This window comes from Corvus cornix, chromosome 2 (genome assembly GCF_000738735.6).
Source record: "Corvus cornix cornix isolate S_Up_H32 chromosome 2, ASM73873v5, whole genome shotgun sequence".
In the NCBI taxonomy this organism is placed as follows: Eukaryota; Metazoa; Chordata; class Aves; order Passeriformes; family Corvidae; genus Corvus; species Corvus cornix.
The window spans coordinates 32,017,710-32,161,888 of NC_046333.1; the positions used below are offsets into that span (position 1 = coordinate 32,017,710).

Sequence of the window (144,179 nt, forward strand, 5' to 3'; positions counted from 1 at the left end):
CTCCATCTGTCCTTGGTGCATTTCCAAATGTGGCTTGGTGCATTTCCATTGCTGGTGTCTTTCAAATGACACAGTGTAGCACATGATGCTCAGCCTGGGGGCCGACAGAGTGGGGGCGGCTGCTTTGTTTGTGTACATAACGATGTGCACATAATACTGACATGTGCTAATCATTGTTAAAAAAGAGGAAAATAGTGATGTTTATTCTGTGCAATATATTTCTTGGAAAATATATTTCTCTACAGTTTACTCTGAAAAATGAAATGGAGACTCCTAGGAGTGTATAACTGCTTAAATCAATGCAGTATATATGTGACAAATGTCCTTTCCTTTTGCTCTCTACAGAGCCAATAAATTCTTCATCATTTCAATCCAGATTCATTGAGGTCCTGCTAGAAATAAACCGAATACTTAGTTTCTCATCTTGTCAAGGAGTTATGTCTGTCTTCCAGGAAACCAGTGGACAGTAAATGTATCCCTTTTATCACTCTAAGAAGCCAAAGAAAGTCAGTCATTTTCAAGAATTGTGCTATAGAAATGAGGTTTGTTGTCTGCCTAGTGGTGGGGGTACAGCCCTTAGCAATGGAATTTTCAGTTGGAGTTACATGATTTTTAAATAAATGACTAAAACTATTTCTACAGCAACTTACGGGGAAAAAGAAATCCACTGATCTTTTGCAATGTGAAGGCATGAAGAAAAACAGGGAAAGAAAAGAATGCCATGTGAAACCAGCAGAACAATGAGCCACCTCTGCCTGTTTAACAGCTTTATATTTTATGTCAGACTTTTGCATTCAAAAATTATGAATCACGCCCTTCACTGTCTCCTCCCCTCACGTGATATGGTTTAAGATGTCTTCTTGCCAGGCATAAGCTAATGAAAACAATTCTTTCTGTAACAAGAAGTAACACAATACGAAGCACTTTGGGAACAATTTTTGCTGGCTTGCAGTTTTCATGGGAGAACTTGTGCACTGCAGCCAGTTTTTTTTTTTTTTTAACATGGCAAGAAGAACGTTTTTACTTTCCCAAATTTTCCTTCAAAAATTGTAATGCATATTGACTGTTTTCAGGGGTGTATTTCCATTTCAGAAGGCTATAGATGTTTGCACTAGCACTTTAATAAGAGTGGAGCACTTTTTAACTAGTATGCAGAACACATGCCAGAGTGTTTTTATCTCTGGCTTCCTTATAATACCAGTACAATCAGAAATCTATAATATTGACACTGAAAATGCTCACAGTGTAGCTCACTGTGTAGCTCCATTCTGTAATCCTCAGAGAATATTTCCTAAAACTTCCTTTCTGCTGAGAAACTGAATTCACAATTCTGATTCCAAAGGAAAGATGAGCAAGATGCTTCCTTTGATGCACAGAAAAATCCTGTCAATTAGAGAAAATTACTACTTTCCATCTTCTAATTTCCTTTTATTCGCTGTTTAATAACTCAAAATGAAAGTCAATGCTCACCTATCTTGTCCTTGCAAGCAGATTCAATCTGTAGCATTGTAATACAGTGCATTAGAGTAGTGTAATATTCCTTGGTGTGTAGATTTACTTTCAGGAAGTGTTTTTTACCAGAAAAAATCCACTCTTCCACTAATCAGCTGGAGAGCTGTCATGATTCTGATAGCCATTTCCCACCTAGTAGTAGGATTGCATGGCAATCCACAGAGAGGAGAAGCAAATGTGTGGCCTAGCACACTGTGCTGTGCATCAGAATTTCTGGACTATAGTCCCATTAGAATTAATTCTTCCCCATGACTTCAAACAAAGGTGAAAGAACCTTGGGGAAGAGACAAGGAGACAGCCCTTGCAGAGCTTCTTGAGGACATCTCTTTCCCCTGGCCCACCTTCTTTTTTGCCTCCAGTGGATCCTGAAGGATGTGTGGTACAGGTCGGACTCTGTGTCTTCGTTATGTCTAAGTTGAAGTCAGGCTGTAAGAAATTCCCCTCTTCACAGGCCCCTCAGCAGGACCCCTGTAATAAGGGAATCCTGCACTACAGAAGAGCAGTAAGAATATAATATCCATCCTTTCAGTGATTCTGAAATGAAGAGCAAATTGTGCTCTCAAATCCTCTTGAATATCCCAGCATGCCACAGAGCTGGCCTGGAAAAAGGCAATTTCACCTCCAAAGAGTGAATAGAAGGGCTGATCCATAGTCTGGCAAAATGCTGCAGTTTGGATTAATCTGTATTTTCTATTACAAATGTTTCATAATCAAAAACATTTTGATGGGCAGCATTTAGGATATGTTCTCTAAGCCAAGTCAAAGGTGATTATACTGCTTTTGTCAGCTCCTATGATAATCACAGAGGCAATTTAGGCTGACATTATCCAGTAAAGGAATATATTTACGTCAGGAACAAGACAGGTTTCATGAGTGAGTAACCCAATGTGTGACATGGATTTAAATTAGCAATGCTCAGAGCACAAGTCCCTCTCCTAATAGTCTGAATATAGGAAATTCATAACCAGCTCGCCCAGACTAAAACAATGCAAGACCCCATAGCCGTTACAGCGTAATTTTACCTGGGATTGTGTTTTCCATTACCAAAAGGATTCATTCATTACTCTGCCTTGACAAGTGTATTTGGGGGAAAAATCCTTTGATGTGGACACTTGCTGAGGGAAAATATTACAGAAGCTCTCATATGAAGAGCAACTGAAGGAAAAATCGCACAAAAATCAAAGCTGTAGGGAAAAGCAAAAACATTAGAGGTTAATGGTTGAATTCGATGATCGTAGAGGTCTTTTCCCACCTTAATGATTCTATGATTATGGGGAGAAAGAAGTAAAACAAGATGAGTGAAAAATAGCAAATAACAAGGGATGATAAGAAAGAAACAGAAGAAAAGAAAGAAGATATATTAAAATTGAGAAGTAGTGAAACAAAGAATGAGACAAACATATTTCATTAACAACAAAGTTGTCAAATGGACGCAGTTTCAGAAAAAGATCTCTGGGTGCTTGAACTCTGCTTTTTTACAAGGTTGTGGGAGTTAAGAAATATTTGCATGTCGTGCACTCTCAAAAGATTTATTGTCTTCAGTCAGTATAATATTGCATTTGTATTGCTAAATCACAGAAAGTTTCTCACGACTGTTCATTTAGGTCTCCTAACTGATTTACACAGGAGAAGGAGAATGAGACTTCCTTCTTTTGTCTCAAGGTAAAATACCCCCTTTTCTTTATCCCTATGGTACAGATGTACCATTTGCTGACATAAAAATTCTGAACTGAAGCAAAGGACATGAGAGTACTTAAGTGCCACGATGTTAATTGAGACCAGGATGTCTCAGTACCTGAGACTTGCTTGCAACTGCAGCACAGTGCAAATGGAGTAATCACATAATCACATCAGCAGTTTCACCAGCCAAATTGTATCGCATTTTATATTCTTGAAATAATTTTCTGAACAATGGAAAAATTAGGAGATTCTTGTTAAGAAACCATTTTTCACTAAAAAAAAAGTGTTCTATCAGCTCTAGCTTTTTTTAAAAGACTCAATAGGCTATAAGTTTAACAGGTGATAATTTTCTGACCTCTTTCCATCTTATTTTAAATAAATAAATGAAACTACAGGACACACATAAAAATAAATTATTTATAAGGAAGGCCAAGAATGTTACCTACAAAATCACCTGAAAGTTTTTAAAACCAAAATAGGTGCTTCAAATTAAGTGTATCCTATATATGCTTTGCTCAATAGGGAAAGATCTAAGGATATGAAGTGGGTTTTACATGAGTTCACGGTAGTTTTTTTCACTTTCTATGTCAGTTCTTTAGAAAAAAACAGCCATAAAGTATCATGAAATCCTTTCTGCAAAAGTAGCATGTTTACACTAGAGGGTGCTACTTGGACAGGATTTTAGGCTGCTCAGTGTCTTGCTTTGGAAATCTCTTTTTCAACATTTGGAAAAAAAATGCGTATCTGAAATAAGAAACAGATGTTTCTACTGAAATTTAAATAAACAGAACTGAAATGATATTTTCCACACACATACTCATGAGGGACACTGGTCCCTTAGCTTCAGTACAAACTACATATATAATTACACTGAGGATGTGTTAGAGATGAGTAAATATCCTTAATATTTCAATCTGCTTTTGCTTAACAAACTGCTATGACACAGAAAATAGGCTTACTAATGGAATATAAAAATAAGACCATGACTCTTCGTTAATGAGAGGGACAGAAGCATCTGGTGGAATAAAACCTAAATTAGCAGTCTATAGTACAAACACAGTGTCACTGAATGCCTGGGTGTGATACAATGAAGGGTTGCCTCACCTTACAATAAAGCATGAAAGAAGATGAAGGGCATGGAAATGGCCAAGAGGTTAATTTAAATAATTCTTCTTTCATTCTTCCCGTGGTGATGAGAATTGTGAGAACTCTGAACACGTCTCTCTACATCTCCAGGGCCTTTGGCTGCCTCAAGCCAGAGCCCACATGGAGATGGTGCAGATCTTGGGCCATGAAGAGAGCTGCTGCTCCCTAACAGCTGTTTGCAAGCAGCTTGGTATGGGCAGCTTGTCTTCTTATATGTCTAATCTAAAAATCTCTTGAATTTGGCAGATCTGTAAGAAGGTAAGACAGTGTTTGCCGTGCACTGTCCCCATCTCAGAGATGCTGCAGCTCCAACTCTAGGACTCTACTAACACCATGATAAAGTGGTAGCCCGGGACTCTCCAAAAACAGGCAGAAGATGAAGGTGAATAAAGTCTGAAAATATCTCTGGTTTGGCTTATGCTTCTCCCCAACACTATTAAACCCTATTTCCATTGGCTGAACTTGTCACTGATACCCCTTGGAAGGTGTTATTCCTCATGGAGTAAATAAAATATCCTCAGCTGTTTTACAGTCCCATTTAACCTCACAAACTATGTGGGAATCTGCAACGTAAGGCTCAGTAGCAGTGCCAGGCATGTACTTGGAAACTGGAAAAAGAGAGTGAGTTTATACCCTGGGTTCTGCCCCCCACTGAGTCTGTGGTTCTCCTTAAAAACAGAGTTTACCAGAAGACCACCTTCTCCAGATTGGGAAATGTCCCTTCTGGGCTACAAAATCTTCAGATCCTCAGATCCTGTCCTAAGTGTGAGAATCTGGATGTCCCATGAAATGAAATGCTTTGATGAAGAAGTACATCATGACTCTTTCCACAGCTACTGGGTCATTGCCCACTGATGTCAACTATGAAGGGTCCCCTGCTACCAGCACTGGAGCTCCTGCTGTGGGAGAGTGCTGGGCCCAGCATGCAGCTGAGAGCTGTCCCCGAAACTCCCTGTACTCACACTTACTACTGCACAAGTTGCTTCTTCTAAAAAGCTGCTAAGGCAGTGTTTTGTGGGTTTTGGATATCCCCTTCTCATTTTATAAGTGTTGTATAGCTTGGACTAGCAAAAAATAGGATCGAATAAACAAAGTGGAAGAGGAAAAGGGAATGAATGGCAATAGAGAGAGGAACATTGTGCTTTTTTCAGGTTGGTTAAGGAAAGAGTGAACTGCTCACCTGATCAGCCAAAAAGGACAATGCATTACTAGGAAAACTGCTTTTCAACTGAAATTATCCCAGCACCACAAAAGAGTTGGCGAACTTCAAAAGGCACAAAGTACAAATGTTTAATAGATTGTCATTTTGGTGCCATTTGTGGTTTAACTGCAGCCAGCAACCAAGCCCCATGCAGCTGGTTGCTCACTCCCCCACCAGCAGGATCAGGGAGAGAATGAGAAGTGTAAAAGCTAGAAAAACTTGTGGGTTGAGATAAAGGCAGCATAATAGCAAAAGCAAAAGCTGCACACACAAGCAAAGCAAAACAAGGGAATAATTCAGTGCTTCCCATGGGCAGGCAGGTGTTCAGCCATCTCCAGCATCACACCTAAGAGTGACTTGGTAAGACGAACATCCCTCCAAACATCCCCCCATTCTTCCTTCTTCCCCCCACTTTATGCACTCAGCATGATGTCAGGTGGTGTGGAATGTCCCTTTGGTCAGTTTGGGTCACCTGTCCTGGCTGTGTCCCCTCCCAGCCTCCCACACACCCTGAACTTCCTGGCCAGTGCGGCAGTAGGAAAAGCAGAAAAGGCCCTGGCTCTGTGTGAGCCCTGCTCAGCAATAACAAAACCTCTCTGTGCTATCAACCCTGTGTTCAGCACAAATCCAAAACACAGCCCCACACCAGCCACTGTGAAGAACATTAACTCTACCCCAGCCAAAACCAGCACAGGGGCAAATTGTCTTGTGCTGCCTGTGCTGCCTGTGCTGCCTGATACCTGGTATTTGTGTTGCCACAGCAAGGTACCTCTGATTCATCTGCTGGTGTTTGCAGTTCGGCAGGCAGCTTTTGCTCGGGCTGACTGCCAGTCCTGCCTGCCACTGCTAAAGGCAACACCCTGCCTTTCTCAGAAGGACCCCTGTAGTGACAAGGCATTGCTGCAGAAGTGGACAGATGGTTAGAGGAGGAAAGGTCAAGAGGGGTGAGTTGGTCCATCAGTCCATACTGAAGGAGGTGCATGCTTTACTGTGACTATTATATTTTTATAGCCCACTTCTCTGCCATAGGAAAGCAGCCTCTTTTTCATTAGTAGGTATAAGTGCATTTGTGAGTATACAACAGATGCCCATATTTCTTTCCTCATATGGTAGCAGACAACAGTCAGCTGCACTCGTAGGTTCACGTCGCAAGGATCTTACGTTGCTTTCACTTCTCTGCCCTTTACTGCAAGGTTTGCCTATGTTTTGTTTGCCCTTGTTGGGTTGAGTGTATGGTCTTGAGCCTCCACAGCATAAAGTGTGAACAAATTCAGTGGATAAATCAATCTGAATACTGGAGCTCTATCAAGTTGTGCATCTTAAAATAGCAGTCCCATTGAATAAGTCTATGAGTAAGCAGCTCCCACAAGCATGTGCTGCATTTGCTGTGTACTAGGAGTATAGGACCCAGCTGGAATCAGAAGGCAATGTCAGACATTTCTGAAGGAGTTTCTAGAAAGAATACATCTGGAAGGACGGTCAGTTGGAGTCACTTGATCAATGAAATTGTTTGGTCAGGAGATACTCAGCCAGCTAAGAGTCATTAAGCAGGGAGAGAAGGCTGACCTTGCCACTCTGAAGGGCCTGAAGCTGTGCCAAATTATGCGGAGTTAGTTAAGGACTCTCATTCTCAGCTTTCGTAGTTCATCAGTGATTCTTTGCTGTCATAGGGAAGTAGCAGAAAGATGGTGTGAATATGAGGGAGGAACCAAATAAAACTGATGTTAAAACAAGTGTGCGTGTATATATATATATATACACACACATTTAAAATCCAAATGCACATATACACATATATAGTTATATATGCATCTATACATATGCATTTATAGATGCATGTATGTGTTGGAATTTTGCAGTGTTAGCTTCTGAGCGATACAGAGATCAATAAAATGTGTCACTGCTCTTCCAGACTGTACACATTGCAGAGCTTATTGGTGCTAATATTCCTATAAAGATACTTCTCTGCATGCAAGACATTGGAGTATTTTTGACTAGGTGAATATAAAATTAACTCTGAAGGTACGACCAGGTAAATCTGAAATTATCTCTGGAAGTAATGTTACATTAAAGCTGAAATACAAGATGCATGTCACCTTCAATTCTAGCTCCTTACAATAGATATAGATCCATTTGGACTGTGGAACTCTGTCATTTAAGCTCTATTCCACAGTGTGGCTCAGCTAAACATCACAATTTGTCCCTATGTTCCCTCATCTTGCTACAATGTGATCAGTGCCAGCTTCACTGATAGCCTCCAGGAATTTTTTCATGACAGAGTAGCTTGACTTTTTCCCCCGCTGTCCTTCCAGACAGACTTGCAAGCTAAGAAGTCTTTGAGGTCAGAACTGCTAGAGGTACACTATAGATACAGATAGATAGATAGATAGATAGAGATATAGAGATATAAATATAGATAAAAATATTTTTTTATAAATATATGTGTGTGTGTAGCATTTTTGTCATGAGATACTCAGTAATGTTTTTCTCAACTGACCTCTCCATGTCATGCTTTTAATCAACAAAAGTGACAAAGTTTGCCCAGAGACAAAGCAGAAAGCAGGGACAGGTGGCCTTTTAGCATCCCTCCTCTGTGCCTTCTGCTGCTATTGCTTTTGGCATCCTCTTGCTACAGCCAGGAGCTAGTATGACCTAAAAAAACCTTCACACCATCCTGCAAAGGAAAAAGGCTAGCAGGGAAAGAAAAAAAGCAAAGTGGAGGCAGCAGATTCAGGGGTCACTGAGTGCCCAAGCACTCAGGGAAAAAGGACTCTTGGACACCAGGGAGAAGTAGGCAGGAGATGAAAGAGATGGAGAGAAGGCATTCACTGGATGGAGCAAGGAGAGGGGGTAGATGTGTAAAATACATAAAAATAGCTGTATAGTTACTGATTTCATTGCTATGGCTTCCAAAGAATAGCATCTCTAGAAGGAGAATCAGGGTCTATGCAGCAAAACCACTGGGAAGTTATGGTAAAATGGTACATTGACTTTATATTTTAGCAGTCGTCTATCATTTCTTCATCAGCTGTGCTGATTATTTGCAGTGCTTGAACCAATTCACTGGTTTTGAGGTTTTTTTCTGTAATTGCCATGTATCACAAGCAAACTCTAACCCATTAGGGATAGCTTTGTCTCTCTAAATTTAAAAGTGATTATTCAGTTCCTGCAATTTGAGATTTGGAGACAAGCCTGCAAGTTCCAGATGCAACATTGTTAGCAAAATAGTTTAGAGGCTATTTTAGGTTAAACTTGGACATGTTGACAGAGTATATATCTTCTCGGTTCTTCAAAGAATTTAAGTTAAAAGGGACATCAAATTTGTCAGCTAGGTAGAAGTGTGTTTCAGCACTGGCTCCTCATTAGCCGACTGAGAAAAATGACACCTCAGTCTTTTCATAGCTGGTCTTAAGAGTACCTGGTTTTGACTGTTTGTGAGGCAGTAGAAAATAAAATGAAAGTATTTGCTTTAAACCCTTATTTTTTTTTTTTAATTATTGCCTGTGAAGAATTATGAAGCTCAGTAAAATTTTTCCAGCTAGGACACAGAAAGGGGTTCCCTAAAGTATAAACAAGCTGTGATCTGTAGAACTTCCTCCACTGCTACTTGATGATACAGCCAGATCTTACTGGACGGTGCTATGGAGGGAGTCTTTGTGTAGAGCACATTGCAGATATGGATTTATTGACGGGAGGGAAGGTGGCAGATATTTAAGATACTCAACTAAAGCAGCACACAACTTCCCTGCTCTCCACTCCCTGGGAGATCACTACGCTCACATGATCTATGTTAAGCACTATTGTGCTGGTAAGTCACTTTCAATTAAATTGCTCACTCCAATAAGAGTTGGCTGTTTAAAAAAAGTAAATGCATCATTAACACAGTAAAATGCTTTGATGTGTAATCCGACTTCAGTAATGCCCTTAAGTCTGCATGAAGAGTACAGAATCTTCCTACACCGTGCCTACATCAATGGCTTACACAGCCATGATTGCTAAGATAAAATAATTTGTTCCTATTTGGTGTTCAATTTTAAAATGCACAGATTGTATTTCAAGGAGTGAAAGGTTTCACAAGCAAAGCAACAGATTGCATGACAAGTAAGGCGACAGGAGGGTGTAATATAAAGTCTGTCTTCTACTTTGAATTCTATTTACTACTTATCAATGTATGATAACCATCAGTTATCTCCCTAAACCGTTGCCCTGATGCAATTCCTCTTTTTCCATGGGATATCCCCGAGCATGAGACCCATCTCCCAGGGTGGCACATATCCTGCTAAGCACCCTTTGTCCCAAGCAGTCTTTCCTCTGCTTGCCACAGATCCAGCAGATAATTACCAATCACACCAACTATTACCAATTGCAGCGATGATGGTAGCTGATAATTATCAGAGGACTGCAACGCTCCACTGTACGTGAGTTATGCTCGCTAGACTCCTGCAAATGCTGGCGCTATAGCCTCTCCGATGCTGCTGACACCTGGGGCCAGCCGTGCCGGTGGGATACGGCGGGCTGGTGCTCCCCGCTGGCGTCAGCGGGGTGGCGCCCCGGGACACGGGCCGCTGCACTACAGATCCCAGGGTGCAGCGCCCCCCCGCCCCGCCCCCGCCAGCGCACGGGCCGCGCGGAGCCCGCCGGAACTTGTAGTCTGCAACGGCGGGCGGGCGGGCGGGGGCTCTGCCGGCGCGGCTCCCGCCTGCCGGCCCGGGGCCAGCCGCGCTCCCCGGATCCGCCGAGGCGGCGACGCGGGCACATCCCGCGGCGCCGGGCGCTGCCTCCCTGCCGCCTCCCCTCAGGGCTCGCCGCCCAGGAGCCCACCGCGCAGGGGGCAGCCGGCGGGGCAGAGCGGCGGCGCTGCCCGGCGGAGCACCATGCTGGAGTCCATCTGTGTCACCGGTGAGTACCGGGAGCGGGGGAGGCGCGGTCCCCGCGGCGCCCGGGGCAGCCGGCGGGCCGCCAGCTCTTCCCTGCCGAGCGGGGAAGCATCGCCCGAGCGGCGCCGCGGGTGTCGGTGGGGTGTCACCTGGTCCCTGGGGACGAGGGTAGGGGCTCCACACCTGCCTGGCTCCAGGAGCGGGAGTCCCCCCGGTGAATATAAGGAGCGAGCGTGTTACCTGCTGACCCAGACCCTGCCCCGGGACACTGGGGAGTGCGGAGGTGACACCCGCTCCGCCGGAGCGAGAGACAGACCATGCAAGGAAGAATGCTAATAAAACTATTGCTGATTATATCTGGTGTCTTATACGCTTTGGCTCTACCCGTTGTTGCGTCCTCAGAGAAGTTAACAAATCCTTATAGTATGCGTGTATAAAAACCTTTATTATGACTATATAACGATGATATAGACAGGTGCCACACAAAACCGCTGTCCTCCGTGCTGTGTACATGTGGAATGCAGGAAAACCTACAATACAGTTGCTGCTTCAAAACAGATGTTCTCCTTGTTTAAATTTGACATCCTTTCATGTGTCATTACTTCAGCTGCTCAAGCCAATGTTACTTTGCCATGGGGAAATCTATCTACAAGCAATCTGCTGGAGGTGTCTTAGTGTGCCCTCATTCAGTACCCTTGCAATCATAACTAAGATCTCTTACAGCTACTCTTTCTCTGCATAATTGATATGCTGTTCCATCTGGGCATGGATATGACTAGAGTGTTACTTCTGATAATGGAAACAGAAATACAGTTCATGGGATTGATCAGAGCATCCTTGGAGATGTGCAATAGCTACTGCAATCTTAAAGGATGAGATTTCGTGAAAGATAGTTATTTTGAGTCAATATCCCTCCATCAAATATTCCTGACTGCACCTGTGCTGCAGTAGAACAAGCCAGAGATCTGTTTGGATGAGAGTTTCGTCCTGTGCAAGTCTGCCTATAAATCAGTGTTCTGTGCTTATATCCTGAGTTTATTAAATCAGTGGGAGTTTGTTGCTTGATTTCATTAGAGCCAAGTCTTCACTTTTACTGATTATTACTGTGCCCATGTAATTTAATTTGAAGGACCCGAATTTGGAGTCAGTTACATAATACTGTATTTCAATATAGTAGAAGCAAACATGCAGGAAACTGCTCACAAGTCAGTCCATACTTTTTTTTTTTTAAGGTAGAAAGAGTCCATCTCAAATAACATTGTCATTTTAAAGAAGAAAATCCAAACTGCCAATCAGTCCTATAAAGTCCAGAGCTACTTACAAACCCCGGCAGCTAATGAATCAGATATACAAGTTGGCTGATAGCTGAAACCTGCCCTTGGTTTTGAAGCTCAGAATTAAAAGCTGAATGACAGATAACACCTTTAAAGGAGGAAAGTAAATAGGTGGATATTTTTTGTGGAAAAAAAAAGTCTTAGGTTAAATGTAAAAGTTCCCAATATACAGGGAAATAACTAAGTTATTAACTAAGATGTTTGTGAAAATAGAAAGTAACTCTGTCAGTGTTTTTACAAAACTCATTGCCTAATTCTACTGTTAAACCATTTTCAGTCATTATAGACAGAGCTTCCAGTACATTCTAGTTCGGGTTGCCTGACAGCTTCTGTTCAAAACTGGAGTGCTTTTAAACTTTAAAGGTGTTTGCAGTGGTGAGGAAATAGAGGATAGGACTCTGGTCAGATTCTGTTATGCCACAAATATAAGCCTGTAGTGTTTGAGTGGCAGTGGAACATTACAGGTTTATGTTGCCTGCTTTTTTTCAGAATATTCTTTCTATAGCCCTCTGCACACACAAACCATACAGTCTAGAGCTCATAAACTACAGGGTGTTGTGAGTCTATTCTAAGTGTCTGAATATTGGAAATAATTATTTCTTTGTAATGTAATTGTACCTTTGCGCAGTGTGTCAAAGGAGGAATCTTACTTGTCACATCTGTGTAGTTCTTTCTCATCTCTCAGTTTCAGACTTAACTATTGCTTGTAGATAGATCACATACATTATTTGCCTTCTTATAAATTTGAAAATTCAAGTCAGCCTTGAAATAATTTCTGATTTTGAGCAAAAAGAAACTCAACCATATTCTAGCATGGTAATGGTAATCTGAAAAACAAAAGTAGTGGCTCAGACCATTACATTCCTAGGACAGGAGAAAGTCCTCCATGAAAATGTTTGCTAAGCTCCTTAGTCACACGTGCAGTTTGGAAAGGATTTGTTCATTGTGCATATATAACCTGAGTGACAGCTGCTCGGAAACTGCAGGAGCTGTCTGCGAGTTTAGAGTAAGGCTAGCCAGACAGAGAGATTTGTGCCCGCAAATACCTGTCATTAACCTCATTCCACCTATGGAACAGGTATTTAGGAAGCTGCTTGGATAGTTGCTGCCCTGTAGCCTAGAGGAAGGTATTTATACAACACTCTCCAAAGTCTAGAAAAATGCATACACTGGGACTTTACCACACGTATTATTGACTTATTAGCTCAATCCATCAGTTTCTAAAGGATGGAGACCAATAATCTGGCTCCTGAATATAACATAAAATCTAACATTTTTTCTAACAAATAATCTCTGACAAGATTAGGCAGTGTCTGCAATAGTGCAAGGTTCAAGGCTAGTGACTGGGATGCAATTTATACATGGAAAGTGTTTCATTAGTGCAGAATCGTAATGAAATTTGTGGTTCCCACGTATTCACTGTTAGCAGTCTTGGACTCCATCCCTTTTCCAGTACTGCTGTGTCACTGGAATAGCTACCTGTATATAAATGGAAGTTACAGGTAAAACTCCTCTTTTTGCAAAATCAAGCCTGTGGTATTTTGAATTGTTCTGTGACATGTAGTACACTTGCATCTGCAGGATGGAGTAAGTCCAGTACTGCCAGCTCCAACTGATATCTTGACAATGATGGGATTTTGGCTAGGGCACAACCTGCTGTCTTGTGAGATTCTTTAGACTCACAGGGGTGGTTGCCCTGCCAGCCCACCTTATGGGATAGCAGGAGCTGAACACCATGGCTCTAAAGAGGGGTAGAGCCCCTCTTGGCCCAAGACAGACCAAATTGCCATTAACAGGAGGGTTTCCTGTTCTTTGGTACCCTAATTGTGACAAAAGGGGGACAAGCAGCCCTTCTGTCCCCTCCTTGCTTATGTCTACATCACCTTGCGCTGCAAATGTGGCAGATTGTTTCATGTAATACTTCACCTATGTCTCTAGGACCATGTTTTTATTAATGTGTTGTTGCAGAAAGGAACAAGATATAAATAAGTGGAAGTAAACACGATGGAGAATCTTTAGGAAGAGACTGTATTAGTTTTGTTGTGGTTTTTCAGGGTTTTTTTAATTGCTGAAGGACTTGTGGCTTTGTGACTGTTGAGCGTCTGGAGGCAAGAACAATGAAAAGAATCTTTGTACATAAATTACATGAGGGAAGTTCTCAAAGGTAACTGGAGCCCTGGGCATATGTTCTTTGGCAGTTTTCTACTGCAAAACCAGAAATAAGTAAAGTCAGCAAATTCGGATTTGTACTTCTCAGAACACGTGTAACACCCGTGGATGAGATACAAAAGATAAAACCTATGGGATCTGTAGCGTGATATCTGTATCCTGGTATGGAGGATGGTGTTACATCATAGCATGGTGGTTTTCACTTTGCCTTTTTCATATCTTTTAGAAGTAATCTCCAGTCATCTGTTCAATGGTATCCAGAATTTAAAAGCTGGAAATCACTGCTAAGCAATCCAAGCAATTAATCTGGGTTGATAATCCATTACAACTGGCAACTTTTTAGCAGCATGGTATCTCAGTACTTTTTGAAATACTGAAGCAGCTTTTCAGGAGGTGCAATGAATTTGTTTTATATTCAGAATATTAGACCTCTTTTTCAATCACCAGGCATTGCTAATAATTGGAAACTCTTGGATATAGTAAGTCAAGTTTGCTAGAAGACAGTATATTCCTAGTTTAGTTGATGCTGTCTGATTTACAGATGAGAGTTTAAAATATGTTATAGCTTAAACAAATGTTCTAGAGAAAGAACTTTAAATTTGGTGCTTTGCAACATAATTTGACAGTCTCAAATATTATTTTCTAATTTATTTCGTATTGATATTCAGAAGACTTTTACAAAATTTTAGAACAGCAGTTATATGACTTCTGTGAAAACTGCTTTGTTATCTATTATAATATTTCAGATTTGCTGGATTACCTGTTGATTCTAGGTTTCCAGCACAAATAGGCATGGAACGGTATCCTTTAATCAGAAGAAAATTAAGGACAGCCACACTTAGTTTGGCAGCTGAAAAATCACTTTGCTACAAGATTGCACTCGTAAAGTAACTACAGATTGGGGACAACTATTTTTGATACCAGCCATGTGCATGTGAAACCTGCCAGTGCATGTTCAGCACTCAACCACCATTTGTGACACTTCCAGGAGAATTCTGACTTACGACGTTCAGCAATTGTCTACATATAAATGCATTTATTACTGGCCGACTGCACCTCTTAGCTCTGACAGCTTGCTGTCATGAGTTTTTGGTATTAGATTGACACAAGCATTGGGGGAGGGAATAGGTGGTTTAAGGTCATTTTGAGTTGTTTCCTTGAATTCAGTTTCCATTTTTTTCTTTTCTATTTGTCACTTCGTAGATACATGTGTGGTATTAGTTCAAATTATTCCATTATAGCAGCAATTTAAGGCTTCTATATTCTTTGTGGCTTTTAGAAGTTGATTAGTTGGAGAAGGTTGTGTTGGAGAAGGTGAAGTGTTAATGCCTCTAGTGTGATGTTATTTCTTTGGCTATATTTTAAGAAGTAGCTGTATAATTTCCAATTTCAATTTTGTCTACCTAAGCAAAGTCATGTGCTCAGAAATTGAATATGTGTTCAGACATTCTGGAAACCTTAGTTTTCATTTACCCTTCTTAAAAGTAAGGATTCACATACTGTAATAGTTGATACAAGTCTGAAGTCAGTCTCAAATACTTGCCAAGAAATATGAGAGTGGTCATCCTATTCTGTTGTCCAAAAAATGTATCTCTCTTATGTATTTAGTTTGATGTTGTTCTCCTTGTGATGGGGAGCTGTGGTTTCTCACCACGACAGCTCATGGGAAAGCAAGATAAGCCATGTAGGCAGGTTGTCATGTATGTGATGAGAATGATCTGACAGAATTTGAACAGGAATGCCAAGGAGCACGTTCTGTGCCAAGCATAGAAAGGGGATTCACAAACTTACCATGGAAGAAAACTGAGTTTCCACAGGATACACATGCTTTAGTGAAAGAGAATAATCTAATGCTTCTATCTCTCTTCTTTCCAGTGGAGGAAACACTCAGGCTGCAGATCACCCTTCATATGTTCATGCAAATAGGACCTCTAGTCTGTTTTTAGGACAGGGTGTTCGGGAGAACTGAAGAGCACAGGTTGACATGGAACTGACAGAGGTCCAACAGCATGAAATGCGTTGGCATAGTGCTTACATTGGGAGCAAAACCTAATTTTACTGTGAAAATAAAGCTGGAATTAAGCCACTGTGGATTTTTTCCCTGCCTTGGAGGCATTTTAATGATCTCTTGCTAGTGTTCCATTCAGAGTATAATTACTGTATGTAAAGCAATTACTGCTCAGCTATGTATAACTGTGGGATGATGCTCAAATGCCTTTTGCAGGCTTTAATCATGCTCCAGCCACATCTCCTCTTCCACAAATCCTTTTGTTTTAGGTACAGAAATAGGAAACATTTCTCGGTGACACGATATATTTGTACCTGTAGTCTCAGCTCACCTACTGTTCTAGGAGGAACTGGCTGTCAAGAGGAGGGGATGGTTAGAACCAGTGAAGCGAGGTCACGTCTCTCTAACAAGGCAGCGCAAATGTTAAATGCAGTTTTAATCCTCAATGACTTTTCCGTGCAGCTGCTCTGCACCAGGGACCAGTCTCCCCTGAAGGCTATGCCAGGGGTCAGAGCAAGAAAGGAGGGTTCACTCATTAAAGAAACTTTGTTTGCTTCTTGCATTCATTTTAGTTTACAGTGTTTCTTCTAAAGTGTTTTTTTTGAAAGCCAGCAGTTATTGTAGAACAACTTTGATTAGATGAAATAACCAGTGTGGTCTTAAGGGTTTTCAGGAGTGTAACTAGCTGATCTCTCTTCTCTCTCCTCTTCAAACACAGCTTACTGTCTGTTTTAAGACTGAACACGTGAAACCGAAGTCTTTTAAACATATATTACTATCCATACGCTGTTGTAAATTGTTCACTGTGGCTGGCCCTTTCCAATGTTCTCACCCTTTTCTGAGAGTAAATTCTGTGAATCAGATTTTGCAGATGAGATCACACCAGACTGCTTGTATTGCAGCACAGATCCCTGTGGGACTTCACTGTAAACACTGCTCACATGCTCCTATACAGTTTCCCATGTTTTAAGTTATTCTTTATGCATACAGAAAGCCTTCCGTGCATGATAAAGATCAATCAGCTCAAAACTATACATTTTCTAATGTAGTAGTAAATGCTCGTGAAGCCCTGCAGAGTCTTTTTTTAAACAACTTAGTTCTTAGCTGCCAGCAATGTAGTTGTGCATGGAGATGCAAGCATAAAATATTTGTATAGCTGGACCTTACAAGTCCCAGTCTAGTTGTTCAAAAGTGATATACACACTCAGTTCTCCCCTATGCCTAGAAGTCAAGATTAGTGTAATGTGACTGCAGTTAAGACATTTTGTGTTTCCTTTATGTTGTAGCTTTGAGTCCTTAAGATTAGTATCCCTGTGAAAATCAAGTTTGTCCTCATTTTTTTTCTTTTTTTCCCCCTAAATACAGAAAAACTTCACTGGCCTAAGACAGAGCTTTCTAGGAAATCACTCCTGAGTCTGGAAGTTCATAAGCTGAACATTAATAATGAAAACAGCCTCCAGCATCCACCTTCTGGGATCCTTAAGGACATTTTCACAACAGGAACCAGTAGCTACAACGTCCTTCTGCAGAGCAAAGAGGAGAAGAAACACCACACACAAAAGCAGTCATCCGCCCACCACAAGAAACACAGGAAAACCACCCGGTGTTCGTCCACCTCGCGGGGCAGCGAGCACCGCAGAATCAAGGTGCCGCTGCCCTTGCTGGGCGGCGGGTGGTGCTGCCCTGGCCGGCAGCCGCCCCTCCTGGTCACTGGCCCCGGGGCCACCAGCGTGAGGTTTGCCGGCGGCGCCTCGGCCGCAGGGAGCGCCGCGGGGCTGCCCCCGCGGCCCAGAAGTCGAACTAAAAAGCATTCTAATCTGACAAAGCCAAAGCAATCCCAGTCCTCAAAAAGCCACGGGAAGGAAGGCGATGCCTCTGGCCAAAAACTCTGCTTACTGACTGCAATCAAGCCCTCCAATGTGGAGAAAGAGAAGGTTAAATTTTTCAACTCAGATTTCACGTACAATCCTCAATTTCAGTATGAAAACCCTGCTCTGCCAAATGTGTTAGCTAAGCACAGCCATGCATCTGACAGATTTCTTAAACAGGTATAGTTACTTCTTTTTCTCCCTCCTTTTCCACTGATTATTTTTTCCTATACCTACATGATACTTGGCTTTGTTTATAGCAAGTAATTCCTCCTTATCATTCTCCCCTGCTGTTTTAAAAATGCATCAAAGATGAGAATGCTCTAGTAGAACTGAAATAAAATCATTCATTCTCCCCTGCTGTTTTAAAAATGCATCAAAGATGAGAATGCACTAGTAGAACTGAAATAAAATCTTTTTTATTAAAAAAATTTAAGCTTTCCTAAAATTTCCTAAAATTTACAGGATTTCAAAGGCATGGTTCCTTCTAAATGGGTTTACATGAAGCATAATTTAAATCAAGAAAGCTTTTTAGGCAAAGAAGCAGAGTCCAGTACAGGAAAAATACAGTGCCTAAACAGGCAGAGGAAAAAGGCAGCACAGAAATCCTGCCAATCCTCTAGGTGATGCAGGGATTGGGAGGGGATAGCAATTATTTGAGGTCATCGTTATTGAATAAGCATATGTTGATGTTCCTTGTTTTAATCAACTTTGAAAGGGTATTTGAATATACATTAGACTCAATCAAGCAACAGCCAAATTCCATTCCAGAGAGAGGTAAATTTTAAGAAGACAATTTTGGTTTTTCACAACATGCAGCCATGCTGATAATATAGCTACAGACATTCCCATTCTGTGTAACTGCCTTGGCTTCCTGTCTGAGTTACAAAAAAACCTCAACAGTGACAAAAGCCTTACTTTCAACTTTGACCTAAGTGACAAAACCCAGTGCTTACCTATATAGTAGCAGAAGCAGTATTCTTCCCACTTTTGCTATTTTTAAATGGTTTAGAGGATTTTTTATTTTAGAATGGTTTAGATCTTATTTAAGTTTGACAAGCTTTTCTAAACAGAGAACTCTGCTTTTCTAAACTCTCATGTTTTCAAGTGGTACTTAACTTGGGAAGACATCCTGCCTTTACATGAGTTTGACTTCTTTGTGATATGAATATTTCACTTAAAACTAAAATTCCTGGCAGAAAAGATATGTGAATTAAAAGGACTAGGGATTTTAAGAACTGATTCCTGACTTGTGAACAGACTGACTTTTTTTTCTTTTTCTAAATCCAAGAATGCACAGAAGTGTTATTGCCCATTACTTCATTGTATTGATACTCTCCGTTTTCACATTGAAAATATCTGCATATTTTGACAACTCAGCTTCTGGGTTTTCATTAAAAATTTATTTTCTTTATGAGAAAAGAGAACAGCTGTTCTATTCTTAAAATATTCTTCCATACTTCTAAACAACGAACTAAATTGTAATGACATCAAATAAAACTGCTCCTTGACTAGAGCTTTTTAATAGGCTTTCCTATGATTTTTTTAGCAATATTAGCAACATAGATGACAGCAAATCAACAGCTACTTATTTGACAAGCCAAATTTAATACACATGATCCCTTTCAGTGTGGGCTAGCAGAGCCTTAAAAGTCCTTTTATGCATGATGATTTTCTGGAGCAAGGCTGTCTTTGGTTTACCCTTCTTTTAACAAAAACCCCTAAGCCTAAATACTGAATATTTTAATAATGAATGATTCCTTAATATTATTCTGATTTGTAACTCTACCTTTTTTTCCTGTCCATAAAAAGTATGGGAAAAATAAAGGCTTTGTAACAACTTTATAAAAGGCAATAAAGGATTTAATATTCAATGAAGTATGGTATTTCTAACAATTAACAAGGAAGATGTAAATTGTTTCACAAGACTTAGTTTGAGTCACTAGAAAAGCATGCATTCAAAGTTTAGCTCCTAAAAATACCAAACAAAAATACCTTGCACTTAAAAACGCCCAAACCAGCAGCTTTAACACAGCTCCAAGCCCAGCAGGTGTCACTCTCTCTCTTTTATCTACAACTAGCTTTAGAAATTTTCATCTCCACGCAAATTTGAATTTAATTTCATGCAAATTTACTATCCAGAAAAAGCAGCATTAATCAAAATTTTAATCAGCAAGTATTGTAGGAGCACTTGCTTTTTCTTCATTTCTATTTTTTTTTCCACAAGGATTTTACTTGTCAGAAGAAACACGTAGGTATCTTAAAGGAAGTTAAGTTCAGAAAGGATGACTGCAGTTGCAAAAAAAGTACTCACAGTATCAAGAGCTGGGTCTGCAGTAAAAAAACCACAACTGTGTGTAGTCATCCTTTTTGCTACAAAAAGGATCAATTCAGTTTTGTTGGGGTTTTTTGAAACATTTTTGGCTTCTGTTTATTGCTCCACTTATTTTAGAAAGCCTTGGTATCTGTGAACAGAATTATTCCTATTTTTTTCTACAAAAGGTGCTCATGGCAGCTGACACTTGCTCTTTTAGGAGTAAAAAGCTGTAAACCCAGCTCTTACTGACTGAACCCACCATTTTTATAGGGGGCTTTTAGGATGCTTAAGTGAAATGAGCTCAAAACCTGACATTTCAGAATTTTAGAGAATTTTTCAGTCATGTCAAAAATATTTTTACCCACAGCTGTGCATAGCCTGCTAGGACATTAAAACAGATTGTGTTTACTTATTACCCTTTCTGCATTTGTGCATGTCTGTGAAATTGGTTAATATAGTGTTACTGAAATATGTCTGGAAGACAAACCGCACTCTGCCCCATTTATTTATTTTTTTAAAGGCAAAGAGCGCTGAGGGTTTGCAAACCACTAACTCAGCAATGCTGCAGTGGGGAACACACAGGCTTGTGAGCACCCACTTTACCCCATGCTTCTACTTAACTCAAAGCTTTTAAACCTTGGGCACAGTCCAACACTTTTATTGATTGACTTTTCACAGACATAGAGAAAACATTTTTGAGTTATTTATACATTTGAAAAATGCTAATTTTAGTGTCTTTCTTCTCGTACTTTACTCTGTTTGTTTCTCTCTTTCTACTTTGTGATATTTTCTTCATAATAAGGTTTTTCATGAGTCACACAATATGTGCCTTTAGGGAAATAAACTTGAGAATAGAACGTAGCATGCAGATTTGCACTTTTCACATTGATTAACGTATCTGATATTACCGAAGTTAATTCTCTTATCACCGTGTTTCAAGGTCACTGCAGCAACTGTGTGCTCTAAAAGTTTTATGGCTCAAACTACTTGTCCTTCACTTCAGTTTCTTAACACTCAAAGTGTTTGTTATTTTTACTCAGATGCTAGAGGTGGCAATACTTGTTTAGAAGTAGTTGTTCCCAGTGTTTGCAGACCAGATGAACTTAGCAGTTGCAATTTGCTGAACCAAATCAGCAAGTTGCAATTTTAGGTAACCTGTTTCTTTGAATTGTACAAGGCAGCAAGAATTCTATTTCTACATATGTTAAAAAAAAACCCAACAAAAAACCCCCAACCATTTTGTTGAATGAGTGATCCCCCCATGAAAGAGTTATACATCCTCTTCCCTTGTACTCATAAGAGTATAGCAGTTTTGGCTTAATAAATTAACCAGTTATGCCACATTGCAAGTGTTTGTGTGACACCTTTTAAGGCAGTAATACAAGTAGCCTACAATTAGCAAATTTATCAGATGTTGGGAAGGAATTTAGGTGGAGCTGGAGGGCTAAACAACATGGGATTCAACACTGAGTAATCCCTTGCTGTGTCCAAGTGATGTCACAGCTTAGGCATGTGGAAGATTCAAGAACGTGACACTGTCTGTAAAAACCACTTAATTGTAAACCACTTCATTCTCCACTAGCAACAAATTCCCTTCTTAACCAGGATTTATAGATAGGGTGTGCTAATACATAACACAAAGCATATCAGGCCATCCAAGTGGCTTAAGTTCTCAGGGTCTGACACAAACTTCTCTCTTCCCCTAGAGGAGACTATAGATCACTTCTCGTGGTACCACAGTAGGAAGATAGGTTTCAGAACACAGTCTTGTACAAAATCCCAGTGAGTATTAACTTTTAATTCTTTACAAAGTAATTAAAAATTTTTTAATTAAAAATATTTCTACCAGCTCTAAATTACCTTAAAGTGATCTTTGTACCACTAAGAACAAGCATGCAAAAGAAAAGCCCCTACAAACACTGAATAAAACTCAAAATACTACAGCCTGAGTGGACTAGCCTCAAAAATCTGCACTTATCTTCCTCCCTTCATTCCTCTTGACCCAAACAGCCACCATTTTATGGCTGTTGATTAAACTATCAAGCTCAATCTTGTACTTCTTAGTGTTCTTCTTACCTAATGATGCACCCTGGACACTTCTTCCCCCCCAGCAGATAAGTTATGCAGGAAGAAGACCGATGGTGTGCATCTGCCTTGTCTGTCTTACAAATCTCAGCAGAGACTGAAACCCTTTTGCAGCAGAGCTGCTTCTGAATGTATGAGCTGACTGAAATAGGGGGCTGACTCCTAGATCACTGAGCCCCTTCTCTGACTTGCTTGCCTCACACTCCTCAGGAGAAGTCTCATCAGTACATATTTCTACAATAATTCTCAAGTAACTGTGTTGCTGACCATGGGTGACTTGGGATTCAGAGACCTGCTTGGCTGTAAATAATTTGTTTTAAAAAGCCAACACCACCATAACCTAAACCAGTCAATTAAACAGGCTTGCCTTGTTCTTGTTAGCGCTTCTGAGTTATTGCTTTCTTGAGCATCAGGGGAGTTTGCTGTGCAGGGGGGCTTGTCTTGGGACTGCTACTTCTTTTGGCACTCTTTAGTAGTGATCAGAGGGATAGGCAGACCTTTAGGTAAGATTGAAAAGAACAGGAATTATTACTCCTAACCTGTAACCTGGTACAGCCACATAGTTCTTCTTTTCTTCCATTTTTTTAGCTGTTGCTGAAGAGTTTCCAGTTTAGCTTTAGGAACTGCAGCAGTACCAGTGTTCTGCTGGCCTGGAGGCTGGAAAATAAGCTCACAGTTGGATGCTGCACTAGGCAGCAGCTGGCATGCTGGTCTGGATTTTCCCCTTTCCCATCAAGTTCTTGCAACACCTGACTGAGTCATCTCACCTTGGAGACAAGTGCAGAACCCCAAATTAAGGGCTTGGTGTTGTAGTCAGTGCCTGGAAACCAAACATTTCCCAAATCTTTTCCCCCCAGGGACCACTCCCAACTGGGATGGTTGTGGCAGTAAGTGTCAACACCAGGAACGTCACTGGGGATGGGGCTCCTCTCAGTGCCAGGGCCATCTGCCACTCCCCAGAGATTTGTGTGTGAGAGATGGCTCTCCCTGTTGTTTCAGTGCTTCCAGAGCCACACCTGCCCACTTGGAAAGAATTTTTGGGACTTTTTTCTGTTTCACTTGAAACAGAGTCAAGAGAAAAGGTGATAGGGGTGAGCACCCTTCTTAGTAATTTCTGAATATCTGTTCAGCAATGAGGAGGCTTAAACTTAATGACTTTCTCAGTATGCAGGAGTTCAAACTTGCAACACCTATCTGGATATGGCTGGAATGCCAGGATATGGGTTACCTAGCATGGCACATAAAGAAGTTTCCCCTTGAAGCTGTGAACTCTATCAGGTTGAGGTAGGAGAGGCCAGAGTGGGTATGTACTTTTTCAGGAGGTCCTATGTCTGAAAACCTGCTGTTTGTATTGTGCTGTTGATTCAAGTGTCTCACAGCATTTTAGGGAAATCCTGAACAGCCCAGGAAGGTGCCTACAGGCAGGCAGGAAGAGCTAGAACTTGGGTCTCCACTCCAGGGAGTTTGCTGCTACAGCCAGCCAAGCAGGAGGTTTGATGTGTACTCAGTGCTTATTTTCTCACTGTTTTTTGTGATGAGATGGTTTTAGAAAACACCTGCACTCCAGCTAAGATAGGAGAGTCTTCTGGGATTTCATTTCAAATGAACTTAGGCATCCTAGAATTTGAGTGGGTACTTAGTGTTTAATCTTATAGACTTAATGGAAATTTAATATCAGCAAGTTGTGAAGACAAATTTCATGCTAGAAGATTGATTGAGAGATTACTTTTTCCAGAGTGAACAAATAAAGTTATTTATTTGTTCATAGAAATCTGATATACCAAACAACTAGTAGGTAACATAAATATCTTAAGGATCTGGCACCTGGCAAAGGAAACTGAAGAACTGTTACCATGAATTGTTCAGGCTGCTGGCTGAGGATAAAATTCCTGGGAAAGGGGTAGGAATATTTAGGTTATGGGCATCATGCTAAGCTTTGCACCTACAAGGGACTTCTTCTAGCAGCAATACATAAGAGAATCATTGATACCACTCTATTTATTTCATGAAGTAGGCCTTAATTTTGGGGGGTTATAAAGAATTACTGTGGTTTAAATGAAAAGTTTAAATGAAAGTTCTGTAAATAAAGTTCCTGCTCTCTCTCCTCCTTTCTGACACAGACACCCATGGTACAAGGGATACATTGTAAGGAGACATTTTTGGTAGAAGTATTATCATTAAAAATATTGTTACACATCTGCTTAATCATGGTTCATGAATCATGTTCCTAAATTAGAAAATGCCAAGAAATTAAGCAAGATGACAGTAATAGTTGATCTTTTTCAAATTATTTGGAAAAACATAAAAAGAAACATGCTGTCAAACTGCAAATGTCCTGGAGACCTGTTATGTCTGTTTTACAAGGCAGTTGTGCAACATTGCCAAAATTAAAGAGAAAATTGGTACTATTTCACTGGACTGATAATCATCTAATCATCACGCTGGCGTATGTGGGTCTGAGTTGATCTGAACCTTTTTTCAGTACTTTGGCATTAATGTACGTCTGAAGATGGTATAAATTCATTGCAGAGTGTGTCAGCATGTATTAAATGAGTACAGCCTGATAGTGACTGCCAATGAGTTAAGAAAAGAAGGATTTTAAACTGAAAAAAAAAAAGATTGAGAGGAGAGAAAGAATACACATGCCAGTCTGACATGGGGATCTTAGTGCGTTATTTGCTGTGCTTTTTCATTTCATAGTCCATTAATATTATGAAGCGGACATTGCAGAAATATGGAAGCTACGAAAAATTTGAACAGGCCACTGGAGGCAGCTTGCTGACCAAAAGTCGCATCTGGAATCACGTCAGGAAATACATGGTGAAAGAAGGCTGTCTTGGTGAGGTAAGGCATGGACATTACCCATGGATGGACCCAAGAGACCCTCTGGGAGGCCTTTCCTCCCTAATTCCAAGAATTTTCCTTACATCATACTTTTCTCATGGCTATGCCCAGTCTAATGTTTGAACAATTGAAACGACACAAATTCATTGTGAATGCTTCAGTCATCTCTCTGAGCCTGTTTCCTGATTCATATATGCTTGTTCTTAAATTCGCTTCTTTTGGGAGTACCCGAGAACGACACCCTTCCTTCCCTCCTTTTTTCAGCTACTTGGAGACCAGCACATTTCCATTTATTCATCAGTTCTGCCATCCGTTCTCCTGTATCAAATTATTTACACCAAAGGAAAGAGTTAAGAAAAGGCCAAAAAAAATAAGCAGCAGCCCGAGAGAGTGATTTATAAGAAGCAACACAAATGAAAGTGACATAAGTGAATAAAAATGTCTGAAAGAGGTTGGCTTGTTGAGTTCATTTGAGTGCTGTTTTTTCCTGGCTTTAACCATCTAATTTTTTAGAGCCCTGTGAAAAAAACTTATTTTCTATATTCAGGATTTTAAAAGACCAGTTTGATGAAGTTACATGACATTGCTTGGAAAAGTCAGATGAAATTGAATGTATAAAAAAGGGATTGATCCAAATGAAATCACCAGATGACACAGTCAAAGACTTGGATGAGATCACTGGCAGTAAGCAAGAGGAGTCTGGAATAATGAAATAAAAATTAATTTCCCAGAAACTAGGTTTAATTGGTAAACATAATATTATTAGGAGAAACTGCTGAACTCATCACACATTTTTGCAAGACTATGATTTGACACTTGATAACCAGACTTTACCTGTGTTTCTAAGAGTGGGATTAATAAACTACAGTTTAGAGCAAGCAGAAAAAAATTCTATGTTTGGTGTGCTTCTATGTTTCCTGTGCTTCTATCTCCCTCTTCATTTTTGGCTTGGTTTGACTTCATGGAAGCTGGATCCTACACCCTCATCCAGCAGCCCATGTCCTTCTTAATGAAATGCTTTATTTTTCTGTGAAAATAGGGTTAATACAGGATAGTCTAAAATATGAAAATACTCCCTCCAGCTGAAGGGGTCTTAATAAAGCTAAGTGGCACCTGCCCTTTAAATCTAAATGCTTTGGGATTTACCTATTTTTCTTGCCTCTTAAATACAAGTTTTAGGGGACTGACTGTTTGCTGTTGAACTTAAAGCTGAATGGTCAGTTTTGAATACAGGGAAGTGTTGTATTCATACCTTTGATCCCTGGGTCCTTTTTTTTGGATCTAAAAAAAGTGATCTTTCTTTTAAGTACTCTCCCTTGTACTCTCCTGAGCAGTACTGTTTCTTTAGGCTTTACATGAAGAGGGTGCTTAATCTTCAAGAAAGAGAGTTTCACTTTTCCCTCTCAGTCACTTGTTTAAAAAGGCTTTTTGAAGATAAAATATATCAATATGCATTAGTTTCCTTCTCTCCCAGTTTTTGTTTTGATTACCAATTTTCCAAGAGAGAACAGGAAAGCAAGTGCTATATTGTTGTATAGAACGAAACAATACCAGTATTTCAATAATCTTACTAAGTCTGCATCATGTAACAGGAAAAAAGTACACAGTGCTTCCCCCTCTCATTCAAGTGGATTTAAAATTGCAACTGAAATGGTTTCAGACAGCTAATTATATAGATGCCTAGTCAATTCATGTGTGCTTACCTAGTATTTTTCTGTTCTCAGTAATACTAAGATAATTCAACCCAGTTCAAAAACTGTAATTTTCTCTAATTTATTCTGCATGCAATTGCTCCCTGCCCTCTGAGTCTAGTCAGTGTTGCCGTATTATATTTTTGAGTCTCATGTTGGTCTGGCTTCACCCTCAGCCACCCCACTGAGGTCTGAGGTTCTGTCCGTAGCACAGGTGAGTAGGATAAACTCAGCCAGCAGAGTCCCTCAAGTGATTGCTGATCGCAAGACAGAGTTATGGAGGGCAAGGGACCAAAGAGAAGTGAAATAATGGAAGGGCCAGAGGAAAAAGCAGGAACAGGAGCGAGAAGAGAGCTCCTTCAGCTCTACCTGAACTCTCTCCTTTTCAGATTGTGGTCCATCTCACGGAGGACCTGCTGTCGCGAGCCTCCATGACCGTGGTGAACGGCCGCCCCACTCTCACTATCAACGTCTCCACTGCGCGAGAGCACTGGCTGGAGGGGATGCTGAGGCACGAAATTGGTATGAGCACGACATCCCTTCTGCAGGCAAAGGGGAGTACTTGCATGCATTGTTACTTATTTCACAGTGATGGGCCAGGCACTGGACAGATACTGAAAGAGGGAACATCCCTATCCAAAGAACTCGTGCTGGAGGTGTGCTAAAGGGAAGGAGAAACCTTTTTATTACTGCAGCATGCAGTAAAAGGATTCCTAGGGTTCATGTACATTAGCATTTTAGGCCAGAGCAAGCTTTTGAAGTAAGCCTACCAGCTAGTTCCACTTACTGCACTGAGGTTCCCATGCCAAGGGAATCTTAGAGCAAGCAAAGAGTAATCCTTTCAGATGATGCTAGCCCAGAGGTTCTGCTCCAGGGCATACCTTCTGTGCTGTCACTGCTCAGGGACGTTTTGCTCACGAGAGCAATTTTTTTTTTTAACTACTCTGGAGTTAAAAAAAAACAAAAGAGGAAACAAAAATAGTGTGACCATTCAACTTTGGCTCCAGCCATGTCACTTTGCAAACCTGCTCCTGTCACGCTGCACTGCTTGCAAATGTAGGCATGCTTTAGCTATGAAGAATTTATCCAGTGATCCCTAAACTGGTGTAAAATTGCTTTGGTTTTGCATTACACAAGGCTGGCCCAGCCCTGTGGAAAATTTCTACAAATTTTTCAGTGCATCTGTTTTAATGAAACACGTAAAAAATGGATAAACTTGGCTAGTGCCTGAATATTAACTGAAGAATAAGCCTTGCAATTGCCTAGAACCACTGTTAGTCCCATTGTAAGGGACACAGCATCTTCCAAGGCTGCAGTGGTGCTGTTTAATCACCTTCAGGAGGCAATATTTCTGCCCTTTGACTTTGCTTTTCCTTCCTTCTGTTCCCTACTATGCCTATCCTATGCCAGAGACAATTCAGCTTGTAAGACACTTCTGAAAATTCCTTTCCACAGATTTAGAAAGTCAAGTTCTCCTGATAGTTGCATTCCTTAGGCATTTTCAAGAATTTCACTTGCAGTCAGCAGGTGAATATTTGCATGGTGTAAATATCTCTGACAAAATTATCTGTTGTAGACAAGGCTAAAGTTGTCACTTTCCCCAGTGCCCAGTCCTGCCAGCTCAGTGTTCTGAAATGGGTATCTCCTTATATATTTTATATTTTTTTGTTAATCATTGGATGCTACTGTTCTAGGTGCCAAATTCCTTTTATTTTTTTTTTCAGGAACTCACTACTTTCGGGGTTTTAACAACAACAGCCAGCCTTGGTGCAACCGGAATGGTCGTAGAAAACACGGGTTAAAACCAATCAACCCTACAGAAGAGGGGCTAGCGAGCATTCACAGCGTCCTGTTCCGCAAAGACCCTTTTCTTTGGAGAGCTGCCCTGCTCTACTACACAGTGTACCAGGCCAGCCAAATGTCCTTCAGTCAGCTTTTCCAGGACGTGGGGAAATTTGTCAAGGACCCCAATACTAGGTGGGATTACTGCGTACGGGCCAAGAGAGGGTGGACTGACACTTCACAACCAGGTGAGTTCCCTATTTGTCTCCTCTGGTTCTGTACTTCAGGGAGGCTTTCAGAACATGCACAGAGCTCCTTAATCATGTCACACAGTAAAACCTTTGCCAAAGGGAGAAATGAGACTGCACACTTTCTGAAACGGGGTCTCAGGAAAATAAGGCTGAAAATGCTCATGAGTGAGACCTTCAAGCTGAATCAGTAAAGGATTTTTTTTTTTAGTGGAAGTGGAATGTAAATGCAAAACTTTGAAAAAATCCATATTCACAGTTTGACCTGCTTTCTACAGATGTAATGTTGCCTGTGGTTATTCACAGGCACTATCTTCTGTGTTTGGTTTCTTTTACTGGCTAGTGGGTTTTGCCTTCTAGCTAGTTTTTGGAAAGGTTTTCAAAGTCAGGGATATAAATATCTAGTTTTTAAAAATAAAATTGTTCTGCTCTTAATGGCTTCTGAGAACATGCCTTGACCAAACAGTGATAGAGTGTAACGTATCTCCATTCCTTTCAGGCTGTTTCAATAAGGACCAGGTGTACTTGGATGGCATCCTCCGAATCCTGAGATACAGGGAGTCCATTGATTTCCATCTTCTGACAGCTCTTGGAAAGGTGACTGAACTCATTATTCCCAAGGGTACAGTTTTATTATTTCGGCAAGCCTGCCTGTAACAACCTATGAGTCATTGTGCTTGGTTTTACTTTGATCTAGAATTCTCTGCTCTGTATAGCACCTTCAATTACATTGTGCAAGTTGCAAGTATTTTGAAGTCCTAAAAATTTCTACCAGCTTGTCCTCATTCTTCACTTATCAGATTAAGATTTATGGTCATATTTCTCAGACTTTCCTCCCTTTATGGGTTACTACCTGACTTGAAGCACAACAGACTGCCTTGGCCAAACAAGACAGGTACTAGATAAGGTGGTGGTCCTACCAGAAAACAAAATGAACTATTTGACATTAATGCATCCCCCTTTCACCACAAAGAGTATTTCATCTCAAAGTTCTCTCACTGATGGCAGGTGTTTTTCAAAAATGAGGGTTTTTTTCCCCCAGAATAATGGTATTTCTACATTCACAGAACATATTTTCGGTCCATTCTAACTGTCATGGCTTGTTTGTTCTCCAAGTCATCCTAAGAAGTGCAGAAATTTTGTCACACTTCCTGAACCAAATCCTTGGGTTGCTAAGCTTTCACAGTTCATAAAGCAGGATTCATACTCACATAAACAGGGAGCCAAATTGACAGTGAGCTTGAATTTAGAGCTGGTATACCAACATTTCTGCCTACTTAGCAATCAATGGGTGATAAAGGGAAGTGGCATATTATGATAGGGGGTTTTGGTCCACATTTAAGTTTTCCCTTTACTGTCAGAAACATCCTTGTTGATAAGCAGGAGCTACTTAGGTAACCGAACCAAGTCAGGAAGCTTTGAAAATAAAATCACACTGTCAAATAAGCCTGCAACTTTCTCTCTGAAGTTTCGTTTTGCTTTAAGCTTGCTTAACTCCACACACACACTGTTCCTTTGCTGCTTTATGCCTGTCTCTCTTCAGGGAGTCTGCAGGATTGTCAGGCCACTTGAAAAACATACTAAGTCATTCCTCATAAAATTACAGATTGCACTATGATCCACATTGCATGGCTCCCACATTAGGGGGTCTACAAGCAATTTATTTCTAGCAGCATGATAATTTATAAGTGCTTGACTTTACAACTTCTAAAATCAAGGGATCTTAAAATGTATTCTGAATGTTTTTGCTTCAGACATCTGCAGTCAAGCTGGAAATTTGTGTATCAGAACAGTGTCAGCTCTCAGCATCACAGATTAGCTGAGGTCTGCAGAGACCCCTCAGCATCATCCAGTCCAACTTCCATGCTTAAGCAGTGTCAGCTAGAGCAGTTTGCCCTGGACCATGTCCATCTGGGCTTTGAATATCTCCACTGATGGTGACTCCACAATCCCTCTGTGTGGCCTGTGCCAGTGTTTTTCCACCCTCACTGTACAAAAGTGTTTTGTGTTCAGATGGAATTTTGGGCATTTTAACTGGAGCCCATTGCCTCTTGCCCTGTCAGTATGCGCTGGTGAGAAGAGCCCCATTCCCATGCCGTCAGGTGTTTATACACACTGACAAGATTCCCATGAGCTTTCTTTTCTCCAGGCTAAACAGTTCCAGCTCTCTCAGCCTTTCCTCACAGGAGAGATGCTCCAGTGCCTTAATCATCTTAGTGACCCTTCACTGGGCCCGCTCCAATATCTCCCTATAGTCTCATGAAAGAGACAAGTATAAAACTTGCACTGGGATCCAGCCTAGTGGTTTATCACCACTTTAAATGGGGGGATTTATTTGTTTTTTTTAGAGTGGAATAGGAGGATCAGGTTGTTCCAAAGGGAGTATTAAGCTTCGCTGGCACGTCCTCCAGGTCATGCCTTCCTGTTGCTTCTGACATTACTTACAGTGTAGAAGAGTGTGGTGTGGATACATGCAAGCTGTTCAACCTACCTAGAAGTGACTAAGGAAAACACTTGAAATGTGAGAAAAGATGCTTCTTAAAAGGAGCAGTTCTAAAACTTTGCAGGAAATAATCAAATGTGGGAAGCATTGCAGAACATCCATGCGGTGACTGCATGCAAGTAATACTGAAGAGAAACAGAATGCAGATATTGGGTGCACTTCAGTACAGCATAACTACCGCAGTTTTATAAAGTAAAGCAGCGCAATACCACCCACTATTGTGTTTCCCAAGAAACATATGAGCACAAGTAAGCACAAGTAAGCCTGTTTTAGCCTCAGAGTTTTTTATCTAGTGCAATGACTATTTACGTGTGGTAAAGAAAACAACCCATTTCCACAATAGGATGAGATTATGTTTTTGATCTCCTCAGGATGTCAACTTTGGTCATTGTTTACCAATTGCAAGGACTGGGGAAATGCACCCCATTGAAACCATACCTCAGATTACAGATATATATTTCTTGTTTGCAGCAGGAACAGAAACCTCTGAACATAAATATGAGGGGGGAAGGATCCTTTTTCTTTCTTTAGGGAGGAAAAGAGGTAGAATTTAATTGCATGTGGTGCTATGTCTCCAGACTGAAAGGAGATGATTTGGTTTTGTACAGCTCCTCTGTATCCACTTCTAAGTAAGTTAATTAGGTGTAATGCCACATGATTTCAATCAGCAGTAGCTTAGTGACTTGAATAAGCCTAGGCATAGGTGTATATTTGTTTCTTTATTGGGTGCATCTTGTCCTTGCAACTAGAAAAGCACACTTGTGTACGCAGATGCAAATTGATTTTCTTTGTGGACTTTGCTCCAATTATCATCGCTGAGATACGCACCTGTCTCTATGGATCAGGTTTAGCATCTGGATTACACTGTCCTGTCTTTCCAGAAAGCCCTTCCATGCCCCTTGCACATTGCTGAATCCTTCATGTGCACTTTAAATGCTGCTGAATAGAAACCATCACCTGCCAAGAGGGCAAGCTGCCTCCAGGGAAGCCAGACTGTGCAGGGCTCAGCTCCTTAGAAGAAACATGGGTCAAAAAGGTTGGAAGGAGCCGGCTCCACTCAAGCCACCTGGCACAAACCTCCTGTGAAGAAATAGAACATGCCAGTTAATAAGCACAGCAAGGCTGGTGGGCTTTGCCAGTGCATATGCTGCTGTCTGCAGGGTGCCCAGAACACACAGCTTGGAGACAAAGTGACAACCACACAAATTTCATCACACTGGACAGCTCCCCAAGGAGTCCTGTTCTGCGCTTCCATGGCAGCTTGTGCCGAGCCAAAGCATTCATCCTTTCTGGACTATCATTCATGAGCTACTGCAATTAGAAGTCCTAGCTTTTAGAATCATAAGACTATGAAGATAAAAATATCCATTTTCCTTAGAAAAAAAAGCTATCAGGTCCTGTAATAGCTGGAAAATGAGAGTTCGGCACCCGTACCCAGAGGGCTCTGGTGCCATGAGGCAAACCCAGTCTCCAGCCTGCTACTGAATGGGGAAAACAAAAAAAAACCCCTAAAATTGGGATGCTTAGGTATTGTTCATGTAGTTAGTTAGTAGAGATGCATTTTCATTTAGCTGTGCATAAGCACATTTACTAGTGAAAATGAAACAGCAGAGTTCAGGTCAGCTGGCACTATGCATTTCCCAAAGTCTGCTTCCTGTGCCATGCCTATTCTGCACTCCCTTTCTAGTTCCTTAGTCTTTTGCACAGTATTGTTTCTATTCTCGTGTAAATCTTTCTGCCTTGTTGAGAAGACATTCCAGGACTTACATGTGCTCCATTCTTTCCCTCTCTATTCCTGCAGCTGCTGTAGATGATTCTCATTCACATTCCTACAAGTCTGTTTACTGAGGGAATCAAAAGCACAATCAGGAATTATGAAGGCATTTGCTGAAATTACACTTTTTTTGCATCTTTCACTGAAGCAGACAGTTGCTCATGTTTTGAAAGACTTCTCCAAGATTTTAAATTTCCCTGCTCTGAAATATTTTCTCATTTACAGGAGAGAATTTATAGCAGCAGCAGAGAAGCAACGGGACTGTACTGCTAAATTGACCCATGTCCTTCCTTACAGATCTCATATGAGGATGTGGATCGCCTGAAAGGATTAGCTGTGATTGAAAACATGAGGGTGCCACACTTCTTGCAAGACCATGCCCGGTACATGGAACACTTGAAAAAGATCATGGAAGTCAATGAGCTGACTGATGAGGAGCTCCAGGATCTCATAAATTAACAGTATTAGACCACTATTCACTTACTGTGCAACAATGTAGAGCTGAACTTCCCAGAGCTTGCAAGAAGGGACTTATGAGAGATGGGAGGGAAGAGTGGCCAGAATACGTGGAATTCAGAAAAAGCCCCTTTATGTCCTTCTGCATTGTGATTGTATACTGATTATTTTTAAAAGGGATTGTGCATTTTCGTAAAATTTGGCTTAGAAATTCCTCTGCAGTGATTTGTCCAATCATCTACTCTGTTTTGTATGCTTGGTATAGTGCTGAGTGCTGTCTCTTGTAATATATTGCCTTTTCCCACCCAGGTTCAGAGCTGGAGGAAAGGGGACAGAGGAGAAATTCCCCCTCAGTTCACTTTTGTTTGCCTTATCTTTGGTCATAGCTGTCATGGTTCATAGCAATAGAACTGGGGTAGACTATGCTGCACTGCTGTCTGCATAACTTTCCCATTTAGTCATCATTGCAATGAAAACAGAAAGTTTAAAAACAGTGCACAGAAGCAGGTCTTTGTGCCACAGCATCAAAGTCCATAATGTTACAAAAAGTTTCAGGGTTTTTTTTAAGGAGAGAATTATCATTTAAAAAAAAGAGAAAAAAAGGTAGGGGTTGCTGTTTTAATGACTGTAAACAGGTAGCAAAGCTTTCCCCTTCATTCCCATGAATTACACCATTCCACATCTTTATGTGTATAGTACATGTTTCAGGAAGCTGAATTCTGGGAATGGCCTCCCTCCTTTGAGAGCAAGCATAGTCTGTCTACAAAATTCAGCATGGTAGCATTTTGGAAGGAGGATTGAGCAAAACTGTGATTTCATGACCTATGGTTCAAAATAAATTCAGGAACACAGGGCCATGATCCAGCACAGCAGGCAACACTCACTTCTTCGTTGGGTCGCCTGAGCCTACAGAGGACCAGGTCACATTTTTGAGCAGTACCCCCACATTACAGCAAGCTTGAGCTTGCAGAGCTCATTTCAGAAACAAGATGTGACTGTTTCAGAAACAAGATGTGACTGGGGGAGAGAAGACGACTCTCAAGTGCCCTATTCCTGTGTTCCAACAGAAGTGCTGCACCACTCTGAACCATCTTTACCTCTGTTCTAACTACTGGTGCTATATCCAAGACAAAGGAGAGAAAGCTCCTTACAGCAAGGAGCTTTCTCTAGTCATATGATGAATAACTTAGATGATGCAGGAGGACTTACTACATAAACTACATTTTCTGATTCTGGAGTATTATGGAATTGCTGAGGCAAAGTATTTAAGTATTCTGACAAAGGGTTTTGTTTTAGTAGACAGCATTTTACTAGGGCTCCTCTGAACTCCTGGGAAGCAGCTGTGGTTGGAGAGGCTGGGCAGGAACTAGTGGGAGCCTTTGGACAGGGCTTCTGCCCCTTCTTACCCTGCTGCTTTGCCCACTGGTAACAGGCCTGGCATAGGTGAGTAGATGGAGCCAAGGCTTCCTCCACGCCATGTTTGCATGGACCTGAGCCACAGTATCCCCCCTCCCCTTATCCTGTTCTTTAATGAAACAAATGGAACCTTGTCTTACACCCAGGACATTACCAGACATTACAGTAAAATCTTGAGAACACATTTTCTGATCCATAGGAAAATCTGTGAGGAAAAACTGATGGTTGGCTAAGAAGTCTGAAGGTTTACGAATAATCCCATAAAAGCAGCTGCCTTTCAGATACTATTGCAGGTTGTTTGCAGTGGCTGGCCGATTGCTGCGAAAAAGAAAATGCATTCAACAAGCATAATTTACTAAATTTAGTTATTTTCAAGGCAGGGACTGAGAACTGCTTGCAGCAGCCTTAATTTTGTGTTGTCAGTATTGTTCAGGAGCTGAAAGCCTTTCAGCCTCTGTATGCTGTTTTCTCTCCTTCCCTCCTTCAGGCTGTCTAGTTTGATCACTGGGGACTTTGCCTGCCCAGCTTTGTTTTAGAGCTGTGCAGAGTACACACGGTGTTGCAGCAGCCTGACAGGAACCATTTGCAGTCAGTCATGCACACACATGCTCCAGGTTTTGGCTCCTTTGCCAGAAACAGCAAGAAAGCCACATGTGACTGAAGTCAAGCCAAGGATTACAGTCAAAAGCTGTCTTTGGAGTTAACTGGGCAGGGATCGTTTGAACTACACCATGGAAAAATCTGGCTCACTTTGCTGACCCTGGGGTATGCAAAAGGGACAGTCCTTGAAGAAAGGAACAATTTTGGACTGATTTTATTCTGACAGGAGAGATCCCTGCCTTTCTCCCATGACTTCTACATAAGCAAAGTGGTTTTCCTCCTCCCACAGTAGTAGCATCTTATAATCTAAATGCACACCCGTAATGTGTCCTCAAAACCAGGAGGCTGTGCCAGTCACTCTTTTACCACAAAATGCCATGCCTACAGGCCTGACTCTTTTACCACTCTGTAGCCCTAAACACTACTACAGGCCTTTTTGCTTTATTTGAAGACCTGCATCACCTTTTTTGCAAAGCAGTAGGTGCCATTAAACTTCCATTCTTCATTATTCTAGAAGTAGATTTGCCTGGTGCAAAGTTTGGAGTCTGGAAGTGGTCAGGATCAATATGTAGCAATAGGCGAAGCGATCAGCTTCTGTTTTTGGCATCAGACATGTCATTCCTCCTTCATAAAAGTGTTTCAAATTTTGAAGTGTAGCTTTTGTAAATTTTCCTGAATTTTTGTTTTTCACTGTGAAGAGGCTGGTTACTGAGTTGTGATACTGAAGTTCTGTGATAGTGTGGACAGCAGTGGTGAGCAGCAGTGAGCTCACGTCACTGCACGGTTTCATGGTGTCAGTGCTGTGTTGGCAGCCCTTCCTGGCTGGCTGGCTTGGTTGCTTTGCTGTGTATCTATGTCTTGCTATGTTATTCCTATACAGAAACCTGGTCAGCATTGGAAAAGCCTCCCCGTTTCACCAGACCAATTTTGAAAGGCATTTTATACAACTTTTACAAATAAAGACAAAATAATGACAGATGAGAGTACTGAAGTGTTACCATCCTGTTGTGTGAGGGGGTTACTCTCTCCAATGGCCTCGGCTCTACAGCAACTTGGACATGCTATGTTGTGTACAGAAGAGGTGCCTTTCTGACACTGTTTTCAAAAACATCACTTAGGGTTGGAGTCACAAAAGGCCTGTTGAAGTCTTACACTGGGTATGGCTCTCCCTGCTCAGTCAGAAGGCCTGGCTGCTCATGAGGAAATTATCTTCCTTTTTTCTAGGATATGGTCTGAGGCAGCGTTGGAGCCTCTTTGCTGCGATGCAACTCTCAGCACCATCCATGCAGGAAATGGCAACTCCAAGTGTTCCACTTTAACACTTTAACCCACCCCCCCCCCAAGCCCCTCTCCCCTGCTGCTTCATTCCAGCACTCCCCTCTCACTTTATAAAATGTGCTTACTTATCTCCAGGGAGTCCCATCGGCTCAGCTCCCTCATGCATAAGTAAGGATAACATTTAAGGGTTGTAGGTTCTTTTTAATGGAAATATTTTGGAAGTCAATTGCTGATTTGCCTTGCAAGACTGCTAAGTATTATCACACCATATTCCCCTTCCCTTCCTACAAAGCTTGGAAAACACAGCCTGAAATCTGTTCCCTTCATAGGCTCCCAGATTACCACCATTCTCCCTTGCATCCCAGATACCCCTTCTACAGTATCAGCAGGGTGAAACACAACACTCACCCATCACTGAGCAGGTATATTTCAGTACTGAATAAATCTCACATTTGTCACAGGTGATCTGCAGGACCAATGCAGCTCTGAAAGCTTTTTTGCAGCACTTGCAAAAAAGTGCCAGGCTTATGAAGCTGGATGCCCTGCCAGCAGTTCCAGGAGCAACTTAAGCACCAAGGTTCTCTGAAAGGAGGGAAAGATGGAAATCATTTATGCTGGAAACCAGGATGGAAATCTGGCAACCCAGGAGTCAGAATGGAAGGTGAGTGAGACCTTATCTAAGCCAAGAGAAAGGCAAAAGGAAACAGCTGGAACAATTCTTTTCTTTGGGTTTGTTTGGGGTTTTTTTGTCCTTTATTTATTTTGTTGGTTTTTTTTAAGGTAATAGTAATTTAAAAGTGTCTTAATTTTCATAATATATTAACAAAAAATTAAATTAGAGGGTTTTTTTCAGTATGCTGTTTAAAATGAGTTTGTCTGTCTTTAAGATACAGAAGGGAGAATCTATTTTGGCTTTGCTGAACAATTATGGACTTCTCACAGTCTATTTTAGATTAAATCCAGAAAATCTGGATATTGAATTTTAAACCCATTCCTTTACATTGATTCAATTACAGGAAGATGTCATCAGGATTACCTTCAAGGCATAGCCTTACCCTTCCCATAAAAGTTGTCTAAATTAATTTTTTATGCTGCTGCTGAAATATTTTGTATCTTCCCCAATCACACAGTGTCTCTGGGAGACTTTAAACATCTTTTCCTGAGGTGTCTATGGACATGCAGGGTGAAGTACAGCATTATTTCAGCTTTAGATAGTGAAGAAACTGAGGCTGAAGTTGGAACTGCACTGGCTACAGCGTGAAGAAGGAAAGAGCAGAGGTAGACCACACAGATAGGGCTCTCATGAATGAGCAGGGTCGGCTGGTATAGCCATGGTTTTGAAAAGAAAAAATTCCTGAAAAAAATACCTAAAAAATCAGTGGCGAGAGAAATGCAGATGGTGGCACAGGAGGGGCTGGCATGAGGCCACGGTACTCCTGCCATCCCACAGGGTCAGAGGGCGGTGGACAACTCCCACAGGGACCTTCTCCGCTGGATCTGTGTGATTCCACTGCACAGCTAACTCCAATACAGCAAAGCTGGGCTCATTCAGGTCTTGTCCCAACAGTGCCCTGAAAATGGCACTTGGAAGGTCTCACATTTATAGTTTAGGGCCCAGTTTCCATCCTGTGGCAGATTCCGAGCAAGGGAACTGTCAGGCTGTTTTCTCCAGGTTACTGGCTTATTTCTGTCCTGTTTGACTTTTGTCCTGGTCTCTAGCACTCATCCATCAGATGGCTTTTTTTAAATCCTAGTCCTTCACGTCCCTTTTTATCTAAGGAATATATTCACTACTATCTCATGAGTCTCTGAGCCTAGAAAGTAAATTCACTCCCACCCACCAAAAAAATCTGCAGGTGATCTGTAAGTCAACCTCTTCTTCCTCTCCTCCTGGCAGTATTTTAAAGCTAAGGTCCCCTGTATTTTTGATCTTATTTTACAGCTTTCAGCCAAGAAGCTTTTCCAGATATGGGCAAGATATGTCACCAGACACACAGGACCATGTGGAGAAGCCTCCAGCAGTGATTCACTCCTGCATCCGTTGTCTCATCTCCATCCCTCCCCATTTCCCAGCCTCTCTACCCCACACTCCTCCAGCTCTCAGCACCCTTGGTCAGTAAAAGGAACAATAGTCCTCCAGTTGAAGGAATCAGGTTAAGGTTTCTCCAAAGGAGGGTGTGGAAGAGTACCAAGGTGCCCAGCTAGGCATGTATGTGAGTGACCTTCGTGGGAGCCTGCTGAGAACTTCAGGCAGTAGGAATGGTGGAGATAAAGTGAGCACCCAGCTGCAAGGCAGCCCCTCTTGCCTACAGAGTGACAAGGGAGTAAGGAGGTCTGAAGGAAGAGCTTCCATGAAGGCCACTCCCTAAAAACTGGTGGGAAAATGCTCTGAGAGCCTGGTGCTGGTAGTACCCCTTGTGTTTTCACACAAAGTTTGAGCAATGTTGCAGTTCACGTCTGTGCACATTCCATTTTTTTTCTTTTTAAATGAGGCCTTTCACACAGCTGATATTTGGACATCCCTCAGGCTGGGAACATCACATCATGCAGGGTTATGAGATGGCCAGATGGATGGGTCATCAAAGGGTCATCCAGCAACATATTTCCTAAGTGTACATGTAACCTGTAGGTACTTTAGAGTAAATCCTTTTAGCTACTTCGATTTTACAAAGGAGCTTTTTTACTTCCAGATATGGAGGTAAAAGCTACTTAAGGCTTAAAAACCTAAAAAAAAGGTAAGCAGACAAGGGCTCTGTCTGCGATTGTGGTCATGTCCTGCTCTGTGGCATGTGGGATACAACCCAGAACTGCTGAGTGGCAACAGTGAGAGCTGTGCAGTCTGCTGGCACGGCCCTCCGTCACCCTGAGAGCAGCCAACTCACAGGATCCCGCTGCTGCATCTCTTCTGGGGATGAAAAAAGCTGCTGCAGGCTGTTTCCCACAAGAGCCCTGATTCACAGTCAGTATGACTCCTCGCATGGGGGAGAATTTTGCATTTTGCTGAGGAAAAACAAAGAACATAAGCCTCCTATAAAGTTTTTCCCATCTAGAAACTCTGTACAAAAGTGTGAAAGTCAGAGGCCAGGAGATGCCTGCATGCCTTTGCCTTGCTTCCTGCAGCTAAGGAAAAGCTCAGAACCTAAACATGGGACATTTCCACCCAATTTCTGAGTGCTTAAATTTATGACCTGTTGTGCTCCCAGGGAACAGCAGCTGCTGTCCCAGGAGCTCTGCTTCCCATCACATCTGGCACCTGCCCATGGCCAGCATGCTCCTTCAATACACCATTTTCAAGAACCAAAAATCAACTTGATCTCAGAAGGCAGCACTTAGAGGTCCAGGAAAACCTTGAACTCCCCTGGACTGACCCTTTTCTGTCATTTTCTAAGAATGCTGAGCACTGACTCCCACGAGGGCTCGTAAGTGCCACAACCAAGGCTGATTAGCTTGTACAGTCAAGCCTCCACCCCTGCCTGCTGCATCAGGGTTTATCAACCTACTGCTGCCACAACCTGGTTCTTGGAAGTTCATCTCCAGGACAGTTATTTACTTGTGTTTGCTCCTCAGAGGTTTTTAGCAACTCTCCAAACTCTCCTATATCATACCTCCATTTTCTTAGATGGCTTGCAACACTGCAGTGCAACAACACTGCAAAGTCAAGTGACCAAATGGTCACTTGCCATGGAAGTTCTTTTAAGAAGCCCACAGGACAAAGCAGAGGCTTTTCCATAAAGCAAATGGGTCAGAGCAAATAGGAAAGGAGAATAATTTGGCTGAGAATAATTTAAAAGCTTTCATTGTGAGGAGCCAAGAGGCTAAACGCTAGACATGGCCACCTCAGCCTTGGTGAACTGGGTGCTGCTTTAAGCTTTTCCCAGAAGATGCTAAAAGGTAGAAACTCAAACATGTCCTTCCAGGAGCCACCCCTGCTGCCAGAAGGACCAGTGAGCTCCCTGCAGAAGCCACCACTGTGAGGTTTGACCAACCACAGCCACCGCAGGGACCACGTGCTGTGCATCAGCTGTCACCATGTCCCTGGTCAGGCGAGGTCTGGGGCTGGCATGTGTCAGCAGGAGACAAGAGGCAGCACTTTGTTGTAAGGAAGTGGCCAAGGCTCCATGTGCAGTGGGCAGGGAAAATCTCCAACAACCTTCACTTTGCACAGGCCTTACAAAAAATTAAACCTGGACCAAATCAGTCTGTAGCCATTGGTGAATGAAGCAGGACCCTGCCTCACAAAATTTGGGCTCCTGAAGGGACCCCAAGATGTGTAAGGTGTACCCAGCCTTCTGTAAGAAAGGCTCACTGCTTCTGTACCCCCTCAGTTGCTGCCTTCCTTGGCACTGCCTGGGCATTAAAGTTCCAGCAAGCTGGGCCAGCAGAGCTTCCACTAGGAGCATCTTGAAATAAAATTGCTGTTCAGGTTTACTCCCTCAGGGGCAGCAGGAGCACAGCCACCACTTCAGCTTTTGAACAACCATAACATGACAGATGTTCTTGGGAACTCCAAAATCCATCAGACTCACAACCATCTCATCCTCCTACAAGGATGCCACAAACAGCAAACAAAGCAAGCTTTTTAAAACCAGTGAGACCACAGTGAGGCACTGCTGATTGCCAACATGAAGTAACCAGGCACATACCTCATACAGATGCTCTGTGCGAGGCAGAATTCCACCTATAGGCATCCAATTCCTCTATCTTCCTCACATCTTATCCCAAGGCATCTTTTTATCCACCAAGTAATCACCGTTCCAGAGCTCTCCACTGGGCTGAGGAACCTCTGAGCTACAGACTAGCCTCATTAACTTTCCCTACAGCTCCCACATGGGCTATGAAGGAGGCTCAACTCATTTCCCACACCAGCAGCCCCTGTTAACACACAACTCATCAGCCAAAGCAAGGGCCCCTGCTGCAGCTGTGAGCACTATCACCTGCACAGGGGGCTGCTGGTGCTTCTCGAGGCTTTGGTGCCTCTGCACTTACATCCACAGCAGAATAAATGCAATCTGGCCTTTCCAAGTTTTACTTCTAGAGCTATAAAATAATTACAGCCTCCAAACATATTTGTAGCAGAGAAACACTAGCTGGTACAAGAGAGTGAGTGTGCTCTTGGGAATTTTACTGCCCCTCACCTCATGTAATATTCATTTGACTAAGGCAATTCTACTGCATCTTCGCCTAGATTTTGCAGTTATCCAGTGAGAGTTTCTTGGGGAATCTGGTGCTGGTCAAATTAAAAGAGGGCACCAAAATTGTGCCTGTTTGAAAAGGACAAAGCTGCAGCAAGGATCCAGAATGAAAGCTGGAGCCAAGATCTTCTGCTAGTTTCTTTAATGATCAGAGATAAATACCTGCACCTCCCATTTTCAACAGGGAATGTTGAGCAACTAGAGATACATTTTTGATCTGATGCTCTGAGTTCTTAGTTATTCACTTAACCTCTTGAAACATCCATGAAGTCTCCCTGAGTCTGAGAGTCACTCCAGGCTATGCCAGCTTTTTCTGGGTTTAGTTTTGCATACTGACAGAAAAGCTGTTCAACTGTGTGTGTTTGCATGGGAATTTATTTAGTTGTTGAAAAATTAGTTATTTTTGAGTCGTTAGAAATGAGGTGATATCTGAGAAAGTTAAAATAATAAAAATACTGCAAGAATATGATACTGTTTTACTCTAAAACCCTCAGTTACAACATCTCCTTTGGTGTGGCATTGCTGTCAAGAGTAGTGAGCCATGCCACAAAATTTTCCTTTCCACTCAGCAGCAGAATGTGTGGTCATCTGCAGCCTGGAGCAGCAGGTGCTGGGTGAGTGGGCAGCTCAGCACCTTTCACACTCGAGCTGTTTCTTTTGCAGATGCTGAAGTCCTGATATGTTTCCCTTCTAGGTCACTGGTTATTAATTTCTGCATGAAAAAACTCATGTAGGTGGCAATTTCAATGCTCCATTCCCAGTGCTGCCGTGGTAGGGTGCTGGCTGAATTGCTCCCACCCAGGACACGCACAGAACCCAAACCCCCTTGGCAGCAGCCCCCATCCCTGCCATATGCATGGTGACCACACGCTGTACTTAAACCCCTGTTGTGGTGAGAGAATCAGGCTTATGCAGCAGTGAGGCTCAGGAAAAGGATGCCTGGTCTGCCAGAGGGGAAAACTGACAGCCCCTAAAAAAGTCAATGGGCAGAGGTTGGTTCATCATGTGGGCCAGCCCCTGCAGTGATCACATGAAAATGGGCTCATCTATAGACCTCCCACTGATGCACAGCCCATTTCTCCCCGATGCAGAGCCCTGCGCAGAACACCGGCTCCCAGACAAAGACCCGTGGCTACATCTCACTGATGCCAGCTGCAGGGCCAGAGGACAAGGGCTGTTCCTGGGAAATCCCCAAAAGGGAGCAAGGCAAAGGGTACTGGAGAAATGGACCAGGCTATGCAGAGGGACAAGTTGGTGGTTTCCCAGCTCCTGAAAACTATTGTGTGGGAAGAAAACCCAACACTGAACGTTGCACCTAACAAAAAGACAAAGCCAAGCTCCAGGAAGCTCTTCTGGGGCACAATGACCCTGTCAGGAGCATAAGGAAGGAGGAAGGAAAGGATGAGGGGTGCCTATAAGGGGCTATGGAGGAATGATGTCTCTCCAGGCTGGGGCAGAGGGACCACTCAGGTCTCACTGCAGCTCACATAGGGACCAGCTCCAGCAGTTTTTGCAAGTGTTGAATAGCATTTGCAATTTGCCAAGAATGTCCACCTTGTCCCTCTTTTTGGGGCCTCTCTTATTACCTCAATTCACAAAGAGGCAAAGGAAAATAACCATCACCTCCCCCTCACAGCAAAACCCTGCTCAGCTGCATTTTAGCAACAACCCTGTACAGTATTAAAAGTACACTTTATTTTCTGTACAATTCTCATCCAAATCTCCAGCTGTGGAAATGTCCACTGTGTCCCTGGAAAAAGTTGCAGATTGTTCTGCTGCCATGAGACTCCATCCAGAACTGTCCAGGAGGGGCACAAAGCCAGGACCACCAAAATCATATGCTGATGCTTTCTAGGTGCAGGGAAGAGAGCAGGAAGGAGGGAGAGGGGAAGGCAGTCCTGCTCTGCCGTGGAGTCGTGAGCGACCAGAGCCTTGGGTGGCAGAAGAGGCACCCTCAAATTCACGTCATCGTTCGTGCTTAGTGTGGGAGTCGTTGCGTTCAACCGTCACCCCGTTCCCATTCCGCGTCACCTCCTTCCTGTTCCAGTCCTTTTCCAGGTAAAATTCAGCAAGCACGGGGCAGTGCTCTGAAGCCACCCCACCCCAGGACCAGTTATCGGGGATCCATGGGTTTGTAAGCCCTTCTCGCACGACAGCCCAGTGGCCTGCATCAAAGAGAATCACAGGGAAAAAGGTTGAGTGATACTGCCCAAACTGGACACACGACGCCAACCCAACTACAGGTTACACAGCCTCGCTCAAGCAACCCTACCTGTGAAGACCTTTTTCAAGCTCCGGCTGATCCAGATGTTATCCAGTGACTTGGACCCTTGTGGGTTCTTTGTGCTGATGTTGGTGAAGGTGCTGGAAGGGACCAGGTGGTGGAACTTCTCCTTCCTCAGGATGTCATGGTCGCTGCTGTCTGGGGCCTGGTTAAAATCTCCAAGGATTATTACATCTTTTTCTCCTAGAAAACAGAAAAATAGAAAAGAATGGGAAGAATGGACATCCATCACTGAAGTACAAGAGGATAAATGGAAAGAGGAAAAATACAAATACTGAATAACATAAGTGATGGTACTCTGAACTCCTGAAAGAAATGCTATTCAAAGCCTTTTTCACTGAGTATTTATTTACTCATGGCCATTCTCCTCATGACAATAAAACCAGCCAGTACACATCTGACGCTTGTTTTTTAATATTATTTATCATAGAGTCATAGAATCATAGAAAATGTTGAGTTGGAAGGGACCCATAAGGATCATCAGTCCAACTCCTGGTCCTGCACAGGACACCCCAAGAGTCACACCATGTGCCTGAGAGTGTTGTCCACACACTTCTTGAAACCTGTCAGGCTCAGTGCTGTGACCACTTCCCTGGGGAGCCTGTTCCAGTGCCCAACCACCCTCTGGGTGAGGAACCTCTTCCTAATACCCAACCTAAACCTCCTCTGAACTCAGCTTCGTGCCATTCCCCTCAGGTCCCGTCACTGGTCACGAAAAAATGAAGAGATCAGTACCTGCCCGTTCTCTTCCCCTCTTGAGGGTGTTGAAGACCACAATGAGGTTTCCCTCAGTCTCCTCCAGGCTGAACAGATCAAGTGACCTCATCTGCTTCCTCATATGGCTTCTCCTCCAGATCCTTCACCATCCTCATGGCCCTCCTTTGGACACTCTCTAACAGCTTAATGTACTTTTTGTATTGTGGCACCCAAAACTGCAGACAATACTCAAGGTGAGGCTGCCCCAGTGCAGAGCAGAGCGGGACAATCCCCTCCCTTCCCTGGCTGGCGATGCTGTGCCCGAGGCCCCGCAGGACACGCTTGGCCCTCCTGGCTGCCAGGGCACTGCTGACTCACATTCAGCTTGCCATCAACCAGGAGCCCCAGGTCTCTTTCCACAATGCTGCTCTCCGGCCCCTCATTCCCCAGTCTGTGCACACAATCAAGACTGACCTATCCCAGGTGCAGGATTTGGCGCTTGCCCTTATTAAAACTTTATATGATTGGTAATTTCCCACATCTCTAATATGTCGAGGTGTCTGCAGGACCTGTCTGCCCTCTAGGGAGTTGACAGCTCCCCATGATTTAGTGTTGTCTTCAAACTTACTTAGTATTCCTTCAAGTCCCACATCCAAGACATTACTGAAGATGTTGAAGAGAACTGGGCCAAAGATGGAGCCCTGCAGAACCCCACTAGTGACCAGATGCCAGCCTGATGTCACCCCATTCACTGTGATTTTTGTGCCTGATCTGTGAACTGGTCGCTCACCCATCACATAATGTGGTTGTCCAGCTGTGTGCTGGGCATTTTGTCCAGAAGGATGAGTCAGAGACAATATCAAAAGCTTTACGAAAGTCCAAATATTGGTGTCTTTTCCCTGCTATTCCCTAATAGCGACAAACTTAAAGACAAGCATTTGTAGTCTCAGAGGTTTTTAGAAATCTGTGCCTTTTTAAGATTTTTTTTCTTTTTTTTTCTACAAGAAGCACCTATTGGCTTTCACCTATGCTGACATTTTTTAAAATAGATTTTCTGTAAGAGTCAAGGACACTTTTGTGAGGAACCCAGGAAGACGCAGCCTTATGCTGGTATATACCACAGTCCCAAAAGTGCAGTGCTCATTCTAACATCTGTATTTAAGAAATCCCAAGGAACAGGACCAAGGCGCAGACTGCAAGCCTGATGGCAGAATATGAGTTGAGAAACCACGCAGATACTCCCTGACTACAGCAACTTTGTTTTGCCTGGCTGTCTGAAGGGATACTGCTCAACTTGGATCAGAAAATTACTTCAGTTACAATTTGTTTCCAACCCTAATGAATGAGGATAGAGACTCTGGACCCTAATTTCATATCCCCAACATGTGCTCTCCTAGCCCCACAGATGTGGATGCAGACATCCCAGCTGTGCCCTGGGATAAGAGGACAAAGCACATGCCTCAGTGCCCATCTCAAACCACTGCCAGAAATACCTGAGAAGACAGCTGAAGAATGCTGACAGCTAATCCAGAGATGCTGCCACGTCACTACTTGGCACTGGAGAAGGAGAAGGATGGTGAAAGGAGGCACAAATGCACAAAAAAAATTATCCCAAAGCTGCCTTCAGAAAAGTGAACTATGAAGAGCCTATAAGCTTTTTCTTTCCTGGGATTGAAGTGTGAGAGGGGATGAGGTGGACAGATGGCATCCTCTGCCATACTTGGTGCTCTGGGTAAACCTCCTCATTTCTTGCTGTTGCTGTAGAAGTCGCTATCCAGGAGAGGGAGCACAAGCTCAACAAAATCTACTCCTGTCTTGCAGTGCAAGAAAGATGAATTGGGAAGGGGCAAGAGAGCAAGTGAGACTGAGGGCATATGACTTACTTCAAAACATGGTGCTTGCTAAGACGCAGAGGGGCAATGAATTCGTTTATTTGTGGTTTCTCTACCCTTTGTAGGACACAAATCATATTGTAAATAGTGTGAAGTTTAAATATTCTTCCATAAAGCATTCATGATAGCAGTCTTCCCACCTTTGAAGGAAAAAACCACCTGAATCTGAACCTGAGTTATTTTAAGCTCCATCAGAACCCAAAAAGAAAAATCAGTTCTTGCCTAATGGGATGACCCTGCCTGCTGTGAGCTGGTGGTTTTGTATGCATCTCATGACAAAGATCTCTTGCAAGATCTCTTGCTTGGCAAGACCAGGAAGCCTGAAATTTAACTTTGGTCCTTCAGTGCTAACACTTGCTAAATGGCCCAGGCACCACCTGGCTCCTTCCATGCGTTCATCTCCACCCTATATGGGAAAAGGCCATTACAGAAACCTCTGGAGCACATCCTTGGTGTTTAAAAATGACAGAGAGGCCAGGATCTCAACAGCAGCGTCTTGATTATGCACAAAATCTATTCAATTTTATCCTGAACTACTCATGCTTCCTTAGCAAATCCTCAAGCCTATCTCCTGTACATGAAAAGTCTATGAAAAAAGCTCACCATACTTACAAATGAAAATTTTAACTGACTGAAAATTTTAACCTTTCCATTCTGGACAGATTAGAAATAGCAGAGGATAAAAGACCCAGCACTTGGATGTGTGCCTGGAAGGAGGTAAGATGAGTCCCTGCCCAGGGAGGGAATCACTATATTCTTCACTCATTTGAACTTTTGCATGCAGAATAACAAAGCATAAAATCAAAGTGTAAAGTTGATAGCCAGAATAGGCTGGAGCATGTTAAAGAAGCTGAAACCCAATTTGCCATTGGGGAGAGAAAGGAGTGTTTTTAGTTCCCCTCTGACAGGAGCTTCTAGGGTTCCTCCGACTGCAAAAGAGTGGGAATACACCAGGCAGCCCTGTGCTAAGCAAGGAAGAGCAAGCAAACAGTTCTCTAGACAACCACCAACTTTATTTCCCCTTGTCCTGGCTCACTCTCAGCCCTGCTCCCACCTCTGCCAGCTCCTGCAACAACAACATCATGCACGTCAGCACTGCAGTTTCGTGTTTTGTCTGCCTCCCAAGACCCTGACAGACATCCAGCCGTGCAAGGGCAGGAAGCGAACCCGCCTGGATCCTGCCTGTCTAACTGGACACCCCTGGGCCTCCCAGCAGAGGCAGGGAGCAGAGCTGTCCACAGCAGCTGCAGCTCTCAGGGGTCTCATGGATGAGCCCCAATGGCTCTCAGCCAAACTTAGCAAAAGTTCTGGAAGAAATGCCCTTACTCATAATAAGGAATGATAACTGATCAAAAACTGCAGTCATGATTCCCATAGTCACAATCAGATGGAGGGAAAAACAGTAAATGAAGACAATGCTACTGGTGCTGTGCTGTGATTTTCCTCTTTTGGAGAAAATGAATTTAAGACTGGCGGGGCTTGATTCTCCTTTTCCCTAGGAGCCAGAGGCTCCTCAGCTGATGCAATCTGGTCCTCCTCCTCCTCAACAGACAGAGCGGCAGGAGCTCTCTTACCAACCAATCTTCGGCTGCAAAGGTCCCTGACACAGGCTGTACTGTCCACAAGGACCCAGAGCCTCCATCTGTTCGGACATGGTGGCAAAGCCCACAGCAGCCAGGCATGTGTCCCGTTCATGACCTCTCAGCAGTGCTCCTACACACATTCACACCCTCTGGGCCCAAAGCAACCGTGTCCTTGTCAATGGAAAACTCCTCAGGTGAAAAAAAAGTCTGGTCTGTTTGCAAATGCATCTTCAAATTCACTGAAGCACCAGTGAATTTTAGCAGTGCCTGTGGGTGGCTCTTGGCCAGCAAAGCAAAGCAGAGCCGCAACTCAGCCCTGTGCCGCAGTGGCTGAGCTCTGGTGTGCCAAGGCAATCAGCTGAGGGACTGATAGTGCCTGCAGAAAGTCTGCAGTGTTGAAGTCTGCCTCTCTGCAGGAACCAGGAAACCCTCCTTTGCTTCATGGCAGGCCAAGGGGACATCTGTAGGACACACTCTGATTTTCCCATGCCCTGGACAATTTACCTCATGAATTAAACAGACTCTTAAACACCCAAATCCTTCCTGGACAGAGTGACACACATATGATGAGAAGGATGTGATGTTACATTGGCTGCTAAGAGGATTCCTTACCATTTCTCAGAAGTCTTGTAAGCCCAGTGCCTGATGCATGGATAACCCATGGAATATGGCCAAGCCACATGGGACAAGGTATCACAGAATCACAGAATGGTTTGGGTTGGAAGGGACCTTTAAAGATCATCTAGTTCGAACCCCCCTGCCGTGGCCAGGGACATCTTACATTAAACCAGGTCACTTGAAGCCCCATCCAACTCGGCATTGAATACTGCAAGGGAGGAGCATCCACAGCTCCTCTGGGAAACCTGTACCAGTGCTTCACTACCCTCACAATAAAAAATATCTTCCTAATACCTAATCTAAACCTACCCTCTTTCAGTTTAAGGCCATTCCCCCTTGTTCCATCACTACATGTCCTTGTAAAAAGTCCCTCTTCAGCTTTCTTGTAGGCCCCCTTCAGGTGCTAGAAGACTGCTGTAAGATATTCCCTAAGTCTTCTCTTCTTCAGACTGAACAACCCCAGCTACCTTAGCCTTTCTTCACAGGAGAGGTGCTCTAGCCCTCTGATCATCTTCACAGACCATCTGTGGACTTGATCCAACAGGTCCATGTCCTTCCTATGTTGGGGATCCCAGAGCTGGATGCAGTTCTCCAGGTGGGGTCACTTGGGAGCAGATTAGAGAGATAGAATCCCCCGCCCTCGCCCTGCTGGCCACCCTGCTTTTGATGCAGCCCAGGATGAGGCTGACTTTCTGGGCTGCAAGTGCACATGGCTGGGTCATGTGCAGCTTTTCATCCACCAGCACTTGCAAATTCTTTTCCTCAGGACTCTCTCAATCCATCCAGCACTCTGGTCCCTGGATCCATCCACCAGCAGGGCATCCAGAATAACATCTGTGTGTTGCCCATGGACACCACACTGCAGACAAACTGGTGGAGTTCTTGAGAGAAGACAGAAGGGCTGCTGCAAAGAGTTGACTATGAGCAGCCAACAGCAACTGTGTCTCTCCAGTACTAATGAAAGAAAAAAAGAGAGGGAAAAAGGAACCAGGACCACCAATCTAATGGGAGAAATGTGGGGTACTATGCCGTGTGTTACAGGAGGCTGTGGGTGGTAAACAATATTCCTCAGATGCTCACATGCCTCTTGGTAAGAATAAAAGGTAATAGAACAGGCATCTGTTAGCAAAATAAGAAGAGAAACTCAAATTTACTGCAGTACCCACAGACAAATCAGTCCTTACTGCCCATATTTTGTGGACTGATTTGGAAGAAATTGAAGGATGCTGGTAATTTTAAGCATGAAACTCCTTTTCAGGTAATTCAGTACTTCAAAGTCACATGTGTGCACTACCATTTGCTTAGGAGACCACACCTGCATACCACAAGTTTGGAGGAATCTGAATTTCTTCTTTTGTGAAAGACTAAGCCAAGAACAAGCATGCTCCAGTAACGTGCCTGCCATATGAAAATTAAAACATGAAATAAAGAGAACACCAACAGTCTAAATTTAGATGCAGTGGAAGTGCAACTCAGTTGACTTCAGAAGAGCTACACATTTATCCCATGTTTCAGTTCAGCCTTTGGGGATTAAACAAATGATCCTTTTGTTTATCTTCATCCTTTCCAATTTTAAAGTACATGGACAAATACTTAAATCAGTAGCTCTTAAAATAGCTCTGACTGGCTTCTGCAACTCAAAAGGAACAACAACAGAACATGCAGAAAAACTGCAAATACCTCTTGAGTTATACAAGAGGGATATTAATGCTTCCAAGTGACCAACCTTGCTGAACTGGGCCAAGTTGAAAACCATCACATGTAAAACCTTGCAACCCTTTCACATCTTTCTTAAGTGGTAAATGAAGGGCTAGATTTTTCTGTTGCTATAACAAGAGCAGCAACATTTAGAATCTAAAATGCTTTGTTCTGCTTCACAGGAAATTGACCGTAATTTGCAGGCTTCAAAGTAAGAAGCAAATTCATAGGAATGAAGTAAAGAAATCCAGCTGCCTATTACATTGCTCAGGCTCAGGTCTAAATTCTGGTGTCATTTCATCCCAGTGTAAAGCCAGAGCAACTTATTTGAAATCAACAAAACTATTCTGCATATTACATCCACGTACTAAGGCAGGATTTGGTCTCTTTTCTCATTAGCAATCATCTGCAGATTTGCATTGGGTTTTCCAAAGAGCTTCCAATTATCAAAAAATTAAATATATAGAACCTGTTTCTCTTGGAAGAAAAAAAATAATTAAGCTTTGCTCTGATACCAGGTAGGTGTTAGTTCCAAAAAACACTTAAAATAGGTTCTCAGCTCTGGTGACTTTTCTTTCCTTTGGCAGAACTTGCTGTTAGAGTAGCATAAAATCAGAAGGAACTTAATTTGAAAAAATGGTGTCAAAGCCAGTAGGATCTCCTGTGCTGTTTGTGTTAATTAGGAAAGACTGTAAAACAATGAGCGAGGGAAAAGCACATTTGTCACGCTATGCATCGCACAAATATGAGTAAAGACAATTGTGAGGGGATATTTCTGAAATGCTCACTGAGACTAATTTTATTCTTTTAAAAATTCCTTTGGATTAGATTGTGTGCATGTGATAGCTGGCAGGAACACCCCTGCCCTACCTTTCAGAGTCTCCTGCAAAGTCTGTGCACAGGCTGCCAGTTTGTGGCTGTCGTGGTTCTTCCCAGTATTGTCTCCTGCCGAGGGGGGCAAGGCCAGGTGAAGGTTAACCACAGTTAGATCATTCATTCCAACCTGGGGGAGCAAGGAGGAGAAATCAATGCCATGCATGCAGGGAATGGAAGGTCACAATGCAAAACCACGTGCCAGTTCCCAGTACTTTCAGCAGTACATCTGGGGCAGTAGGACTCACACTGCTGTGTATGTGGTGTGTCTTGGTATGTCTCCATGTGGGGAGGAAGAGGAGGAAGGCATTTTGCAGCTTTGTTTGCAATAACCTGATAACCTCTCAGTTCTGGGGAAACTGGTTTGCATTAGCAAACAGCTTCCTTTCACCACAGCTGCAGAAAGAAGTCAGCTGCTTATGAAAATTAGTTTATGCAAAACCAGTTGTTAATAAGCTACAAATAATGTCATGGTCATTACAGGGGCTAATTACTACTGCCTTGTGATTAGCCCCAGCTCGTTACAGAGACTAACCAAGAAACTTAATGTACCTTGAAAGGAGCTGTTGGCTCCCTGCAATCTCCTGTTTACCTTCTGGGAATCACTTGGACCTAATTGTATAATCAATTAATTACTAATACTTTATTCATTAATAATTATTTGATTAATGCTTCTCTCAAAGCATTACCAGAGATGTCAAGTTCCCCAAACTGGACCCCTTCATCACAGCCTGTGTGGAGATGGGCTCTCTCTGCTCATATGTTTGCTCCAGCATATGCCCAAGAACTGGTTCCAAAAGTGATGATGTTCTTTTAAATAGGTTTGGCCCCAGTGAAAAAGCTTTAAAATGGAAACTCTGAAGTGTGACAGCAACATAAGATAGGCCAGCCCAAGTCTCACTGGAGCAGTGTGCCTCATACACACACTCATATACTCATAGATATATATGTATATCTGTAAAATCCATCTCCATTCTCCCTGCACTTATCCCTCTTTGTGGCACTGACAAGAATCCCAGCCCTATGGCCTGGAGGCTGCTGGGTACACACCTCACCCTTGCTGTGTTAATTTGGCAAAAGCCAAACAAGGTGACTGGTGACTTCTGTCACACTCTCAATGGCTGTGGATGCTATGGAGAATCCACTGACACTCAGGTTCTCAAATATTCCCTTGCACCAGGGTTTGCTCCCACGGGAGCAAGGGAAAGGACTGACTGTGATGAACTACCGCATGTATTAAGGTGCATTAAGCACCTATCCATAACCAAGCCATGGGACAGTGATGAGGTGGGTCAGAGGCTCATGGAACTTTTTATCTCCTAGAAGGCGGTATCTCTTTTCATCTTAGCCAAATTCTTTTTAGTAAAAGTTCTGCAAGGCTGGACTGGCACAGTGGCAGTTACCTTGAAATGTGCAAGATACGGATGAGGATAGGAGTGCCTCCCGTTGCCATTAGTCTGTGCAGTCTCCTGTGATGAGGCATCTTTCAGCTCAATGCCAGCTGTTGTATCCCAGAGGAAACCAGAATATTCAACTCCCTGGAATTAAAAAAGAAAAAAAGAAATGCCAGTCATAAGATCGTAAAAACAAAACGTTCTGCCCAAATGTAGCCCCATATCTATACCTATATCTATACCTATATCTATATCTAGGCATGGTGCCTGCTGAGGGCAGGAAGCCCAATTGGCTGTGCCCAAGCATAAAGGAGAAACAGCTTCCTGGGCTATCAGTGGAAGATACAGAGGACAAGTGGAAAGACTTCTTCATCTCACCCCTGCCAAAACTCCCATCAGATGTGGGAGTAATGCTTCCTGGGAAGCTCCACTGACTTCACTGAAGAGTGAGTGTGCCAAGCTGAAACACACATCACTCTGCTACTCCCAGCCCCTCACACCTGCACACTGGCTATTCGACACCCAGTTAAATCCAGCACTGCTCCAGTCAAGCCAAGGATTTAATAATCTGTTTCATCTCCTACAGGCAGAACATGTACAAGACCACTGCAGGGTGAAGGATGCTGCCTCTCGTGTGCGTGTTTGGGTGACATGGTCCTCCTTTCCTCCTGCTCCAGGCACAGCATTGGATAGCTCTGAGCATGGTCAGTAATGAGGTAGTTCTTTACCCCCACAATTAATTGTCTAACCATGAGCTTGGTGCCTTGAGGTCTCACTGGGTGACTGCTAGGGCTTGCAGTGGATGATGCTGTGCACAGTTGTTCGTTCTCCCCAGGCTTGACACCATCTCACAGACTTTTTTCACCCACAACCTAAAAATATCCAGGCCCCTTCAGTCTCTTGGTGTGAAATCTGGTCTAGACCTCTCAGCCCTGTCAATTTCTCTGTTTCTTTTCCAGCTGGAATGTTTCATGCTCAGCTCTCTGCTCCTTTCAGCTCTGCTTCTGTGATCCTGAATGGGCTTTTTTTTGATTACTTCATGATGTGGAATTGGCATTTTCAGAAAGCTGTCTACGCTGGTCGCACCAGCAGCAGTATCTAATTCAAAGCCTGTCAGCCTCTTCTCCCATCACCCAGATACCATTTTCTTTGGCATCATTCAAACCCACTTCCCATAGCAAATCATACTTAAATCCATTGCAAGGAATAGTTTTCTCCATTTCAGCTGCAATAAAAAAGTGTTAACTGCTCCGCTGACTTCCCAAGAGCCTTGAAAGGATTAAGGTTGGTTAAAATTCTTTGGTAGCTCCTTTGATAACTCACCTTTAAAATACTGACAAAATTATTCCACCAGTAAGGAGCCTAAGGTCTGAAAACTCCTACAGGAAAAGATTTGGAAGAATAAAACTGCTGTCAACAGCTGTTGGCTATTTCCAGGCTCCAGACTTCATATCAACATGGTGGTCAAAAGTCATTGCCTGGTTGGAATGCTCAGAATGCATGGAAGCACAAGCTGGAAGCACCATCCACCATTTTGTGTTATTTAGCCCTACAGAGCATCCCGAAATCAGCTTGTGCCAAAGATGCTGTATTCTTGGGGTTACACTGTGTTAACCTCATGCATTTGTGTACATGGTGCCCAAACCTGACGGACTCACTACCTACCCCCAGGAATAGAAGAGACTTTTTGGCTTAGTGGAGGGTTCTCCAGCACAGCCAGATTCCTGTTAAAGCAGCTAGAAGGAAGAGTCAAGTAGATAAAATTTCTATTCTTAGTTTGGCTGCACATTTCTCCCATAATTTTGGGAACCATTTGTCCTTACATCCCTATCTGTAAAACGAGGTGGAAGATCATTTTTATTTACTCAGCCTGTATTCAAAGCTGCCATTGTTATCTCTGGAAGTATAGCTCAAGAAAGAACTGACTAAAGACTCTGAATTTAACATAGGAACTCTGAGACATTTATTAATAATTCTTGGTAAAAAAAAAAAAAAAAGGCGAGAACAACTTTGACAACTTTGCACAACTATTTATATTCAGTGTTTTAATGATCTGGCCTAACAAGAGATCCCAAAGGAAAACTCCAGCCAGGAATAAAAATGACCTGAAGGGCATTTGCACTCTGCACTGCAATTAAGTGTGAATTGTATTAAACTTTAGACACATTCAGACACTCTGTATCTTTCCAGACCCTTCTTGACCTTTGGTGTCTGTCTAGCTAGAGTACAATCCTTGTGCTGCTCAGGTGGTGGGTTTTGGTTTGTTTGGGTTTATTTTTCCCTCATTCTTGGGTTTTTCTCAGAAGGGCAATAAAAGGAGGTGCACCTCCCAAAACATCAGTCCAAAACCAGTTAACAGTCATGCAACATGATTTGGAAAAGTCAAAATAAAGAAATGTGGATTCTAAGCAGCAGGACACAACTGCAGCCACATATTTAGTTACAACAGTGCTCAGAATAGATCATTCTGGATCAATAAATTGTTAAAGACTGCCCCAGTACTGACAGGCACCACTTGGTACATGACAGGTCTCAGATCCTGCTTCTACCCACAACAACGTCCACACTGCAATAACTGCACCACAAGAATGACCCTGTTCAGCAACAACAGGCTTGAGCTAGACGAGGACACTGTTCTGAAAACTCATTAGCACACTTAAGGGTGAAAGAGAGAGATTTCCCTTGGGAGAAACTGCTTTTGGGCACTGTTAGTGATGTCCAGCCCCGTGCAGCCCTACCTTGAATATTGTCAAGGGTAGCAGGTGCAGCTGTCACCACCGTAATAAATCAGTACCTCCCTGCAGTACATATATATATTTATATATATTTCCAGAGCAGAAGATGCTGCAGGGAAAAGCACACTGCAGCACGGTGCAGATTTCAGATGGAGTCCACAGCATTTTAAACACCTGTGCCGGGGACTCTGGGGAACACACAAGGTAAACTCTTCCAGGTGAGGATGGCAAGCTGCACAGCTCCTCTGCAGGCTCTTCACTTGCAAATGAGCAAAATGGGGAGTCCTCCCAAATGCCAGCCAGTGCAGCACCAGGGAGCAAGCTCAGGTGACTAGCACAAAAAATGTCAAAAGTACTGCAGCCTGAGAGGGGAAAAACTGAGGACTCTTTCCTTGTCAAAATCTGTGGCTTTTCATCTATATACCTGTACTGCTTTTATCCACTTCCCCCAAATACACACATACCAAATACGCACACACATCTTCCTCCTTGCAAGTGTGCCACAATTCTTCCAAAACATAAGTCATATTAAAAGCTATAGGAACAGTTAGCTTAAAAAACAAGAAATGCAAACCTTGCCAAAAAGGATTTGCAAAAAGTGTTGCCTTAAACATTCAAAATATGTCATTGGTTAGAAGGGGTAAAAAAAAGCAAAGCCAAAGTTCAGACTTGGGGATTAATGTACCTTGTGTAGCTGGCCTGAGGGTTTTTCGGAAACAACACCCTTCCAACATCCTCTAGGGCCCTTCCACTTGCGGATGTTTGGCAGCGTCGGCTGGTTCAGCTCCATACAAAACTAGAGAGAGAGGAAAGGGGAAAAAAATAACATCAGCTTGTAGGGATTTAAAAAAATTGCAAAATAAAGTGTGTAGTAAAGCACTGGTAAGAGGCACAGTGGAGCACAGCCTGTGCTCTCTGCCTTCCCTGAAGGTTCACAAATGAGGTGGCCTGAGCCACATCCCAGACTGACTCACCCCTGACTTGAAGATAAATAAAAACTAAAATAACTCAGTGCAAATGCTGCAAGTAGAACATTTCTCCCTCAGACCCTGTTCTTTTCCTCCAGACCTACTTGTTTGATTGGAAAGGGGTTTTCTCTGTGCAGCCTCCAAAGATGCTGACTGCACCATATCCCACCCCTGCCGGGGGCTTCACAAACAGCTGCTGAATTCTCCTGCGGGCAGGAGGCCCCAGTAGTGTGGCTGGTCCCACTCCAATGACACAGCCACTGGCACGACATGAGAGGAAGGGTGTAGGCCAAGCCCAATAGCTGGAGTTTAGGGGTTAAGTCTCCTCTGACTTTATGCCAGGGACACATACTTGATTTCCTCCGTGCATGAAGGAAGCAGCTGCACACTTGCACGCAGTTCTAGCACGTCCTTCTCATGCTTCCCAGAGGTGCTCTTCTTCCTGGTCACTGCTGAACAGCCACAGCACTTGGAAACCATTATGTGTCCAAGCACTTGGTCAGAGTTAGAGAGGCTGCATCCTAATGCCCAGCAGCTCAGGGATACCAGAACTGTGGACACTGTGGAGAGCCCCTGAGTCTGCCTGTCTAACACCTTGAGATTGAAATAAAAGTAAATAAATGATAAAAACCACCCTCGAAAATCTGGAATCTGAAACTCCTTGGTGAGGACAATATGGAATACTTTTTGTCAGGGGTTTCAAAATCAGGCTCAACAGGAGCTAGAGTCCTTTGCAAGACTGATGTCAGCTCCAGGCAGGCTCTGGCTGGACAGGCAGCAGTTGGGCACCCTGGTTGTGGCAGAGGTTCTGGCTGCAGAGAAAGGGGCTAGTAAGAAGTCATCCCTGTGAAAGAGCAACAGGGACTTCCACCATGCATCATTTTGTTCTGATACTGGAGAAACTGCGTTGAAATGCAGAGGCTTTCACAGTGAAGAAGGATCCTCGGACAAAATCTTGGATCCAGAACACCCCTCCAGATCAAGCAGGAATTCAACAAAGGATTTTCAAGGCAAACAATAACCTCACGTGCACAGTGACTCTTTGCAGTGGGACGTGCCTAACATGGTTTGAAGAGCTACAGAGCTACATGGATATAAATATTTCCTACATGGATATCAGTAAAATGATAGGATAGTTATTCTCATGTTTATTTTATCTTTTGATTCAGAAATTAAAGTCAAATCCTGATCTTTCACTGACTCCCTCGTCTGCAAGTTCAGCATGCTGCAGGCTGAAGCTGTAAGCATTGATTCTCAGATACACACAACCCAGGCAGCCTTATTTGCCTCAGAAGACCAAGAGTCATTTTGGCCGCACATCTGAAGCGAAAACGCTTGGTACAGCTTTTAGAACAGAGGTCGGCTGGGCGTTCTTATTCAAGATGCCACATTAACATACCACATTGTTGCCCATTATGTACCTCCAGGCAGTGCTGGGGCTGGGCTGATTTACAGAACAAGGAGGCAGGTAGGGTGTTTGCACAGCCTGGGAACGCAGCTCTGCTCTCAGCTGATCGCCAGGTGCTACCCTAGCTAATATGATAAATCACGGCGGCAATAATTACCCACTTCTGATGCCATTCTGATGTCTTCAAACAGAGGGGATTTGGTCAGTGAGTTTTCTAACACATAAATTGCTTAAATCAGAAAAACAAAGATATTGTTGAAATTAGGAGTTCAACTGTAACCTGACAGAAAACTTATCTCTAGGTTGCAGCTGCCTGGAAAGTCCAGCCAGCACAAAGCATATGACAGGACTGAATAAATCCTACAGAAACCATCACTTTATTAAAAAGAGCATCTGCAGTCAACTAGTTTGAATAGTTTGTTTCCTTCAAATTGATTTTTTTTTTTTAAGGCCTTGATTTGACTTTGTGCAAACAAAAAGACGACAAATAAGATTACACGGTTTGTTCAGAAAAAAAAAGCCCATTCTGGGTACGGCTGCAGCTATGGAGAACTTGGCCTACAGCAGCTGATTTCAATCTGAACTCATTTTCCAAGGCTTACAGGCACACATATTTTGAAGCTGTGACAGCATACTTGCTGGGGTCATGTTTTTTTGCTGAAGTGAGAATGGCATTTTTCAAATCATTTTGTTCTGCCCACAAAACCCAACGTCAACCAACATTACGCTTTCCCTCATGCAGCAAAAATACACAGACAAGCTCCTAGTCCACACCGGGAATGAAAAAAAATGCCTTTCCTCTTTTGCAAAGCTAAGTTAGAACTATGCCAACCCCTTTGAGAAGCAGTTCTTCAAGTGGTAAAGAAAAATCAAAATTAAAATCTCAATCAAAACAACTTATTTTTTTCCCCAATAGAAGTCCTCCTAAGGAAAAAAGCTCTAGTTTTGTTTTTCTCTAGAGCCTTTCAGGCTGCAGGTTTCCTGAAATTCAATCAGCTTCTTCATTACAACATACACATACCAAGTCAAAGCTCACACACACACCGTGAGACCAACAGCACCAGGGCTTATTTACACAGATGCCCTGTGGTCTCTCTTCTAGCTGGGTGCTGGTTTTTGTGGGATAGGCAGTGCTCCCAGGGAGCAGGAACATGGCAGCACCAGGCTCCAAGGCATACTCCAAACAAAGAGCAGCCTGTGCTTGTGAGGGGTCACCTTGTGCCAGGTACCTACCTGCCCACTGGATTCAATGGTATTAAAGGTCTTCCCCAACTAAAAATGAGTCTGCAATTCTGTGACTGACCTCATTTGGCATGCAAGGCACCAAAAAGAGCCACTACCCCAGGAACTGGGACAAGCCCTGTTGAATTTGCTGATCAGCAACACGTCATTTTCCTAAGAAGGGAGGATCAAAAGATGCAATTGCTCTTTGTCCACCCTGATAAAGGGCTGGCACCTGTCCCTCCCTGCCTGTCCAGAAGCAGAGACAGGTACTTATGACTGACTTTGGAAAAGAAGAGAGGGCAGCTGGAAGAAGCTGGAGAAATGCACATTTAAGGAGTGACTGTAGAAGTTAAGGCAAGGGGCCTTGGACTAATTTGGGAGCAGGGAAAAAAACATGCTGGGCTGGCACATGCCGGAGACTGTAAGGCAGTTACAGTCTTCCTAACACACCTACCTGCCTCCCCAGGGCACTCCAAGCACTGCAAGAACATCTAATTTGTGCATGAAGTTCGATCTCCTCCAGAGCAGTAACTCTGCCCACCAGTAGAGCTGCCAGAGAGCACTCTGCAGTTCTGCACACAAGCAGCTCCCATCATCTCTTTGTCAGGATGCCCTGGTTACTCTGTGTTTTATTTTGGGGTGCTATTTCTGCAGCCAGCCCCGTTTTTGCAGCAGGGTCATCCTTCCCAGATGATGACACCACTCCATGCTGAACATCTTGGTTTGCCAAGTGTTACACTCCTAATACCAGCTCTGGGGACCACCCTGAGCCAGTGACCTCCCTCGTGGTGAACACCTTTTGCTCGAAAAGAAGACGGGCTACTCCTAAATCCCAAGGAAACTAAATGTGACCCAGGAAAACAATGCCTTCGGGTTTCATAAATTACATGTTTCTTATTAGCCAAGGGATTGGTCTTTGGAGGATACCTTTGTTTCAGACCTGGAGTCAGAGCAGAGGCTGTGAGAAGGGCAAGGGGAGAAAGAGCAGTGAGGAGGAGATTCCAGGGTGAGCCTGCTGTTGTGGCGTGGTACATCTAGGCACATTAATCATCACCTGAACTTCAGAAAGGCACTCAAAACAAATGGCCATTTTGGTTAATTACCACAGATGCTGCCAGGCCAAAGGGGCACTGCAGTTGAGGTGAACAACTACATGCTTCATCAAAGCAAAGGTGATTTTCGTTCCCCTTAATGGAGAAGAGAGATGAGAGCAACAGAATAAATATTCCCTTTCTAGACGTCACATATACACATTTACTTTTCTTTTAATAAGCACTAGAGGGAGCAGCTTTAGTGAGTACTAGAGATGAGTAAGAAACTTCTATAAATTCCTTATAATCTCTGCTATGTGGAGGTGTCATATTAGCAAAGATTTGTCTTTCCGTGGGGAAAGATACTTGGACTTTAAGGTAAGGGCTGTTTTGTACTAAAGAACATCTCCCAGTATTGGACTTGGTGCATCTGGGAAGAGTAAACAGAGGAGCTCTAAGATAGACCTTGTAAATTAAGCCGTGGCACTTGAGGAGAAGGCCCAAAACACTCCTCAATAAAAATCCCATCCTGAAACATGATGTAATATATTTCAGATAGAAGATACAACAAAGTTGACAGTGGCTTCATGAGACCATCTGGCACTGATCATTTTTAATCCATCCCTATGTACTGTATAAATTAAAAATTAAATTCACATTATCCTTTCTTTATTCATCCAACTGGACTGTACTTTTATTTCGAATTGAAAAAGCAGACTTGAACACCCATAATCCAAATCCAATCTACCATAGGACACAGCTACAGTTGGTGCACCCTAATGAAGCCTGACCCAGAAAGCCAGGAGCAGAAACACTGCAAATATTTCCAAGAATTTGAAATCAACTCTTTTGGTTTTCGAGCAAAATTTTGATTTGACTTCCAGAAGAAGAATGTTTTGTTAGATCATGTTTGTGAGGAGGAAAAGCAGAGTTGGGGGATGAAGAGACTTGGGGGTGCTGTATTTTATTGTACTGGCTAGTGAGGTAGGTATAGGGAAAGGTCAGAGGCTTCAGGATTGTTGTCCTGGTGCAGGCACACGTGACAGTGCAAGGCAAGTCAAGAGGGGATCAAAGACACAGCAGGGCCAGGAGGCTCAGCACACTTTTGCAGCTGGGTAACACTGAATGCACTTCCCACAGGCTGGAGTAACTCAGGAAGGGGACACATAGGAGCATCAGGTGTTTCAGTGACATCTGGATTCTCCTATAACCAAATGTAAAATCATGGAAGGAAGGGTTATTATGGTTAAAGCCTGAAACTGAGACTCATCACTGGATCTCATTTCCCACTGACAAAAATGTTGTCTCAGGCCTCCATTGCTTGTTTGCCTTTCTCTCAAGCATATCCCTTTCCTGTTTGCAACACAGTTGAAAAACACACACAAGGAGATGCATCCCCTGCTGTGGGGGGTGCATTCACCAACTCCATTCCACATAAGTAGCATGTGGGAAAACTGGGGTGACACTACGTTAAGTTATAACATCTTTCACATGCCCATTCAACTAGTCCCTTTCAGGAAGGTTTCAATAAAGACTGCATAATCTTTACTGCTTGTGTTGTTCATGTATTGATATTAGGCAAAGGCAGATGGGGGTCTGAAAGGCAGGTAATTACAAGTTTTCAAAGGAGAGCAACCCCCCTTCAGGGAATCACTTTCAGTCCTAGCCATATGTATGTATTTGTGATAGAAAATGTTTTCTATTTCTCCATGTTGTACAAAATTCTACAATGACGTTACAGCTGAGAAAATAATTTTACAATATTTAAAAGTTTGGGAGAAAAATTCTAGGACAAAGAAGAAAAAAAAAAAAAAGAATCAATTCACTGAACAGGCAAAGGCCATAGATTGACACCTGGAAAACTTATCTTCCCCTTTGGCCATGCCAGCATGTCCTATTTGTACTGGGTCATTGATACCTGGGGCAATACCTTCCTGTCCTTTCTGTACTGGTTTGCTGTTCCTAGAACTAAACCAAAACATCCAGATTCATGACCAAATAAATTCTTGCTACCCTCCACATTCTTCACAAACATTATCTAATTCACTCTTCAAGAAGCTCTATATACTCATTGTGAGAGGTGAAAGCAAGGCACAGACAAATATTAATCCCTTATCTTTCTTCAGAAATAATACAGGACCCACAGGCACAGTCACCACCTCTACATACCTTTGTGTGCTATGGACATGCAAAGATCATTTGTTGGGATAATGTGCAAATTGGGGTCCCAAAGCTTGGTCCCTCTGAAGGCACCTATGGCTTCTTCCTCAACTCAAGAAGGACTCAATTTTTCCTGGAAAATGTGCTGCTTCTGCTTCTTAAAGAGCACACCAGTAATTCAGACACCCACAGAGGAAGGATTTCTTTCCTCTGAAGATCAGATTCTCACTCAGCTCCTGAATGACAGCTCCAGACACTATGTTATGGACCACAGAGCAAACGCTTACCATACTGCAGCCTCACCCCCCTTAGCCTTGTGGTGACCTGAATTCCCAGCTTTGCTGCAAAAGCCACTTCTAAGCTTTGTACTTTTAAAAAAGGAAACTTCCAGGACTGAGCTTCTCAAAGGAGATAGGATGAGGAAGGATCATTTTTCAGGCCCATCTATACCCAGGCTAGAAACTAAGTGGTCCAGTCCCTCTGCCTGCTTCAGAGGTGGGTAATTCCATGTCTGCAGAGAGGCACTGCTCAGCAAAGCGTCAGAGGAGCCTGTCACCTAACACCTCGGGGTTAGGCAGCAGCTAAATGATGCCTGGCAGGATTGGAAAGTTTTTCAAACTGAAGGCATTGTTTCCCACATCAGGTATCTGAGCCCCTTCATGAGCTTGACTCTCTTTTGAACCAGCCCATGGATGTGGATCCAGCTGGACACGTGCCCCTCTCCTGCCGCTGCTGTGTTCAATGTACCCATTGTACTGCGGGAATGTGCGGGGAATAATTGTGCTGATAAGCTCAACATTATCTCAGTTATCAAAAGTGTGTGACGGTTTGTTTCCTATATGAACTTGTTGGAATCAAATCATTTTTTTTTTCTTAAGTCAGGCTTTACAGGATCCACTGGGGAGTGGTAGGAGCCTAAGTGTGCACTCCCAAGTTACTTGCTTTCCCTTTTGAGTACTTATTTTGGAAAAGCTTAGCAGTGAATTATTACACTGCCCTCCCAGATGAATTATAGCTCACCACAACCACCCAAATGCTTAATTTTCTGTAATATCTAAGAGGAAATTACTGTCTTAATCTTTGAATGTATGATTCAAAAAACAGATTGTAGCCCATAAACCCAGTTCTTTGGTTGCCTTTAAACACTGTGTTCCCAGGACAACAACGCAGATCATTCACTGGCCTGTTCTCCTACCTTCATCCGAAACAAAGGTGATTATTTATACAAACAACGTCTTCTTATAGATCTTCAAAAGGAAGACACAGAAGAACCTTTGGTGCAGAGCAGCAAAACAACAACTGAAAGAGGCAATACAATAACTCCACTAACACATTTTTAGTGCTGGGGGCACTAGTGAAGAATTATGGGATGTTCAGCTGCCTATTGTCAAAATTGAATACTCACTATCTTTCATCCAGTTTGCCATTTAATGGGAAGGTGTCTACATAGGTGCTTGGTGGAAATCTATGCTGCCCTTTCCCTATGGAAGAGGACAGCCATATCTACCAGGCCTCCATGTAGAAAATTAGTGGGCTCTTAATTTTTAATGTTTCCATTCACAAGCTGAGCTTGTTCCTTGTACTTCATGGGACAGACTCATTTGGCAGAAGACACTTCCTGACTACTTCTTTCCGTACTCCTAAAGACTTTTTTTATTTTAAACATAATTCAGGAATTAAGGCTCAAGAGGTCATCAAGGATGGTCACAAATTTATTCCTGAAGTCTTTTCAAGACAATGTTTTATACTTCATAAATAGGCACTATAATCATTAACAGCTATAATGACATGCCAAGGGGACTGACATGACATAAAGAAGAATAAAAAGAAGCCCTGGTGACTATGAGGACATCTTTTTTATAAAGCTGGTTTTATGAGAGTTGAGTGTTTGAGTTCTTGCACTATGCTGTCATAAAACAGTACCCAGCTCAACTGAGTAGCTGTGCTAAAATCACAGAATCACAAATTTCATCAACATCCATGCAGCAGTTGTTTGGAGACCTAAACTATGTGTTAATTTGGACTGGATATCAGGTACTGGGCAACCAGGAGTCAATGGCTTCCTAGGAACATCTTTTTTTGGGTTTTGTTTGTGTGGGTTTTGGGTGTTTGTTGGTTGTGGGGTTTTTGTGGGGTTTTGTTGGGGGTTTTTTGTTTGTTTGTTTGGGAAGTTTTTTTGGGTTTTGTTAGGGGGTTGGGCTTTGGTTTTTTATGCTTAATCCTGGGTCGATTATTTTCCCAGGAATCGATTTCTGAGGTGCGGTGTAAAATGACACCACTGTGAGTACAACCTTACTCACCCAGTAACTACCCGGAGCGCAGGAGGTGACAATGAGTTTATCAGAACCTAGACCTTAATATAGAAAGCAAATAGAAAACCATCCAATGAAACATGAGATACAAAAGTGATATGAAACAGTATCTTATTCACTGATCAAAATCACCCCAAACAAACTGGCCAGTGAGCTATATTGATTTGCCATCATCTGAATCTCCTGATTCACACACCGGCTTCAGCCAGAGGGAAAGAGGAGGGGGAAAAATGTGCCAATACAAAAGAAGAACAAATAAAACTGAAAGAGAACAGGGAAATCACAATATTTGAATGTTATTAATCAAGGAAAGCTGCTTAAGCATGTAAGATAACTAGGTCTCCCTCCATTCTCCTGATAAAACTTCACTAATTTCTAGAGGTAATAGTAAGTGAGTTGGGTGTTTTGTGGCTTCATTTCTTTCCTACTGTTAGTGTTACTGTTTTCCCCAACTGATTTACATCTCTGCTTAGAGCAAGCATTCTTTCCCATGGTAAGAAGACAAAAACAAGGAAGAAAGAAACATCTAATATGACTCACAACCATTGCCAGCCTCAAATATTTATTCTTCCTTCAGGCATTGATTACACCACCCTACAGAACACTGTGCCACCTTCTGTAAAGTTATTTAAATCTGTCTCACCTCCTAGTTTCTTTTTCCTTCTTTTAATGCTTATTATCTGGAGGATCTCTTCCAGGCTGCTAGCACTAGGCCATGTTATCTTACCTTTAAAAAAATAAAAAATCTCATACTTCTTTTTTTTTTCCATAGCTCTAGCCCTTAATTTAAAGAGCCCAATTTGACACCGATTCCTCGCTGAAACAGCTCATTCTTTATTTATAAGTTTGCCTGAGTAACAATAGATGTTTTTCTGCCCATACTTACTAGCATGACCTCCACAGAGTCTACAGGACTGTCCTTGAACCCTGACCAAAGTTCTGCTCTAACACATGCCATGGATTCTGGCTTCCCATAGAGAGCACATGCATTACTATCAAAAATTATTTGGTATGACACTAAAACACCCTTGCTGCTTTGTCAATATATTAAAAAGGAAAAAAAATGCAACAAAACCAAACAACACTCTTCCCCAAATTGCTGATTATTTAAAACTGTTCCTGTTCTTTGAACTTGCTTTGCCTTCTACCATCGTCCAGAAGAAATCCAGGAAAAAGGACTGATTAGGTCCCCTCTTACTTCTACCATCCACAACCAAATCTTAACACATGCCAGCACTTGTAAACACGTATTTTCTGTTTTTCCCTGCTCTGGAAGTGAAGAGAATGGCTTCACTATTGGGTGAATTTGGCTTATGTTCAGAGATAAGACCAGACGATTTACAAGAAGTGCCAAGCTATTATAACAAGGAATCTCCATACCACCACTGCTCAGAAAGGCAGAGCAGTGCTCTAGGGAAGAAGAGGGCACCTGTGGCTGTGCACCTCATAAAGGGCAGCATTTTAGAGAATTTGTGTTCTCTGTAGCTCCCTGTGGTGTCTATAGCATGGCTTCTAGTGTTTTGTTTATTGAAGTCCACTGATCATCACAGAAGAGAAAACTACAGAGAAAAAAAAAAAATTCAGCCAAGATCAAAGACACCAGAAATCCTAGTAGATGAAAGCCTGTGCTTCCAATGCTGCTGACCATGTGATGATAGTTCGCAGCTGAGGGGCCTGGAAAAGACAAAGTGGTCATAGGTCCTCCTGCAGAGAGCTACTGAAATCATCATGGACCTGGCTAGAACTGTAAGGTCCACCAATACATGTCCTTAAACTTCCAGCCATCTAGATCCCTTCTAGAGGACAAAAAGGAGGAAAATATGAAAGGCCAGAAGCAAACACAGTACAGCTGCAGTGTTCCTAAGACAATTTAGTAGATAGGATAATACCAAAAAAGCCTCCCATTCAGTAAGAAATGCTACATCACTTGCAGCTCCACTCAGCCAAAAATTATTCCTTCCCAATTACACCTATTCTTCCCTTCACTCTGAGACTTCATGACCCCACGGGATGAAGTCTGAAAAAATGAATACTTTGTATTCCTGAGTATTACCTGCACTGAGGTAAACAAGCAACACAAGGGAGAGAGGGGGAAACACAGGGAAGGTGTGGGAAAGCAAAAGGGTAAAGTAATAGGGAATAAGGTGAGAAAAAGAATTAAAGCAAAATCAGTGGGATGATTTGGAATAATCTCCTTTTACTCTAAGTGGTCAATCATTAACTCCATGGTGGCTTTGAAGGAAGAGGGCATGAGGACCTACATCAGCTGATGGACTATGCAGAAGTCCATCCCATAGCTCAGAGACTTGACTCCACCTATCCTCTGGAAATGGGGAGCAGAAAAATAAGGCACTGACAGGGCTGAAAGAAACTGATCAAATGTCCTGACTGAGTCAGTGGCCAAGCTGACATCTCCTTTTCCTGATCTCTGAAAGCAAGACTGCTGTTTCCTTATCTGACTCTAGAGGACATCCAAATGTACTTGATTTTCAAAGGGCCCAACTGCCTTCTGGAAAGGATAGGTTTAAGAACAGGCAGTAAATACAACTCCTTTACAGCAACTAATTCATTCATTGCAAATCGCCTCATGATCAGCCCAAAGCAAGATTGCAAGATGGGGCTCACACTGTACAGAAGGATTATGGCAATTAAAAATATGCACACAAAGACTCAGTCCTGAACTAACTGCATTTCTGGGGTACACATCTGCTACATTTAAAAAATAAAATCACATCAAATGCACACACAACCACATTTGTATCCATGCAAGCAATATGCAATGTGCCTATGCTTACCCCTGCAAATGAAAAACAGCACCTCTCTTTCAAACACTGAAAAGCTCCTAGGGATAACCTTTCACAAATAAACAACCTGCTCTGCTCGGAGAGGGATTTTATAAAGAACAGAGATTACAATGGGCTTAATCATGATTAAACACTGATCTGGCTCAATCTACTCAAAAGCAGACAAAAGATAAATAAAAACCTACAGCAGATGCATTTCATACTGGAAATTCTGGAACCTCAATTGACGTCATACTTTTTATGTTCTGATAATATCTGGAGGAAACAGTACACTGGATCAAGAAAACAAAAGCAAATTTTTAGTTAAAATTCTCTGTGTGCTGTGTAGAAAGAAGGTAGCTACAGCAGGGAACACACAGGGCAGCTCAGCATTTTACAAACCTTTTTTTGAATGCAGCTGAAATTGCACCAGCAGAGCGATGCCACGAAAAAGAAATGAGCACTCCCTTTTGCCCTCATCTCCTGTGTCTTACTCTGTAAAACTGTGCAACAGTAGTCACTGAATTTCTCCTCAGACAAAAGCTACTTCTGATCAATGGCAGGCATGTTAAATTTCTTTCAGTAAAATAATGCCACCTCATCATTATCATCCCAGTTGTGCTTCACTGATTCTTCATGCACAGTGTGAAAAGCCTGTGTGATGGAAAGGGGCTGTATTTAGCAAATATCTCCCAAATACAGACATCTGGTCTTTCCTATGGGTGAGGAAATCCGGGAAACTGATTCCACATCATGGGAGACAACTCTAGCTGTTAGTACTGCTGAGGGAGGTGGGAAAAGTCAAAACATGAGCACAGATTGTAGCGATTGTTTGCTTACAGTGCTAAGCTTTCCATTTAATGCAACAAGGTAAATATGAGGAAAGATAAATAGCTCTTTATATGGGGTGGGGGGAATCTACCTGGAGGAGTAGGCTGATCAGAGTTTTCTCATTCTATCATCTCCATCAGAAATTCCCAACGGAAGACCAAGTAAGGTTAGGCCAGCAGACAGAAGAGATCCCTTCCTGTACCGGCAAGGTACATTGCCGCCTGTCCTCATGTCCAGAGAATGTGCTCTGTGCTTCAGAGGCACCACGTGAAAGACTTGAAATCCCTCTTGATTTGTGACCTCCAAAATTTCTCCAGTGAAGGTGAAAATCTCCACATAGACAGTGCAAGCCTACTGATAATTACTTTGTTCTTTTCACTTTCTTTTCACTGACCTCTTGGACATAGCTCACATAAATTTGCCATCACTGTTACAGGGAGACCTTAACAGTGAAACTTATGTTACTTACACTGATTTTGAGGCTGCAAGTTATCATCAACTTCAAGAACATCATCTCTACACAAAATCAAAATTCTCACCCCAATTCCTATTGTCCTTCAGCCCACCTAGTGTGTCTCATGGCAGTCTAAATAGATCTCTTCCAACTTCAGGCAGAATAACCATCACTTTGCAGATGAATTCCACACTTAACAAACTGCAGATCAGAATCACAGATTTGCATTTATCAGATGAGAAGCCAACAAACTTCTCTGTCTATGGAGTCAAGTGGACAGTACTTTGTCATCCTGGGTAACAGCAGATGCATTTACTTTTTAATACACAAATAGCAAAATAATGGGCTACTGTTGCTTGTTCACAAAGCAGGCTTACCCTATAAAAAGCTGTCAGGGGATTATTAAATTGTACAAATTATTTAGCTTTCCTCTATAACCCACCTCTGAAGGAGAAATGAGCTCAAGAGCCCCTGTTAACACCTGAAAGATGCAGGAGGAAACACTTAGAATGCCAAGAATATTTTTATTTTTCTTGTAAGATGGATGACTCTTCCTGCACAATTTACTGGCATCAAGTACGAATAAGAACAATTGCTTTGGTGTACATGCTTGCCTATGGAAAAGGACTACAAATTTAAATGCTAAAACAGTAACCAAGGTGAAATGTCACCTGGCTAGGCAGTTCAACCTAATTACTTACGCAGATTTATTTTTAAACTATAAAAACAGCATGTTCCTTGGGAGAATTATTTTTTCCCCTTCCCCAAATAAATACAATTAACATTTGCCAAGTAGAATTCTTCTTCTGCAATTAAGGACTTGCCAAAATTAGATAAAGTAAAGTACTCAAAAAACACACTGGGGCAAGAGTGGCGCTGGAGTCTCTCTGAGAGCTGTGTTCCTGGAAGAGGAAGAGATGTTTCATACAGGACTCAGCACCAACGAGCCTGCGTGCCTGTGATACTTCTTTCTAAAGCCTGAGTGGCCTTGAACCCTTGTGGGGACGAGGCTGGCATGACTGGAAGCCCTCCCATGGCATCTCTCCATCTGTGTTCTTCCTGCCCTCGGCAAATGCCAGCAGCCCTTCTGAAGGGAAGGCATGTAAGTAACACAATCCCACAGCAGCAGGGCAAGCTCAGCAAGGGGAGAGGGGGAAGCAAACACAACAGTTTGAAGGCTCAAGATAGGACAAAATACAGGTAAGCACGGGCTTGGTTTTAAGCCGCCTGTAAGAGCACTCACGTGGAGCCTGTGCTGGAATGGGTCAGATTTGCTATGGCCAAAACAAACGCAAACAAGCCCACCTCTGACCCAGAATTTTCTCCAGGTAAAGGCTCTTGTTGTTCTTATGTGACCTGGTTCACTGAGATAAATTATTTTCCCATTCCTCCTAACAACAGCAAGCATGGTGCTGCGGCTCAGCTCCACATGCAGCACCCTGTCTGTGGTGCTTACAGGACGTGGCACCTCAGAAAAACAAACCAGCTCATTAGCAGCATCTGCGGGTCAGTCAAGCTTGTCCCAATCCAGGACGGGCTGTAATTAAACCCTGCCAATCATCCCTTCTGTCTTGGCAACCCCAGGCATAAATGCTGCCAAGTGTGGTAGATCTTTGGCTTAAAGGGCCATTTAGGCCCAATTTGCCAAAACACTGGGGTTTAGGAAATTAAGCAAATAGAGTCTTTGCACGGCACAAAGCTTCGCAAAGTGTGTTCAGTTCATTCTCAATAGCCAAGGTGGGAGAAACATTTAAAGACACTTAAATACCTAAGATAGAATGGCATGAAATGCTTTTGCAGAAAGCAAGACCCCAACAGTTCAAGCAAGTTCTCTCAGCCTGCTCCAACAGTCCACTGCCTTCATGTGCCTCACCTCACATTCTGCCTGTGTTATTTATGGCCACAATAATTTTATGACACCGTCTCGAGGCCCTGGTTCTCAAGAGACTCGCTACACATGCACTCGATTTCAATGTGGTTTGATTTCATAGAGCTAATCTGCAGCCCCTAAGTCTGTTCAGGGGGGCACTGCTGTTCAGCAGGCAGCTGCTGCTCACTCTGGGATTCTATGCAAGTATCAAAAATATGTAAGAACACTTTGAAAGCTGGGCATCGAATTTTAGAAAGTTTCCAAAGTTCAAAACCATCTATGAAAGACTGAAAAGTGCCCTATAGGAAAAATAGTTCTAGGTTACCATGTCCACAGATGCTTTAAAGAAAATTTCCCCTCAAAAACCAGAAAAACCCGTCTTAGAATAAATATTAAAATATTATCATTTAATAATATTCTGTATTCCTGCGGTATAATGATGATAAATAATGGCTTAAGAATACAAAACTCAGCACAGTGTTCTTAAAACCTGAGTCTGCAAGCAGGCTGGACAAGGGAAGTCTGTGGGTTTCTTTCCCCTCCTGTACTTAAAAAATAAAGACAGCAAATTTCTTTGAACTTACATCATTCAAGCCCGTTATTTTCCATAGGGCTAAACTGGCCTTTTAAATTCTTTAAGCTTGGCATTGTATGAAAGCAGATATCAAATATTCAGAGAGCTCAATTTAGAAAGATCATTTTTCTGAGGCTGAGCCTTTCTGAAGAGCTTCCTGCAGCACTCCAGACAATGCCTCAAACAGCCACTCCCACCAGGCTGAGGTCACTTAACCTTGCCAGGCCATGTTTTTGGAGGCATCAGGCCAAAGGGAGGTACGGGTCCATTGGAAAGTTGGGAAATGTACAGGGTGTGAGGTGCCAGAGAATCCGACTGCTGCAAACGATGAAAATTTGCTAATATTAACCTGTTTTGCACAATGAGTGCTTGAGAGCCACGTCTTGTTCACTTGTGAAAAACTACAGTGTCACCCGTGTGGTCCTTTGTCACTGCCTTTCATCAAAATCTACTTCTTCATGTCAAAATCCGAGTTCACAAAAGCCAGTGAAGAGATGCCCCCTGAGAATTAACTGGGGTGTACAGAGAGCCTCTGTGAAATGCATCTCCGGTCAGTGGCAAAGCTCAAGGCTGAAGCACCCACTGCTGCTATATTTCGTTTTACTCACTATTTCTAGAGTACCCAGCAAATGCAGCTTGAACACAGAACTGCAGGACCTTCTCCTTCACATGTTCAAGGCAGGAGAAGGTTTGCTCCTTCCTCCCCAAGCCTTGCCACACCACTCGTAGCTACAGAGGGGCTGCTTGGGTCAGCACCAGCTCAGTGCCTACGCTAAGACAGCAGCTTTTCCAACAGGGCTTCAAATTCAGTTGTTTTATTTGCACCCTAACAAGTCTCTCATGCTGCCTCACAGCTGGATCCTTGCTCTTGCAGGTGAATGAGTTAGTGTAGGAAGTGAAGGGAAGCCACTGGTCCCAGCAGGGGCACTGGGAGTCCAGTCCTACCTGCCAGGCCAGAAGAATCATAATGCAAAAGAAATAAAAAAATTGGTTATTCATTCAGAAGAAGGCCATAACAGAATGGTCTGGGTTGGAAGGGGGCTTAAAAGATCATCCAGTTCCAACCCACCTGCCATGGTGCCAGGGACACCTTTCACTAGACCAGGTGGCTCAGAGCCCCATCCAACCTGGCCTTGAACACTTCCAAGGATGAGGCATCGACAGCTCTGAGGAACCTGTTCAAGTGTCTTCTCACCCTTGCGGTAAAGAATTTCTTCCATATATCTGACCTAACCCTGCTGTGCCTGCAATATCCTTGGCTAAAGAGCAACACTGGATTTTATTATTTACTGCTTATTATTAAGCATTGCTTACCCCAAGCTTGCTGTAAAATCAGAAAACACCAAAAGCACATGGTCAGCTTAGACAAAACATTGACCCTCTGCCTTCATGCACTATGGAGCTAGGAAGATGTCCTATTTTATGCCACATGATTTTCCATGAAGTTAGGAAGCACAACTAACACAGAGGGCTTTAAGAGCTTAAACACATTACAATAGTTGCATTAGATGTATTTTAAATACCTTTTCCAGTGCTTCTCTGTCAGCCAGCTCCTGCACAGCCAAAAGCTTGATACTGTAAGAAAAAACAGAGAGAAAAAGAGAACTAATCACTCCACTGCAAGCATTACAGAAATCGAAGTAAGAGCAGAATTGAAACTCACTTTTTATCTTCTTTCTTGACAAAAGAAATACAAGAAATGCTCAGGATAAAACACACCAAAGCGAGAGAGACAGTGTCACTTTGTTTGCTTTGAATTAGTCATCACAAGCAGATTTTTTGGTTTCCAAATTACAAGCACATCTGAATTTGTCTTACAGAGAAACTGCATTAATCATTACTTTTGTAATATCCCAAGTTAACACCAAAGGATCTTCTGAATGACAAACACAGAAGAATATTCTAGACATTTCTATCAGTTGTAGTCAGCTTTGTTCCTCAGTGTCAACAGGTTTCTACGAGTCCCAAAACAGCCATTCCCATGGATTTACAATGTTATATATGAGGTGCAGTAATTAAGACAACCCAGCTCAAGAAATTTGAGGGAGAGATGACAGAAATGTGCACCACTGTTTAAAAGTGGGGTAGAAAGATAATCCACAATTATTATTCTTGTAATGCCCTTTACTACTCAGTCCCAAATTTCTTCACCTACTGAATCTTTCTTCTGCACACTGAATTTCATTCACTTCAACAAGGTTATGAGAGTTACTCAAGCAGGATTCTACACCTGTATTGCAACTCCACATGCTCACTTCCCTTACCCATCTTAAACCCAGTCACTTAATATATTATCCTTGGACTCCAGAGGATAATTTCCTTTACCCAGGGATACGAAAACATTTGCATGGCAGAAGAAGAATCAAATGATGCATATAAATATTGTTTAAGTTATTCTTACCACCCTGCACACAGACACAGTAAAAATCCAGTATAGTTAAAAGCTCATATTCAAGAAGGTGTGAATAGTCCACACAGAACTCTGCCAAAGGATATAACACAAAAAGTTTTATTAGCCTTTCAGAACCCCAGAGCAATATTGCATAACTCTTGAACATCCACTGGCACCTTATATGCTAATTATGTACATCCATCCTGCAACAGCAGCTGGCAAAGCACAGCTGTAGTCCTGTCCTTCTACGGCATTCCACTGCAGGTATTCACAGCCTAATCCCTAAACACCAATGTGCCTTCACTTTAACGGACTTCTAGCTTTCAGTGTCTTCAAGGCATCATAAAAAGCCTATATCCAATGAATTATAAAATAGCCACAGACAATACATTTCTAGTCTGTAGAGACTATTACTACTAAGACAGAGACGGTGGAGATGGTTCAGAAAACAGTGGGATAATCAGGAAAATGAAAAAGGTATTCCATTAAAGCCCAACCACTATGGTAGCAGGGGACATGTGATTTGGTGTTATGGTTTGGTAAACACACTAGGCTGCACACAAGCATTCAGCTGAACTGGAAGGCACCGAGGGAAAGTACAAAACCAACAATACCAAGGTATTTTTAATCATAATTTTCCTTGTAATTCAGCCAGCATGCAAAATAAAGATGGGATGGGCAACAAGCAAAGAAGGCACCTCCATTTAAAAAACACTGAAATACTGTGTCCAACTCAGAAGGAGCCTCAGCTGATGCACCTTGGAGAAGAATGTCCAACAACCCAGGCAGTATCAATGCAGCCACAGTCAAGATCTGTCTCTGAACTCAGGAGCCACCTCTTCATTTTGGATGACTCACCTCTGTTGCAGTGCACTTGAGAAAAACACGGGACAGGTGAGAGGGAGGTAGGCTAACACACACACGGATGCATTCAGGCTGCCCACAGCCAGCTGGGCTGCTGCAAGGGGGGCTTCAAGTCTGCGTGTACATGGGCTGCAGGTATGCAAATTACTTTTGTCTTTTTCTTTTTGAAGCTAGAGACTTTTTGATTACTTAATCAAATAAATCAAGGCTGCAGATGCTTCAAACAATTGACTGAGTTATTTCTAGAACATTATTTGTGAATTATCTGACACTCAATAGCTGCAGAAGAAAGATGCAGACTGCCCCAAAAGCAAGTACCACTTTCACTAAAGATCATCATCTCACTGTAAAAACCTTCCTTCCTTCCCATTTATACCTGTAAAGCCCCACAAGAAGTTTTTCAACTGGTGTGTGTTTATTTAAAACAAGTAATACAGTTACACAGAAGCAAGTAACAAAACAGGAAGCAGGAATCATTTATTTTATTTCATTATATTATGGAAATGCTGTACCCTTGTTCAGAGGTGAAGAATCCATACAAAGGGTTTGCATCTTGCAGAGATACTGCATATGCAGGGTCAGAATCAAATCTCAATTCAAAGTTGCTACATGATTTGCAGCAACACTGGTTTGATTCCTGGAGAGAAAAAGACTTCCTCTGCTCTTACAAATTGAGATATCAGTGTTTGCCCAGTATTTTACTCTTTTCTCCTCAGGTGACACCTGAAAATACCTCAGGTATTTTTTCTTGGTTAAAAGGAATCCACAAGTGCAAGTATCAGCCTTTATACAACCAGCTGCAAGATCCTTCTTTCCTCAAAGCACCATCACAGATGCTGTCTCTGTCCACGGGATTACAGTCCACTACCTGGAACACTGTTCTTAATAACCAATTATTTACTGCTATTTCTTCTAGCAGTTCCAAGTAACATTAGTATGTGCTACTTGATGCAATGTCAGCCTGGAAATGCAGCTTCTTTCAAGGCTGCTGCTTTGGGCATTTGATGCTTCAAAAAGAAATGAGGCTGCTTATTTAGGCACTACATCAGCAATCTTAAAACCACTGAGAGCAGCTCATAACTTCATTTGCTGTTTGTAGCTTTTGTGTTCACCAAGGATTTCAGAGTAGATGGGAATACAGTCAGTAACTGAGGGGAGGAGTAGGGGGGAAGTAAGTCTCCAATAAAAAAAATCTCAAATTAAATGCAAATAGAGTTACCAAAAGCCAATGCTGGAGCACAAGCTCTTGCAGTCTACAATACAACACTTAAGTATCCTGTTTATATATACCCTTGGCATTATTTCTTTCATCTTCACCCGTGTTGTGCAAACACTAACTCATGAATAAAGTCATAGAAAAATCCTATTTCCCCAAGAAACCTTATGGCTCCTGAAGAGGTTGCTCTAACCTACCAGCTTTAAAATATACTGGTTAAGAAAGCTGTAATATGAGTAACCATACTGAAAATGGCTCTGCTCGAATCTGAAACTCTATTAAAAATACTCACTGACTGAATTACTTACATGATCTATTTAAACAAAGCTATTGAAATTAATATCCTGGAACCGCAGGCACACTCAAAATACTTGAAAACATGCAGTGATCAGGATGAAGGACTCTCCTCCAGCAATGAAAATACGCAAACATGATGTGCTGTCAAGGAAACACATGACTCCCTCTTTTTTTGGCCATGGGTGACGCACAGCATTCTTCTCTAAGGGAATTCCTTTTGGTTTCCAGAAGATTAGTCACAGTGCTGAGCAAACGCCTATAGCTACAGCACATTTCTACACCTCAGGGTATCATTGCAATCCTTTCCTCAAAGTCTTCCTACTTAAAAACAAGTAGCATTGGGTTTCTCTTTCTAATCCCACATACCCAGGAGTAATTTAAATCTTTGGCAGTCTTTTGCAACGCTGTGAACTTGCAGATAGGTCCCTTGCTGGCTGGTGCATTCCTGTTCACCATGAGCCATCATGACCGCGGTTAATTCGCGCTGAGCTTCACTTCCCAGCTTGAATTCACGTTGCCCACAAAATCCTATCTACTCTTGCAGTGGGGAATGTTGGGGTTTTCCTAAGAACCACTAGAGGGTCATCTGCCTGCAAACCAGTGAACCTATGGCTCTGCAGCAAGGCACATGGGATAGACCAAGACTGCCTCACAAGGCAGATCCCAGATCCATCCATGGAGAATGCACCTGAGGTCTTCACCTGAGGAAGAGAAGCTGCTTCCTCCAAAACTAGCTTGAAGGGTGCTTTAGGGGTAGAAAGGTTTTTAGAGTTACAGTCAGTTTCTGGACCACCCCTGCACAGAACTAGAACTGCAGCCACTATGGACACAGGTCACCTGGCTGCCATGAGCAAGAGAGAGGGTCCCCAGTGCAGAGCATTGATGAGCACAGTGACCTCTCTGCTGAGCTGAGCACAGCGTGGAACTGAGGCTTCCATTCAGTGCAGAACCCAGCAATTTTGAGGAAAAGGGAAAGAGGATAAAGTGAGGAAAATGTAAAGCATTAAGTTCAGCAACCAGAGACTCAGTGAAGTGTTTAAGCCAACGCTTGGCCTCACAACGGTGTCCTACAAAAGCTCAATTACATACCTTTGCTCGAGGCCTGAGTTTTTCCAAAAACCTCATACTTTCTACCAGCCAGCGCATAAGCCTGAAGTTAACAACATTGAGAAATGCCATTTGACTTCTCTTGCTTTTCTGCCTCCTTCTTCAGCATACAGCTATACCAAATCTTGCTTCAGCTAGACTCAAAGACATTATTATAAATAGCCCATGCAAAAACCACTCAATCTCAAAGTTGTCATTTCAAACAACATTAAATAATTCCTTTCTCCCTCCCTTTTAGTCTACAAACTCTTCCTCTTTGTTCTTGAGATAAGATCCCACAAACATATTATGGCCCACAGGAAAGTATTATGGACCACTTACATATCTAAGAGTAGAGCGTGAGTGCGTGTAACTGAAGTGCTTAATGACAGACGCACGTGTGACTTAGTTAACAAAAAGAACAGGACAAAACCACTTGGGCCACCAAATTTGTACACCAAAACTGTATTTGCAAATCTGTCCAAACAGCCTTACTCATAAATCTATTCTGCTCTAAGAGATGGGCACAAAACATGAGAGTTGGACTAAAAAAAGAAAAAAAAAAATGCAGCTGAGCTGTGCTAGTGGTACCTGGTACCTGGGAGGGAGCACTCCCCATCAGCTGCCTGCTGTCCCTATCCCTCATCTTGGTCTCCAGCTCTGCTGCTGAAATCAATGCTCATCACCCTTCACACTGCAGCCCCTCTTTTTCCTTTGGCATTTTCTGGATGACAGAGTGAGTAACAATAAGGATGGGGAAGCTACCCACACGTGTATGTGTTCCCTGTGAGGGCTGTGGTGGTCCCCACTGCCTCAGCTGTCAACAGCCTGAGGGTAAGGGCTGTGATTAACTGTTTTCTAATTGTTTTAAGTATAGCCAGATGCTTAGGCATCAAGCACATGCTGCTTTGGGAAATACATGGAGAGTGGGGAAAGGTAACAGCCCAAAAATGACAAACATGGAAAAACCCAGATCTTGTGGCTTAAACAAATGTGGGAAGAGGTGGTGGGGGTGGTGTGTATGGGGGGGAGGGGGTGTGGGGGGGAGTGTTGTTTGGCTGTTTGTTTTAACTATAGAGCTGCTGCTGGAGTTGTCCCTTGCTGCTAATGCCTAATGGGACCCAAGACTTCTCTTCCTGGCTCTGTCTGCTGCTGTGATGATTACCTAGCACAAGAGTAGGTGAAAGAACAGCAGGCTCCCACCAATAGCATGGCAAACTGTTTAACACACTGAGATGATGGGGCACCAAGTCTGAGCATCCTGGGGCTGCAAAGGGATCTGTGCCACTCCTTTTTTGGGGCTGCCCACACTGACCAGGGCAACGGATCACCTAAGTGGGGTGCCTTTATAGTGAAGGAGCAACCTTTAAGACTTTCATCAATGCATGCACTGTAAAAAAACCATTTTTTCTGGCATATCCCATTTAAAAAGTTGTCTTTCCCCCTCAAGACCCTGTTCACTCACACCCCCATAAAAATAAAGCAGCAGGAGGAAAGAAAAGCAAGCTCAATGACTTTCAGCCTTGCGCACTTCCTCCATTTAGCCCTATGAAGTTGGATGAAGAAAAAAACCCCCAGTTTCTCCTTTTCCAATAAAAGCATCTGCATCTTCTCAATCACTCCTCAAATGGAAGGAAAAACGGTGTCCACTGCCACATCTTAACAGCTGCTGGAAGCTACCAGAGAGTTTATGCAGTAAGCTGATGGGCTTGGATGGGAACACCATGCCATATTGCTTTGGGACTAACTGCCAGCTAATGACACAACAAAATACATCGGAAGATTCTCAGGAAAAAATGTTATCTACAGTAAGAAGAAATTATGATAAAATCAAGGAGCTGCATTTCCTACATATTAAATGTATTTATATCTATCTATACATAGATAGATATAGATACACATAAAACAGATCATATCTGTGTTATATATAATTTTTAAAACATTCATACATATACACAACTACATATAGATTAATTTATTTAGGGCTACTTTTTTTGCAGCTTCCTCATTGGGATGAAAGCGGACATTCTTCAATGTCTAGTCATTGCTCATTTGCCTGCAGCATGGTCTGAAACCAAAAAGGAGATCAAGGCACTGCAGCTGGAAAGGGAACCAAGAGTAAATGGAAGGAGCAGGGAAGCTGAAATCCATCAAGCAAATTGGCAATGTAGTGCAGGCCACACAAACACTCCCACCCTGATGTTTGCATTCATGGATCCTATTACATTATGTGAGTGATTGAAGTATTTGTCATGGGGAGAAAGGAAACTGTAATGGAACTAGAAGAGGGAAAACATGAATTATGGATGGTTACTACTGAGAGCTGAAGGGGGAGAACAGCAGCATTACAAGGCAGGAGGCAATTGAAATAGTTCATTTCTTTCCTTTCCTATTTCAGTGGTTCCCTGGGTTCAGGGATGCTCTCTACTTGCTGTCCTCTGTCCTAAACTTGTAGCAAAGCCATCATTTTGCAGGACCTGTGAACTTTGCACTGAGGATCTGATTTATGTTCAGCTGATGCTGTGGTTTCAGTGCAGCTGTATCATTGCAGGAACAGAACGATGATTCATAAACTCTGGCCATTGTGTATTGCCAATGCACGAGAGCAAAACCAAAAAGGTTGCAAGAACAGCAAACTTCTTCCTAGAATTCTGGAAGGGAATAAAACATGCTCACAATGACCCAAACCACAACCAACTGCAGAAATCATGTGAATGCCCATGTATAATGAGATCTGGAAGCCTTGTTGACCACCTCCTTGGAAACACCCAACCCAAGCTATTTCCAAATGGATGAAATCCATGCTGCTGTGCATACAGACTTTCACTACATCAGTAAGCAGAGCAGGTCACGCTCAGCAAAATTAAGAGGGGAACTGCTCAAAACTCACAGAATCTCTGTGATGCTAAGGAAACATCACTCTTGTCCATCTTCCCAGAAAAGGTGTCTCCTGAGCTGTGAGGCAGTGATGCTTTTTCAGGACACTTGTCCAAATTCTGGGGGTTCTATAGTAGACAGGGGGTTAGGAGCAACAGGGAGGCATCCTATTTACCTCTTTCTCCACACAGAGGATCAGATCTTGGGCATAACTCTTTCCTTTTTTTAGGTAAGGGGGAAGAAGACAGGACATCATTTCTACTTGTATAAAGTCTCTCTGAAGATTCCCTCAAACTTTTACATTAGAGGAAGTCACACAGGGCTCATCCTTTGGATGCATGCAACACACACATAAATACTGTCCTTTCTTTCATTATTAGGTTCATAAATCTGCATTTGAGGTACAGAGTACTGAAGACTCAAGCACAGTGCTAACTGTACTTATTAGAAACTCTTGACTAAGTTAGAGCCCATCCTATGGCCTTTTCTTTTGATATCCTGCTATTATTTTTCACTGTCCTTCTCCAATTCTGCCTCTGCAAACCAGTGCAATGCCAAGAGAGTGGCAGCGTTTAGAAAAGTAAAAAAGTCAGGGAAGACTTCCAAGGTCCTGAGAAGAAATGCTGGTTATTAAGGGCTGGGATACACTGCACTTGATTGAACAGAATCAAAGCTGATTCCTAAGAGGCAAAGGTTAATTAGGCAAATGGCTCAAAAGGATCAATCTGTTCCAACCCATTATTTGTTGATTTTTTTTTTTTCATTTTAAAAGAGAGTTTAAAATAGACTAGGCAGCTGAAAGTATGTCCCAAATTCCCAAACGCATGAGATGAAACCACAAAAGGCCTGGGACTGCCAGTAACATATTGACTCCAGAGTAGTAGTCTAATGAATAAAGAAGCAGTAAATCAAATACCTATATTAAATTATACTAAACACAGCAATCTTGTCCATACATAAATATTAACAGCGACCAGGTACATGCAGGGGCAATGCAGCCAAACTCCCGAAGTCATTCAAAACTGACGGTGACAGTCCAGCAGGCTTCTCTGTCACCACTTCCACCTCCATCTTCACTGGTTGCTCCTGTGACAAACACTTCACTACATGATAATTCAGGCAACAGAAGCGAGTACTACTGCAAGTGGTACGTGTGTGTATATGTGTGTTATATTTATGCATGAAAAATTACACCAGTTGTTGCAACTCACTTCTGACAGACGGCAAACCAAAATCAGTTGCCTGTATTAAAAAAAAAGAGGGGGGGAGCTGGCTTTGAGTTTAATTCATATAATGAGAAAATGCATTTTTCTTCCTCGGTATTTAATTTCTTATTATATTTATCTAAGAGCAATAATGTCTTCATTCAAACCAGTTCACCTTACGCTCAGTGGTTTTGAAGTTGGGCAAAACCCTCTGTATAATGTCCACAGTAGTAGGATTTTACTTTTTAGTTTTTCAAAAGAAGCCTGTTCCTCTGCAGGAAGAGAAAGACTCACAGAGAATGTTGTGTTTGTGACAACATTGATTTCTTCTGAGTCATTAAAACTGGACATGAACAACATTTAACTTGCACTAAATTATTCAAATCTGTCCAACAAGGGAGGAGACCAAGACTGAAAACAAAAATTTAGAAGGTCATAAAAATCAAAGGTGACTTAGAGCTTCCAAATACAGGCATTATGTTATAGTGTACGCAGTCTCTGGCATTTGGCTCTTTTTCTGGATTTTCTGAATCACTCCCTGCTGGGGTAGAGTCTTAGTTCCAGAAACAGCACCTTCTCCCACCCAATCCTGCCCTACTGCAGCAGTGGAAAAACTGAGTAGTCGCTAGTTAAATTAAATGGATATGCTTCGGAAAGGGCACACCACCACACTACCATTCTGCCATGAATTACAAAGCTACCAGCAAAATTATGGGGCCTTGGGAGGCAAAGTGATTTACAGGGACTCTACTTAAAAAATATACCTCTGTGTCCCTGCAAAATAAAATGTGACTTGAAATAGCCTGCTTCCCTTTCTCCATTAGGAATGTGAACCATATGCTATCAAGCCCTTATGTGAAAGCTCATCATGGCCCCTTATTCAGCCTCAGAAACTTAAGGCAGTATTACTCTGCCATACATGCACAGCCTTGTCTCAGAGAAATGAATTTACACAGATAAAATAATTACAAAGGAACATAGTGAAAGTCAGTTTGTTTTGTAAAATACTCGCTCAAGAGCAATGCTGAAGTTTTATGGTAGTACAACCACGATCAGCTGGTGACATCTGAGCGCCACCAAGATTTAGCCTGGTGTTGTGCAAAGAGCATTGAAGCTTCCTGGCTGAATCTGGATGTAGAACTCTGAAGTTTTTTACAGGACACTTAAGAAAGAGATTGACCCTCAAGAGCTGGTTTCTGCTTCAAAGAGGCTGGCAGAGTGCCACAGCCATTGTGCATTTCATATGAGCATCTTTTGCAGAAGACTTTGTGCCAAACTGGAATTGTTTAAGTGATGGAGGACGCTAAATACCAGGTATTAAAACAGAAGGACGTGCACAAGAAATGCTCCAAGAGACACTATGAAATCACTGAGGAGAGGCACTGTGACGGGGGAAAAGGAGCACTACAGAAACCAAGAGCAGTGCTTTGGTCAAGTGCACTTTTCTCCATGGCTCATTCATGAGCAGCTTATGTTGTCTTACAAATTTAAGGACATTTTGACAAAAAGGCTATAATGAAGTGCATCATTATAACAGGTAGAAAACAAAGCAGAAACTATATTAGCAGACAGCCTGTATTTTAAGGACTTCCCACTCTGTGGCCAAAAGCCAGCCCACTCGTATTCCTGGAGTGGAGCTTGGGAAGCTGGTGACAAGACCTTGACACCACTGCTCTGCAGGGGCAAGGGGCAGGCATCCAAAGACTTTGTCAAGGTGACTGAGACCTTGCTGCCATGAGAGGGGGAAAGTGTGAGTTTAACAAGATAACACTCACGCATTACTACTCCAACAAAAGTCTCCAGTGCAGGCCTAGCCTAATACTATCGAGCCTGCATGTCAACAGAGTGGAGCATTAGTCAGCACAGTCATGTGCTGCTCCACACACAGGAATGATGTCAGGACCCACCGCCAACAACTGGGTTGCTCTCTTTACAGCATCTATCCCATATGGTAAAGGGGAGGTCACAATAGATGAGAATTCCTCAAAACTGTCACTCAGCTAGCCCACTTGAAGGTTACTGAAAACAGAACAACCCAAGCTTTGAATGAATATGAACATTCATCCTCCTAAAACTGAGGTCAACTGCACAATCCAAAACACGCAGTGAAGAAATGGAAAACTGTGAAAAGAAGCAGGCCAGAGAGAGCAAAGGCACATAACTCAAGTTCTGCATATCAGTGAAGATGACACTCCTGTCTTGCATGCTCCCAAGTCTTTAAATGTCAGAAAAGCCACAGAAGACAACTTAGCCTTCTCGCAGTCTTCACCACTATTTACAAGTGGCGTTGATGTCAAGCCATAAAGAATTTTGTTTACACTGGTGCAACACTCTCAGGTTGCCAGAAATGCAAAGAATATTGTAGTCAGAAAACAACAGTCAGCCAATTCTGAGGTTGCATCTGCAAGAGCCCACAGAAAGCACAAATTAGGTAAGAAAATTACCTGTTAAATAAGGGTAAGAAGTTAAAAGCCTTTTTTCCAAGAGCTAATTACAAAAGTATCCTATCAGCTTGTTCTACAACATCACACGATATTGCGTTAGAAAAGGGAATTTGGCTTATGGGGCATTTGAAGTGCCATCTATACAACTTTAACCCAAATAACAGACCAGATGGTCTTTCTATCAGTCCAATTGTTTTGTACTTCAGTAATGACTTTGAAGTGTGCTGAGGGTTACGTGAAGCTTAAGCCTCCAGTTAGCCAAAAGCCACAACTGCATATAGCCTTTGCTCTGAGTATCAGAGTAACACAGAAAGGTTTTGATTTAAACCTCCACGGGATGCATCACATAACTGTAACTCTAATCCAGGAGCAAATGTAATCTGTCCTCAGTTCTCAAAGTCAGAAAAACTGGCTGAGTCGACACTCTCCCAGCCAACAGCTGTCCTCAAACCAGCCTCTGCTCAGTTTGCTGGCAGAGATACACCAAGCAGAAGGGACAGACCACTCAAAAAGGAAGTATAAGCAACATAAACATGCAGCCGAGCAGACTGGCCTATTTCCACAGGCTGCTACCATTCACTTTTGCTACTGCATCCCAGGAAATTCCTTGAGACTGTGTGTGGCAAAGAGAAGAATCCTCTACCAACCAAATCCTGTGTGCCTGTCTCTAGCAGTACTACAGTACCACAAACACAGGAACATTGGTCAAAAGAGACCAAATTTGATGCAGCAGTGTCCTCAACACGGGGCTATCATGAGGTCAGCTGTAGCTTCACCCAGCTGAGTCTTGCAAGCCTCTACAACACTACGACACTATGACCTTGGGATAACATCTTCCAGTGCTGCACCAGCTTCTGAGTGAGGAAGCTTCTTAAAATGTCTGTTATGAAGACCCCAAATGAACCAACTGCCCACTTGTACTAAAGCAGGGGGTTATTTTACCTGCACTGCTGGGCTATGGGCTTCTATTTGAGCTTCACAGGGCTTTGTTGACACAGCTGAGTTTCTTCAGGATCTTCTGGATTCAAGGGCTACCATCTGCCACAGTGGCCACTCCCTCAAATTACACACTGTTATAGAGCATATTAACTTATTACTCATCATAAAGGATAATTATCCTGTGTGGCAAATATATACTGCCACAATGGTCTTTGTTGGCAAAGGAAGAGGCTTATCTGCCTAGATACAGGGGTCAAGTAATGTTTTCTTTCCCCCCTCCCCAACAGCAGCTTGTGCCAGATTCCTTGCAGGATGGAGCAAGACACACAGTAAAGAAGGCAAAGGGCTTCTCCGCTTTCCCTGCTGCTCTCATCTCACGTAATGGGATGCCACCACTGTCCATATAAGCATCTCACCTGGTGGTTCCCAGGCTTTCTGGGCTGCAGCCTGCTGTCAAGATTGAAGCTGCCCTCCACAGCAGATGACACGCTGTTGTGAAATATTTGACCAAAAGATACACAAAAGGGATGTCTCATCAACAATGAGACCACAGTCAAATCAGTCACACCTCGGGAATGAGGTAGGTGAAAAGGAACTAATCCTTTATTTGAGCTTCTGCCTAGGTCTTAAACTCTGTGTAATTTTCTGGCATGGGTTTATTAATGTGCCATGTTGAAAGTTTCCTTGAAGAAAGCACAGCAGAAGGTTTTTCCCCTTGTTCTATAATGTGCTTAGAAAATAGCACAGTTGAGTTACTTTACATGCACTTATCACAGCAGCCTCTTTGTTCTAGTATCTTATGACTTTGAGATCAGGACAAACTTCATAGTTAAGGAGTCTCATTAAAGTGATCTATTTCTCCTACAGAAGCGGAAAAATCTTAAGTTTCTGTCACAGCAGTTATCACTGAGAATTTTAAACTGTGGAATACTTGGATATGTGGAACAGCAAGTTTCAAACCAAGGGTGTTATATGGGTACACACACAGAAGCTCGTATCGCCTGCAATAACTGGTACTGTCACAAAAGCAGATCTTTTGGTCAATGTCTGCAGAAACACTGCATACATCAGCCTGCCTAGTAAATGCTTCCCTGCAGCTGAGGACAGTGCACAGGAGCACGACAGCTCATAGTTTCTCCTCAGTCCTAAGGAAAAGCCATGTGCTATAGAAGCTCAAGAAGAATGCCATCAAAGTGGAGCCTCCTGAAACTCCAGGTGAATAGGCAGAACAGCAACAAAGCCAGGACCCCATGTAATTTCTAGAGCAATTCCTGCAATTTCAAGGGCATGAGTCATGACTTTATGGCAAATAGAACCACTGCATTTGACAGAGAATTTAAAAAAAAAAGCAAACAAATGAGCATTAGTGTCAGTCTTCAAGTGCTCAGATTTGAGAAGGAGTAGTGCAGCACAGCTGAACAAGGTCAGGCAGAGCAGCATCATGCTGAAACACAACAGCACTGCTCCCAGTGCCAGCACCATGACCATGCTTGCCACATCCACCCTCCTGGGGTGGTCATATGGCAGGGTTCTGTCTCCCTCAATGGGCAGCAGGACTGACCAAATGCCAGAGGTGACCCAGGAAACCTCTCCCCACACCATGTTCCTACCACACAGTAGCTCTCCTGCCTGTGTAATTTAAAGCTAATGTCTTCATACACCATTCCCTGTGGACTTACCCTGCTTTACAGAGGCAGCAGGTGGTGATGCCCCAAGCAGCCAGGGCATAGTCTGGCTGTCTCTTGCAACTGCAGACAGCGTGGTCTGAGCAGTCACCACTCCTGCTCAGTGAGCTGTATTCAGCAGCTGTTTAAGTGAAGCCAATTTACTTGGCAGACAAGCTCCCAGATTAACCTGGATCAGCTCTGGATGCTGAGGAAGAGTAACAAGCAGCTAGCAGGAGATCTCAGGAACACGTGCTGCCTCTTCAGGGATCAGAATGTGCCTGAAGCCACAGAGAAGTGATGGCACTCATCCAGCATCGTGTCAGAGATGGAGGTGGGACAGACCCAGAGTGGCTACAGTTCCCAGCCATAGGCTACTCCACTTAGACCACCTCACTTTTTAGTTCCCCATGTAGTCATTTTACAGTGCAGGGAAGCATACACATTATATAAGTGCTAATTATATAGTGCACAGGGCTCCTACTTCCGACTTAAGGACAGCATTAATGCATTATTCATTACTTCAGCATTTACTCTTCGCTGTTTGGATCATTCCCCTGATTTTTGTAGTAGCCCCCCTTCCTCCTCCCCCCCCCCCCCCATTTAGTCAAATAGCTCCTACCTATAATTTTGATTACAAATTGCAAGCACTGGTTTGTGGAGGATTAATTACGGAGGTGGAGGCAGAGGAAAAACCTGGAGGATGACAAGCAGTAGTTTAGAAGCACAGGACAGCAACAGGAAGCGTCAGAGTCTTCTTCTCAGCAAGGCCCTGTTAAGCAACAGAAGTCCTAGGCTGCCTTTCTCAAAGGGCATCAAATAAATCCCCAAACACCGAACAGCTGCAGCTTAATCTTAAATGGCCATATGCTATTTAAAAAATAAGCCAAAATAAACAAAAATTCAAACCAAAAGCAGAGCACCTAAGAAACCACAAAGGCTGGGAGGATGGAAAGGGTCATTAATTTTATTTTAAAGCTCTCAATAAACACTGATGCCTGCAAATTGTCACAACTGCTGCAGTACACAGCCAGTGTGCAGCTATGTAACCAGTTACTATAGAAAGTTGTAGAAATGACTATTACATAAATTGCAGAGGACTGCATCCAGGGAGGAATTCTATTTAATCAGCCTGCTAGTATCCACGAAGAAAAAAAAGGACAGATTTAAGGTCTAAAGAAAGGAGGACTTGTCATATCTGCTTTACCAGATGCATAATAGTGGACAACGAACACGATTCTGCTGTGTCAGCTCTGTCACCAAAGGTTTTTCTTTAGAGAGGGTACAGATAAACTTAAAAGCAAAATCCCGAATCCTTCTAATTTTAAAAGACTGTGAGCTTGTTGGGGATTTTAAAAAAAAAAAATCTTTTTAAAGCTCTTCAAAGAGCCATGGAAAGGAGATTTTGTTAAACACATGATTCTCAGCATCTTCTTATTTGTGCTACACAGCGTACGAAGGGCAAAGATTTAAGGTGCTCTGCCTGTGAGTAGATGCAGCCTGCCATGAGCTGCAGCAGCGTGCATTCCCTGAACTGAAGTAACCCTGCACAGGCAGGGATCCAGCCAGACATCTTAGGGGTTATTAGGATTCATACTGAAAGAGGAGAAACACTGACTCTCACTCTCTCTCACTCATAAAAATTGCCAAAGGCAGATGTCTCCACGTGCTTAAATTCAGTCGGATACTATATGGTTGGGATTGCGTTGCCACAGGATTGAATAAGAGGAAGTTCTCTTATCTCCCCTGATTAAGCAAAAACAACATGTCTTTTCTGCTTTACAGAGAAAAGAGAAAAATAGCACACACACCACACAGCCTCTGTACTACTGTACGGGCAAGAAGTTCCTGATGTTATGCAAGTCCTAGCAGTGTAAGAAAGGTTATTAGCGTTTACTGAACTTTTAATAGGGTATAACTCTAGCATACCTGCACAGCATCAGAAAGGTGATTTCATTCCTTTTCCTGTTTATTGCTCCATGACTGAAGGCTCAGAAAGGAGAAGGGATTTGGAGGCAGAAGCCATTTACCAATTCCCCTTTCCATTCACCTTGGCTAAGAATTCCAGTTTTTTGCAGATGTGCAGCACACGGTAAGGGTACTGAAGCTTCCAGACACATTAATCACTTCAGTGGGACAGATTCTGGTTTGCAGTCCAGGTGGCCAGGATACCCAGCAAGAAGGAAAGCCTCCACATGTTCTCCTGATGAAGGTGAGTCCATGGAACAGGATCTTGGAAGGCACAGTCCCCCCATCGGGTTGGCTCCTCTCATGCATGGTGCCAATTAGGCACCTGGGGCTTCCTGAATCTTAATCTACAGCTGAACTGCCTGTGATCCCTTAGATGCTCACCAACTTCACTAGCTTAAGCAATAAAATACTAAGCAAATGATAACCCTAACTGTGACATACACATATAAGCCAGTAAGGAAAATCACAACTGCTCTCCCTGTGCCTGAAACCCCAATACTCAGGAAAAGACTGGCCATGTCACAGATGATGAAAAGAAAGGGGGTACGGCAGCATTCAGTCACTTCACTGAATAAAAAATCTGAGTGCAAGATGGCAGTTTTGGCATCTCAATAAGGTCACTGTGAAGCAGCACCATCCTTGGAGATAGGAGCATGAGGAAAGAAAAAGTGAGTCCTAATGGAGCAAAGAGGTAGGACAGGTCTCTGGGTGACACCGTAGGTCATAGCCAACCTCATACTGAGTCCACAGGATGCTCAACAAGGCAATGATGGCAAGAATGAGTGGTCCCGCTTGGACAGTGCCAGACGCATAAATGACCGTGTAGTGACACAGGAGGATGAGGAAAGAAGCAGTACCCTTGGGGAAGAAAGGCTTCAGAGGCTGCAATCGTGCCTTCCTCTTTTAGGACAACATCAGGAGGAGATGACAACATATGTAACATATCTCAACACATAAGCACAGAGAAAAATGCTAAGTACAGCCTTCCCAGAAAAGGAGGGTAGAAGAAGGGAGCAGAAAGGAGAATTTTAAATGGCCCTTCTCCTCTTCGGAGAAAAGCACAAGTAGTTCAGGCAAAAAAATGACACATTTTAGTAGTCAGCATGGCCAGAAAAAGAGTCTGAGCTACCACTGGAACAGATCTTCAGCAGTGATGCTCCTCCCTTCATTAAAAGGGCTGGATGCCAGGGTGCTCTTCCCAGAGCCTGGATCTCTACAAAACCTCCCACCAGCTGAAGTTTGCTGACCACACAAGAGGAGTGGGCATGCACAGGCAGCAAGCAGCCAATGGCACAACTTCTGCCTATGCAAGGAAATCCAGGTTCCTGGACACCAGTTGCTACTTCATGAGAGTCAAAAACAACTCAGCTTTTTTCCAGCCTTGTAAGAAGCCATTATCCCTGTGCATACACGGTAATGACAGTGGAGTTTCTGCGCAGTCACAGAACACCCAAATGAATGCTCATTGCCCTGACACACGGCAAAAGAGCCAGAACCAGAGAATCTGTTCTGATGAGCAAGCAGGGACAACTTGTGCGTGCACAGATACAAAGACAGCGTGCAAAGGGAGTTTGGTTACACTATGAGGAGAAGACAACACTTTGCTGGAATCAGTCTGTCCCCCCTCTCCGGCAGGAAAACATGAATTAGTCAACAATGCCACAAACCACCACACCACCAGCTTTGCACTGAAAAAATCTCTCACGAGGCAAACCATCTGATTTCCTAAGTCAGCAGAGACAGCATGCTGGACTTCTGATTTCCTCTCTCCCCTACTCCCAACCCAAAACACAATAATGCCTTAAAGCCCTCTTTCAAGAGGGGAAATACCCATCGTGTCTACAGGATGTGAGAGGTGAAAGGGATGCGGGTTAGCTGGAGGAGGTGCAGCAATGTGTCTCTGACTGCTGTGCCCCTTACGTCATACCAGGACGTGACCCAAAGCTCACAGCGGCAAACCATAGAATCATAGAAACATTTAGGTTGGAAAAGACCTCTGAGATCACCAGCTCCAACCATTAATCTGACACCAACAAGCCCACCACTAGACCATGTCCCTAAGCACCACATCTACACGTCTTTTAAATACCTCCAGGGTTGGCAACTCAACCACTTCCCTTGTTAGCCTATTCCAACACTTGGCAACCCTTTCAGCGAAGAAATTTTTCCTAACATACAATCTAGGAACATGCATATCATTGTGGGATCTGGCTGTGGAGCATTCTATCCACCTCCCATTTTAGCTGTCCTATCTCCCAGGAACACAGCCTCTTCTAGAGGACATGGCTCTAAGGGATGAAAGCAAAAAGCGTGAGATTACAGATCACAACAGATCTGCAAAATTTCTAAATGTAGCTCTAAGTTAACCCTGCTATTTTTTGTAGAAATGATCTTCACCATTTTTGAATGTTCAAAAGAGGAAAAACTGGAAAGCTAGAGCCTAACACTGCAAAGGAGGCTCCAACATCTATACAGCATTGATTTAGGGATCCTACTCACGCCGGCTGGTGCTCATGGTTATAGATATTTCCCGGTTCTTGTCATTAGGGGAAACCCTGAACAAACCCCAAACTTTCAAACTCTGTGTACAAACTCATCTAGCACACCTCTGTGTACCACAGACCACAGCTTTCATTCAATCCCAGTTTCCCTCTCCTCAAATATCTCTTTTAGCACTCCAAATACACACAGCTAATAACATCAGAAGGAACAGCAGAGCGAACAGCAGCACAGCCATATGTACCAGGAGAAGTTTTAACTTCACCTGAGCTTCTGACCTGCTAGAAGGCAGGAAAAGGTGATGTAACTTAGCTGGAATAAATTTCCTTTACCTCCTTTACTTCCTCTGTCTCCTTGGGCCTGTGAATGCCTTGAGAGCTGTGCAAAGCCTTCTGGACCAGCATCTTCAGGTATCAGGTGGGTTGACCTCAAGGCCACCATCTTATAAATGATACAATCCAAACCTCCAAGGTCAAATCCCTGCACTGAAAGACGTCCTTGTAAAGACATCTGAATATACCTATTTATTCATTACCTTGTTCTCTCTCTCTACTTGTATCTGGGTTTGGGAAGAAAAAAAGCCCGTTCAGTAGAAAGCACCCTCCTCCCTGTCCCATTAACCTGCTTTTAGTTCCCCAGGCTACCAGCACACAAAAAGAAACAGCAAACCAGTTGTGAATCATCCTCTGAGCAACTGCAGGAAGGGGGATGGGGGGACGGCATTTCTTCCTGCTGAAACCCAGCCCCACCAGTGTTAAACATTTGTGTTCCTTGTTGGCAGGCCAGCAAGCAGATAAATGGAGCACGGCCACAAGCCAGCCTGCCTAGCCAGGCATCCTCACTAACCACCACAGAGCCAAAGGCTCGTCCCACCATCACACCATGTAGCCACCCTCCACCTTGGCTCATCGCTAATTCAGGGTTACGTTATTCCCATGAACTGCCGCTTGTGCTCCCGCATGGAAAGCCAACCAGGGAACATGCTAGCCTTCCGAAAAACCATATTCTATGAGAAGGAGGGGATTAGGAGGGAACAATGTCAGAGTGTCTTCAGTGAGCTGGAAGCAATCCCAGCTTCTAGCTGCACAATGACATGCAGGAAGGAGTTTTGAAAGCTTCCCAGTCACAGAGGACTCCTGCGTGCCAGGCTTGGAGACGTCTGGACATAAGAATGGCCTTTACAGCATAAGGATGCAAGAGGACTACAGAGCCCCACATGCAGACCAGCCCTGGCCAAGCAGGGAATGGTGGCTCAAGCTTAGCTTTTCCTTTCTTGGCACTGGGTGCTAATTGTGTAGCCCAGATCCTTAACCTTATTTAGGTCAGGGGCTTCAGCACAAAACAGTCTTAGAAACACCAGACTTCTGTGGGAATGAGAAAGTCTGCTTGTCCAGACTCAGAGCTCTCAAAATATTGGAGCTGAAGTGTAAATGTATCTTGGAAAGGGATGACAGGAAATCATGCTTGATGGGATCCACATAGTGGTGCAAAATTATGTCTCATGCAGCTTTTGGTATGATTTGCAGGTTTTGTAACAAGCTCCAAGGCAAACTCCCAACAAGCTCCAAGGCAAACAAGATCTAAACAAACTACATGCATGAAACAGGATTATGTGGGTGCACATGAAGACGTTCCCCAGAGGTTCTCCCTGATACCCTGGCCATCCACTGCGATGCCACACATGCCTTCAGTTTGCCACTGATCTTCTCAAACCTGAACACCCCAAAAACAGTGGAGAAACAGTGAAGCTGGCAGTGCAGATGCCCCCAGGGAGCGGGAGCGAGAACATTGAATGCTGAGCCCTGGAGACAATTTTATTGGATTCAATAGTGGACATAAAGCAACATAAACAGGGCACCAGTGATTCTTTTCAATGGTATTTACAACCTGCAGGTCTACAAAGTCCATGGAGGAGAATTATAAACCTTTTACAATGTTGATCCCACACCTATTTCTTGATTATTCTGAGGATGAAGTAATCATTGCTCCATGGAAAGCATTCCAGATTATTTGAAGAGGTGTGCCTCACACAGACTTTGTTAGTATGACTGCCTCCTAAAGTTGTGCTATAAAAACAACCTATAAAAACAATAAACCAGTAATTTAATACCTATGGACAATAACACAGTACTAAAATATATCTTGCCATTCATTGCACCCATAAGGCAAAATGCCAGTATGGAAAACAGGACATAAAAATAGGGTGACAGGGAAACATGCAGAAGCGTTTGACTGGGTGAAGCATTCAGGACGATGAAAACAAGGCATAATCGAACTGTCCAAAATTTAACCACCAATTCAATGGGAAAAAACTTCTAGATTTGACAGTATTTCCAACAGCATCCCAGTTTTGAGGAATAGACCTGGGAGGTCTATTGAAACTTGAGCGAAGCATAGGGAATAATAAAAATGAAAGCAACAATCTCTGTGCTTTTTGTGGATGGTGGATTCAAGCTGCTGTGTGACCCTTGCTCCTTGATAACATGAAACTGGCCTGCAGCAGATAAATACACAAGGAAATCTCAGCTCCAGAAGAACTGAAGTTTTTAGACCATCATAGTTAAATTCCTGGTGAAAAATACACTTAGGTATGAGTTAAGAGCGTACACACACTTCATGCTGGTCTGGCTGTAGACTCTAAAACATCCCACTAAGCACTCTAAAAACTGGGGCATAGGGAACCTTGCGTGGGCAACTCAGGCTTTCTCCTACTAATACCAGGGATTAGCCAAATCAAATTGGCACTGATGACAAATGACACTGCCGTGACGAAGCTGATATTCCTCCAGTACTTTCTATTTTTAAGATATATTCTGAACAGCGTGCTGCGCTGAAGAGCTGCTAGACAAAAAGATTCTTCTGATATAAATTCATCAGTCTCTCCTCACAGAGCTGACATCTCCAGACACTATCTTCAGGAAGATAAGATGCATATGGAAGAGGAACCGTAAACCGTCAATGCAGCATGCACCCGCACAGCATGCTCAGATAGGAGAAACATACCGAGCACTCATGCTGCCAAGTGCCTAAGGTACATACAAACTCCTTTTAAACAACTGCTCTGGGAAGTTAAAAATAATTCCATGTCCAACACACCAGGAAGTTAACAAGTTATTTTTTGGCAGAGGTTTTAGGACCTCTGAGGGTAAGAAATAGAAAATAAAAATACTTTTTTCCTTTAAAGCAATGGTACTAGAGCCTCCTCTAATTGCAAGAATTCCTAACACCCCCTGACATAAAAGGTGAGGCTGTAGTTTTCGGGAAGCTTTTGCCTGAAACTTGATATATCTTAAAAGGTACTGATTTTCAAACTGCCTGGCAAGAGGCCCCAGCAGAGAAAGAAATGCTGCAGCACATCTTGGAGCTAGAAGATGGCATTAGAATGATTTGGGAGAAGTATCACAGATGATCCAAGGAAACTGAAGTCCTTAGCCTTGTAGGTGAGAGATGATATCATTCAACCCTCATGGTGTGGAAAGCAAGGGCTTGATTAAGAAGCACTTGACATAACTGTAAGTGCTCAAGGTATGGCAAGACAAAAAGCCAAGTGAAACCAGTGAAAAGGCTTTAGATTCAGTAGGGGTGGAAAGAGGACATGGAAAGGGGGGTCATGTTCAGGTTGCAAGAGCAAGCTTCAAAGACAAGATAGGAGCAAGTTTATGACGCAATTTCCTTTCAACCTATGGACAATCAATATACACATATCTGCCCAGTTTCTTACTTTCAGTTTCTTACTTTCAGTTTCTTTTTGCCAAATTCCAGTGCTCAGCTGGGTAATATAGGTCACCATCACCCTTGCATACAGCTCCTCAAAAAATCTGCTGCTCACACACATACACACAAAAAAAAAAAAAGGGAAAAAATTGATAGGGAAGCAAGTCAAACCACATCCAAGTCCAAATGCTCTCAGTTTAAAATAGAAATGGGAAACACCACATGCTTGGAGGTGGCTTTTGCACAGCTTCCATCCAGCAGCAATGCTTTCAGAACTTTTACTGACAACAGCTCAGAGTTGATTGACACTGTTGAAATATCTATCTATATCTACATCCATGAGCTGATGACTGAAACTTCATCTCATCCTTTAAGCCATGGCCTCCTTTTGTGCTGCTTGGCACTAGAGAACTCAGAAGCAATTAAAACAAGACATTGTGGGGGTTTTTTGGTAACCAATTGGTAATCTTCACCAAGAGATCCCTCTGGGATGTGTTGGAAGTACCTCTGTGCTGCCAGCAGTACCAACCCCTTTGCCCTCACCCAGGCCACATGCTGTTCCTTGCTCAATGTCGTGTTTTCGGGAGAGCGGCCAGCATGGAGGGCAGTGGGCAGGGCTGGTAGTGTCCATTGATTATGAAAGGGGACTGTAAACACAGCTAGAGATAAGGGAAAGAGCTGTACAAAGCAGGAAAATATAGACAGAGAGATAACCAAATATTGCACTGTCGTTGCTGCCAGGATCATAGGAAAATGTGGGCAGGCCAGAATAAAGGTTGCAAAGGGTAGTCAGGTACCACTGCAGCATTTTCTTGACAATAACATTTATTTTAGCTCTTTATTCAGCAGCAGCTCTGGTGTTTTGTGTATGGGGGCAGAATCTCTTGCAGACACAGTGTACTTCCTCTCCTATGTATTGTGGTGCTGTTACGTGCCTCACCACCATCAGCCCCACACATCACAAGAAGGGAACAACTCAAAGATTTCCCTAAGGCAATCCTTATGGAAAGGGACCCCATTGTTGCCTCCAGTGGAAGAGCAATATCCGCCTATGTTAGCTTAAGATGGGATTACCACTGGAAATTTCCTGCCCTATTAGAAAAGCAGACTGTTTTAAAACAAGTCATACGAGTGTTCCCAGCTGAGACTATCCTCCCTGACAGGGGTTCACACTATTCCATATTTCTGTCTGCTTAAAAGCAGAAAAAAAGAGGAGTAAGGTCATCATTTTACATTCTACAGGCAGTAGGTTTGACAGCAAACCCGTAGAACTTGCCTTGCATGTATGAAAGAAAACCTTGCCTGACAGTTCATTTTTCAACACCAAATTAAGACCTGCTTTTGACGCAACACCCTGCAATTCAGTGGCATTGAGACGGAACCACACTTGGTCTTATTTAAATAGAATAAATAAAGAAACCAAATATGAGGTTTCTGAGTTAACATCCAGTGTGTATCCAAAAGCACACTGCTTCCAGTTTGGCAGAAAGGTGGCTAGCTTTTACTCCAGCCAAGCCTGAGCAAGAGAGGGTGGGCACTGACCAGCAATTACCTCAAGCGAGCCTGGAGCAAGCCCTTGGCAGCCGAGCACCTGCGCCTCCGCACCCGCAGGGCTGTGACCGATAGAGCGACATGGAAGCGGAGGGGAACAACGGAGCTATAAATATCAGGGAGTCAAAGGATAAGTCTGAAGGCAAAAGCAACAGCCTCTTTATTCCCCCCTCCTTGTGAAGCAGAGGGAACAGCAGTTCTGCAGAACTGGCGTGCAGCAAGCACAAGGGATTTAGGGCAGGGAGGCTGCCACCGCCTCACACAGCCAAAGCAGAGTTATCAATTAGCTGTTCAGTAACCCATTAAAAACCCGTTCAGCTGTGAATGGCTTGGACAGCTGTTGCAGCTAAATTTGCACAGGAGCTCGAGCACGTTACCTGAAACACCTATAAAAACAGGGAAAAAAATAGCCACGCAGAAGGAAATTTTCCAGTTCCTCCTCTTTATCCGTATCCATAAGCCTACAGTGAGAACTGCTCCCAGGTATAGCTTTGCCCATTGGGATGTTCTCCACAAAGAGCAGAAGGGCATTACTGTGCTCTCCCCCCAACTCCATGACAGACACAGGGACAGAACAGACAGACAGACAGACAGCCTGCATAGCCATGAGGCTCCCTTTCAGACAGCCTCAGTCAGAGGGATTCCAATCCATTCCACACAAGCGGGCTGCATTGATTCCCCTGCACTCACAGTGCATCCACTAACCACTGTGTTCTCAGCCATCCTCAGCACACACGACAATATAATCCCAAATTAATTTTTCCATAGGAATTAACTGTTTTTAAATTATATCTTTATACACAGTTGAACTTCTGGAACGTGCACGTACATGGGGCATATGCAGGGTAAACTTATTTCTCTTACTCACTGGCCTCTAATAATTTTACCACAGGCACTGAAAATAACAGCTTGGTGCTGCTGCCGGGTTCCTTCCTGCACAAACCCCAGCAGCAGGGTTAGAAAGGAGGTCAGCGGCACTGAGCCTCTCCAACAGTGACCGAGCAGTTTAAAACATTCATGCCATTTGAAAATGCCACATGGTCTGATCAGGACACGGATATGCTGTATATGCCAGGGGTGAGATGAAACAGTTAATTGACAGAAAATATCCTTTTTTACCACAGGTACATATTTTTCCAGTTCCTCCTCTTCATCTGTATCCATAAGCCTATGGTGAGAACTGCTCTCTTCATATTTATCTACCACTGATATGATGCCCACCCTGGTCTCAGCACCTTACAAGGCATTTCAGAATCCATTGTGGAGCACCCAGTGGGATGAGAGCCTGAGATGAGGGATAAGATCAACATGAGAAAGGAGATCTCTGGTAGGTCTCACCCTCCCCTCAGCAAAGCCATCATGCACTTTTATCCTCTGATAAATCAATGGGGATCGCCAGCTATTACTCAAACAAAGCACAGTACCTCTGTAAAATAATAATGAAAAAAATCTGGAAGTGAAGAAGCTACTGAGTTCCTATTTTTAAGCACTGTTATTATTAATGTGCCATGGTTCTTGTCTCCATCAGCACACCATATAATAGTGTTGAGAAATTACTGCAGCATATTGTAATTATTTCAGTAAGGACACTGTGCTTCCATCTGTCAGCTTACACTTGCATCACAATGAAGAACAATGCGGCTTAAAAGTAAGTTACATGCACACTGTAATCCATGACCTATCACCTCTTCTCTGCTCATCCAGTCAAATCTCGAAATCATGACTTGGGCAAGACTCCCAGAGAAACACTAATTAGACACTAAAGAAGCAGGGTCCTCCTAACAGTGAAGCTGTAGGAAACACACTGAAGCTCAACTCCATCAAGAAGGATGCAGCTAAATTTGAAAAAACCTGATTGTGTCCTAAACGTCCCCGTTTAACATTGCTGGAGACCCATGTTCACTGTGAGTTAGACCTGCACTTGGTTGCAGAGACAGTGTTTTCCTCTAGTTAACAGTGACTGACCAAGTTTCTGCTTGCACCTTGTCAGGACCTTAGTAGCCCCTTGGTTCTGCTTTCCCAGTTAAGAAATGGGAATGGTCCTACTGCTCTTTCCAAAGAAAAAGCTAGAAAACCACCCTTCCTGCAGCTGTACTGCAAGTTTCCAAACTGCAGAAAAATCACAAAGCATTAAGTATTTCTGTTTAGAGGATGAAACCCTATGTGTAGGTACCTAGTCTGTCTCCTACAGTCATGTGGCACAAGCTTTCTGAAAAGTCAAGCAGGACGAGGTTACAGTCTTATGGCCTCTGCTTGTGATTCAGGAACAGGCAGTACGACATTACTTAATAATTCACCAATTTATTACCATAAATCAGCCAACCCATTTAATCTTTGCCACATGGAATAAAGCAAACCTTGCAGGATCTGCAGGAATAAGCTGGCAGCTCTGGCTTACCAAAATACCTGTGATCTGCAACATGAATTCAGTGACACAAAATACATGTGCAGAACAGTCAAGCAGGCATGGATTGAAACTATGTGGCCATTAAGTGCTGCCAGATGTATCAATTAGACATGTCGGGAGAAAAAAAACGATGTATGAACCAACTCTTTCCCCACTAATCTGTTTCATTTTAGTCAAGCTTTTTGGCACAAGTAACAATGGCAGCACATGGTTATAATTTTAAAAAGGAGAAAAATAATGTTTATTTTATATAGATAAACCAGCCTTTAACTATACTATTTTTCCAGCCACATTCTCAACTTCAAAGCAGATAAAAGTGACTGGTTAGATAGAGCTTTTGAACATTCAGGAAATATGCTGAAATTGCAGATGAGTGAAGTTAAAACAATGCCCAGATCTCCAATAAAACAGAAAATCCCTGCAAAGGCTACTGGGGTTATTTCAAGGGTCTGTCCTACGTTCCTATGTCTTGTTTGAGGAAGGAAGGCTGTGGGGGCTGTGGCAACAGAGAACAAGCAGGATCAAACAGCTCGGTGCATTCACCTCTGAGATCTCCTGCAGAGCACATGGCTCCAGATGCCTTCTCCACGTGTCTGGACACAGGGATAGCGTACACCCTTCATGGTCTTGCTGCAAGTCCACCCACTGCTTTTGATCTCTCCTGCAAAGACCCAGGACTTGCAAAGTACCTCGAACAAGCACTCCACCTCCTGCCAGAGGAGCAGGTGATGCCCTTGTAGAGGGGCTCAGTACTGCATCCATACGAAGCAGAAGTTTGGAAATGGAATTTAATTAACATATTATTTTATTACTTTGAAACCGACATCACCTGTTCCCCCAGCAGCAATCCTGAAAGGGTCTGGAACCCCTATCCAAGATGGGAGCAGTACCTCAGAGGAGCCCTAATCCCCAGGGAGATGGCAGTGCTCTTTAGCATTAAGCTTGGCAGCCTTCATGTGATTTTACACAGACAAAGGAATGGGCCAAATCCTGAACAGGAGTAAATCAGTCGAGTTTCAATTCACTGGAAAACTACGTAACTCAGGGTCTGTCCTGCTGCTTTCCCGTGCCAGATGGTATGCAGAAGGCAGTTCAAGGCTCCTATTAGTCTCCAGTAAGTGAAATATTGTTGGTCTCATGCAGGTGGAGGCCAAAAAAAACCAACAAAAAAGCCAACCCCCAAAACAACAGCTCTTCCATCACCCCATTTTTTTTGTCCTCTGAGGTACCAGAAAGTGCAAATTACTGGTGGCTTTACATGCATCAATTTTTCTACTGCTCTTTAAAATCTCTTTGTGAAGTGCACATAGATGATATCATCTAACAATTCCTTTTTTCTCAAGTTTTCTCTGAAGTTGCAGGAGGCAGGATTTCCTCTCCATTACATAAGGAGAAGAGGGTGGATTTGTTCTTTTGCTGTTTAAGACTTATTAGCATGGTCCGGTTACTTGAGCCAGGCCCTCTTTCCTGATCTTTTCTTGCAGGGGAATTATTCTTGGCAAGGCTCCAGCCTAACCCAATGGAGGGAGAACCACGTAGCTTTACAAAGAAAGAGATATAAAACAGATGCACCTCAGGGCCTTGCCCGACCACTGAGAGCTTCAGCAACACATGGAAACAACAAATACGAGCTGGTGATGAGCCTCTGAAGCATGCAAGTACAACCATCACTACTACCACAATAAGTCACTACAATGTCTATTCCATGGGGATGCAGTCCTTTTCCATCATCTTGACAGGAAACACAGCTACAAGCCTGGACGCAAGGTACCACACCATACCCCTTCCCAAGCGAAGTAACAAGCCCCAGTAGCAAAGAATTGCCCCTTGTAAAACCCCACCTCTCAGCCCAGACTAAGACACTAGAGTGGAAAGTAAAAGCCCCACCCTGTTATTTAGTGTAGGGGAGCAATGGGAAAGCAGTTATCTTGCCTTCAGCACCTAGCGCAGGACCTGAAAAGGATTTAGTTTTCCTTGTGTCTTAATAGGAAGATGCTGTTTCAGAGAGTGGCTCAGAAACTTCTCTTTTTATTAGGTGACAAGAGGATGTGCTTAAGGTGACCTGGGGTAGGTAAAGCTAAGAAGAGGAACTTTCAAGTACGGTGGCACAGCAAGGGCTACCCAAGGCTTGCCTGTCCATCCACTGCCTCCCAGGAACCAATTTTGGGCTGAGGTTTACCTACTGTTCCCTCAGCTGGAACACTGATTTAAGTCTCAGACACAGAAATTGAGATTAATTTCTTGCCTTTGAGAGATCTCTATGCTTTTGTCTAACCAAACTGAAAACAGCTAACCAGTTACCAACTTCGAGAAGAAAGAAGGACTGACATGTTCCTAAGGCTTACTGTATCCATGCCAAGAAAAAAAACCAACACCAGTGCTAAGCACAAACCTTATATTGGTATTTGTTACTCTACAGGCATGCAAATAATAACTTTTTTACAGTGAAAAGAGTTAGTAACTTGAACAACCTCCCAGGGATGCAGACAAGCCACACTACTGGAAGTTTCTAAGTGTGACTGGACACAGCGATAATTTCATCCAGGCTCCCCTTCCCAGGAAAGGCTGGATCAGATGATATTCTGAGGTCGCTTTCAACCTGGGCTCTTCTGTGGTTCTGAAGTTTTTGCAACAAGTGTTAAGGCTTTATTACTTATACCTTTTGCATCTAGAAGATGTAACCGCACCAAGAAGCTCACCAAAGAAAGCAGCAGAAGGAAACACCAGCTTGAACTGTTTCACATCAGAAGGAAAACAGAGCTGGGCTCTGTGGACCTTTGTACCCACCATCATCCTGACTCACAGTCCCACTCCTTTAGACAGAGTGTAAGTTCAGGCCTTCAAACCCTTTATCAATTTTCATTCAGTGAACTGCAAAGTGCACTTACAAGAAAAAAAAAATAGTTAAGAGGTCTTCACAAAGTTGCTGCTCAGTATTATAAAGCATCATGAAAACCAGTTGGAAAACCTCCACTGAAAACCATGCTGGGGAAAGTGCACAACTAATTACTGCCCTCGGCTACTTGCAAACTTCTAAGCACACAGTCAAACTGGAGTTTGCACTTTTATGATGCCCTGTGTGTTGGTAGGTGGTGCACATGCCTGCCCCACACTTCTTCATGGGGTCGCCCAGCTGGCATCCCAACACCTGACAGCCAGAGAAAGCAGTCACAGAGTGTCACGGGAGCCATGAACTCAGTTTACAGCAAGGAGGGACAGGCCTGAGGCACATATGGATGAGGAGTGGCAAAAGTACCCCTCTATGAACCTGGGGTACGGGACAGTTCTGGGGTACTTCCACTGACCTTGGCCAGAGGAAACATCCCCTGGGGTTGGAAACATGGGGCTACTTATTCTCCACAAAAACACTCATTGCCTTTGACCTGAACTTGCCCTTTTGATCATGCTGCTCTTACCCTGTATTTTTCTTTCTTTTTTTGGTGAGAAGAAGCGGTTTGTTCCTTTATCCCCCCTGCGAATGGGGAGGACATGGAGGTCAGATGCAGTGGATGACCTGCATCCCCAGAGACAGGCCAACTCTGACTCTCTGTCAATAAAACCCAGATTTTCTGAACAACACCTGCATGAAACACCACAGGTTCGGGCAAATTCACCCCAGACTTGATACTTCAATCCAATTATGTGTCATGCTCGCCTCCTCGTTCATCGTGTTAAGCTCTTCTAAAATTACCCTCTAGTCCTCTGAATGAAAACACCTTGCTCCTTCACTTCAAATGCTGGGATAAACATAGATCCTTGTAATATGAGAAAAGAGGGTGAGGACCTTGCTGCATTTCATTATTTTTGCACTACAGCAATGAATTTCAAAATAGCTTAGCAGTAGTAGTCATGCTTACTGATTTAGTGTACATTCCCTTCACCGCTCTTCAGAAATTTAGCACTTCTGGGAACAAGCGTGAAGACTTTGAATTAGGTTTTTTTTTTTCTCTCCTCCCTTCAGCAGGTTACAATATGACATTTTCTTGCTTTTTGTTTGGCTTGAATGAAGGTCTGGCCCTCTTTCCTTCCTGCACAACTGTTCCCTCAATGCAAAGGGCTGAAAGACAGGAGGAGCTTAGTCTTCCAGCCTCACCTGGAAATGAGCGGTACTTTTCCCTGTTGTTAACACCTGAAAGAACAAGCCCAAAGGGTTTTAAAGCTCCTTGCTGTGGATGGTTCATAAATAAAAAAACAATAAAAACCAAACCCCAAAGCAAGGCCCAAAGCAAGCCTTTTAAGCAGTGTAGAAGTCCCCAATACGTCAAATTAAGATTCTTTACTGCTCTTTAGACAGTTTTACTAGTCTTCTTGACTTGCTGTGCTTTATTTCTGGACTCAAAAAGCTAGCTGAGGCAGCTCCTCCAACTCTAAGTACTGCAACAAGACAGTAGTCCAGCTCCTGAGAGCCTCCTGGACTACCTGAGACCACCCCTGACTATAAGGGACCAGCATGAAGGAGCACATTTACTCATGTACATAAGCGCAGCTGTGCACAAAGTGAAGCAGCAAGCAGCTGCCCATTAGCACAACTCGTGAGAGCACCTTCTGTCAGGCCAAACAGCCTTCAGATCAACCTCCAGCTTGGGTCATAGCTGAAGACTTGAGCAACACGTGTGGGATACCCCCAGAGTACCCTGAAAACACAACCTGTGGATTTTGTGAGGCTGAAGTGCTGGTGAGCTCCATGCAGCAGTATATTCTTGCTTGGAGAAGCAAGAGGTGAACTTCTCCAGCTGTCTGTCTACTGAAGTTGATTTACCTGGGCACAGATTAGTTTGCAAGGCATTTTGTCCATTCCCAGGGTATGAACGGAGCTGGGAGGGAGACCACAGAGGTCACAAGCAGAATGAAGGCAGTTTTGGGCCTCAGCTGAGGCTGTTTTACAGCTGCAAAGCTCCACCGACCCCAGCAATGCTCGCACAAGCAAGAGGAAATTCCTCCCTGAGTTGCTGAGTATGGCTTTTCCCAACATATATTTTTTTCCTGCATAGTGTTGCTTTTTTCTGTTCCCACGTTTATTTTCCCAGGAAAGTTTTGCAGGCTTCTCTGTGGATGCACATTGCTTTCTCATTTCTTTCCAGCTTCTCACGTTATCACAAATTGGATCAAGTACAGAAAACAATTGCATCGTGCTCACTCTGTGTGATTGATGACACAGATATGTGCAATAAAACAGAACAAAAACAAGTACTTCTATCAGGCTTCTTTGAAACTTCAAAGTATCCAGGAGACCTTTCACAGCACCAGCACAAATGAGTGCCTGTTGGCTAAGCTGGACAGAAACTAAGCACCATGCAGTCTAAGGGCAAAAATAAAACAAACTGCTAGGGCCACACTCTGCATACACAGTGGCCAGCTTGGGCTAAGGCAGCTTTATTTTATAAGCCACTATCTCTGCCTAGCTTTTGTAATAGGTGGGCTGTCTTGTTTGGAACATTTTCCCCCAAAGTGCTGAAGATGCAGAAGTGACAGACAGTTAACACTTTACTGGATGAGGTCCTTAAAAGTCCCACGTGTGTGTATACATTTATAAAAAATACATAAATAAATCACCGAAGTCACTTTTCTTCCAAAACTGGATTATTAGAATAATTCTGAGACTAGTGATAATCTGAGTTTCTTTCCCCAGCAGCTCCACTCCAGCCAACCAGCTGTTTACAAAAAAAAAAAAAAAGAAAAAGAAAAAAAAACAGAGAGAGAGTGGAGACAAAGGGGAAAGCACAGGATACCTGAACTAGTGAAGCATAATACTGAGAGATGTTAGGCTGAAGCCATCAGCCTAACATCTCAATGACCCTGCTGATCATCTTCATTTTGGGGATCAAGCAGTGGTGGCTGCGAGACGACAGATGTTTCCTGTGCGGGAGCATCAGGCTCCCAAGCGGTGCACAGCAGACATATCCCTGGCCTGCACTGCAGCACAGGATTTCGTATCACTGTCACCATCCTGCTCACACGCCTGACCTCTGCAACCACACCGACAAGATCTGTTATTCAGCATATTATTGGAAAAGGACAGAGAGAACAGTTCATCAGCACTTCCCCCCCCCCCCCCCACAACATCCCTTTCGCAGCAGCCCAAGAGTCCTCTGCCCCTATTCATTTCCTGCTGGAAGTCTGAATGGCAGCCAGAGAGAAAAGTTACTTTACCACTGTTGTAAACTAAATGCCAGATCAGCTGGGACAGATTTGACACATGAAAAGGAAAGGGCTAGAGTTATTTCAAGATGCTTCTTGCATTCTTACATTCCTGCGTCAAGCAGAAAGTTTACTAAGACTGACATCCCCAGCACTCTTGCCCAATTACAGACAAAAATCAAAACCCAAACTCTCAGCTTTTCATTAATACCTGAAGTACCATCCCATTGGCAACACCACCTTGTTCTGGGCCCGTAAACTCAGTGCCATCAGGGCACAAGGCCTGGCACAAGGACAGCACAGCCTCCCCAGGCAGGTGCTCCATGTCTCACACCCCCAAGGATGAGCAGTCCCTCCAGCTCAGCAGATGCCCCATGACCACTCATTAACAAGCTGTGTCACCCTTGCAGGATGAGCTGTGGCATTCCACGCCTGTTACACAGCCCTTTCCCCCCAGCTTCTGGCAGGAAACGCAGCTCTCCATGACTGGTTCAAAAGGCTCTTAATGGAGAAACAATCCTTGACCAAGCATTAACAGGCCTGTGGTGACTGACTGTAACAGCCCAGGCTTCCCTGCACAGATGTGTGTACATACACACACCTCCTCAGGAGCTCCACTGCCTATCAAGGGTTATAGCAGCTTTATCGAGGGACAGCCACTACAGTCCCAGCATTATGACTCAAACAGAGCTTCATGCAAGAAGTGGAAAACATCTAGTAATCCTGGGAAGGAGTGAATCCCACTAGGATCACAACAAGACTGTACTGTGCCCAAACCTCAACGGCATGAACCTACAATCCTGCATGGAGCTGGGCCTGCAGGTCAGGTGCTGCCTCTTACCTGTTCTCCAGCACCGTCATGCACACGACCTCCCGCACGCCTGGGTTGTTGGCCTTCTCAATGGAGCAGCTTTGCAGGTTCCACGTAGCCACCCTTAACACAGGTCTGCCATCTCTCACCCCCCCAAACATCTCCACAGAGGGGCGAGTGGATATGATCTGCGTTGGACCCCCAGGAGGAAAGTCCAAGTCCTCGCTCTGGAGGCTTAGAGAGGTGGGGCTGGGGTGAGGCTTGGCCATGAAGTTGAGGCCACCATTGGTGTTTGTTGAAGGGGGCCTGGAGCGCTCTGCAAAAATCTGGTGCCTGATTTTGTCCAGAAAGGAGGAATTGATGCAGTCCATCCTCACCAGGTCCTCAATACTTTTGAAGGGCCCATGCTCTCTACGGTAGTCCACAATGCTGTTAGCAATCTTCTCAGTGATGCCACGGATGCTCATGAGCTGTGCCGGGGTGGCAGTATTGATGTTGATCTTGGTGGCGGACAGGTAGTGCTCAGAGGCCGGGTCCTTGCGCAGGGAGCTGGGCGAGTGCTGCGCCGAGCTGCCCTTGCTGCTCACGCAGATCTCGAACTTCACCTGCTCCAGCTTGGCCGCCCCCACCCCGCTCACCAGCGCCAGGTCCTCCACTTTCTTGAAGCCACCGATGTACTCGCGGTACTCCACGATGTTCTGGGCCACCACCCGGGTGACCCCGGGCAGGGTCATCAGCTCCTCCTCCGTGGCAGTGTTGATGTTGAGCCTCTCCTGGTTGACGAGGATGTTGCTGAAGTTGCACGCCGCGCTGAACTTGCGGTTGTGGCACAGGTCGGCCGGGTCGCGGGGGATGGAGCGGTGGCAGCCCAGGCTGCCCCCCATCTCACCGCCGCCACGGGCCGCTGCCGGAGCCGGGGGAGCGGGAGCGGGCGCGGGGCGCTGCCGGGGCTGCCCGCCCGCGACTCATGGACCTCCGCGGGAGGCCGGCGACGGAGGGGCACCTGCGGACAGACCCCGCACTGCCTCGTACGCCCGGTCAGCGGAACCCTGCGCCCCGCGGAGGGGCCCCGCGCCTTTCCTCCTCCTCCCGCCCTCCTCCTCGGGCACCGCCGCTCCCCGGCGCCGGAGGAGCCTCCGCAGCCGCTGTCCGCCCGGCCCCGCTCCGGCCGCCGGCGCTCGCAGCCACCACTGCCACTGCCCCGCGCCCCGCCGGCGGTAGTAGTAGCTCTGCGGGAGCCCCCGCCCCTCGGCCGGGCGAGGCGGGGCCGCCGCCGCCGCCACCGCCCCCCGGGCGTCACCCGCGCCGCGCCCGCCCCCGCCCGGGCACCGCGGGCACCGGCCGGGCTGGGCGGGGAGCGGCTCCGCGGGGCTCCCTGCGGAGCGGTCCCGGCCCCGGGCCCAGCGCCGGCGGGGGGCGAGGAGGAGGAGGGTGACCACCTCCTCCCGGCGTGAGCACAGGGGGACTAAGAACGTCCCCAGTGCTGTGGCCTGGCCGCTGAGGGCAGGCTTTTTCCGTCCCCAGGTGACAGGACACTGAGGTCTCAGGTGTTTAGACGCTCCCTGCAGCACTGCTGTCCCTGAAGTTCCCTAGTCTCGTCTCTGCAGTTGGTGGGGCATAGGTGTGTTTTCAGACCTCACGAAAGCCTCATCAGTCATCTCCCTGGCTTTTTTATGCTCCTCCAGCCACCATGCTTTTATACATTGCGGTAAAGTCTGCATTTTTTCCTTTTTTTTTTTTTTTTTAACATCTCAAGCAATTGCAAGAGTGCTCAACAAACTGAAACTCCCCACGGAACGATGCTTTTGGACACCTTAGATCTGTATGCTAGGTCTGCCTCAGCCCATGGCCCCCGGTCTGCAGCATGCCTAGTCCTTCCCTGAGAGTAACCTCATCCTGCACCAAAATCGTGGCTGTGTATTGCCCATGTGCCTGAGCTGGCTTTAACATAGTTTGTTCATGCTCTGAGAGCCACGGCAGCCCACCACAGCCCATTTTGGTAAATATTTCAGCCGCTGAAATATTTACCCAGTTTCTACTGCATCCAGTCCCATGCTGCACTGTCTGCAATGCTATCTGTAGCCAAATTAGCTCATTTAAAACTAGCTTGACTGTGCCCACACAGGAGTGACTGCAATGTCAATGAATCGAAATATAATCAGTGGGTGTAATTGAAAGGAAGGGAGAATTGAAAGAAAGAGCAACATATGATTGCAGATGCCAGCTACGTGCCCTGATGCTGCCTAGTGCTGACAGTCTCTCTGTGTGCATTTCTTTAAGCTGGATAGAAGATGGTACATGTGTATTTTCAACATCAAGACTCTTGGTTGGCCCTCTAACGAAAATGAAACTGCTTGCAATAGCAGCTTATACATGTATTTTTCACGGCAAGCTAATAGAAATTATTTGGGCCCACCTGAAATAAAAAGTTGAATTTATTCAGCTTCTTGGCAAAGGAGAATGTGATGTGCTTAAGGGAGTGCAGGCAGCACCAGGCTTTACCAGGCTTTCAGACTGCACAGGGGCACTGGTGCTTTAACACTGGCTCTGGATACTCTGCTGCGCATCACACATTTCCCTTCTGTTCGCCTGAGAAGTAGAGTTAGCAAATTATCATTACGGGAATGGCACTGGCTGCATTAGGGCACTGGCTGCATTAGGGCACTCTGCTGACTGCTGGAGTGGAGAAAGTGCTCGCTTAGGTGATTAAATGCTTCCATGTCTGGAGAGTGCTCTGCGCGCTGCGATAACAGCGGCCAATGCAGCAGAAGTCATGCTGGGCCTATTCCTGCTGGGATGGTACCAGCACAGAGCTGGGAACAATTAACCATTGAAATGAGTATTTGCGAGGCAGTATTATTACAGTAATAGCTCCACAAGCTGTTATCTCGATGGAGAACACACTCTTTTGCTTTCTACAGCAGGTTGTTTTGCATTGGTCCAGGCTCATTAACTAAGTTTGGAAGCTGAAAAGCCCCAAAATCCATCTGAGGCATCATCTATGCTGCAGGCAGCACTAGGTTTTCTGTGTTTCAGAAAAAAAGGCGGGAGCATCTCTAGAAAGAAAACAGATGTCTCTTTTGTCCAGCACTTTCTGTTGACAGCAACTACTCAACATTTCTTGAATCTGCAGCACCAAAATAACCTGTGAGACTGGATGCAGCTGAGGATGCAGAGCTCAGAGGGATGTAACAAGTGTCCTACCACCTAATTCTGAGTATGACCTCATGCTAATGTGAAATGCAGGGGAGAGAATATGGGGATTATCATTCCATTAGCCCCTTACCCAAATTTTTTTGTTGTTGAGAGTTACAGGAAGCTTACTGAGGTCTGAGTCAACCTTTGGCACATTTCAGGAAAGCACCAAAAGATGTGAAAAGGTACAGGGTTGGTTTATATCTTAAAAAGTTAAACAAAGAACAAACAAAAAAAAAGATTAATCAACTGGCCTGACATCAGTGTTAGGCAATCCATTAACTTGAGAGAGCTAAAACTGAGGTTCAGTCAGTAAATTATTGAAAAAACAATGGCAAAATTATTGACAGCCAGTGTAGGCAACAGAAAATAAATCTTGTGAAACCCAGGTAGATACTAGATTTTATCTTTCATCCAATCCTGAGCTCACTGTATGTAAATATATTCAAGAAGAGATGGATTGATCATGGTCTCCTGATGATCACTGGCTGACAGGTAGCCTCCTCCCTGGTCTGCTTGGCACCTATCCTGGCAAGGGGCCATGAATCCAGGATTCCTGAATCTCCATCAGCCCCAACAGGTTTAGAGGGCTCTGAGACACCGTGGGTGGCTTATTCCTCAGGATCCCCAGCTTGCTGCCTACTGAGCAGCTGGCTGCTGGCCAGGGCTGGCTTAGAAATCTTTCGGTGACAGCAAAATTGAGTTTCGCTGCTCTAAGGGTGTGAATCTGGGGAGGACCTCACAGGGCCAGGCAGGCTCCAGCAGTGAGAGGTGTGGAGGGACACCCTCAAAAGGCCCTTGGGAGCAGCCATCACATTTCATGCAGAGTCTTTCTGTGTTTCACTGGACAGTGTTACAAAGCAAGGAGCTAGGGAACAATGGTTTTATCATTGCCCAGTGGCCATTTGTTGATTGTGGACTTTCTTTGCCACTGTCTACAGCCCTCCTCGACTGAACGTCTCACATCCTGTCCCCCTAAACTGGTAGTGAAACAAGTTTCAGGACAGCTGAGTGACACCAGGGCAAGCAGCTGGCCACATGAGAAACACAGGGGAAGGGTTGTGTCACCTGCTTGTGAGCTCTGGAGGTCTCAAACTCCTCTTCCCTGCAGGAATTCTTCAAAGAGGAAAGAATAAAACCAAACTTTTTCCATCAGAAGGAGGTTCTGCAGTACTTAAGGCCTATAAATGCAATGTTTAAGGATGATATGGAAGTGCTTGAACCCAATGGAGTGGGAGCAGGTAGTGGTGAGCAATGCCTTTTGGCATAATTCATGCAAAAAATCAGCCTACAGGCCAATAAATTTTAAAGACTAACTTCATAGCATTTTAAGATGGTCTTAAAAGAATCTATTAATCTATTTTTACTCTTTTTACCATCCCTCATCTACACTGCAAGGCTCTAAACAAACAAACTCGGTTTTATGATGGAGGATAGAAGGAGCCAGAAGATGTTACTCAACAGAAAAACACAGAGTTTGCCTTCAGTCTTCAGGCAGCAATTGCAGTTCCTGCCAGCCTGCCATGTGATAGTAGCGCCTTTTCCAGCTCTCACGCAGCCTTAGGGGGGCTTGGCAGTCACACTTTGAGAGCCTGTGTTTTCAGACCTGCTGCACTGGACTCTTAACGGGCAAGGGCTCGAAAAGGCAGCTGATTAACTGCAGAGCCTGTATTCTTACTTAAGGGAGCTATTAAAATAATTGTTTTCTCTCTGCAAGGACATCTTCAGTAACACTTGCAACAGATGCCCGAGGGAGAAGACAGGCAGTGTTTTTATGAAGACAAGTAATAACAAGTAGGAGTTAGCAATTTCATGAGCGGTGGGACTAACAAAGTCTGATTCCTGTTGGCTCTTTCCTTTTTTGATTTTCTGGTCTTTATTAATAAAACTGAGTCTCCATTATTCTCTCAGTGGGGTCACTAATCTGGGTATCTCTGTTCTACGTGGCCGTCAATATTTGTGTCTCTTTCAGAACCTTTGTATTTTTGAGACATTTAACCTTTATCAAATTTGCTTGAAATTAGCCCACACTCTAATAACATCCCTGGGGAAGGGATGAGGTGCAAAGTAGCAGAGTACACAATCACATGAGTTTTTCCTTAGGAATCCAATGTCTATGATGTGAGCTCTTTTTCCTGTAAGGCATTCTATATAGCTGCCAAACTTGTTGCAAAAAAAGTGATGTCACCAGTGTGTTGCCAGGTTACGAGTGTCACATCCTACAGAGAAATACAGTCAGAAGGGTGAGCAGAAGTGAGTCATCCTTGTACCTTGATTAGGGCTTCACTTGGGTTGGGGTTGAGCCTGAAACCCAGACTTCTCCCTCCAAGAGGGGATCTCACCCACTGGCTCACCTGTGCACAGTAGGACAGCTCATCCTAGAGGGAAACAAGCTAGAGAAGACGTTCTCCAGCAGAGCATGGGATGCATTTTCCAGTTTCCATAGACAGCAGGGGGTATTTGATTCTCATGCCCCATATCTGAGGGGACATTAAATTACCCAGATATTCCTTGAGTCACAAGGATGGAAAAGAACTAAAAGATCTAGTATTTCCTTGACCACAGGCAGACTCATCGAGGCCATGCTTACAGAAGCTTGCCTGCTCCAGGCCTCCAGTGGTGGCATCTTTAGAAATTCCCAGATGAGACACATGGGATGTGGTGGAGCTGTGACCCAGCTAAGGCTTTCTTTGAGGCCTAGTCCGTCAAGCCTCTAGTAAAAATGCCCACAAATGACTGCTGTGTGAATTTGGCACGGGGGAGAGTCAGAATTGGTGACTTGTGAGCCAGATGCCTAAGCTCTCACCCAGGCCAAGCTTTCTGTGGTTGCACCCAAAGGCAAGCAGCAAGTGGGTTTTTATGAAAAAGATATGGGCAATGAGATTTTAGGCACCTTGAGAGCCAAGCAGGAGAAGAGGAAAGGTAAACCAATATGCTGGAAAGGGTTGTTGAGTATAGCTTTCAGCACTTCCCACTTCCCACTTTGGTCATCAACAGTTGGACTGCCAGCCCCTCAGCTGAATAAATTATTATTTTGCATTATTTGTAATTTTATCCTTTACTTGTAGTTACTAGGTTACCACAATTAATTTTCTTGTTAACAAATTTTAGAGCAGTGTTTAAAAATCCATTTCATGTTTACCTTTTACTTTTCAAAGAGTTTCATGACCATTAGCTAACTGATGCATACAGCTTTTTAACTCAGTGATTCTGCAGTTACTGTAGCAGCTACTGCAATTCTGCCCAGACTTATATATTACTTATGACTTCCACTGTTTGGGGGGTTTGCTTTTGGTTTGTTTTTTGGGTATGGTGGGGAGTTTATTTGTTATAAAAATTTAAGAGGTTAGTCTCTACTCCTTGAACAGTTGTGTTTCAGACCTTAAAATTATTCAGATAGACAAAACCTTAGTTCTCCAAATTTTCTCAGATATAAGGAGGGGTCAGTCAGGTCTTTGTGTGGTTTACTTGTGCCATGTTCGTTTTCTGTCCTTTCGCCTTCATGTATAAAATTCTGTTTGCTAAGAAGAAAATAAACCACAAAGTAGAGTGAAACTTTCCCTTAGCCCCAAATTCTCAGAGGAGATCTGCAGAGGATAGAGCCCCAGTATAAAACCAGAGCTCTGCTGAGGATCAGGTCATTGGTTTATGAAACAGAAAATGTATTGATTACACTTTTTACACAAAACATAGCACATTGCATAAATGAACATCTCTGCAATGGTCTCCTGAGAAAGTCTGTCTCTCACATTTCAAGTTCTGCACCAACAATTAAAATGGTTTAATGGCTTCAACCACTCCCAGCAGACTTTGAACTTCTCTGAGGAGCCTCCCTGACAAGCAGCATAAGTTGCCTAGTTATTACAACACCTTCAGTGAAGGTTTGATCCAATTCCCATGAAGACAAAGGAAAAATGCCCAGAATGATTCAAAAGGTTGCTCTGCTCATTTAGGCAAGCAGGGGGACCTGTACTGTTGGTGGAATTGACTCCTGTGATTCTCCATCTGAGAGCCAGGTTTATTGACATGAAAGCATGAAGGAGGAAGACAAGCGGGACAGTATAGAGGTCTTGCTCTAGGACCAGGTCCTGTGGGATGGCTGCTTGGAGGAGGCAGGAGAGATCAGGTCAGCAGCATCTGGGGGAATGGGCAGCAGAGCATCTGAGCAGTACTGGACCGGTGGAGGACAAGCAAGCCCCTGAGCACTTGGAACTGAACAGCACTGAGCTAATTAAAACCAAAAATGAAGGACTCATTAAAGCTAGCTTTGATCCCTGGAAAGACCCTGGCACAAATAAGGATTTTAAGTTCTTGGAAGATAATTAGCTGTTCAAAAAACCCCACCAGTATGGCTGTACCAAACTCACTTTTTTCTTTGATGGGATGACTGACTTGAAGGATAGGACAGAAAGAGCTAATTAATGACAGAGGGTGTGGAAGAGCATATACTTACGAAGCTTGTGGGTGGAGTCAGAAAGCCTGCAAGGACTTGGGTGGGTAAGACCAAAATTCAAACAGTCTACACAGGTCAGAGGGACATTCCAAAACTGACAAGATGGGTTTTGGTAGAGACCTAGGGAGGAGAAATCAACATCATCCATTTAAACTGAGAATACTTGAGCCATAGATGGGGCAGGAAAGGCTCAAAAACGTAAATAAGAGTCAGCAGGGTGGCCCCATTAGGTAGAGACCAAAGTCTGTTTCTAGCTTATCTCATGAATCCCAACACCATGATTAGGGAGGTAACTGTGCATTGACGGAGCTGCAGTCAAAAACATGGCATTTAGAGCCACCATGCCAAAGTATTGGTGAATTGCTGCCAGGTGTTATACAAGTTGCAAAAGCCAGACAGTTCACCCAAAACAAACCCCACAGCCCTGAAGTGCTTACTGTTTTAAGGCTAGAACCTAGTCCTTGCTTGTGCCAAGTAATATGTACTCTAATAATTGGAAACACAGGAGCTATGACGTACTGTTGGACAGGAATAAAGCTTGCATAGGAGTATGCTGCCTAAATAAGGGCTTAAAGTACGTAAGATGTTGGAGTGTTCTTTTTACTGTGTGTGAAGTTTTGGCTGAGGTCACATCCACAGCTCCAAACCTTGTTCTAGCCAATTAACATGTTTTGGAGAGACTTTTCCAAAGTTTGAAGAGACATGAGGAAAAGTAGCTGTCGCCATGTTATGCAAGCTTTCGCCTTATTTCACAGCACAAGTTGCCCACACTCTGCAGGCCGTTCATTCCTGCTCACCTGGTATGTTCTCACCGCCATGACTCACCACAAAAACAACACAGCACGTATTGGTTGGTTGTAATTTGTATGCAAACATTGTTCTGAGTATTGTAGGATGTCTGTTTTTCCTGTGATGGATTCTTAGACTTCCCTGTGGGTCAGGAATGGCTCCAGCACCTCCTGCTTCAAAAGTAATCTCGCTAGGTGTCCTGAAATCAGGTTTTCATCCTTTTCCCAAGTGTCCCGAAGCATGCAGTTGATTAATTCTGATTTCACACCACGTATAGCCATGTCACACACACATTCTTGCCAGCCAGTAAACGAGCCACATTCTTCCTGTGTTAGTCATGGAGCATGTCTCCTTTAACCTGTGCACTTGCAATTATGGGACATGGGGTGCTCCTCCCATGACTCAGGAGATGTTCTTCTCACCTGACACTGCAAGGTGCTGGGCATCCCCATCCTGATACCTACCAAGTGACATCAGGGAATGCTAGTAACCCACCAGCATGACTCCTAAGACAGGACAGAAGGAAGACGGGACACTCAGTGGGGTCAAACTCAGGGGAATGGTTGGATGAATGTCTCACTTAAGCTAAGGCCCATCCCAAAAGTGCCTGTTGCTGACTGACTGTTTCTCATGCGTGCATACATGCAAACTGTGTCAATCAAACAACTTTGGAAAGACAACTGCTGCTCTTTCAGTTTATGTCTGTTTACTGCCATCCCAAACTGGATGAGAACTCACTCAACACTTCGTATAGGGCTGACTGCATGGTGGTGTTCTGTGGGCTGGTGCCTTGGCCCTCAGAGTTTCAGGTACCTACTTTGGATATGCCAATTCCCTTGGTCTGCCTGACATCCAGCATGCCTTGGCAAAGTCACGAGGCTGCCCACGCCACGGTTCACCTCTCAGACCATTAGATTTGCCAGGTATGACTTACCCAAACTAAGTGAGCAGTTGTTGTTATCTGCATTGTCACCTCCATCCTGCACGGGGATGGGGAGACTGATTTTCAGCAAACTCCTGCTATTTATTTTTTTCACCTGTAGCTTTTTACGTTGCATTTCACTGCTTGCCGTTGTTACTCGTACTAGCTTAAGACAGTAGGGTTTTAGAAAGGCAGGTTAAAAGAGAACCAACAGTGGTCTCCATGTATTTAAGAGAACTTCAGTACAGTAATTATCCATCACAGAGTTTGCAGGTTTCTAGTGGCTGCTGGCCCAGCTCTACAAGGTCTTTGGATCTGAGCCTGCTGTTTGCGTGCTGTGCATGAGGATCTGCCATCTGCACTGCCCTCATTGACTCCAGCCCTCTCTAGTGTGATTATGACTAGCTGGAGAGCGGGGGATTGCCCACTGTGAGAAAGGGTATCAGCACGTGGCCTTCTCAGGGGCTGTTTGAGCCAGGCAGCCATGCACACTAACGGTTGGCAAGGACACTAAATTGCATCCCCATCAATCGATCTTGACACCATCTGGTTCTGAAAGAGCTGATTCTTCCAAAGACAAACACTCGAGGCTTCTCGCCACCTTTGTGATTGATTGAAAAGGGATAGGGAAGGAGTTTTGCTCTGTCTGTATTCTCTCATTCTCAATATTTTTAGGTAAGGTGACACAAACTTGCAGATTCCCTTTGGATTTAAGCTGGTCATTGTTTAAGGCACAATGATAACTCTGTATCACAAGAACAAGTCATGAAAGAAACATTGTTAGAGAAGAAATCCTTCGAATCAGGAAGGCACTGTGTTTTGTCTTTCATTAAGCTCTGAATTTCATTTCAGCTGGGCGGAGGCTGTGGCAGGGACAATATTGGCTGTACTGCCCAGCAAAAACATTCCACCAACTCACTGCTTGATCATAAGTCAAAGCAGATACCAGAGACAAATTCTCTGCAGTGTTTGCAAGTCCCTCAGCAGCGGCAGGGACATTCTTCCCCTTGGATTTCAGGATGGGTTAGAGATTCCCAGGAGATCAGGCCAGGCGTGGTGCATGAAAACAAAAAAGGTAAGACAAGAATTGCTGTTAGCATAAACCAAATGGGGAAAAAAAACAACAACAACAAAAAAAAAAAACAAACCAAAAAAAAAACCAAAAACAAACAAAAAAAAACCCACAAAAAAACAAACCAAAGAAAAAAAAAACAACTCACCCAACCAGAAAACAATAAAAAACCTCTGGTTATATAAAGGTCCAGGCAGGTCTCTTTCACACGATTCAGGAATTTCACAGCACTTCCTCTAACTCACATATTTAAATCAAAATGTTCAAATAGATTTCATCAAGTAATTTCAAATTCCAGAGCTGAAACATGCAATAAAAAGTCAACTATAATCTTGATTTGAAATGTTAAATTAAGCTTTAAAAAAAAAAAAAAATAGAAAATTGGAATATCCCAACAAAAATTCCTTGATTAGCATAGTCACCTGCTAAAGTTTTGTGATGTCGAAAAATTGTTCTAAGCTCATTGTTAAAAACAAACAAAAACAAACCCCAAAATTTTAAGGATTTTTTTTTTTCAAAACAGCTTGAAAAACCTGTAATATTTGACTGATTTACACTGCTAAAGGAACCAGCTGTAAGGGGCTTCACTCATTATAGTGTGTCACTCTGAAAGGGAAGATACTTAATGCTCACATATTGTATTCTCTTGACAAAGCACAGAGGCTGCTCGCAGATAAGATATCCAACACTCTCCATGTTGTCTTCCCAGTTGCCTATGACTTCATTTTACAGTTCCTTGACTCCTATGATGTCACCACAAGACACTTATACTCAGGCCCTTTTAGTGTCGAGCAAATTATCCAGGAGAAACCATTTTTTTTGCTTTCCACTTTCTGTGCCACCAACTCACCTTTCTCTTGGCATCCACCCCTCATCCTTAGAGCTGTTTATGACCTGGAGCTAGCAGTGGTAGAGGAGCAGCAGCAAAGCTGAACTGGATGAGGAAGCATGGGATGGCACAAGGGTTTCTCTGGGAAGCCCAGCATGCTCCCACTTTTATCTCCTCTTCACAGCTCTGCTCATAAGGCTGTGCCAGCTCACTGCTGTCAGGTTTTTGCTCTCCCTGACAAACAAGAGACTCTTGCCTATGCCTCTGAAGCATTAAAGCCGTGTTAGGATTCAAATTCAGCGGTACAGATTCAGCTTGGATTGCTGAAATGGAGGAGACTCCCTTTTGCCTGGACGCAAGAGGAGAAAATCCATTACTCCTAATCATGGCCTGGCTATTAAGAGTAATAAAACTAACTTTAATAACATTAAACTCTTGAAATGTATTCAACTTCAGCAGAAAATTTTGAGTGATCTTTCCCCTGCAAATATGCCCATGACAGTGGTGCAGCCCAAGGGCAGGGGTCCAGAGAAGCTGAGGAATCACCATCCTTGAAGATACTTGAAACACAGCTAAATGTGGTCCCAAGTAACTTTGACCAGCAGGTCAGACTAGATGATCTCCCTTTCAACCTAAATTATTCTGCAGTTTTTTAGAAAATGGTGGTCTTGGACTTGTTGCCATGATAAATAGGAGCTGGGGGAGGATTTGATAAGCTGCAGAGAGCACAGCTATTGAGGGAGAGAAAAGGGAATAGAGGAGAGTGTGTATGGCATTGGTAGTTTCATATCCATGCTTTGCAGATCCGTGGGGATAACCATCCCATTCTAAACTATAAAGTAGCTTACAGCTGTACAGTTTGGGGGTTTTTTTGATAGTTAAAGAAGATATATGATCTAAGCTGGATCAAAAAAAAAAAAAAAAAAAAAAGAAAGAAGCAAAAAATCCTCATCCATCTGCTCTCAAATAATTAAGATTTGTTTCTGATTCTGCAGGAATGGATATAGTGGTTTGTTAATACCGTAAGAGTAAAATCCACAAGCCCTGAACCAAAGCTCTATTGAAATGGTCCAGCAGAGAGACTCCCTAGTCAAGGGAGTCACCTTCTCTGGGAGGAGAGGCACCTTCTCTGGGAAAGGAAAAACAAGGCAGCTTTCAATCAGCAACATCACAGAGCTTTTATTCTGCTGTCACTCTGCATATTATATGGGGTTAATTTTGGGAGAGAAAAAAAACTGCAGGGCTTCCTTAGCCAAACAGGGAGGAGTTTGATTGCTTCAGAACAATGGAAGCAAAGAGAACTCAAGGGAATTATTCATCTTGTAAATGGAATTTTATTTTCTAATGCAAAGAGCAGGCTTTAGTTACAGCAAATTGAAACAATAGAACATTTCCTTACTAAAAAATTGGAGGGCTTTTTGTTGCTGTGATTACTATGTGAAAGGAATATTTGTGCTTAGAAGTCCTAGCAATTATAGGAAGGTTTAACTGCAGCCAACTACTTTGTAAAAGTTACCATAATTGGCAATGGGAATGTTTTCTCTTAAGGACCAAACACAAATACCATGATGTGTGATGTACTACATTGGGACAGAAAGGAATGGATACCTCTGCATCAGGAAAGAAATCCTTTCTTCATTGGAGAGCATGGCCCAGAAGAGAAGAAACACAAAAGGATCTCCATCTACCACAGCAAACAGGATTTCCCATCCCTCAGAAGAAAGATATCAAACACTTGAGTCACATTATAGTTCTGCCCAGTACTGGGTGAAACAGTCCTTGCTAGCTCATGGTCATTATATTTGTTAGCAGCTAAAAGAAATAATTTAGATTATTTTATTGTGTTTATTGTGACTAGTTGCATTAATGGGATAGCCCAGGGCTCAGTGCACATGATATGATATAACACTCTGGTACGTGTTCAGGTTTAAAATGTCCACAGTTTATTCCATAGCCACACTCCCGTCATGTGCTGGGGCCATGTGTACTGGTTCCTGGCATCACTTTTGGAAACAGAGGTTCCAAAACTTGAGGAAACTGAAGGAAAAGAAGAAACTCCCACACTACTGTGAGACTTTCTAAGTACAACAAAAATTTTTGCTGTGTTTCTTAGAGGCTGCAGTCACATTGGCGCTTAATTACATTAACATTTAATGCTTAAAAATGTCAGGAGAGGACTAGGGGGAAGAAAAATAAATCAGAACTCAGAGACAGATGAGATGCACACAAGTTTAAATACTAGATTTGGATAATGTTACCATTATTTTTGCCCCATGCCAAACTGTAAACAAAAACTTAGTGTGTTTAATCTTAAGATTGCTAAGCTAGTTGAAGCCAATCAAATTGAACTACCACTTAAAATTAATTTTGTTCCCTGAAATGTTGTTTCATAATGAAAATTGTGATGGGGATAAAAAAGATCACGCTCTTCTGAGGTCTCAGGGCTATCAGCCATGCTCCATTTAACCTTAGCAGTCATCTGAGCAGGAACTTCAATCTTTTTGCGGGGAGTAGATGCACTCAGAGCTGACTTGGCAACTGATGCTGTGCCTGCAAAACAAGGAGTGAGTCTAGAGAGCTGCTGCTCATGTTCAGCACCTTGTTTCTTGAGCCATGTAGCTCAGAAGTGCGCACCTTTGGGAGACTGGTGATGTGTCAGACTGAGAGGAGGCTAAACATGCAGTCAGTGCATCCAGCTGAGAGAATACAGAAGCTGTACACGGGCACAGTCCCTCCTAATGGAAGAAGTTCTATGCTGTCATTCTTTTAATCATGAGATTTCTCCTATCAGCAGCTGTACAGAAGACTGATCCTGATTATCTACTTCATAAAAGCCAGATGGAGTATTTTTCAAGCTGTTACTGAGGAATAGCTTGGGATTTTTTGTTTGATGTTTTTTCTTTTTTTAAATTATTATCCCCTCAAATATTAGTGAGGATTCTTACAAAGTATAAGTTTTGCAGTCCTAGAAAGTCCAGTAAAAGCCTGTGCATTTGTGTTATTTGCTGAATGATACTCCAGTGGGATCACATTGCCAAGAACTTGGGGTTTCATAGCAAAGTGAAATTACACATTAGAAGAGAATGCTCATAAAATATGTTCATTTTTAATGAAGACATTAAAAAACCACTCAGAGCTTTGTCTCTTCACTTCTGTGCCCAGTCTACTGCTGCTGTAATGATCCCAAGGCTTGGAACCTTGAAGAAGAGAGATGCCTCAGTGTCTCTCTGTTAGCGAGATTTCAGGGTTTTGATCTCTTCATTTAAGAAATTATTTTACGTAATGGATAATAATGAAAGTAAAGTGCCTGAAAGATTTGAGCATAAATGGTTTTGAATGGGGACAAGGACTATATGGCTCATGAGTCTTCTCACCACGCATAAAACCCTAAGAAGGCTCTCTCTCAGACTGTGGTAAGCAGGGCAGTGGCCAGAGGGCTGAGGCAAATAAAGCAAGGGATCATGAATCTCTGAATACAGCCAGAGGGGTTAGTAGAGCACCACACAGAGCATTTCATCTATCCTCTCTTCTAACCTCAAGGTTCAGACATAATGTGTGGGTCTCCTGTATTTCCAGGATAGGATATGCAGGGAGAAACCCTTTGGGAAACTAACAGTGAAGCTGTTTTCCTGGAGATTTCTGATGATCCCAAGTCTCATAACAAACAGCTCAGAGGCAGTTGCTCTGTGTGATCCAAAAGGAGCAGGTCTGAAAAATGAAAAACTAACCATGTGGGATTGGAAGTAATTTCCTGAGGTCCTTTCCCCAGTCTTTCTAATCTAAGTGCTTCAGGAACATCACAGAAATCTTTCCTCATAGCACCTTTGTTACAATGGAAGTGCCATTAAGCTCTTTTTACAACTGAAAAATCAGGGAATAAAATAAAATGCCTGAAGTCACAGAGCTTGATGTGTCCCAGGCTTTCCCCTTGCCTCTGGAACATATGTGACATACAGACAATCCTGTAAAGTCAGGCTGGGCAGGATAGAAAACTGGGACAGCAATTTGTTTTGAGAAACACCATTCAGGCACTACATTTATCCTGCATGAGCCAAAGCAAATATTTTATTCCTTCAGTATCCTCTCCTGCCAGCTCACCAATTTTTCAAGACAATATCCATAGAAAGGAATTTCTGTATACAAATGAAAATTAGACATCACTGTACTGTAATGGCTTGTGGCATGGACATATATTGCATTTGAATCCTTGCTCATGATGGTTTTATTTCTGGACTGTGAAATCTTGGCCACCTGACTCTTTGACTAATATATTAACAAGATAAAATTATATACCATAAGGCTTCTTAGATAAAAAGCTTAGCTATGCAAGGGCTTCTTACTATCCCTTTTATCCTTTGCTATGTCAGAATGAATTGTAGCATCTAACTTCAGCTAAACCCCCTATTCAATACTTAATGCTCAACAGATAGGATAACATTTATTTTATTTTGGAGTTTAACTTTAGATGAGGTGACATGCAACGGAGCACAGACACTGCAAAACGGTCTCCCGCAGTGTGATGAATTACAAAGGAGTAATGCAGAGGCAATTCAAAATGGAATATACCCCTGGAAGCTGGCATGCCACAACCCCATGACTAAGTAGACAAGCTGAGTCTTCAGCTATGTTTATGCAGTGTTCTGCTCACATCTAACTATACTGCAGAGTGTGAGGGGAAGAAGTCCAAACAAGGAGAACTTTGGTCTAGTTCTGTGGCAGTGGTTATTTTTCTGTACAACAAAAAGGTCACCCTATACACCACCCTTCCCTTCCTGTGCCATTATTCATTAAGTCACTCAAAATCATGCAGTGCAGCTGAGTAAGTTGAAGACCTTGTGTGTGCTGAGACCTCCCTTTCCACGCAGTAAAGTTTCCAAGCAGCTGCTCATCTTGCAGTGTGTGCATAACCCCACTGGCTTTACTGGCCTAATGGTCCTGCCTGCATGCTTGTGTTTCTTTGGCTGGAAGAGGGCCCCTTCAAATGTCCCATTTGCCTGGTTTCTAAGAGGCTGCTTGACCTCAGCACCATGACCTACAGACTTACAGGAGCTGGGATTGTCAGCAGTGTCCTTTAAGCCAAGCAATGCACGCAGCAGTTGGCCCTGTCCTCTGGAAAAGATGCTCTATGCTGCAGCTACAAAAGGCAGTGCGAACAGGTAACAGGTGGATTGAAATAAATAAATTAAAACTTTAAAATCACTGTGATAATAGAGCAGGAAAAAATTTATACCTTCTCCTAGCTTAGACTGCAGGGTGGAAAAGACATTTGGCAAAGTCCATTTCAAAAACACGCTAAGACAAAGAGTTAAGATGGGCCTAACTCTGAGTTTCATATCTGTTACCAGGGCTTTGTATAGTCTTAACTAAGTTATCACACCAAGGCACTGAAATTAGTCACACAACAGAACACTATCATTCACACTGTTAAAGCTATTTTTATTCACTTGGAGCTGTTTTTACAGACTGACATAATTGGACAACAGGTATGACAAGCCTTTACTGTGATCTTATCTACACTGAGCCAGAGATTTTGTTGTAGGAGAGGTTGAAACACAGGGCTCTGACAAACAAGACAGCATAGAGAAAGCCTACCTCACCCATGGAAACCAGGGGGCCACATTTTTCTTTCTCTGAAGCTGACACCAGTCCCACTGGAGCTACCTTATTGTAAGACAAGGACTGTAGCAATGTTTCATAATGGATATTTCCTGAAAACCAGTTATAAACAAAAGACATGGGCTATAAGGAAGAAGAAAGAGGAGAAGAAAAAAAAGAAGAGAAAAAATAATATGACTTTTTTTTTTCTAAATATTCACCTTTCTGCAAGTTCTTGCACTAGGCAGCTAGCTTTTGTTTCCCCATTCACCTTCAAAGTCCACCTGCAGACCTGACCATACACATCTTCAGAGCACATGTCATGTCAGCACAACAGGATTCATTCATTCCTTTACCTTACCACATGTATGAGGTTGCCCAGAGAAGTTGTGGATGCTCCAGCCCTGGCACTGTTCAAGGCCGGGCTGGATAGGACTTTGAGCAACCTGATCTAGTGAAAGATGTCCCTGCCCATGGCGGGGGGTTGGAAATAGGTGGTCTTTAAGGTACCTTCCAACCCAACCATTCTGTAATTCTATGTTAGCCCACACAGCTCATCTTTACTGAGCCAAGCAGTACCCCAAACCAGCCAGAATTTGTCTGTACTTCATCATTATTAGTATGCTTAAAAAGTGACTTTTTCACAAGTTCTTCCCAACTTCAAGTGCTCCCCAACTTGCAGAGAGACTGACTTCTTGTATTGGCCTTGTCATGGAAATCATTGAGATTTAGCCTCATTTCACTCAATGAGCAATTCTAGCTGAGAAATCAAATTAGAGCTCTGCAGCCACACAAGACTACAAACTCTGCTGCTCAGCACAGTAGACTGTGCCTCAGCAAAGCAGCACCTACACGGGCATAAAGTAACCAAAATGAAACAAAATATTTACTTTCTCCTGATTTCAGCCTGGTCGGAAAAAGCAGAAAAGGAAGCCTTTGCCAACCACTCCCAGCTTTTCTCTGAGAGGCTCTGCTCAAAAGCAGCTGGCAGCTGAGGGTTAAAACCCACATTGATTAGAGCTGACCTGTGCTGAGTTAGAAAACCTGGTGCTTAAAAAGGCACCTAGTAGCTGCATCCCATGTCATTAGGAGATGTTTTCCCCATAGAGCACTAATGAGCTGGCACAGCTTTGGCTTTCAATGGGAGCTCCTCATCTTCCTGAGATTGCCTGACAAACTTCCCCCGGGCACAGGCTATTTCTTTGTCATCCTTCCTGCAGTGTTTAGCCCTGGCTAGGAATAACACAGGCTGCTATAACATGAATAAGGGAAAAAAAAATCCCACTGTGCTGCTGACACCGGGCGAGCTCACAGCCTTGTGACAAACAAGGCAATAATAATTCTACCAGTCCTGATGGGGATCACCAAATGTCAAGGCTGATAGCTGCCCTTTCCCTTCTGACATGATCATTAGCTTCTGGGAAGGAAATAAATTACTGAGCCACTTAACACCTCATTAGGAGTTAAAACTATATATTCAGCATCTCCAAGTCAAGTTTTAAAGCAGCTTGGGAGTTTAACAGCAAGCCGTGAAGTTAGCTCTGATAGTATACAGCACTGTTTCCTTAAGGGAAGCTTTCCCTTTAAGTGTCTCTAAATCCCAGGCAAATAATTTTTTCCATTCTCCCTGCTTAGCTGTACTGGTTTGGGATGTATAGTCTCTCTGTATTTATAAATAACCCACTTTGTTTACCGATTATTTTAAGTATTTTCAGGAAAGGGAAGGAAGAAAACTCTAGGAAAATTGCAATTGCCTGTCTGCCCTCATTAGCCCAGTAATTATTGCATTGTAATTCAATTATTTCTTGTACTCAGTTCCAGATAAGAAAACTGCAGAGGCAATAATAGCTTAAGAAGTTTCCTCTTCTCTCTCTTTTTTTTTTTTTTTTTTGCTTTGTTCTCCATGGCAAAGGCTTTGGTTTTGTTCTTCCCTGCCTCTGCATCATTCCTCCCTCCTCATTATGATATACAGAGTGCTTGCTGCTGTGCATTGAATCAGAGCTAAAAATAATTATCTTCCTTTCTTTTTTGTAGCTTTATATTGTTTTTAAGCTCAGATCAGTTGGCATTTGTATGGTGCATACACTCTGAAAGCTAAATAAGTTTTATCTTATTTTATCCAAGTTAATAAAATCTGCAAACACGTTGTGATAATGCCCAAATCTGTGAAGACTCAAATGCTTTGAACTGTGAACCAGCTTTTGATGCTCTTTGCTGTAGCAATGGAAGTAGGAGGCACAAATGCAGGTCCTGTGTATGGAACTCGTTCTACCAGAAGTATGAACGGTGCAAAATGGTCATGTGGGGCTCGGGTTTCTAGATGGGACCAGGTTCCTTAGGCCTAGGGCAAAAATTGATTGTCAATCAGGGCTGCCCTGTGGAGGTGCATGGTTTTAGGCTGAAGATCACCTGTCATCTTTGTGGGTTTGTTGTGACCAGAGGTGCAACCACAGTGGCAGCTCTGAGGGCAAGGGCACAGAGCTCTTCCTTGCTGTGGCTTCACTGCAGTGTCTCATCTGTCCTCTCCTGTAACCCCAAGGCTTTGGCTTGGTTATGAAAACACAGTTGTCATCCACCACAGGGTGTTTTTCTGTCACCCACAGCATTCCCTGGCTCAAGAGGGTGTCATTTGTTCTCCATTTAACTTCACATGCAAGTTGGATCATATCCAAAGACTGTCACCTAGTTCGTTTGCTAAGGGGGTCTTCTTCTGCTGACAGATGCAAGAACAGACTCAAGTTGAAGAAAAGTGACTTTATCCTACTACTACAAAGGGGGGTGGGATGTGGTGTTTAAATACAGCTCTTCCTTTTTAAAGAAGCAAGCCTCAGTCTTGGTTGCTGCAATTTCCTCAGTCAGTGTATGTTGGATCAAACTGGTTTAGAATTGTATCTTTAGCCCAGCTGTAAAGCAAAAATGATTAATCCTTCCACTGCTTGACCCAGAACTGCATTTCAGAGCTTAAGAGCTTTCCTAACTTGGGGAAGAGCTGTATATTCCTCCTTATGACACACTCACTCCCACGTAGCTCATCAGAGCAACACTGCCTCACCAGAAACCTGCTTTCTAAACCAAATGGCAGCCACCATTCTTCTTCTGCTTGGTGTTCAATTCTGTGTCACTTAGGTTTGGCAAGCTTCAGTGAGATCTGTGCATGCCTGATCCCACCACAACAGCCAGGTACTGAGATTGGCATGTAAAGGGCCATGCACCAGAGCAGATGGAGCATCATGGTCCACAGATCAGCTCTAAAATGGGGAAAATAGGTCTGGTTTCACCCAGATGAGCTACCTATAATGTCCATGCATTTATCTTGTTCATAAGCATGCCCCTTCTCAGAGAAGCCAGGATGTTTTGGGACTTGCACTAGAAGGGGGAACTTCCCACCTGATCCCATTGATCTCTCTCAGGTGGGAGCAACATGCATTTGGGTGGCCCTTTAGGGCTTCTTGATCGGCCAAATGTCTACTGCCTTACCTCTTGTGAACACTCCAGATCCAAATGGGAGGAGGAAGAAAAAGATGAAGAAACAGTTTTTAAAAATTGCCAAAAAGAAGCCTGGGAGGACTCTCCAGCTCCCAAGAATGATTAAGTACTGGTTTACAACAACCAGTCTTAAAGCCAGATCTTCCATTGGCCTCCCTCTCCCCAGAAGCTTTTCTGGGGGATTATTTTTGGCTCCCATCCCATTTATGAATGGATAACCCATGTCCTCGCAAGCAGTTACCTGCCCCAGCAGGAGGGCATGGGGGAAGCATAATGTGGAAGAGGAAGAGGGGGTGGTTGATTCTGTTGAGCTTGGCTTAAACAGGCTGAGTCACCAGGAGCAATGGCCAAAAGCAGATGGAAATGCCTCTTTCAGAAAGCTTTTGGAAACTACCAGGGTCCTCTGAGACAGCCTCAGGCCTAACTCTGTGTCTGAATCCAAGGTCTGTTTCAGCCAGTGCACGTCTTTGGGTGCAATGTGAAGTTCTCCTCAGTGTCATGTTTTTTCTTAAGGGAAGCACAGGACCATGTTAGCATACTGGCAAATGTCCTTTGACACCATGTCTCCAGAAGGATTTAACCCCCAGCATCAGGAATGGGAATGGCTTATCTTGCAAAGGAACAGGAGGGACAGGCGCCTGCTGCTGCCCTTGGGATGGGGAGGAGTCAGTGCTGTTCAGCTCCTTGCCTTTAGTCCTGCCTTGGCAGCAGCGAAGGAAATTATTCTTCATGTTCTGAAACTGCAAACATTGACTAACTTTGTAGATTTTCCTTCATGCTTGGCAGCAAGCACCGAGGCCCAGCATGAAGAAGAGAAACTAGCTCTGGTGGCAGCCTGAGCTTTTGAAGTGGTGAGAGCTGCTTTTCCCAGAAACTCACTGGTGACTCTCTAAATGACCTTGGCATGCAGCAGTGTGACAACCATTAAGACCCAGCTGACTGTTTTGCTACAGCGATGCCATTTCCAGATTTACTGCAAGGAAATCAGAGAAGTCCAACACGACATTCTTCCCAGAGAGGGGATGGCCGAACAGGACTTCTGCTCGTTTTCCTGTGCATGGACTGTCTCCATTTAATACACCCCCAGCTCTCTTGTCAGTCCTGCAAGTGTGTCTGTAGCATTTGCAGTACATCCAGCAATGCTGTAGAGCAGCAGGATTATCCTGTAGGGATGGATGAATTTCTCTGACCTCATTTCAGATCCCGTCAGGTATTATGGATTGGAAAGTTTGTCTTAGATTCATGCATTTCTAGGTATGGAGTAAAAAAAAGGTAAACAGGAAGAAAATGATGCAGGGGAGATATGGTAGTCAGCCTATGAAGCCAACAATATAAAAATTATTATGAAATTAGAAGCTGAGAGGGGAAAGAGAAACAGTCTAATAAGTCCCTAACAGCCTGTGCTTTGTGGAAAATATACTGGTTCTCAGAAGGAAGAGGGAAGATTACTTCATCCCTGGATCATCATCTGTTCCCTAGCTAGAGCACACTTCAATCCAGATTAATGGACCACCCTAGAAACCCTAATGTAGCATTTTGAAAGGTAGGTAGATTTGCAAACATCTTCAAAAAGCATACTGAGCAGTTTGTAAAGATCTGTGTTCCTCAATATCTACTTTCATTACCAGAATTTTGGGAAACCGCAGCAAATGGCACCATGCTGTCATCATGGAAGACTCAAACCTTTTTTTCTTTTTATTATATTATTTTTTAGAGTCCTTCTGAGATGACTGCTCACCAATATCTGCAGTCCTGGGCCAGCTTGCTTCCTCAAGGTGTGCTGACCCATGGCAATGTTGGCTCCCTACCTGCTCTGAAGTCACATGTACCTTCTGGACAGTTCTTCACCCTGACCAGGGAAAGCAAAACTCAGGCAGATAGGTTTTTCAGGTGGAAAACTGAGTTGTGGGGAAGTGAAACATCTTGATTAAGGATATTCAGCTGGTCAGGGGCAGAAGTGAATGTCAAATCCCAGGCTTTTCAAGACCAGGTCAGTGTTTTCTGCTCTGAAATGGAATTTGCTTCAGGAGAGCTAGTTGTACTCATCCCTCTGCATGGGACCCTTCAGCAGCACAGCTCTTCCCATTTCACACCAATCCTAGGGCCACACAGGCCACACAGGGATGGAGAGGGACCCCAGACCTGCTTCTTTCTCCCAAACTCACAATCTAGCATCCGGTGAGTCCCTGACACAAAACCCCTCTCACCCACCAAAAGAAGAAAAATGCTGATTTACGTTCCTGGATAGCAGGAAATGAGCATGCTGCCCAAATCACTGGTATGGTACAGCACCAGCCCAGGAGGCAGCCAACTCCTATCAGGGGAGGTCCTCTGCAGACAGAGAGGGATGTGCTGCCCAGGATTGCATGGTGGCTTTTGGCAAGGCTATGATGATGGGCTTTCCAAAGTGATTTCCCAAAGCTCCTCCTCCGAGGAGTGAGCTGAGAAAAAAACTCTCATTCTGTTCAAAGATATCCATTAAATTCCCATTTTAAAATGTCATTGGATGTAATTCAGCATTAACTGTAAACATGGATTCCTGACTATGTGAATATTTTATTATTTCAATTAGTCATCCCTATTTTTAGAAACATAGGACATAAAAGATTGAAGTAATTCTGCTTCAGTTTTCCATGCCAGAGATCTTTTTCTCCAAAATACATTTTGTTAGAGCCTCATGTTTCTGATGAAAGAAAATAGAGTGAAGTTAAAAGGAAGATCTGCTCTCTAACACTTGCCTGAAATATGGGTCTTCCTGGGCAGATGGCAGTGTATAAAGTTTCATTTAGGCAGGTAGGAAATTCTTCTCTCCAGGTCTCCTCCCAGCACTGACTGTCCTAAATTCCTCCCTTATCACACAATTCATTTCCCCAGGGCTTACCCTTTCCTAGATAAAAGCATACCTTTTAATTTTAAGCCACACGACATTTGTGCTCCACTATATTTAAAGTCCTACTTGCTTTTCTAATGACCTATGGTGCTCTGATGGCTAAATCCTGCAGACACCCATATCCTTATGCATGCCCAAGGGCTCCTGATGCTGCTTCAGCCTCAAGGATCCTACTCAAATACAATTCATCGTGTTATAAAAGATTATAATTTACAGAGAGTTATAAAATTTGGTGCTTTTTTGCCATTGGTAATCTGCTCAGTGGGATTTTTTAATTCCTTTATCCCCCGCATGCCAGAGCCATTGCTCTTTAAGTAGGGTTTGGTAACGTGTGGCTGTACATTTTCAGTGCATCCTGCCGAGTTCCAGCTGGTCCCTGGCTTGTAAATAAAATTTTGGTGCTGCTGTAATTCATACCATAGCTGTTCAAAAGCATGGTGCCACCACAGGCAGGCTGGAACCCATTAGGCCAGGTTTTTTCCCATATAATGTTATTTCTCACAGCTGCTGGGGGAGCACACACACTCTGACTTCTAAATATAGAGAGCTGGGTATCTTCCACCTCGCTCCCATTTTTCCACAGCTTGTTTTATATCTTCCAGACATGCATTCTTCTTTGAGCTTTACATGAGTTTCTGAGCCCAACTGAAAGACCCAGGAGGTCCATGATGAAAAGTCACCACTTCTTAAGCTCAGCACATGCAAGGTAATGGAAGACTCAAACTACTGTCAGTTATTCCCCTGGAGTGCTCCTATTCTTTTTGTTTGGCACTGGTAGTCCAGTGAAAGTGGCTGAAAGGGAAAATGTTTAACATAGAGGCAAAAGGAAATAAGTCTTTCCAGGCTTTGCCCAACTTGGCAGATTCTGTCCTTTTTAAAACTCTTTACAGCTTACACTGTTTTAAAGAGAACCTGATCTACAAACTGTGGAATCACAGGCTGTAGACCTTGACCTCAGGGTTCAGCATGAGGGGATGAAGACAGCCCAGAGATATGCATAGCTGAAGATTACTAACCATGCATTTCTCCCTCCTGCAACTCCAAGAACCAGACTCAGAAATGTGCCAAAAGGTGGAAACCTCTACATTGCTGACATCCTTACAGCCCTTTTTTCTATGAAGCCATATCAAGTGACCTCTCAAGGCAGATATTGGTCCCTTTGTACTACCCCAGCAGCCAAAGAAGGAGGAAAGTAATTTGGTCATTGATATCAACACTGTGGAACAGATACTGAGGGACCAACCTCACAACCCTGGGTGCCTATTTCAACTCTCTCCCTGCTCTCCCATTGCACATCTTTGTAGTCACAAGAGATACAGGACAAGAAAGCTACTCTGATTTTTTTTTTTTATTTATTTTAAAGTCCTTAGACTTCCCCATGCATCCATGAACTAGATTTTAAAAATTCCCTTGCATCTGACAGAAACTACACAAAAAATATTCCAGTGCTTAATGAGGTGCCTGAATGCTGCTTTCACATCAGAGCTGAAAAGTATCTGCTGGGTTCAGTGTGCTGAAGTTTACTCCCCTAATTGGTGCCCAATGTCTAGTTTCAAGCCATTCAGGTTAGCTGGTCAAAGTCATGGGGTCATTTCTTACAGCCTCTGTCACTCCAGCACACTGAATCTCTGCCAGGAAAGGTCAGTTTGATAACAGGGTTTCTCCACATTGTCCTTCTTTTCATCATAGTTTTGCTGGTGGCCCAAAACATTTGTGCGTCAGCTTTGAATTAAAAAAAAAAACCAAAAAAACAAACAAAAAACCACCACAAAAAAATCACACACACCAAAAAACAAAACTGAGGGGCAGCCTTAGGGAAGAATTACACCAAGGGCTCAGCTCTCTGAGTAAGTGTTGCCACTTCTATTAAATATGCTTAATTTTTATGATAAATATTTTACTCTTATTACTGTGAAAGAACACTTATTCCATGTGTTTCAGAACAGCCCATGGTTTATGGGCTACCCCGTTTGGGCTGATGGAGTGACCCTTCTCCCCCCAGACATTTTACTCCTTGAATCAGGGACCTTTCTAAATTACTGGAGACAATGACCAAGCCCGTGACATGGCAAAGTGCTGCTCTTAGGAGGCTGAAAACTCAAAGCTTTTCTCTTCCAAATCTGTCCATTGGAATATTTTGGTGTATGCTGGATGTGTCCCATACCCAGAGCTCCCATGTACTACATGGTATCCTGTGTCCTACCTGGCATGAGGGTCAGGAGGGACCAGTAAGCCCTGCAACATCCGGCCCAAGGCTGTATTTTCCAGATGCACGTGATAGTCCTTTTTGTGCCTGTGGGACTGTCCTTATTCTTAGCTTTCTTTCAGTGTCTCAGAAAGCTGCACAATGGAAGTAAGAAGAATCTAACAGAGCTGTAGCTGCTTTGTCGGCCCCACTAAAACCATCTGGAAGACCTTGGCCAAAAATCATTGCCTTGTCCTGCTTAAAAGGAGAAAGTATCAGGGAATACACCTGTTCCCAATTCTGCTCCATGACCTTAGCAAAGGCATTTCACCTTTTACTGACTCTATGTCCACATCTGTAAAGATAAATTGTGAAGAAACACATGGCATATGAACATGGAGAGCTGTAGGAAACTGAAATAACCCGTCAGGGAAGCGCTAGTGGTACCAATCAGCAAATGAAGGCTGAACAAAACTGTCTCTGCAGGACTGCTGTATTTTGCAATGTTGCTATGTCATTTTTCTTCTCTTTTCCCTGAATTTTCTCTCCCAGGTGGTTCCACTTCTATAAGGGAAGTTTGCGGCCCTCCCCCTCCTCCCCTTTCCCAGAGAGAAATTACATGTATCCCGCAGCAGCCCAGAGCTGCAACTGGCAGGATGCTCATATTTCACTCTGTGCCTGTGTGACCTTTAAAAATATAACCTGCCAGTGATAGGAAACAGGTAAAGGAGGAATGTGTTCAGCTTGAAGCACAGGTTTTCATAGCAGCACAGCCTTGTGAGGCACACATGGTGGTGTCCAAGCATGGAAGGGCTACCCAAGCAAGAGATAGGAACAGCTGTGCTGTGTGCCCAGAGCTGGAGAGGCACCCTGGCACAGGCCTTGCGGGTGCAGAGAGAAACACCCTCACTGCATTCCCCATCGTGCAGCTCGCTGGCCAGGTCTGCCATGACTGACAGCCCCTTTATAAAAGAGGATCAGCAACGGGTGGGGTGGCATTAGACAGAAATTACTGAGCGGGAAGAGGGAACATTCAATCCTGTGCTAAAGTGGAACCGGCCCGGGCACCGAGATTTACAGTTAATAACGCCATGTACTATTAATCCCCTCGTTGCACAGGAGAGGTTTTAGCAGAGAAATCCACCGTGTTGCAGGATTTTCATTCAATGGCTTTCCTCTGTTTTCAACAGCAGTGGATAAAAATAGGAAGGAGGTGTAAGAGATAATTAGCACTGTTAACTTCAGCTAAAATCAATTAGGATGAGCAACAACTACTTCATTCACTTGAAACACAGTTTTTAGAAAAGGAACCTAACTCGAAGACTGCCCAAGAAGGGAAAACAGAAGGATAAACAGACCACAATGCTTCCGATGTCCTCCAAGCCACACTCAGGGACTTGGGATAAACAGCCATATGTGCACAAACAGTGCACAATTCCCAGTGGTATCATCTATTTCAGTAGAAGCTTTAACACTTTTGAGAATCCCAGCAGCCACTGGGGTTTTTTGGTAAGTGAAAGATCCTCAAACCTTAGAGAAGCTGTCCTACAATCACAAGCTCCTGGTTTTCTATTATCATGACTGGGTGCCATATGAATTAATTTGGGGAAGTATGTGCCTGGACAGTGCTTAAGCTGCAATGAGCAGGCCAGTTGGATACCAACTGGCAATTTTATTCAAATGCATCAGAGGAGAAGGATGTTAGGAAAAATTAATTCCCTTTTGCTCTGGCTCAGTATATACCCATTTACACAGAAATGCTGGAGAAGTTTTATCTCAAGAAGAACAACATTTTCCACATAACACAAAAATCCAATTTCACACTACATGAAAAATTTTGGAAGAAAACTTAAAACAACTTGAGAGTTTTCTCAAATTATTTTGAGGGTTTTGATTTGAAATGAGACATTTTTAAGAAGCAAGACGTTGCATGAAAAATTCAAGTCATCTGTAATTGAATCCAGCAGAGGACTGCTATAAAACCCTGGAAAGAACTTGCCAAATGTGTGTATCCCATTATTTTTTTCCAGTTTATTGCTAGCACACTTTAGAAATGGAAAGCAAGCAATTACAATGGTTGTATTTGACAAACAACACTTGTAAGATGTAAATTAACAATGCCTGTTGCTGGGATTCTGCATCCATCTTATGCCATTTTATAATGCAGGGGAAGTGTTGCTTGTGCAGTGCTGGCAATGAAATATTAAGGTGCACCCAGCGGAAAATCGACTTGTCTCATCTTTCAGCTTTGGCTCCAGATTAGACACTACCAGGAGAAGCTAATTTTCCCAACAGGGCCGGTCTGGATCGCAAAACTTGGTCACTGACAGAAGAAGAAAGCATCGCTTTGAAACCTGTTGAGCCACAGGACCCTTGCAGCCCCTTCACTACCTTTTATTTTCTGGATATTAAGTGAAGGTGGCAGGTTTAAAATGAAGAAAAAGAAGCAGCCCTTCCCACAAAGCGTCATCAAGCTGTGTCACCTCATGGTACAGAACTCATCAGTTCACAAGGACCCCAAGGATGGCAAGATAGCCAACAAGACAGAGCAGCTGAGAGCCATGAACTACCCAGAAAACACCTGCATGTACCCCATCCTTAGACTTGTAGGCAGGCACTCACACCAGGGGAAGGGCAGCACAAAAATGGGGACCATGCTGGTAGCCAGCCACTGGTGTGGGCACAAGGAGAGCAAGGCAAGCCCATCACCAAAATGAACACAGCAAGATGTAAACAGTTAAATACGTGGTGAAACCATGTGCAGATCAGCTCTGAGCTTATCAGGGGACAAGGGCTGCCAGGCAGCTGTGGCTCCGGGGTCTGTCCAGGCCACAGTGACACTGTCCGAAAAAACATTTGATTGAATTTTGCCTTGGTGACCTGATTACCTGGCTGCAGCCCAGCTTTTGACATCTTATCAGTCTTTCAAGCCAGAAGGGAAATGCTGACCCATGGCAAAAAAGCAAAAACAGGGGGAGAGATTGACTTGGACAGGCATTAAAAACAATTAAAAAAATACATCAGAAGTCTTAAAGTGTGGGATTATAGGGGCCTTTCATATTTATTTGAAACTCCTCTATATTTCCTCAGTGATAAACAGGCATCTTCTGGGTCAGGACTACCCTGTGATTTCCAGTCTCATTTCAGTGTTTAACTGCTGCCTTCAGCCGGTAAAGAATAAAGGCATCACCCAAGCACTGGGATGCTTCTGTGCAGAAGCGGGTATTGAATCAGAACTCAGGTTTGTCACAAAACAAAGCAAAACAAAGCAAAACAAAGCAAAACAAAGAAAAACATTCTCAATCTGAGTGTTTCTTTGCAAAGAAATAAAGCTGACAAAGCAAAACCAATGCAATTTGTAGTGCAAACGCCACTCCAGATGATGCCTCTGCCCCCGTACTGGCTTCTCTGTCTTCAGGGGATCTTGATGTGGGGCATCCCCTGAGCCCCAGTCCTTGCTTCAGGCACTGCTGCGAAACCATTTGGTCAGAACCAAGAATCCACCAAGTCCCCAAGACACATAATTTCTACCCTCCAGAAGGTAGGATTAAGGAAAACTTATGGAAAAATTTTCCATTTCCTATAACATTTACTCTGCACTCACTGGGATTAAACTTCTCAGGGGGTTCTGTCACTGCTGGTGACATTGCATATACCAATAATTTTTACCCCCACATAAGATCTTGATATAAGGTATAAGCCATATTTTTTTTCTCCTTGCTGAGGGCCCTGGCACAGTTCTGACATCCTACTGTGATGACTGCGATAAATAGTAAACCTTTGAATTTTTAAGGAGTAATTTAGTACTGGCTTGGGAGTTTCCTCAGATCCTATGAAAGGGACTCAAATCCTACTGAATTTTCAGTTGTCTGATTATGAATGGATGTCAGCTGCAGTGTAGCATGCCCATCCCATGTGGGATGCCTTTGCCTCTACTGTAGGGCGCTCTGCAAAGCCCGTGCCCCACACCAGTGCTGGGGCTCCTTGTTTCACCTTTTTCTAACATAACTCCTTGTCAGAAAACACCAGAGAATAGCTGAAAAGTGTGTTCAGCCTGGCTAGCGCTTCCTTTTTTCCTTTTTTGCTATTTCCCCCCCCCCACTGATTTTAATTTCTCTAATTCAAGGGTACTAGAGATGCTCAGGTGAACAAGCTATGCTGCTAGAGAACAGACTTCAGCGGGGAAGATTAAAGTGCCCAGCTAATGTCCCAATGGGTCTGTTCCTCACAAAGTGTTCATTGCAATTAGAAACCTCACCTTCAGAGTGTCCAGAGATAAAAAGTATTGCAAGTGTCAAGTTTCCTCCAGCACATGCCCTGGAGGGCACCATTTATCTCTCTTTCTATGCAATTTACTTCACTTAACATTTTGCCTCCTGATTTTTGCAGACCTTATACAGACTAAGAGTCTGTTTAGAGAACAATGGATCTGTTGTGCTGGATTTATAGATCAGTACTGATATGATCACTGAAGAGTACCAAATTCAGAAGTCAATTATTATTAGATAATGTACACACACAGCTACATTTTGCTCAAATCACTTATAAACTCTTAAGAGACATTTTTATCTGTGTGCATCTGCAGGTATGTCTACATGTAGATCTCTGCATATATTTGTCTACTTGGCACCTCCATTAGCCTCACCTTAAAGTGTGGTATGCAGCTCCAGCTTCCCCATTTGTTTATCCACCTACCCACATCTCCTTCCCTTCCTCTTCACCTGCCTATCCTCATTCCCCAGTTTCTCTCATTCCCTCCCTGCCTAGGCACCTCTCATACCCCTCTGGACACAACTCTCAGGGGTGCTGTGTCTCCCAAAGCAGGTCTCTACACCTGTGGCACAGGCAGCAGGCATAGAAGAAAGGGAAAATAAAGATACTGCCTCCTGCCAGCTCGCTGCAGTAGCTAACCCACTTCTCACTGGTAGGAACAAAACACAGGCTCTCCCACCTGGTTCAGAACCCTTAGGGAAAGCCACATTTTGTTATTTTTTTTTCTCCCTATATACAAAGCATATAGTCTCAGAAAGGCCAACAAAAGCAGAGCAGGCAAGCATGAAATGTCTAAGCCAAGCCAAAAATACAGTTGAGCCAAATAAGCTCCCAAATATAACAACGTAAGGAACAGTTTTGTGGGGTTTTTTTCAATCATTATAAGTTTAAAGTGCCTTCCATAAATTTTAATAAAAAACACAGATCAACCTGCGTGGGTGAAGTAAAGAGAAAGAACATATCTATTATTGGCAGACAGCTTTGACTTCAGCTATAGAAGAGCTTGTATCTTTTAACATCCTCCAAAACAGTCACTGAGAGTACAGAGGAGGGGGGAGGGCAGTGAAACAGCTCTGGATTTTCTTCCACATGACTCACTTGCCATTGAATTTCCCCCCCTCCCTATCCTGCACCAGTGGTGGTGGGGATACTGCCACTGCTTCCCTGTGATCCTCTTCAGACACCCCAAAAGCCACAAGCCAGGAAGAAGCAGGGTGTGTAGGAGGACACCACAGCTTCAGCCTTTGCTTCTAAAACTAAAACCTGGCAAGTAAAACTTTAAGTGTAACAGGCCCTTGCTGGCAGAGAGCAGCCAGAGCCAGCTGTGTGCTAGGATGAAGTCCTGGCACTCGGTGGAAACAGATATGGGTAAGCCTTCCCTGCAGCTCGCTGGGAGGCCGGCATAGCTCAGCAGGGCAGGGGGAAAGGTCTGCCTCCTGGCTATAATTAGCAAGTAATTCAGCATGCTAGGAATGGATCGGTGGACCAAAGCAGCTGGTGCCCCTGCACTATAAGCCGTTCAAAGGTTTTATTTCAGAGGAGGTCTGGTCTGGTCACCCTGACAGTGTCCCTGTCACAAGGGCTTAGAATTGGTCTGGGCCAGCCCGGTTTTGATGTGAACATGAAGGCAACTTCTGGTTTGGCTTCCTTCCCAGGCACCTGAGCCAAGTGAGCCAAAATACCCTGCAGGTGCATCCAGCCCTCACATCCCGGCACACAACTGTTCCGGGTGAGCGGGAGGCGAGAAGGCACAGACTCAGACTCTCAGACTTGCATCTCTGTGCTGAAGGAAAAAGAGGGTCGAGTACAAAGACAGCACACCTGGCTCTGTACCATTGCTAATAGGCATCTTGGGCAGATAATGGTTCCTGCAGGCTTGGATCTACCCTCTCCCAGGATGTGGTCCCTCAGTCCCATCATCTCCCAGACAGACCAGGTCTCATTGGGATGGTTCTGCAGCTCCTTGCATGCCTGAGACCAACTGGTACCACTGGTACAGTGTTGGGGGTTGCTACAGACCACCACGTCCTTTAAATGGAAATGGGAGAAGGAAAAAGGAAAAGCAGGCAAATTGCACACCATGCTGCAAACCCAGGACTTGCTATTGACTTTTACCAGGGAAATGTCACTGCTCTGGATAGCCTCACATCCGAGGTGACAAATAGACACATTCATCACAGCTTGTGGCATTGCTTGACCTTTGGGGGAGGCTTCAAGGAATTTTCTTTCTTTTTTTTTTTTTTCTTTCTTGCTTGGGAAGCAAGCTATCTGCATGGGAGGGTTTTAATTAGCTCAAAAATGTAATTAAGAAATAAAGCAGGCCAAGTTTGTCAAGGGAATAAGTTTCATGAAGTCAGCCATATCGTACTCAAGGGGTCAACATTCTTTCTGCATATTTTGTGACCATGTTATGAAATATTCAGAGCAACAAATAGATGTTTTGACTGGAAACAGATTTCACCAAAGAAACATTTCCCCATTTTCGCACCCACTTCACCTAGGACTAAACCAGCAGCAGTTGTGGCTCCCCATCAACTGCAGAGCAAAGCAGAGCCTGAGCAAATTCTTGTACCAGTTTGCATAGCAGAGGCCCCAGATGGCCACTGCCATCCGTGGGCTATTAATAAGGACTGTTTTAGAACAAATTATCATTTCACAAGCAACCAGTCTATTTATTAGCCTTATTATCATTACTGCCAGCTGCAAGGTGTTTCGAGTCTGTCATGCATTGCAGATGTGGCCTGACCAAGAGACGCAATGGTGCCAGTGTGGGTGACGAGCTGGTCTCTGTGTGCATCTTTGGCACTTGGAAAGCTGATGGCACCTGTTTGCCTGCTTGGTTCTTTACAGTAATGACCTGCAGCAGGCATTTTTTGTTGCTAGAAGCAAAAGAGACGGTGCTGTTCAAATTATCTGGGTTAGTCCCTTCAGGTATTGCTCCTTCCCTTCCCAGCACACACTGCAAATGGAGCTTGATAACTCAGAGTGGCAGAGCTGCTCCCAGCTGAGGCAAGGCTCCAACTTACTTGTTGCTTTTTATAGATTGAGCTCTTCAAAGTAATGTGTTCTGCATGCTGAAGAATAAAACCACATTAAAAAATAAAGAAGGGAAATTAGGAAGGTATGGCGAGGCAGCATCAGCACAATGTAGAACCTCAAGGGGACCCCTGCTTGGAAGCCACCTTGAAAATTTTTCTTTCAAACTCCTATCACATGAAAAGGCAACAGTGGATTGGGTGGGGATTTTTACTATATGACTTTGGTTAAATGCTAATTCTGTCTTTAACTTCTATTCCCAATTTAGTGTCTTCTGCAAAAGGCTCTCTTGTCCCACCAGCCCCTTAATCCTCTTCACCAGCATTAGGAGGACAAAGGTAGGACAAAAAGCTTTGATAGGACAAAGCCCAGTTTTCAGACAAGTGTTTCTGCCATCGTGGTTCTTCACAGTGAGGGGTGTAATGTGGGATAGGTGAATTCCACCCTTCATTACAGTGACAACAACCTCCTTCCAAGCCAAGGTGGCCAACAGCAGCTGTTCCTCATTCCAGTGACCAGGGCATGATGTTCCCAATAGCCAGGCTGCTCCACATACCCCACTTCGAAATTTGCTGGAGAAAGCAAAGCAACTCCCTTATATCTACCCCTTCATCCTAAAGGCTTCCTACCTACAGATTTTACATCCTTATATGAAGCTTTTCAAAGTTTGGGGGAGAAGCCAAAAAGCAGACTTATAATAGAAGCTCAGCCACAGCCTTTGGCATAGTTTGGCAGCTCTAATCCTATAATAAACCCAAAGCACACGTGAATCTGAAAAACAGAGTGGTGAATTCTCTATTCCTGTCCTCAGTATTTTTAGCAACCAGGGTAATTTTTAGCCTGTGCTTTTCTGTTGGTTTTTTCCCCCCTCTCTTTCGGTGTAAAGATGTTGTCAAAATACAGGCATCGCTAGCAGTGCAAACTGCAGTCACTTGATTCAGACAGACATGCCTGACATTTCAAAACACAAAATGCTCAGCAACCAAATTCCTGGCATGCTATGAAATGCAAAAATGTGAAACTGTTACCTATGGCAAACATTTCTCCATTTAATGTATCACAGGACAGCAGTGAGGAAATCAATGGGAGAAAAGAGAAAAAGTCAGAGTTTATGTTTTGCAGATAGCTTAAGGGAAAGGAATCCTAAATCTTGAGCAAATGTTTGGTTTTGCATTGTGGCAAAAGTGTTTGTTTCCTTAACATGGGGTGATTACAATGCAATCTGCATTTTTGTTTAAAAATACTTCTCCTGCTGTCTGGGCTGCAGTGTAAACAGGATGCACTGAAATGTCAGCCCATCCGTGGGCTCTGCTGTGGCAGACGCACGCAGAGAACCAACGCACTCACACTCAAATCTGACCTGCTTCCCCAAAATAGATCTTCACCACCCTTACAGAGCCACCATTGTCTGATTACAGTTCCCCAGGCATGGGGGAATGTGGGGATGGGCAACTCGATGGTCGTAGTTAGTGTGGCCAGAGGGAAAGGCTAGGGGATGAGCCTGAGGGATACACATTCATAACCAAGCTGTGCAGGAGGGCGCCCTCAGCAAGGAGCCCAAACCTCACTGTCCATGCTACCTCCTCTCATCATGCCATTGGATTAAATCCATCCTGGCTGGCTACTAGCAGTTGCCCACCCCTGCAGGGTCAACTGACATGGGACTGGATTTGTTCCTTGAACTTCCCACCACAAGTGTCAGGAAGAGATCAAGATGTTTGTCTTTGACTGTTATTCACATTGGTACAAACTTAAGAAATAGAGATTGTCTTGTTTGTAAATTTTTCTCCTTGAAAAAAAAAAGTAAGATAGGAATCCTGCAAAGCCCTCATGCACAAGACTGTCTTTGCCAGACTCTAGGCAACAGTTAAGACACTAATAGTTTCCCAGAATCACAGAAATTAAAATTTGCACAGAGAAATGCTGCTAGTGCTGGATCCGGCCTTTCTTTTCTGCTCTCCTCCATTAAAAATTGCAAACATCTAATCTTCTTTAAAAGACAGATATGTGAGTTCAGTAGGAATCCTCAGCTAATATACAATCAATATTCGACAGACTGCCTATGACAAGGCCACTATCCCTTAGGTGGTACCAGTGTCTGGCCTGCAAGATCTAACATTTTCCTTGCCATAAACATGGTTTTCAAACAACACACATTTCTCAGGGAAAGCATCATCCCCACAACTTCCCCTGCAACAGATCTTCAGTAATAAAAATGTTCTTTCCTTTGTGTTTTCCTGAGCCCTGATCCAACACAACACTTCAACACCAGGCTGCCTTTAAGAATGCCTCTGATCGAGAGACTATAACCAAGAGGACTGAAAGTGGCCTCCCTGTGACAGGGACTCTGGGTTTCCAAAGGTTCCTTTCAGGTTTCTTAGAAATAAATGTTTCTTGGAGCCTTGACACTAAACACAACCTTACATATTTTGACTAATAAAACATGGGTTTATGAATTTGCTCAAGTGCTTCAGTATTCCAAGACTTTATTCAGTGCAGGAGTTACACTCAGGTTAACAAACCCCAAATCTTTTCCTACATCTCAAAGGTCTGACAAGAATAGCAGTAGTTTTGATGGGTGCAACCATGTTAAACTGACTCATTATCCCACAAGCTCGTGTCTGCAGGGATTCTTAAAACCACAATGATAACAATCTGGTCTCCAGCAATGGTGTCCAACCAAGCTAAAACTGGAAAAGGGGTTTGGGGAAGCCCGTTTCACTCAACTGCTACCTCTTCTCAAAACAAAATTCCCAGAAGACCAGCTGAGTTTTTATGGAAAAGTCATTCGCAGTTCTCTTAGCTGTGGAAAAATATTTGTCAGCATATCACAGCTACAAGGGGGTAAGGATGAAACTAATTGCTTAGAAAATTACTTCATATAATTAAGTAAGGTCATTTGTTTCAACTCAGTGGGCATAAACTGTCTCTTGAATGAACCATCTTCTGTTTTCTTCTTTCTGGTTAATGACTGACAAAATAGGCTTATTTTTCAGTATGTAGCCAATGACTACAATCATCATGGTCCCTTGAACCAAGTCTTTGCTCTCTGTATTTCAGCCCAGAAATCAATGACCAGTGTAAAACTATCACTGTTTTTGTTACAGGTGGCTGCAAGTCCTTTGAAAAGAGATTTATCACTGAGATATTCTTGGTCTCTCTCCAAAGCTGCTTTAGACTCTGGTAGTATGAGGGCCTGCTTAACAGATCTGTTTTATTGTGTGCTGCTTGGTTCCATCTGCAAAAGTGGTTTGTAACATGCAAATGCATCTGCTAAAATACAGCACACGCTGAAGGAGGTGAAAAGACCCACACAGAAACAGCTATAACATCAAAAAAGTTTAATGTGCAGGTGGGACACATTCCATTTGAGAGTTGAGAGCCCTCCTGACTTGTCTCTGCTGGCAGGGAGTGGGAAAGGGTGATGACAGGCACTGTTAACAGCCCTGTGCTGGGGTCACAAATTTGACCATTCATGTCTCTTCCAAACAGGGAGTGTTGCAATGCTAGACTGTCCTGGAATTACCAATAAACCCCTTTTCTCCCAGTGGCCAACACGGGTTTAGGGGGTTTTTCGTCATAATTTTAAGGTGTGCACAGATGACCCATATAGACAGAGATGCCTTGTCATCAACAGAAAAAGATTTATCTGATCTGATAAGCACTGTGTGAAGGTCGAGGAAAGCCAGCTGGGATGGCTAAGATGTTTTGGGTGGGCTGGCAAGTCAGGAAGTGCACTTGGACTTCTGCTGACAGATTTTGGCTGAGCTGACAGGTGCTAGCAACATAAGATGAGGAGGTGGCAGCAGCCAGGAACAGTTGATCAAGCAGTGTTTACTGCTTAGAAAGAAAATACAACAGGGGAGGTAGGCCTAAACACATGAAAACCCCAATCCTCTTCTCTTTAACTTTCATTGGGAACAAAGATAAATTTCAATAAAGAGCCAAACCCACAACCCAGTCAGAACTTGTGTTGGTGTTACTAACACCAAAGTGAATCGACATTTCTCCCACTCAGTCCTGCTTGGAGTACATGACAGGAGTTTTACCATGCCAGACTTTTGGGTTGGGGCCATCCAAACCTAAAACATCCCTACAAAGCGTGAGGGATCTGGACACTGATGGAACGCATACTGCCCAAAATCTCTGCTGCCTCCGCAGCTGACAGGCAGCATCCCAGCAGTGGCAGCTCAGTCCCCATGACCACTGTGGGAGGGCATCAGCTCTCACTCATCACCCCTGCCTTTCTGACCCTCCTGCTTGCAGAGCAGTGCTTGAAAACATGCCCTTACCCGCACTCCAGAAAGAGTCAGGCATTCAGTATTGTTTTCTTGCTGAGATTAGGATGTTTCCACGGTGTAACAACAAGTCATAGTTTCAGGCAAAGGATGGGCTGCCTCACGACTTTGAACTCCGGGAGCTGGCAAGGCGGCGAAGGTGAGGAAGCTGGCAGCTAACTCTGAGGAATCAGGCTGCCTTTTCCCCTCCTCCCCTCCCACTCATTCCCTGCACCAGATGCCGACTGGTACATGCCAAAATTCCTGCCATCCTCCCAACTCCCTGCCTGCTGGCTTAGGGCACAGCCTTACCAGCTTCCCAGAACTACCTGCCAGCAGGTCTACTCCAGAGACAGCACTCAGCGCATGCTGAAAAGGCATCTGTGCTCGTTCCTCTCCATCCTCCTCCTCCACCTGCCTGTTATATATTGCAGAGGTGACTTTCAGATATACGAAGAGTGCATTAAAAACACACTAAATGAAAATCCTGACAGGGAGGAAGAGTCCCAGAGGAGCTATGGCAACACGGGAATATTAATCATTTCCAATTAAATAAAGCCCAGCAGAACTCTGCCTTCCTGGCAAAGCAGCAGGGCTTCCCCTTTTCTCCTTCCTTCTTTCAACATTGCACAGTTGGGTTGCTCTCCTGCCAATAGAAGTGCTGTGCTCAAGGACACCTTCAAACTATCCCCAGCCCACATGAAGGCGGGCATGTTCAACAGCTTTATAGGGCAGCCCATGACAGCCTGATATTTATTGGGAAGACTTCAGCCAAACAGTGAGACTTCTGTGCTCTTTTGGACACAGAGAGCCTCAGCAGCAGTTTTGTACAGAGCCCGTTCAGCCCCACCAGCCTTGTAGCATCCAGGGCTGAGCCCTTGCCATGCTTCATGGAGAGGAGCACAAAACCCACCAGCCTCAAGCATTCCCATGACCATGGGGACCACAGGTTAGTCACTGGTCTTAGACTGGGAAGGCTTGAAGGATTTTCTATGATGAACAGAGATACCCACAGTTAAGATAGTTTTAAAGGAATGGGATTTTTCAAGACTTCTGGGCATTGGCCTAACACTGTCTCCAGGCAGGTCAGCTGGAGTTACGCACCTGACTCTGGTGGAACCAGCCAATGGTTTGTGCTTTCCAAACTCTTTTCTTGAGCTTAGAAACATGCTATCCTCCATCCCAAATACGTGGAACTCTGCACAGCATGGCATTCAGAGGATGGGATTTATTTCCTCCCTCCAAGGCAGGGAGAAGTTAACTGCTGAATTCCTCTGGGACCAAAGCCTAGATTGAAACTTTGGCTTGTGAACCAGCTCAAACCCAATATTAGAAATACCAGCAAGGGAAAAAAAGCTGAGCATGACAGACTCTGTACATGGTCTGTGACTGAGAAACTTTAGTTCCTTTGTCCTTTTGTTTCAAGGGAACAAGCCAGACTTAGTGCACAGCTCTGAAGAGACAAGGAAAGAAGGCAGCCTGAGCCTGCTGGTGTTCTGCACACAGGGAGTGCAAAAAAAAAAAAAACAAAAATCCAAGAGGCAGAGCAGGGGGAGAAAGTCCATCTCTGAGCTTACCTGAGATGGGGGTTATGTTAAGGCACCTCTCAGCATTTTGTCTAGGTTTCCTACTCACTCTGAATTAAGTTGGAAGTCCAAGCCTGGATAGCAACACAGAATGAAGAAATAGATTCCCCACCAGACGTCAGAGCGTGACAGAAATGCAGAGAAGAGT

The 144,179-nt window shown here is 43.6% G+C and overlaps 2 protein-coding genes across 2 annotated transcripts; one reads left to right on the top strand and one right to left on the bottom strand.

Moving 5' to 3' along the window:
• Nucleotides 1-10,276: 10,276 nt before the first annotated feature.
• On the top strand, nucleotides 10,277-36,497 carry KIAA0895 (KIAA0895 ortholog). The gene is made up of 7 exons (XM_039548491.1): nucleotides 10,277-10,438; nucleotides 17,293-17,975; nucleotides 24,898-25,041; nucleotides 27,122-27,254; nucleotides 28,457-28,762; nucleotides 29,262-29,359; nucleotides 33,337-36,497. The coding sequence occupies exons 1-7, from the start codon at nucleotides 10,414-10,416 to the stop codon at nucleotides 33,496-33,498; spliced, it is 1,551 nt and encodes a 516-aa protein (XP_039404425.1). The 5' UTR covers nucleotides 10,277-10,413; the 3' UTR covers nucleotides 33,499-36,497.
• Nucleotides 36,498-43,654: 7,157 nt separating this feature from the next.
• EEPD1 (endonuclease/exonuclease/phosphatase family domain containing 1) lies at nucleotides 43,655-106,604 on the bottom strand. The gene is made up of 7 exons (XM_039548492.1): nucleotides 105,475-106,604; nucleotides 72,893-72,944; nucleotides 56,440-56,550; nucleotides 53,029-53,163; nucleotides 51,623-51,755; nucleotides 44,254-44,448; nucleotides 43,655-44,146 (listed from the first exon to the last, which is right to left on the bottom strand). Exons 1-7 carry the CDS (start codon nucleotides 106,326-106,328, stop codon nucleotides 43,947-43,949), a joined length of 1,680 nt encoding a protein of 559 aa, XP_039404426.1. The 5' UTR covers nucleotides 106,329-106,604; the 3' UTR covers nucleotides 43,655-43,946.
• Between the last annotated feature and the right edge of the window lie 37,575 nt (nucleotides 106,605-144,179).

Excerpts from the sequence above, each read along its gene's own strand:
- EEPD1 (XM_039548492.1), bottom strand. The coding sequence starts at position 106,328 with ATGGGGGGCAGCCTGGGCTGCCACCGCTCCATCCCCCGCGACCCGGCC. Across the intron at positions 53,164-56,439 it reads CCTCAGGCCAGCTACACAAG|GGAGTTGAATATTCTGGTTT; the intron begins GTACATTAATCC and ends TTTTAATTCCAG. Across the intron at positions 44,449-51,622 it reads TTTGCAGGAGACTCTGAAAG|GAGAAAAAGATGTAATAATC; the intron begins GTAGGGCAGGGG and ends TCTGTTTTCTAG.
- KIAA0895 (XM_039548491.1), top strand. The coding sequence starts at position 10,414 with ATGCTGGAGTCCATCTGTGTCACCG. Across the intron at positions 10,439-17,292 it reads GGAGTCCATCTGTGTCACCG|AAAAACTTCACTGGCCTAAG; the intron begins GTGAGTACCGGG and ends CCCTAAATACAG. Across the intron at positions 29,360-33,336 it reads TTCTGACAGCTCTTGGAAAG|ATCTCATATGAGGATGTGGA; the intron begins GTGACTGAACTC and ends CCTTCCTTACAG.